Below are 144,179 nucleotides of genomic sequence, written 5' to 3' on the forward strand. Positions count from 1 at the left end.
ACGCATCGAAACATAATGAAAAATTCAGATGGTTAATGCAAATTATCGTTTTTCTCTTTTATTTGAAAGTTTAAACGTAATACTACACAATAAATGGCACAAACTTGTAAGGATTTGAAAAACTTTATTTGGACTTGTTGTTTTACTAAAAACTCTCTTTCATTACAAAGGAAATTTGCTTTGCTTTTCATCCAAAAGTTGACTTTCCTTGTGTTGAAAATGGTGTTCTTTTTAAACTCACGGCGTGTACCTGTATTGCCGGCAAATTTTGCATATTATCGTTGTAATATTATCTTTTACTCTTCAGCCTAAAGAGACTTCTTTATTTCATAATTGAAAACATTTTACTTATACATGGTATGACAAAAAATTGAAGGATAATTTAACGGAATATGCTGCCAGGGTCATTTTTGCTCATAAAGAGGAAAATTGCACATATGCTGATAATGAGACAGAGTTAACTGTTACATAAGCAAAAAAATAGAAACGTATTTCATGTTTCAAAATGTCCGTAACTTTTTAAAACTATTTTCCCGCCCTATTTTGTCCATTGAGTCACAATTTGTAAGTAATTTCCCTGAAACGTTTTTTATGTATCTTACGATTAAAAAAAGAAAAAAACCCGTAGGACAGTTTTTTTTTTTTTGAAATAATTGTTAGAAACATAGATGTAGTGGTTTGATTGTACCAGAGTGCAAAAAGTTTAGGAAAAGAACTATGTATCGGAAGTGATTTTTTTTCCTCCGAATGCGCAAAAGTGAAATAATAACCATTTCTTGTTAGTCTTGATATTTTTATTTTACATATGAGGATGCATTTTAAAGTAATTTCGTTAACAATTGAAAGTCCAGGGAAAATTTTTGGTACTGCTGAAAATTTTCATTATTTGCTAGATTTATGAAAAAAAGAGGATTACAATTTATTTCAATCTAATTATTTTAATATTATTATTAAAATCCCAACATTTTCCAAATGGTTTACAAATGCCATTAATTAACTTTTCTTTGGAAGTTAACACTAGTTCTAGATTCTTAAAGTTTTGTCATTTAGTTCAATTCCTAACACTCATGTTCCCAGCAGCTCAATAACTGGAAAGTTTTTTTCTTTTTTTAGTTCGGCTGGAAACAATTTCTAGCCTTTATTTTGAAGAATAAAATACTCTTCTTTGCTTTATCTTAGTTTTCATTCGGAAACCAACAGTTTAACTTACGAACCTATGAAGACAATCTGTAATTTCCGTTTCACAACTGCCTCTAAGCGGAAAATCATCGAAAAATGGTAAAAAAATATGCTGCCTTTCACAGAAAAATTACTTTTGAAGCGCTAATTGGTTCTTTGGGCAGAAATTCTCTATCTGTAATGCAAGAGATTAGTTGTTGTCACATTTATAATTAAATAGCACCACTTCATCAGTGCTGTTTAATGCACATGCCGATTTAGATAAATTACTTAAAAGCCCAATTATCGGATAAAGAAATTCAACCTATTCAATGAAAGAGAATAAATAAACTGACTCAATTTCTGGTTTATTTCACTCATCAAAACACTTAAAATTAATTGCATATTCCTATTTTTGACACTTAGATGTCTAAGTTTGATTTTTTTCATCTTCTTTTTAGTTCCACCAAGTAGCTAGATTTAAATTCGTTTATGCAGCTTTTTAAATTAGGGAATAGAATGAGACATTTTTTTGCTTAAATATTTATAGCTAATTAATGTAAAATTCTTGGAAGTAAAAAACTAAATATAATTAGATTTTAATATGTCGCGCTAAAAAAATCGAAATGAAAACAATTGAACTAATAGCACAATAATAAATTAATTTTTACTTCAAAGAGAAGTACACTTGTGGAATGAATCAGAACTAGACGGTTGGATGAAATTCTAGATATTAAAAAAAAGGTAACTCAATTTTATTTTATTTTGCTAAAAATGACCCTTAAATAAAAAAACAAGTAATGTAATTTAAAAAATTTCTAACTTTAACAAAATACAATATTACATGAAATATAAACTAGAGTATAAAAAGAAAAGACATTCTGGATTTTAATAAAAGTTGCTTTAAAAAGTCCGTTTAATGCTAAAACATAAATAATCATTTCCATTTCTGATATTTAGTTGCAATATTTTTCAAAATTAAGGAGAGACAATAAAAACAAAAATAAAACAATTAGAAAATTAACGATTAAATTTCTGGTTTTCCTCCTCAAAAATGCGTTTTATCGTTGAAAAAAAAATAATCTCGCTATTAGAAAATGTGATTTTATTTTCTTAAAACGCATATCAAAGGATAAAATCAGTCTGACACCAAAAAATTTGGTAATTTTCTAGAATTTTCTATCTATTTTTACTGTTTCTTAGAACCTAAATGAAAAATGTATCAATTTGAAGGTGGGTGCTTTCAATCTCTGGAAAGGGGATATTTTTGACCGTTTGATGTTCTGTACGAATTGAAACTCCAAAGTTCTTAGAATTTCAAAGTAAGAAGGATAATATTTAATAACTCAACACGACAGAAAATATTTGAAACATCAAATCATTCGGGACATAAAACCGAAGGGGGGGGGGCAGGTAGGATTTTGTTTTATTTATTTATTTATTTATTTTTTACTGAATGAACTTCAATAATTGAAACAGTGGTACAAGGAACAGTGGTACTTTGGGATGTCAAGAACTTCTTATTTTACGGATGCTACACAATAACGTAGTCGCAGTAGCGCAAATGCAACAAGACATTCTGATTTTGAAGAGGAAATCTGATTTTTGGTGCAACAAGTCACTAATGTACGCCCAAATGTTAAAAAAAAAATGTTCTTGATTTTGTTGAATTATAGTTTTTATTTATTTATTTATTTTTTTTTTTGTAGCATACATTTAATTTCGACGATATGTAATTTTCTCTATTCATTCATTTATAATTTTTTTCCCAGAAGACAAATTTGTTCTTTTATTATTTCCGTTGATTCCTTTTATTATTTTCTTTTCGGATTACCACTAACAACCATGAACAGATTATCATTTAAGCTTATTTTAGTTTAGAACTAACTAAAATATAACATTGAAAATGCTAGAAACAACATGTATTATTTATATTAATAGTGATAACATTAGTAATCAATAGTAAAAAATTGCAGACACTTTAGGTCGTTCTTATTCATTTTCTCTGTTGATTCTAGCGTTATACTTCCATTTCAAGCTTATTCTCTTTAAAATTATTATTATTTTTAAATAACTGCGAAACTTGCGATTTATTTCTACTAATATTTTCAGGAAAAAAATATTTGAAAATAGTCCTTCACATGTCGTTTAAAAGGATAATTTTTGTTACTTGTAAGTGCTCTCGGTGAATTTCATGTCATGAAGGAAACTGAGTGACTATGTACGAGTAGACACTACTTTGATGAAAATCAATATAAATATCGTCACTAATCTGAAAGCAACTGATATCTTTTAGCGGTTCTTTTGTCAATGAACGCTCATGTCAGATTATTTTTCAATTACTTTCTTGGTCTATTTTCTATTAGGTTACGTAATACTATGTAAAGGAAAACTTCATAAATAAAAAGTTTTTTTTTTTTTTTAATTGAAACCTTACACAGTTGGATGCACCTAGTTGATTAAGAATTTAAGACCTATTTTATACAACGTGTGACATTTCATTTGCATTGAGATTTTATATAATTCAATTGACCCAAAAGAATTTCCGTCGAATTTTTTTCTACTTCAACGGAATCATACTAGGAGTTCAAAATAGGTATTTTCTGCCCACGAAATAATTTTTGGAGAAAAAATACATTTGTCAAAACATTTCTTATTCTGTGATTCATGCTTATTTTTATTTTATCAACTTTACTGTTAAATTTTGACAAGAACGTAGGAAAAATAGTTAAAGACACATCATAGAAAAATACGGCACACAACTTGTGTCCCCTTACATTTCTCCAGAAAATATGGCAAATTCTAACTTTATATGGTTATTAGTATAGTAAAGAGATTTCTATACGCATTTTTCTCTAGGTTATCAAAGCTCCCGCAGATGATAAAGTTTGTGCCATTTTCATTTCTCCTAATATATTTAAGGTTTTTTTTTTTTTTTTGGTGAGTCTTTTTTTTTTTTTTTTACTTCTTGTTACATAGTAAAGAATGTATGGCTTTCAGAGGAAAATCCCTGAAATTTTGGCCTGAATTTCATTTTACTCATCCCCGAATGACTTGTGAGTGATTTTTTTGACCCGGCCGCACGTGCATTGCATATATGCCTAAGAACGTATGAACGCCCGAAATATTTATTTTAACGATTTCCGAGGTTAATCGAGGATTATTACCACGAATTCTCTGATGACGTCTGTATGTGCGTATGTATGTACATGTACGTATCTCACTTAACTCAAAAATGGTACGTCGTAAAAAGTTGGAATTGGGTATGTAAACTCCTTGCGGGATCTTCCTCAAAACGGGTTTTGTTCTTTTTGGAGGAAAATCAGTGTGAGTTACAATGCAAAACTCAAGTAACGTTATAATTCAGCGAACCTTTTGCGAAAAATAGCCGGTTTTTGCCATCGACATATCGTCAAGTTGGCGAAAATTTGGGAGAAAAAATATTTTTCGAATTTGGTCTCAATTTGGTGCTGTTGGTGGTATTTAGAGAGTTAGCCATTGAATCGCGTTCAAATTGTCGATACTGGGAACCTTAATCTCTGTCATCGGCTCGCGACAAACTAGTTTAAGGAATGTAAAAACATTCCAAATTTAATGTGAGTGACTCGCACGAATCAGATAAGGTTATGATGTTGGTTTTTAACTGAAAGTGTTTATTAAAAATCTTCCTTTGGCGTAAAAGAAAGTCCTGTGTGGTGCGCACATCAGCTCGTTTTTAAGAAAGTATTGTGATTTCATTTCTCGCAAGTTTTTCACCTGATAGGGTGGAATGCGTTCCTACTCTATTCGTAGTGTAGTATTAAGTAAATTATAAGAAAAAAGAAGCTTTGGAAACTTTACGGTGCGGGTTTTGATTTTAAACTTAAGATATAAAATTTATGACAAAAAAAGTATATCTGCATAAACTATAACAGTAACTTAAAATATTAATCTCAAATATCAATAACTAATGGTTTTATTTACTTTTCAATTAATAACTATTGAATGCATTTCTTTTAAGTTTTATTCTCACGATATTAGCGGGGTTTTTTTTCCCGAATTTTCAATTATTGCATAAATATGTTTTTAAATTTGAGAAAAAGTTTGTATGGAGTTCTGACTAAAATAACCTGTCTTCACAAGTAATCAGTGTTCAGTGAGCACGTTAGCGTTGATTAAGTTATAATTCCTTTTAATCGTCAGACACTAAGAAAAAACGTTAACTATTACTCTGTTTATACGAGCACTCATCAAATATTTTTTACATTGGTACTTCTAACAAAAACAAGAATTTACGTTACATTTGTATAGCATTTGTGTATTATTTTAAATATTCAAAACTAATAGCTTTTAAACTTTATTGAAGTCAAAAGAGGTATTAATATTTAATAGCGAACAAATACATTTAAATCCAAAAATTTAAATTTACATTAGAAAAGTAAATATTTACATCTAATAGAAAACGATAATATAATCCAAAAAGTAAAAAAGGCTTTTAACGTTTTCAGTAGCTTTTTAGAATGACCTTTTTTAAAGGAAGAGAACAGGAAAATGTTTCATAAAAGCATCGTTTTATAATTTGAACTCTTACAATAGTTTAAAAAATATATTGTTTTCGTAATATAGGAAAATGAAACGCATAAAAAAACGTATAGGCAAAAGTTACTTTAGTGCTTTTGTTTGATTAAAAAGATTTGATCAACGACATCTTTTAATCACGCTGTATGGAATATTTTTTGTAACCTTTATGTTTTCGAGCATACTGAATCCAAAACAAACCTCCATTTCTCCCCATCAAGTACAGTTTTTGAGAAAATAATAGCGGTGCGAAGTGTTAAATACATCATATTAGCGATGAAAAAAACTTCAAATTTATTAAATTAATATGAAAAAACTATCCTCAAAATAACAAGCAATTTATTCAGTAAGTTACCGCCCTATAGCTAGAGCTAAAGGCACAAATGCATGAAATACACCGCCAGATCAGTCAATTCCAGCCGAGGACTACAGTTTCGTGCTTATTAGCACTCATCAGTCCAGCATAGGAGTGACTGAGCTGGAGGTAGAAAACCTCTTAAGAAAGCCAAGAGTGCCAAACAAACTGGTAGCTAATACAAGAATTAGCACTGACCAGACGAGTGACTGAAACAATGATTCGGTTCAACTCGAATATTGAAGGCAAGGCAGGTATATTCAGTAATTTACCGCTTTTATAAGAGGTTTTCCACCTCCAGCTCAGTCACTCCTATGCCAGGCTGATGAGTGCTAGTATGCACGAAACTGCAGTCCTCGGCTGGAATTGACTGAGCTTGGCGGTGTATTTTATGTAACAAGCAATTTGTTCATATTAAATTTCACATTTTGTGTTCACTCTTGTTGTCTGTGAAAACTTTTCGTCTCTTTGATGCTCCTCGAAACACGTTTTCACTTTCCATTTTCCGCTTAACCATCCAGCAAAAGTCAGCTCTCATATTTGCATTCCATCTTTCTTAGTAGCGTTTTTCTATTTCACGGACATCCTGGTGAAATTGCTCGCCTTGCTCTTTACTAGAGGCTCCCAATGTTTCGGGAAAATGAGTGCAATGGTAGTGTAGGAAATGGACCTTTAAACTTATCTTGCAACCTTGAGTTTTGTGTGCAGCCAACACGTGCGTTGCAAAATAAAACTCCATCTTTCAGCTTAGCTGCAGACCGTTTAGGGAACTTAAAACATATATGTGAAACATTGCCCATCTTTTGACAGTGAGTGACATTTCTAAGTAAGTTCCTTTCTTAATTTATTTATTTTCATCTTAAAATTTTCATTTCTAAAGCTAATATTATTGCTTATAATACGTAATATATCTAATATGTTTTGCATAATAAAGAAATACATGATCTGTGCATATCGAAAGCTGCTTTTTCCCCTTTACGCGCTTATGTTACCAGTGGTGTAACATAAAGTATTCCCTAAGATATTAGAAAATGAAAAAAAAAAAACTAGATGTATTTTGAATATAAATGTCAGGGTCAGTTAGAAAAAAAATAGGATAAATAGTAACAAATTCTATTGCCACCCTTTGGTTGATTTTTGAAACTAAACTGTTTTTCAATAAAAAATGGATGATATAGAAGTCACCGTAACGTAATTCAGTTAGTTTTCTAACTAACTAATTATTTCATGATACAACTTGCCTGGTCAGTAAAAGAATATAACAGATGAACAATTTCAAACTTTTTCTAGTTGTTCTATGAAATAACTATTGATAGTCCTTTAAAGTTAAAAATAAACAATTTCAAAGGGTTTTTGCAAACTAATTGAGCATAAATATCAAAAATGTCTCAAAACATATTTTGTCTCAGTTTGACAAATGATTAAAAAATAAATAATTAGAAAAGATAGATGATATAATTTATTATAGTCATAATTTATTAATATAAATGCACCATTCTAAGTCAGAAACCAACGGATTGGAGCGTACACAACTTCAATGCAAAACAGATCTAAGTGGCATATAAGTTAAGGCAAAAAGCAGCTACAACAAGTTTAAAGAAAGGTTTGAGTGCTATATGTCATACTTTAAGGATCACGTAGCTGTTATTCTATAGAATACCTAGTTAAATCGTAGAATTCGATAGTTCCATATACTTTAACCGGTTTGACAAATTATTTCATGAAATGTCCAGTTTTTCAAAGAAATGAAGGATTTCACTTAAACAGTAATATGAGATTCTGAAAGTTCCGCGTATTTTTTAACAATTTGCCAGTTATCATTAGTGTTTGAAGATGCTACTGTATTTTTCTATTTTGTATTTAATGATCTGTTTTTCCTCTCCAGCAGGACAACAAATGCGATCTAAGTAGTTTGAACTAGCTGTACTTGTCGAGTGGATGGTAACTAAAAACATTTAATTGCGAATTAACATAACCAGGTGTTTTTGATAGGTAATATTTTACTGAGTGTTTATTAACCTATACCGAATAATGTTTAAAATATTTAAAAACTATTTCCAACTTCTGTTCGCAATACTTAGGAATTTAATAATTATTAAAATAGAGCAGATACAATTTAGATCGGGAGACATATACTCCCACTTAAAGTCATAAAAACAACGCCTAAATAAACGTTTTGATATGCGGGCTATTCGTTTACTTTTGTGAATGTACTTAATGATTGAATAACTGTAACAATGGAATTTCCTGTTTAGAAATTTGTTGCTTAAACAGGATATTTTGTTTAAACTTTAATTTTCGTATTGTTAACTTGTTCTCTACAGAATGTGTATGTGTACAGAAAACTTCCTTTTTTTTTCTTCTTAATTTATTTTACTTATTTAGAAGTAACCAGCTAGACATACTTAAAGTAATTGTTTTTGAAGAAATAAAATCGAGGGCAAAAAATAAGAAAAGTATTAATATTTTTCCGGAAACGATTTTGTACTATTTTATTTTTGCAATTGTTTTTTGATTGGAAAAAAAAGACAACAGAAACATCTGGTTGAAAGAATATAAAAATTAGTGTTTCGGTAATATTTTCCGGAGTCATTTGTGAAGGTAACTTATAGGTTTTGAAAAAATACGATTCCCGTCAAAAGGAAGCTTAGAGCCACAAAGACTTCCATCTACAATAAAATACTTCTTATAAAACTAGGGCGAAAGCTTTTTCGCTCTCAAATAGAGAAAAAATACAGAAAGTGAATCAAAATGTAAAAAAAGAAAAACTAAGTCTCTGAATGTCTCCTTAAAGTAAAACTTAGGGATTAGGAAAGAGGCTCATTCTCTCAAAGGACAATTGAGTCCCCCATTTCGTCGGTGAACACAAAAGGATACTGAAAGCGCGTGTAACAAAAACAAGGATTTTTCTTCTATGCTCCCTGCGTAAAAAATCTATATCTTTGTATATTGAATTTTTTTTTTATTCGAAATCAGTTATTGTTATTGTGTAGCCATTAATAAATTCATTTTAAAAAATTTTTCCCGTTTAATTTGCCAAAAAAAAAAGAGTGTGGTTAGGACATGAAAAGTTGTATGAATAAATACAGTGACTAGCTGACCCGTGAGAAACTGTCGCGCTAGACAGAGCGAAATCAAAAAACAACTTAAAAAAAAAAACAATCTGATGTATGCATCACATGACTTCCTTTTACTAGAATTTAATGTCATTTCCCCATTACTGGCAATTTTAATGTGATTCAATAGTTTAATCTCTAAATATCACCAACAGTGGCCAAATTGAAATAGATTAAAAAAAATTAAAATTAAAAAGAAATCGCCAAATTTGTCGCCAAGTTGCCGACAAAACATATGAAACACCCGAATGCAACCAAAAGGGAAGTTTCTAGGACTTACCTTTCTTGAGTTATTGCGACATACATACGCACATACATACGTACATGCAGACGTCACGAAGATATTCGTTATAATTAACTCCGGAATCGTCATTATGGATATTTACCGTATCTATACGTTTGTAGGCGCTTATCCACGTGTGGTTGAGTCGACAAAAAAAAAAAAAAAAAAAAAAACTCAATATTCATTCGGGGGTGAGTAAAATGGAAATTAAGGTTGATTTTTGAGGGAATTTTTTTTCGTGAATACAATACTTCCTTCTTTGTAAAATGAAATAAAAATGCATATCATAAATGTAATATGTTCGCTTATTTGTTACTGATATCGGAGAAAAATTATCTTTAAAATGGTTGTGATGAAGTATTAAGCACGAGGGTAGTAATTTATGGCGTCCTCGCATAAAGATCTATAAAGTAAACTCCCGATTATCCGTGAAATAAAGTGGCACAGTAACCTCGGATAATCCGAATAATAGGTAAAAAACGATACTTCTGTATACAATAGCTTAAAAATATGAACACTTAAGCGAACATTTAAATTACAGCTAAAAACGATAACATTGAATGTAAGAAACATATGTACAAGTTAAATACGAACAAAACACATTCACACGTTTAAAACACATTTACTGACTATGATAATAGTAGTGGAATGTGGGACATAGTGAAATGGCTAAAATGACTGAGCTCTTTCAAAATGATCAAATTGGAAAATTACAGTAGAAAAAGAAAGAACATTGTATTTTATAACAAAATTTTCATTGAAACATTATTTTTCATTTTTGGCAGTAATTTTGAGCCTTCAGAAAAAAAAGTGGAAAATTTTTACTTTTTTTATGGGACAAAGTGAAAAATGAAATATTTTTCTAATGAAATATTGTTTATTTGATTGCAAAAAGTATTTTTGATCAAATAAATCTGTAAATAAAATTTTAAATGAATAAGTGAAAAGAAAATAGACAAATAAACGAATAATTTAATTAGTTAATTAATTAATGTATTAATGAAAATAAATAAATGAATGTATAAATATGTGAATTAATGAATGAAGAAACGAAAATGAATTTTATGAACAAATAAATGCGTAGGTGTTTTAGTAAATGATTAAGTGAGTAAACAAACTAAGCTATTTCACTTTGCCCCATCCATTTTTCCCCGCATGGGCTCGACTACTTGAGCAAAATATTTAAAATACAAATAAGCTTAATATTAACTAAATAAATAGTGCACCGCATATTAGAAAGTCATAATTAATATTTAAAATGTTAATAACAAGAACTTATTTATTATAAATTTAAAAAATAAGTTTTGACATACAACTAATATTGCAATAACAGTATCCATTTTGAAAATTTGCCTGTATTATCATACGCTTTAATTTTCGGCGGTATTTTTTTTAATGACTGGAATAGACTACATGTGCAAATACATCGCTACAATAATACCAGATGGGTGGCGCTAAACGCACTTTGCCCCGTTCTTTCACTTTGCCCCATATTCCCCTACTAGCCGTTAAAAAAATGTGAAAAGACCAGCGGATAATCCGAACCAAGAATAATCCGATCGCCGATAATCAGGGGTTTACTGTATATTACACTGCGATTTACCATGTCAAAATGAAAGGTTATTTTTCTGCGGTTTTAATGCGTCAGCGCAAAACTGCTGCAATTTCTGCTTCAATCTTCCTCCCAATGAGTAAAGATTATATATTCTTGATAATTTCGATCAGAATTCTGCTAAAAGAAAAACGTCATTAAAACGACACTTTCCGACCTGTGGGAATTTAATATCATGCACTTAACATTATTAACATTTCTAGCACTACGCGTTAACCAGTTGAGCAGATGGGTCTGCTCTTTGAGGTGCTATGCATTCAAGTAATGCATAATAGAAACAGATCAAATCGGGATTTTTGACTAATTACCTAAAATATAAATTGCCTTTAATTTTCGTAGAAAGCGTTGGTTTATTATTTTTTTAATGATACCATACTTTTGAAGTTTGATGAGTTACTGATGAAGTTATGGCGTTGTCACAAAAAAAAAAAAAAAAAAAAAGCTTTGAGAAATAATATGTATATTAATACTAATTAAAAAAAGAACAAAAACAACCAACTTGGGTCAAAAGTTGTGGATATTGAAAATAACTAAACGCGTTAAGTGGAAAAAAAAAAACTATTGTTTGACTCTTCTGAAAAGTACCAATTTTCACATTCATTAGTTTAGCATGGTGCCGACGATATGACATAATGAGATTTTGCCACAAGTCATTCAAAATATTTAAATATTTAATTAGTGCTAATATTTTATTTCATGCTTTCAAATATTTAATTCATGCTTTATAAGGAACATGGTTCAGTGAACTAAAATAAGTAGTAAAATAAAATTACATTAATTTACATTAAATAAATTTTATTTTACGCAAAGACTAATACCATTTACGTACGTCAATTACATAAAAAAATATAACCTAATGAGATTTTGCCAGAAGTAGTTTAGCAAGTATGCATTTAAAAACATTAAAAGTGCGATTCTTAATTATCACTCGGATAATTTTAAGAAAAGCTTTTTAAGAAAGAATGTATCTGAAAATTACTCTTTCCTGCACTATTTAAAGTGCTCAAATGACTAAGAACATGATTAATGGTCCATAAAGGAAATTATCAAGTTTTTTAATTGGATCCGAGTGTGTAGTTTGAGATTAAATAGCAACAAATGAGTTTTAAATGACTTTAAGGTATCTTTTCCTTTTGATCCATTTCCTAAGTTCACTTTAGTTGCAAATCTATAATGGAAATATAACAAAAAACTTCAAAACTTAAATAGCAATGAAAGTAAGTATCTCTTTGTCGTAATGATGAGACACTTTCATTACGCCTTGATGCGATTGTAAATTTATTTAATAAATATCCAAAGTAAGAAATTTGAACAATAGCTTTGGAGACTAATTATAATACATAGTAACTCAAGATATGCTTTTAAAAAGAAAGACTTATAACTAACAAAGGTCAATTAAAACATTGATCGCGTGATCAAATTTACACTGATGTGATTAGGTGTTGTACGTTGCTTTTACACAGATTCAACACACTCAACGGCTTCTGATGTTCTTAAAATGCTCAAACGTTTTTTAAAGCCATGAGTGCAAATGACTGCTTTTGAGCCATGAAACACACAAGAAAACGAAACAGTTCAAAAATAATAACTAACTTCCGTGACGCTGCACATAAATTCGAATAAAAGAAAGCATTATCGAATTTTGTGGGTGTTTTCTCGATTTTGCGCACCCGTTTATAGCGAGAATTAAACGAGGTTATGACAAGAAAATATAGCGGTCTCTTCACGATCGACTTTCTACACGATTGCAGATCGAAATAATTGTATTGTAGATCCTCTCTTACTTATTTTCCAAAACTAAATCCCTGCCATAAAACATTACATGATACGTGTATTAATTTTGTTGAAGACTATTGTATAGTACAATAAAACCTGTCTACAACGATACTGTCGGGACCTAAAAAACATATCGTAATGGATAGGTTATCGTTATAGACAGTTTGATTATTTATACTGACATTTTGCTGGGGCCAAAAAAAATATTGTTATAGACAGGTTATCGTTATAGACATTATCGTTATTCACAGGTTTCACTGTATTATTTTTTAATAAGAAAAAAAGTGACGTGAGCATAACTTTAACAATATTTGAAAACAGCATTGCATACTTTGTGAGATTACCGTAAAATGGCGCGGTACAACTATAGGACCCCATGGGGAAAAAATTCCCCTTCCTTTTCTTTCCAACTTAGATTTTTTAAAACATGTCATTCTTGAGATGAGATATATAGTTACCATTGCTAAAGACCTCAAATTTTTAAATCAAAGATGTACACGGGATTTTCATTGAAAACATCGAAAAACTGCCTATAGTTCGACCATTTTACGGTATAATAAGAAATATTCTTCAAGCTTATCAAATGAGATATTGTAGCGCATCTGTTTTATGAAATTTTTAAAACAAATCACTAAGCATTTAAGTGTGCACATACTATGATAGTAAAACAAAAGCAACCGATAGCCGACATTTGAATTAGTATTGGTTTAAAATAAATAACAATTTCTTTATATATAACTAATCAGTAAATAAATAGAAGCTAAATAAAAATAAATTATAAAAAGTATTTCATATTGTTTGATTATAAATTCACAATAACAGGACAAAAAAATGCCTTTATGAGCAACAAAACGTAATTCAGGATTCTACGAGCCCCTTTTCAGGATATTTCAAAAATTTTGTCTTATCTGGTAGTACGACTAATACATCAACTGAAGTGTCAAAGGCACATGGGTAATTGAAGTTTCCAACTTAATTGCCCAATTTTGCGAAAAATGTTTGTTAGAGCCTGAAAAGAGTTCAAGTTGTCGAAGGACATATAATTGAATTTTTTCTAAAATATATTTCAACATTACTTTAAGAATTTTTTTTTTTAAAGAGGTTTAATTAGGGTTGTAAGCTGTTTTAGTTCCTTAGATTAAATGATTTTTGTTCAAAAGTGAAAAATATTTTTTAATGATATTTTTTCCCCTTTTTTTTGGGAATGTTTGCCTTTTCTTCAAAGAAGGAGGAAAACGAAAGTACCTAATATAAGTTTTACGATCAGATGCGTTTTTTTATTTAAAATTTTTGAAACTTTACATTTTGAAAAAAAGAACAAAAGAAAATTCAGTAACTAAACAGATGAAAATACTGTTTATTTAATGAATTTTAGTATTATTTTAACTAATGTTTCTCATAAGCACTCGACAGGTTATTTAAGGTTTAATTAATTTTTAAAAAATGTTAAATTATTTAGTAACTAAGTAGATATGCAGCTATTGCCGTCCGCGCAGCTATATTCGAAAAACGAAACAAACTATGATTTCATTGGTTATTAAAAATTAGGATATAGTTTGTACTTTGGTGCTTCAAGAAAAACATTTGTTTCAAAAATGAAAATCTGTAACAAAGTATTTTTTCTTAGCTTGCGGGAGAAATAAGTAAAAATTGTCCCGGAAAGTTTTACCCATGTTTTGATGGTGAATAACACATAAAATTGAGAAGAGGGGGGGGGGGATAACTGATCTCCCCACTTCTTAATTTTGAAAATATACTGTAATTATGCACGTTGCATGTATTTTGATGTTTTTTTCCAATAAAATACACTGGGCACATTATCCTTTGTCCCTCCTTTACCTCCCCCCCTTGTGGAAAATTTTCAAATGACGGGCCTAATTTTTAAAGGCTCATCGACCTCACTCTGATTTTGTATGTAACACCCTGTGGCAACTACTTAATATTATATCATTATTTAATTTTTCAATAGTTGACACGGTCTCCAAATGAGCCATTTTCGTTAATTTTCTTGCAAGATTCAATGAATTTATACACACTTGTGAGTGCTTGTTTTTAACAAATTCCTCAAGAGATTACACTAAACAGTTGGAAAACATACACTGGTGTCTTTAGACGATCGCGGTGACCTTGGCACTATACTTGACGGCACGACAGTTTGGATTGCTCTCACTAGAGAGCAATGCCAAGCGCCCAGAGAATTTATATAATACAGAGTTTTTGGCACCCGTGTTTACCTTAGTTAATTCATGTCTTTTTCATAAGTGTCAACTGCTAGTGCAGTGTCAACACCGGCGATTTTACCTTACTGCCTTTCAAAAGTTTCTAACCTTGGCAGCAGTTGCAAGGAAGCAATTTTGATGACTTACTTCACCGTCAGGGCCGTGGTAGCCCGATCGGTAGAGTGTCGGATTCGGGGCCGGAGGGTCCTGGGTTCGAACCTCGATGGTCGAAGACCCACCGTCGTCATTAAAGGAGACTGGGCGACGTTAAATATGCTCGTAGTCTCAATGTCCTCCAAGTGAAACGATACCTCTGGGGGTGCTAGCACCAGGTAGCTATTAGCTCCTGAACTAGTTCTAAATTCTCATAAACTGTTCGATTCGGTGATGGTGCTGCCATCTATAGGTATATAAAATAATGGAGGCAAGGCACTTAGTATGCAGTCCTCGACATAAATACAGTTGTAGTCAGTTGTGACTCTGAATAGGAACTTCACCGTCGAATGAGATCGCATTTGAACCGAAGTGCGAAGAGTAAATGCATCTGAGAAAAAAAAATGCCCCTCACCCCACATTTTCTCGATGTGACCATTTGCAACCATTAGTACAAACGTGTAGCCTGTTTGAGGAAGGATATCTTGTTGAAATTGTCTCCAAACCACAGGCCTTTAGAACTGCGTTGCGAGTGTATTTCTTTTTTTTTTTCTTTATATCTTGTGTGACATGTAAACGGCATTCAACGGTGGTTAGTAATGTATCGATGAGAGCTGGTAAAGTGACTGGGTTATCAGGTAGTCTCATATTCATGGTTTGCTTCTTAATTTTCTGCATTATACAATCCTGAGATATTAATCCTTTTTGATAAAGATTATATTCCATGTAGCTATTTGTTGGTAACCGAATCATTTTTCTGATGTAAATATTTTCAAAACATGTGACATTTAACTGATTTTTTCAGACACTTCAGCAATATTTTAGTTTTTTTTTTAATGAATACGTAGAAGAAATCTGTTTAAATAATTTTATACATATAGAAATTATAACGACTAAAGAAAATCATTAATCAGTTAATGTTTGTCATTACTGTTTAACCAAGATTAAGAATCTTGAAACAGTAAGTGTTTCTTAAAATAATTGAGAATTGTTGCCAGAAAATATTGAATTGGCTCATAATTTTACTTAAACTATGTAACGTGTTTTTACATAATCGGTCATTTTAAACAGAACTACGTTTTAAGAAATGAAACACCCTCTTAAAAGGAATTATTCTGAATCTAGATCATGATCAATTTAATACTTTATAGTCACTCTATTGTAGTTCTGTAGTATCTAATTCAATTCTCCATAACAATTTTTCATGGATTGAAGATTAATTTTTCTTTTACGTTTTCATCAAACAAAAGTTTTTAACACACGTCTACTTGAGTAATGTTTTGTACTTGGCGTTTTTGTTGATCTAGTCGTTAATCCTACATTAAAAAACCTTAAAATACAATCATTAAATTTATGCAATCTGAATAACAATATTACCTAATATCAGTTTCTGCACCTTCATGGGTGTGAATTTCTGTGAAGCATTATTTTTGTCAGTGTCTTTTATGAGTAACCAACTACAAAGTCGAGGAATATTTAAGCCAATATTTCACAATTTTGATCTCAAACTCTTCAAAACTTAGACTCGAGCATAAAATAAAGGAAACATCTATGTAAATAACGCATGTAACGCTATGTTGATATATGCTGATCGCTTGAGTTAATGGAGAACCATTTGACGTCACCTTTGGAACATACCAAAAGATGTATGCATTATCCATCACAACCTTTGTCACGCACTCTGATTTTCCGATTGTATATGATCTGGCATAAGTATCGGTTTTACCATATCATAAACCTCATCGCATGCTGGGCAGTTATTTGTTCTGTACTTTAACAGTATCTGAAATTCTTCAAAATCGCGATTAAATAAAGAATAAACAAATGTTTTTATTTAATTCCGTATTATAATGTAATGCATGGACTTTCGTTAATGCAGGGAGAAAAATAGTTAGCATCTCAAAGGATTTTTTTTTTTTTTTTGTGAAATCTGCGCTTTGTTCTGTTTCTTGTTACATGCAGATCTGAACCCTTAAAGGAATATGGAATACAAGTGCCCCCTAAGTTTAAAGTTATTAGATACACAAAATTTAAAAAAGTATTTTTATGTGTTTTTCAGGCTTCAAATAATTATTGCTTCAAATTACATTACTTTTATTGTAAAAATATATCTCAAATGTTTGTTTTTCACGCATCTTTATACACATGCATTCATGCTGTCATGTTGTTACTTTTATTCAAGATTTCATCTACATTGAAAACTAGATGTTCGTTATGCCATTACTTATCCAAATACTTCCAGTTGAATAACTATCAAATACAATTTTAAAATATAGTTGCAGATTTCCGTCTCTATAAAGTCATACAGACACATGTTTCACATCCATCAATAACAATAACATAATAAACAATTTTTCACAAAACTTAACATGCATGTTATTTACACCGCCATTTAATGGTTTTATGGAAAAAAAATCCGTCATCGAAAGCAGATGTTATATCCCTTGAAAAGTTAATTTAAAATAAAATAAATGTAAAAAGGCGTTAGTTCTTTGAAATTTATTATTCACACGCACCCCCCCCCCCCTCCATTCTGAATTTCTAATTAATCTTCAAAATTCACTGAAAATACACGAAATGCATATTCATATTAAGACCTTGTCTTAAATATGGTTCTCGTTTCATTACATATGTGCAAAACACGCAACAAGAAAAGTTACATAGGAATCCGATTGTTTCAAATCATCCCTGAAATTTAATTTGGCAATTGTTTGCCAAAAAACGTTGCACACATCATGCTTAAAAATTCCCAAGAAGATAAGCGAGAAGTGTAATTCATAAACCCTTAATAGCAACCCTCAATATACAACGTTTGAAGAATTTCGGGGAAAATATTTATAAGCAGTCTCCACCATAGCTTAAAATTTATTTCTGAAGTACGACTGAAGCTTCGTTTTCTGCTTTGAAATGGATAAGTGTCGAAAAATTTCCCACCAGAAGTATTTACACATCCCGTAAGTTGAAAACTGGTCTAAATTTTCTTTAAATAAATGTACCCGCTGGCTCTAAGTAAAGATGAGTATTAATTACACAATCATGTTTGCCATATTAAATCAACAGTATTCACTGCGAAGACTTCGTTTTCGTTTTATAATGCTGGCATGTGATATATTAAAAAACTAAAACTTTCTCGTGATGCTAACTGAACTATATGCTTTTAAAATTTTGCGTACAACTGAGTAATTAAGCATCTAGTGAGATTTCACGGGTTTGTATCTTAATTAAATCCTTTTTCATTATTACTTAAGTTCTGACATTACTTTATCGTTAATGAAGTTGAGGTATTTCAGATTATAAAATATGCCTTCCCCTAAAATATTAATTTCACTAGCAAATAGAGTTATTCTTTGTTTAAAGCACATTTCTCATTTTAAGTGGTGGTTTAATTAAATAAGATTTAAAGCACTTTATTTCTTACTTTTAATAATAATGCCTGCTTTTAAATAAATATTCATGGATTCGACGGATAGGCATTAACGTCGGTAAACATTCATATTTAAATCATGTGTAGTGAAATAAAGAACATACCTTTATTGAGGTACTTTATTGAGTAGGAGAATAATAAGGTTAAACACGATTTACTATGCAATCTTTTTAATTAGCGCTAATTGGTTGAAAATTATAGTTAAACATCACAACGTAAGAAAACGTTCCTATCTTTTGAATACAAATTTTCAAGATTAAGCAAAACAAAATTAGATTCCTATTTATATGTTAAATAACTTACCACATATTAGCACTTTTATCGCTCAACGTTTGTCTAGCAGGTATTCCTATTCCTTACATTTATTTCTCAACTAGAGGTACCCGCACGGCTTTGCCAGTAGTAGAATATTAAAAGGTCATTTGTTCCGCCTGCATGTTTAGTTAACGTCTACTATGCGTTAAGATTTTTTTTTAACCTTTTCATATTTTTGGCAGATTTGAAAACTTAGCATGTAGCTTAATAGAAACCAGCAAAAGCCTTAGAAATGTTTTAAAACAGAAAAGTACTTACCCTTCCTTGCTTAAAACGCAAAATAAGACTTTTTCCAAAATTAAACACTATCAAAAGAATGTTGTAATTCAATATTTTGATAATTTACTGAATGTAGTTCCATAAAAACCAAGAGAATAAAAGCAGAAGACTTTTTCTTAAAAGTTAAAATATTTCAATTTAAATCCTTTTCGACAAAAGAAAAGGATTGATCGCCACAATGAACATGCTTTTAAAAAGGTTTAAAAAAACAAACTAAGAAAACAAACAAAGGAGTAAAAGCCGTAACCATGTTAACATACAAATTTAATTTCCGCTTTGAAAGTAATTTCTATTAATATTAAAATTTTGATTTTATTCTTGAGCTTAATCATTTAGAATCGTTTGGCTTACTGAAGGTATGCCTTGGATGTTAGTTTTCTTTAAACGATTCCTACAATACACACTGTCCTGATACTCGTAAAAACTTCAAACAAACTTCACCTTAAGCAGAAATTTCCAAGCTTTGGAACGGCCTAAAACTTAAAAATGTGAATGAAATATTTAGTCCCATATTATCAAATTTCGTGAAAAAATGGCTTAAAATTGAAATAGAAAATGAACAAAATTTAATTTTCGAAAAATCGCTTCGAGGTGCACACCCCTATGCTGCAAACCAATTTTGTGCCAAATTTCATGAAAATGGCCATACGTTCGTGGTACTAAATGCGTCCCAAACAAATTTCAAACTTTATTATTAGTAGAGATGGTGTTTTTTTTTTCTTTCTTTTTGTGCGCACGACATAGCTTCCTTAATTCTGCGTCACGCTTAAGAATTTAGGAATCGTTTAACCACTTAAGTTGTATTTCGTGTTAGCCTATTTCGAATGCATGTCTGAGTTCTTCTCTAAAAAAAAAAAAAAAAAAAAAAAGGAGACTAGATATTTTTTAAACTTATTTACTATAGATGGCACAACTGTGTAGCATTTATCTTGCAAAAACCACGTTTTTACGTATAAAGCAGTTCTTAGGTGGACAAAAGATAATGTATCATTTTTGCATCCAAACTTAATTTTTAGCCAGATTGATTTAATTGTAATATTTCGAAAATCAAAATAAACATGCAATGAAAACGATTACACTTTGTTTGTATAATATTTGTCTCATGTCTTTCACCTCCTCCCTAGTTATCCCTCCACAACTGAAATTACAAACAAATACGAGCATTATACTTGTGCGTTCATTTTCTATAGAATGAAAAAATAAAAATAAAATATCATTTTTTGCCAGTTTTTTTTCTAAATAAATTTCGTACTTAAGAAGGGTAACTAGATTTTGGATTCACGTTCGTTGTCATAAAGTAATCTGGTTTTACAAAAAATTTAGAATAGTAAAATAATTTTTTAGCTCCATAATTTTGGAAGCATACTTTTAAGTGTTTTCTCCTTTACTGTCTACTTAATTTATTTTTTAAAAACATTTTTATTCAGGTTTTATTTAAAACTATAAAATCGTCCGTCAAGGTATGACGGATGAAAATGGTTCCTATATTTGAACAAAGAAACTGCCTGTTTGGTGGAATTTTGATAGTTGAAATTTTATCCCTAAATCCAGTAGATTAACCCTATACTCCAGTAGATAGCGTTCATTGTTGACCACTTATTCGTTTCTTTCATCTCCCAAACTGATTCCTACCCGTAAAACAGTTAAGTTACCGGATCCAGTTCAGCCTTGTCAAAATGAAGCATTTCCGTGCCTGTCAAACATTACCAAGAAATATTATCAAATTCTTATGCCGTGGCGCGAGTTTTATTGTTGTTGACGTCAGGAGCGTTACTCGATCAGTGAATTCGCCACTATATACATGAGAACAGCTTAGCAGCTTACTGTTTTAATACTTCTTTTCTTGTAGTTTAAATAAAAACCTTTTTGCTGTATATGGCATTTTTAGAGGCAAGCTAATAATAATACTCAAAGGTGTTTGCACAAACATTGGCACCACTTATTTTTGAGCAATCACGATTGCTTATTGTTCTCATTTGACTGTTTTTGATGTTCCGTGCCTTTTTCAGCTTGGACCACGGGCCGCTGCTGCAACACCGCCCACCGTCCTCTGCAGGTGGAGCGGCGCGGCTGCTCCGGTCCTGAGCTATCCGCTTCTCCTGGTCGGAGGTGTCCATGTCCTACACACATGCACGCTCACACTCACACACATACAAACACACGCCTACGTGCAAACACACAGGTCTACGCACACACACAAGCCTACACACACAACTATGCACACGTAACCGCCCAGGAGGAGAGGCAGGCTTGGGTGGGGGGACAGGAGCTGTTTCTAGAAGCAATAACTCCAATGAGTAGGGTCCTGTCTCAGTTCGTGATTGCGAAAAACATAATTTGAATTCAAAATTTCAGAATTCAAATTAATTTTATTTTTTTTTAATTTTTTTCTGTTACTAAGGTTTGCAACGAAAAGAACTAAAAGCTTAGCAGCAATACGAATATCTATTGCTGCCTTGATTTAAAATAAACATTTATGCAAAAATCTTGGTCGCTTCACTATTGCTTTGCGCTAGAAAGTGAATAATTTCGGAAGAGCCTCGCTAATGTTTCCTCCAAAAATTTGTTTTGAGTTTTAATTTATTTATGAACAATTTCGATTTCTACTTCAGAACCCTTTAAGATACGTTCAAGTCAATAGATGTTCTGAGCCAGAGTTGAGTTTAAAATCACTGTCCGCAGTTTTTGCCATTATTCTATTTTAACATTTTCAATAAAGATACTAATAATTCAACTTCATCAAACCTTCCACATATAATCCAAAAAAGAACAAACTTCTTCAAAAGTTTCACAAATACAAAGCACTAAAGCGCCCATTAATTATACAAGTGAAAATAAAAAAGTTTAAGTCTGAAAACGTAACTTTCATAATATTAGCATTTTTCAGGAAAACGCGTAAAAGGAAAATAGTAAAGAAAATAAATTGGAGCATCCATTCACAAAATGCCAAATAAAATGCGTTTCAGCTCTCTTAAGTCAAAGTAGAAAGGCAATTTCAGGGGAAATCCCAAAAATCAAAAAACGCGTTTTAAAATAAACAGGTAGAAAACTAAAGCTTGGAAGAAATGCCAATTTTTCAATCTAAAAAACAAAGGGAGATCGCCGGAGAAAAGGCTAATTCATCAATTGAAGTGTCAGAGGCACATGGACAATCTGAACTGAAAGCTTCATTGCCCAATTTCAAGAAAAATGTTCTGTCTTGTGGATTCTTCTACGTCTTTAAGTGAAGTTGTCAAAGGAGCAAAATTAAAGTTTTTGTAGAAGAGAGAAAAGAGTTTTCTACTGACAATTTTACTTCACAATATCTAGTTGTAATTAATTACGCATAGCGCTTCGTCTTGAAATGACGTTTAAACATTATGTAGTTTTTTTTTCCTGCGGATTCATTTGTTCTATTAGATAAAATTTTTACCCTTAAAGAGCAAATTTTCTTTCATAATTCTTAATTTCTGTAAGACAAAATAGTTTGACAAGGAGTGCGAGAAGATAAATGAACGACTATCGAACTATTAATCATCCGATGTTTTTTTAATCTCACAACACACTATCCTTTTCTGCTAAGAGGGTAATGTGTTTATCAAGTTAATTTCAATAACAAAACTACTCATTTACTGTAATTAGCCATTTAAGCGGAGAAAATCATTAATTACATTTGCATCGGCTAACAGGATGAAGCCGATGTTCAGTAAATGTATAGTGATGGAAAATAAGGTTATATTCAATAAGAAATGTATCTTTTCCTGTAATAAACGTAATAATGATTACAAGTTACGTTAAATTGTTTTAAATTAAAGAATTACTTGGTTCAAAAATTCTTGTTTATAGCAAACAAATAGTTTTTCGCCATTTCTAAAATCCTTTATTTAGTTTTTAAAACGTATGAACAAAATGTTTTGGGTATCTATATTTTTATGTGTTCAAGGTTAAAAATACAGATGCATTTTACGCAAGGAGTGCAACTATTTGTTAAAAGTATTTTCTGCAGTCAATGCCGGATTTATCACATCGCAATTAAGATGGGGGCCCTAAATTGGATCAAAAACGGCAGATTAAAAACATTTCGCATCATTCTGTTTACCTTTAAAGTGCTCCCAAACTTGTAAATCTGCCAGTTCAACACCGCAAAAAGCGACAATTTTATTTCCGATTTTTTGGTGGTACTGCAAAAATGAAATTGAATTGAAATAAAATTTAGTTTAATTCTAAGTGCTCAGTGTTGACATGTTGATGTTAGTACTGCAGTACCACGAAAAGAATTGAAAATAAAATACTTGCATTTTCAAACAAGACTCAAAAACTGAACATTTTTTTTTCTAGAAAATAAGTCAATAATATAATATAATGGAGATACTTTTAGTTTAAAGCAAATGCATTGATAATCAACATTTAACTTGAATTAACTTGATTTAAGAAAAAATGCCGAATTTACACGCCACTGATAACAGAAGTAAAGATGATTGCAACTTCCTTAAAAAATTAAATGCCGAGGTAGCCTGTTTCCAGTGTTGTCACACAAGTTAACTAAATTGTGCATTTTTTTAGATTTGTAAGAATTTAGATTTATGAAAACAGTGTTCCCACTGGGCCTCATGTCATACTGTACCCCAGTCTTCCCTATATGTTTGAAAAGTAAAATATTATGCTTAAGACTTTCAATATACACTAGTGATCTACCATTGACAAAATCTTAACGTGTTTCGATACGAACATTACTTGTAATCGTAAAGTACGTGTAAACTTGTTTTGGAGGGTCAAATAATCACGAAGCAATACTGAGCTTTGTCAAATAATAAGTTTTGAAACTAGTGTATAAAGACTTTTCTGCTTTCGTTAAGAAGAGAAAATATTGTGTAGAGCTTTTGTAATGAAGATCATTCTAGCGTAGTTTATTAAATTGTACGAATCTAAATATTACCCAGTTTAATCAAGTATCTCGCAACACTTGCATTGAACATTTCAGCAATGAACCCAATCTACTTCTTAAAACAAGGAGCATTATGTTTGGATTTTTGAGCTTATACGAATATTTTGCCTTTGCTTTGGTAAGAAAATCTGATTGAAATTGACATTTGGATTTACCACCTTGTAAAAGAGAAAGTATATTATAATTACATTCCGATTTTTTAGGATTTAGTTTTTACTTTCCATTAACATACTGTCAAAGTTTATAGAAAATAATTTCCACCTACGTGAAAGTTTCATGTATGAGTATTTCAAGCTTTTCTGTATTTTAATGAGAATCTCTAAAACATCAGCAGTAAATACAGCATTAAAATTTTCCGTAAATTCGAGACCAGATGCACAAATAAACCTTTTGTGGAATACATACTATCTAAAAAATATCAACACAATTATTTTCATTAAGTTGCAAATACAGATAACCATTTTATATTTCTATTTTGTTATTGAGCATCAGACCTTGATATGATGATCATTAATGTTCTAAACTGAAGATATACTTATTAATTCGGGTTAACTTAACGAACGTCGGTACTCTGTATATGTGTAATATTAAATTGCTAAATTTTATTCATCGTTTTCTCAAAGCTTTAACGATAGAAACTTACAATTTTCATAGTGCTTTCAAGATATATCTAAGAGTCTGCTGAAAGTAAATTTTGGTAATTCTGTTTATTTCGTAGTTTATAAAATTTTAGCCAATAGTCACTAAAAAAAAGGGCCCTTTTGACCATGAAAACAGCTGTTTCGGAAAAAGGGCGATCCTGAAAGCAAAAATTTCACTTCTAAATAATGAATATGTATTTAAAAAAGTTTTGAGAAGATAGCATTTAAAAGCAAAATTGCACTTACATTTTAAGAAATTACTGCAATATTAATGCTTAAATTTAATTACTTTTAATCTACATAGGAATGAATTCGGTGTCGTTGATATGTTTCATATTTTAAATCATATATAAACTAAAATGTAAATTCTTTCAAAGGTTTAATGGATCCAACTCCCCTTAACGTTAGCCCAACTATGAACAAATAGTAATCTCGGATATATTAAAACCACATTCAAATATTTCAGCATTAAACTCGAGAACTAACACTTCCATTCCCTAGTTTCGCTTTCAGATCAGCATTACCAGCATATTGTTTTCAAATGTAAAGTGACTCCAAAAAGTGTTCGTACACTTTAAAATTTCTTAGTAAAACCAAAATAACGCAAAACTGAATTCGAATATGACGTCTTATATTTTTTCACATAAAAATTCCTATGTCATTCGAAATACAACATAGATTTTTCAAAATATTGAAGAATCTTTTTAAAATGGGTCAAACTACGAAGAGACAGAAATAACACGCCGCTAAAGTAATCGTACACTCAAATATTTTCGAATAAATTCATGATTAAAATTATCATACGTCGTTTTTTTTTATTATTTTTGCATTGTATTGATCCTTAAAAGTCAACAGAAAGCTTACAATTTTCGTCGCAAAATCAAAGAAAAATAAGCCCAAAACGTTTTGGAATTACGTCTTACTTACAGATAAAAATGAAGTTAACATTTTTGTTTAAACTGTTGTATAATTGTAAGTAGAAGAAAAAAATAGGAACTTAATCTTAAGAACTTAGTTGGATCAGTTAATAAGGACGGTGAAGGTGTTCTAGTGTGAGGTCGCATATCTGCATCAGGACTTGGGAGTTTGTAATTTGTTGATGAAATAATGAATCATGCTGTTCATTTAAATATTTTAAAAACCAATTTTAAACTTTTAGCCAGATTTTAATCATCGGAATCAACTTTGTTTTTTTATCAAGATAACGATACGAAGCACACGGTTTCCAACGCTTGCGTCTAGTGTCTCGAAAATTGTCCTAAAGTTTAGAAAATAACCCCTCAATCTCCCCAGATTTGAACTTAATGTAATATATGGAGATATTTGGAGGCTAGATTAAGAAATTACGGCTTTGAAACGAAAATAAAGCTAGAAACAGTAAGACTCGAAGCGTGGTGAAACACTTGCTCAGAAATTACGCAAAAAAAAAAAAAGAAAAAAGGATGAAATCTATTCCCAGACGCTTAAAAGGTGTTGATACTGCACGATATTATACTAAATATTAACTTAATAAAAAGTTAAATTGTTCAATAATATAGACATTATTCAATAATGTATTGACATTTTGTGAAATAAAATTTCCGGCACTTTTTGGTTTTTCATTTTTTAAAAATTACGTTAATATTTAAAAAAAAATCATGTACTTTTGTTAGAAATAGATCATAAATCTTAGAATCATTTAAAAGGTAATTAATTATAATTTAGATACATAATCTAATTTTTAGGAGTGAGTTTTGATAAAGCAGCTAAAGCCAGCAGTGTCACAAAAAGTTAAAGTCTGTATTGCTAATTTAAGTATTTTACAAACCTTAGGAAAAAGAGTTATTTTAAAGTGGGTTCCGGCTCACTGTGGAATAGATGACAATGACATGGCTGATTTTGTAGCAAAAAAGGGAACGAAAATATTACAAATTTCAAGGATTCTTGTCTATTTTCACTATAATACGCACAATAAAAAAAATTCTGCTTTCGATCCAGGCAATCTTCAAATTAAAAGTTACGCTGTTGCATCAGCTTTTAGCATAAAGACAGGAAATGATTGCGAAACACCGTTTTAGGTTAAACATCTTTTCTTCCCCAAACTATACATTGTGCGACAGCAACACTTATAGTACAGTAAAAATAGGGGTCGGACCCAAACATCCAAAAAAAAAGCTAAACCTGGTGCAAATTGTTTATTACCCTCCCAATAAGAACAGGTAAAAAGTCTCACCCCATTGTGCGTCGGGTTTTGGAATGGGGGGCATCTAAAAAGTGCCGTTTTGGGTATTTTTTCAGAATTTTTAGAGTAAACTTAAAGTGAGAATATTATGTTATACTAAATTTAAAAGCATGAAATTAAAGGTGTTTGATCCCCAAGAAGGATGACATAACTTGCCACTGCTACAGAGCCCCCCTATCCCCGTAAAACGAAGCAGTACCCCCGAAACCCCCTCCATAAATTTCATATGGAAACATTTTACGCTAAGTTAAAGTTAGAAATCGAGTGTGTCCATCCTCCAAGATCGATGGTGCACCTCCTCTCAAAGCTACAGCATCCCCCCTCCGCCAAATAAAATAAATCCTCACCCCCCTTTTTATTTCAAGTAGAAGTATTATTTCATGCAAATCTAAAATGCATTAAATCAGGACTGTCCACCCCATAAGAACAGTAGCTCACCTCCCAAAACGAAATTATTCACTAAAATATTATCCTCCCCTAACCCCCCTCTCTGATGGTGCATATTTGATTAAATGGCCAGAAAAATTACGCTGAACTGTGTTTTGCTTTCAAATGATTTCTTCTAAGCTTGTAACAAAAAGTCTTCGTTATCAAGATGGTTTTTTGGAATCTAGATCCTCAGCAAAATCGTTATTGTTGCAGATATGTCTAACACAGTTTGTGCATATAATTGAGCACTTCAGTCCACTTTCAGACTTTTCAAACATCCACTATATCTAATGAACCCCTCAGAGCAAGCACAAGATTTGAGACGCAGAAAGTCTTCTAGAGCAGAAGGCTTGGCTGTTGTAATAGGACGCACATTATATTTCTGTGATGCTTTCTTTGCACCCATCAAAAATGACACTCGCTTTCCCATACTTACAAGTTACCTAACCCTGCATTGCTGTCATATTTCCTTGAAGCTTACAGATCATTACCAAAAATATGATCAAGCAGGTATCTTCCATCTATTACAGGCAGTGAGAAGCAAAGGGATGTAAGTGGCAAAATTAAAAATTTGGGGATAACCAGTACAAATGGTTGGTGAACCTCTCTATCTTGGGGCAAGAGATGGTACTAGTAGACCTGGTAGTTGCTTCTATACAGCATGATTTAGAAAAGAAAATCAATAAAAGCCTACCTAGGGTTTTATCTTTAAACGCGTTTAATTCAAAACTTAAAAATGTCCACTTACATCCCTTTGCTTCTCACTGCCTCATATATGACACCAGCTGTTCGTTCTGCGATGGTGGATGAACCTTTTGCTTCAGATAATAGCACTTTAACGATACAAGATTTCTTTCCTTCTGAAACCAGATTCATCAAATACTGGTGGAGGATCAGCGCATAACTCGCACCAGAAGTTTTTAGCAATTTGTTATTCCATCTTTACTGTTCATACCATTCGGTGTAAAATATGGTTTGGGCTTACACATCTTTACAGATAGTAACTACTCTCGTAACAGAAGCTAAAGACATAACTGCTTACCTCCTTTACAAAGAAATGCCACAAAATTGTTTGCCTTCAATATCATTTGATGTTACAACCTGAATGTTAAAGTTCTCATCGCAACTCACCTTATCAGCGAGCAATACCACTACCAACTTGAGAGGTAGGAAACTTCTGGGGGCTTTAGAAACGGATTGTGACTTCCAAACTGAGAGACAAAAAGGTGTAAATATTTAGCATTCCATTGTTGTATTGCTCATTGCTCTCATCAAGACTTATTCTATCGTTGAATCATTACAGGTTCTAGACCACCTGAATTTGTCTCTGCGTTACATCGTTGGATAGCTGATGTTTTAGCTGATGTTTGATATGATCAAATTTTTTTTTATCGCATAATGTATTCAAAAGTTTAAGATAGTGTTGCAAGTATCTGTCTGCATATTTAGCATAATTCTCATAACCAGCTGCGTAAAAGAGAGGTAGCTCGGTGTTTGCAAATGATAACCCCCACCGACATAGAGGATGCAGAATTGCCCGTCTCACTGTTGGCAATTTCGGTTTGTCCCCCCTTACGATGATGGCAAAAGATTTTAGAAAATTTGAAGTAAGTTAATCAAGAAGTAGGGAAACTTTGGTCAGTTTGGACTTTTTTTTATGCTGCACAGAAATTTTGTTTTCCAGCGCTCTAAACAGTTTAATAACTCCAATCACAAATAATTTCTTTACTCAGCTCGCTTAGATCTTTTAGAATTATCATTCTGACATTATCATATCATTGTGTGGCATTTTGTACTTCGGAAAAGTTTAAATCAGGGAATTTTTTTTCGTGAACTTCACTGCAATAGTCGATTCTAGAATGTAAATTCAGGGTCTCCCCCCCCCCCGAAAAGCGATGGCGCACCCCTTAATTGTGACGGAGTATCCATCCAGGATAAAAACCCTCAAAAAAGAAAGAAATACCCCTTGAAAAAACTGCCTTAAAATTCCAATGACGGAAAGCTGCTCCATAACTTCCCCCATTCCTCCCCCCCGCCTGTGCACCCCTGTTAATTGGAATTTTTTTTCTGTGAGAGTTTATTTTACTATTGTAGAGTGGTTTCTGCGAGGTTTGAGAATTTTTTTAATATAAATTATTTTTATTTAAACAGAGGATTATTTCGTCCCCCCCCTTCCCCCCAAAACCCGACGCGCAAAGTGCTGGGACTTTTTACCCCTTCTTGCTGGAAGGGTAAGAAGTAATTTGCAACAGGTTTCACCTTTTTTTTGGATGTTTGGGTTTGGCCATTTTTGGCCTAATTTTACTGTACTATTATGAATGCGGTGCATCTCAAGGAATTCCCGGAAACATGACATACTGAAAGGCCAGAAAAAAGCTACAGAGACTTACAGACTGATCGACAACATTAACTTCTTACTTGTTTTTACATTTTATCTTTTGGTATTTTATGTTTTTATAATTTTTCAATTTTACTATTTACATTTGAACATTTTACCTTTTCATTTTCTAATTTTTGTATTTTACCTTGTTTTATTTTTAAATTTTACTCTATCTTCATGTGTTCGTGCTGAGTGCACTAACTGTGCACTCAAGTCACTGAATCCTATGTTCAAGTGCTACTGCTAAAAATTAAAAGAATAGATGATAGTTGCACTCCTGAGGCTGATAATGATTAAGATATGCTTGTTTTTCGATTTTGAAAGCTTAACTTTTAAAACATTCTTTTTTTTTTCACTATAAAAGCAAATTCATTACTTAAAAAATGTAGGGGAAACTAGGGAGGTTTGACCTATAAGGAGACCTGACTTATGGCTATTTTTTCCATAAAAAGGATATTTAGGGGAAAATTTAACCGTTATTGATTGACCAAACACAATAGTACTTTGTAGGGCCACGTAAAAGCAAAAAAAAAATCAAATAAAAAAGCAAAACGTAAACGATTACACTTACATACTATTTCTTACCTAAATCTAGAAATGAAATTTTACATTTTCAGTACAAAAATCAACTAAATTAAACACCCAATTATAAAAAAACGCCGTTTTTTATTACTATACGATGAATTATTTTAATACCTAACTAATTATATACGATCTCTTGATTTTTAATAACCATTTGAAGTCAGGGCCTCCTATAAACTACTACCCATAACTTAACTGATAACCCACCAAATCCTGAGGTACACTAATTTAACAAAACGCGAATTAAAACTAAACCTACTCGGTTAAGTTAGGTAGCAGTTTATAGGAGACCTCGTCTTCAAACGGTTATTAAAAATTAAGAGATCGTATATAATTAGTTAAGTATTAAAATAATTCATCGTATAATACTTAAAATCATTTAATTTATGATTATGTGTTTATTTTATAACTGTAGTTTAGTTGATTTTTGTACTGGAATTTTAAAACAAATTTGATTTATACGTTTGGGTAGGAACTAGTTATGTAAGTGTAATCTGTTATTTTTTGCTTTTTAATTCCTAAGTGTTTTTTGAAGTCTTTTTTTTATTTGAAAATAATTTATTTCTGATTTACAGTCCCCACTTCTAGGTGAGGTTTTAAACAAACGCTTTAAGATAGTCAAATTATCAAAAACAGTCGCTGTTTACATGTTCAATAAAACAATTCTAATCAATAGAAATTCTATTCAAACACCATGTTGATCATTAAAGAGTGTTGAATACTGAAGTAACTCGTGTTATGTTTTGAAAACAAAGTATGAACAGCGTCAACTTATTTTAGATTGTAATTTAGGCATACATTACGATGCCATTAGTAATGCTAAAGCATCAAAATTTCTTTCCGGCATCTAACTTTTAGATTCTATTATTCTTGTTTCTAGTGTTTCAAGTTTATAAAATAATTTAGGAATGAAGTAGAAAAGATTTTTAATAGCTCAACAAATTCAGAACCACGAATGCTGTGCGCCGAAACTTCTAAATTACGGAAGAACTACTAAGATCTTTAAAGTTAATCTTTCTTAGCTGGGCAAGACAACGAAATAACATTTTAGTCTGGAAGATTGAACAAGAATGTATCAAAACAATAATAGTTATATCAGTGAAACAAGATTCGTAAATCTGAGACGTCTACCATTTAAATTTCTGATTCCAGAGATTAAGCACATTCCAATAGCATAGCTTGTTCAACTTTTCAAACTAAAAAAATGTAAGACTAGTTGAAATACTTATTAAATGTTGACACAATACACACTTGAAAATTATTCACAATGTGAACCGCTCAATTATTTCTGTAGCAACTAAAAATCTTAGTAACTTGATTTTGAGCTATAGCAGAGTTCTTAGTGCTCTGTTGTTCGGGGGATTTTTCAGACATTGTAGAAGGAATTTCGACATAAAATATTTGCTTTTACTTCTGCACCTTCACTTTGGGCTTTCGTACGTAAGGTTCCACATTGCCATCAGAATTCAAGCATATTTCAATAGCGTAGCCTATTTATTTTTTCAAGCTGTTAAACAGTAAAATGTAAAGATGTAAGACTAGTTAAAATATTTATTAAAAGGCGACACAATATACTTTACAATATAAACCACTCCATTATTTTTAAAACATAAAAGTCAAAGTTTAGTAACTTGGTTTTGAGACGCAGAGCTCTGTTGCTCGGTGTTTTGAGCTTTCTCAGTGCTCTTTTGTTCGGGGGATTTTTCAGACATCGTTGGAGGTGTTTCCACATAAAATGTTGACTTCGACACCTTTACTTTGGGCTTTCGTACGTAAGGTTCCACATACCCATCTGCTCCTCCGTCGTATCCTCCGTCGAACCCGCCGTCGAACCCGCAATCGCATCCACAATCTCCCATCTTATGCCTAGAATTTTGAAATAAGTGATTAAAACAGTTGTTCATCTACTATGCTCTAAAAGTCAAGTAGGCTCGATGTTTATCGGCATTTATCGTTGATAGAACAGTCAAGCTTGATTATAACGAGCACGAAAGGACCGCAATATTTGCTTGCTGCAACCGAGTGCTCGTAAAAAAACTAGTTTGAAAAATACGCAAAAAATCACAAATGTGCGTACTATTTTTTCAGTATAGTATTATTTCTTGTTAATTTTTATTGAACTGCATCATTGTCTAACTGTATTTATCTTGTGGATCCGAAAAAACTACTCATTTCTCCAACTTTAAATAAAGCACACTAATGGGCATTCATTGACTTAAGATGGTGATTTAGCATCAAATTCTTTACATTTGTCATTATCTTCGTAGCTTTTTTTTCATCTGCAATTGCTTAAATTTGAGCGAAATATCATAGGAAGTATATTTTAGAAAAGCAACATTGGTGTCAACAAATATGACTTCAAAAGCTTCGTCATTCCACAAATTAAAAAAAAAAAAAGGTTTGTCGTCATTTTGTCTCAGGATCTATGACTCATCACTGACTTTCAATCGACTTCAGAGTGTCCAAGAATTTTTTTAAGATAGGATACGCTGAGTTGGAAGCCATATCAATAGTAATTTTTTGACTTGCAGAAATATTGCTCGCTTTACGCGGGATTTGCTCGTTAAAAGCGAGATTTGCTCCAAAAGACTTGACATTGTACCAACCAAATCTTTGATTTCCTCGATAAATCAAGATGCTCGTTAAATCGGGACTCGTTATAAGCGAGTGACTGTAGTAATATTTCAAACCAATATTTATATTTTAAAATAACAGGCCTTTGACATTTTTAGAGTTTAAATTTTTTTTCCATGTATAAAAGAGTTATTTATTGAAGATATAATTTTAAAGCTCCAATTTCATATTTATTTTTTGAAGTTTCAATTTTGATGATATTACATCAATTTAAGAGGTATTATTTACATTTGAATCAAAGGTTTTTCAAGAGCATTAGCTCAGAAAAAATTTCATTAGATGAAAAATATTTCGCACCAAACACTTTCGAAAATTTGTCTGGTAACTATTATGCTGTGGATTTATCGCTCGTTTGGAAAAAGTGCCACCAATACGATTTTTTTTTGCTTAAAGGCCTTTGAAGGACGTTATTTTCTTTGGAAAATAATGACATTTTGTTCTTATATTAACCACTGGAGAGCTCAGCAAACTTACTTTTCTTAATGCAAATTGCCAGTAGAGTTTGCTTCTGTAAAATTTCATTTTTTCGTATTGTGGCACTCTTCTTCCAAATGAGCGATATATGCACAGGACATTTTAGTTCCGTACTCTTCCAAAAATATGTTTGTGGAAAATTCAATTTGCTTAGCATTTTTTGTATCGGTTTTGATAGAAAAATACCTATTAGAGAAGCTTTTAGAATTTTAAAGATTTAAACAAATTTATTATTTATAACTAAAAAAGAACCTGCCATTTATCCTGGTTACACCTTTGGCCACTTATGTAGAACCTGTCTCCGAGTTTTTGCAGCTATTGCGTAAAGTGATAAAAGTAGTTTATAAAATTATACCATTGAGGGACGTAAAAATTGTAAACTAGGAAGACTTGACCCAATGTTTGGTTTTTTAATTTCCTTTTTTTTGTAGAATAGTTAGAACGAAATAACATACATAAATAGCATCTTATGTTGCATTTTATTATGGCTAAAACAAATAGCATAGGTCTAAGTTGAAATAGTGCAAAACATTTACATTCTTCAAGTCTGCATATGGGTCAAGTGTCCCTAAATCTAGCGATACTTGACCCAAAACTTGGGACATGACCCTCTTCAAGAACGTAAGAAGACTCATTAATATTCATTTCAAAAACACAGGTTTTATTGTGTTTTTGTTTTAGTAAGTGATAATTGAAGTTAATGCACAAAATGTTCAATCTTTAGTAGTGTGTGTGCAATTTAATGTGTAACACATATTGCTTTATCTAATCTTACTCCACATCAGCAAAAAAGCAAATGTCGAATTCAAAACTTGATTAGCTCAAACAGAGTAAATCAAGAGTATAAACAAATAGCAAGTAATTGGGCTTCAATATTTGTTTTTTAGTAATTTGTCAAATAAAGCAATTTATTAGACACAAGTATTATATATTTTAGTTATTCATTAAGTTAAAAAAATCCGGCAGTTACATTCACAGTATTCGAGTTATTTCTTTGATTTAAGCTTACTGATTTGATTTTATCGAACTCTTCATAAATAAAAATTCACTGAAAAAACATCAAATTCGACTTTATTATGGTCAAGTCTCTAGTCAGTTTGGATCAAAACTTCCAAGAAAGCTTTTTGTTTACCTTGAATTTTTAGTAACTTGGATTAAAGTTATGTAAAATTACCGCTATTTTAAGTATAACTAGAAAATTGACTAAAACATGTGTACTTTTAAAATTCATTTCCCTCAAAACTGGAGGTTAACATTTAACGAATTCTGAAATCTTCAAACATTGCTTAAAAGGTGCAGTATCTTTTAAAACTGAATTTCTTGAAAACCACTAATAATTCTAAAATGGCTTTGACTGCAAAATGCTATTGTGTGACTGGTCAACAAATAATATTACTAAATTGTTCCCTAAATATTCCCTTTTCTTCGTTTCCCCTACATAATTTTAACACCATTTAATTCAATGTTTTTACAAACCAATATCAATACAGAGCACTCAAGAATAATAGTTTCAAAAAATGCTCTGATTTTTTCATACTCTAATTACACTTAAATAATTTTTTTTTCCAGAAGTGTTTACATTTTTTAATCTTTTTTTAAATTGCAGTTGTTCCCAGAATAATCAGAATTTACTCTAGTGCTTATTGCACGCACATCAACACCAGACTGTCTTATATTTTCTTGTTTCTCAATAAATATTTCAGATATTATACATCATTTACACCGGTCGAAGAGTTCCAGTTCAGTACAAGTTGCTCAACGAAAGTTCAATTTGACAAAATTGCACGCACCTTCAATAAATCTAATTGTTTCTGGAAAAAAAATCTCGCCACATGAAACAGTTCTTGCAGAAACATTGTAGCTACAAATTTTTACGATGATTGCCTTTGCGATCAGATTGCTTGCTGTTTTATCACAAACCGATGAAATGTTTCCACGGAGCTAAACTTAAGATATGTTTTTAACCCATAACTGGTGCATTTTTTCGTAAGGCAAGTGGTGATGTGTACGTAACTCCAACATTAATTTCTTGTGCATACCACAAGATTTACATTATATAAGCAAAATTCCTATGACTTATGAGTTTTTTAAAACAAATACAACGTTTACAGTACCATGAACGACACACAACTACATATAAAGCCACATATCGCACCACGGCAAAGAAAGTGACAACTCAAGATTAAGAGCTATTGATTTAAAATCTAAATTTAATGCTCTTCTTTGCCTTAAAACTAACAAAGTTAGCTTACATAATGGAGGCGTGGTGATGTAAAAAAAGATTTAATCAATAGGGACATATCATTAAAATTTCATAATTTATGGAAAAAAAAAAACTTTCGAATTTTAAGTATGCATTGGTACTTTGGGCAACAAAAATTTGCCAGCAAACATCACATACTTTTGAGCGTATTATAATATTTGAAACTAAATTGATTAAAACTACAATTGCGACAATGTATATGGCACCCAACCTTGTCAGTTAAAGGTTAAAACTTTTTTTTAATTATTCTTTTTCTGCCATTTAAACAATGAAAATAATGTTCAACTGAAATATTAAGTATCCTCAATTTTAAGTCTTAAATAAGAATATTGAAATATTCTATCAAAAAATATTATAATTTTGTACGAGACCGTTAAAAGAAACTCGCTTACCAAGTGCTGAATGTCTAGTACCTACAAAACGAGCGCTGCTTTTACATTTAAAAATGGCACACAAGTCAGCCGTGCAAAATGACAACGCATGCAGCTGGATTTCGTTCGGAGAAAAAGAGGCTGGGTCACCAGTTAGTCTTCTTATATGCAGAAAAAGAGCCTCAGTAGTTGAGTGGTCAGAGCGTTTGCTTGATACACTTGTGCTGCGTTCGGAAATGATCCACCGGTTACACATCGTAGTTAGTCCGGTGTGGTTATGACGTATTTGGATTTTCACAAGGAATTCCGGTAGAACAGCTGTGTTTCCGAACGCTCGTGGTTAAACCGCGGTAGTTATAGTTCAGTAGCAAACGACACTCCAATCAAAGCGTAACTTTCGTGATAGGAAAGTCACGTGCGTTGCGATCAAAACATGAAACACGACCGGATTGGCCAACACAGACTTTGTGACATTTGTGATCTCGCTAACCGTTTCCAGACAGCGGTGCGACAGGTTGCTACCAAGTCGACCGCCAGAAAACGACCGCAGCGTTTCCGAACGCGGTTAAGTGACGTCACCGGTTCAACCGCAAGTGTTTCCGAACGCTTGCGGTTGCACCGAGGCGACCGATCTTTGTTTCCGAATGCACCCTTGGGGTGCATTCGAAAACAAGGATCAGTCGCGCTTCGGAAACGCTTGTGATGAAACTGATGACGTTACCTAATCGCGTTCGGAAACGCTACGGTCGCTTTCTGGCGTTTGACTTGGTAGCAACCAGTTGCACCGCTGTCTGGACGCGGTTAGCGAGATCACAAAGTCTGTGTTGGCCAGCTGGTCGTGTTTCATATTTGATCGTAACGTACGTGACTTTCCCATCACAAACGTTTCGCTTTGATTGCAGCGTCGTTTGCTGCTGAACTAGAACTACCGCGGTGTAACCACGAGCGTTCGGAAACACAGCTGTTCTACCAGGGCTCCGTTCGGAAATGATCCACCGGTTACACCGCGTGGTTAGCTCGGTGTGGTTATGACGTATTTGGAATTTCTCTAGAAATACCTGTAGAACAGCTGTGTTTCCGAACGCTCGTGTTTGCACCGCGGTAGTTCTAGTTCGGCAGCAAGCGACGCTCCAATCAAAGCGTAACTTTCGTGATGGGAAAGTCACTTGCGTTACGAGCAAAACATGAAACACGACCGGATTGGCCAACACAGACCTTGTGACGTTTGTGATCTCGCTAACCGCTTCCAGACAGCGGTGCGACAGGTTGCTACTAAGTCGACCGCCAGAAAACGATCGCAGCGCTTCCGAACGCGGTTAAGTGACGTCACCGGTTCCACCACAGGCATTTCCGAACGCTTGCGTGGCATCGAGGCGACCGATCCTTGTTTCCGAATGCACCCCAGGCTACCTAGAAAAATTCCAGATACGTCATAACCACACCGGACAAACCGGTGGATTATTTCCGAACTCAGCCTTGAGGTGACTGGCGACTACAGCCCTCTCTCTGGATGTAATTTCCCTTGTTTTGTGCTGTAAATTCGTTTACTCTTTGTCACACCGCGGCCAAAAGAGTGACACAACTCAAAATTATGGAAAACATTACTTGATATTTAAAATAAAATATTAATGCTTTTTCTTGCCACAAAACTCGCAACTTGGTGCCGTAAAAACGATGTAAACAGTGGTGACACATCCTTAAAATTTCACAATTTAAAGAAACAATTTTTGAGCTTTTAGTATACATTATAAATTTAGAACACAAAAGCTAACTAGATAACATCATGTCACATTTTTTGCGCATATTGTAACATTTGAGACTAAATCCCTTGAAACTACTAATGCGTAAAACCTTGATTTTCTCTACTGCTGTTTTCCATTTATTAATATTATTATTATTATTTTTTATTTTTTTTCTTCTTTTTTTTTAAAATTATGTCACTGTCGTTGCCGAGGTACGATAGATAAAACCTGCATTCTTAAGCTTTTTGGGCAGGGACTCCCCACCTTTATCACGTCGCGACGCCCTATGTGCCCCCCATATAAATAAATAAATAAATAAATAAATGAATATATATATATATATATATATATATATATATATATATATATATATATTCATTTATTTATTTATTTATTTAGATATATATATAAGCGTGTGTGGTGTATGTTTTCTTTTTTCTTAGTGTCTGACTTTCATTGAAGTAAATGAAGGCGTTTTCTTTAAACAAGGTCGTCGCGTGGTCAAAAAGTTGGGAGGAGAGCGTTTGGTAGCCACTCATTTATTTTTCAAACGTTCTGCTAGAGAGAGAGAGAAAGTCAGATTTCTTTTGCTTGGAAGGGTGGGGGAGGGTGTCATTACTAGCATATGAGAATTAACAATATGAATTTGCAGTAGGGTGGCTCAAAAAAACTTTTTTTCAGCTAGAGTCCAGGAGAACCCCTATTTTTTTAGACTTACTAATAGTATTGTGCTGTAAAAGTTTTAGCCTCTTAGTCAAATTTTAAGAGGGTGCTCAATTACCCCTTAAATTGCCAATAGCCACAACATAAAAAATGTCACAAATTTAGAAACATTTAAGTATCCTCAGCTGTTTTTTTTTTTTTTGTAAATAATTATTTTATTGCAATGTATATGCATGTAACTCGTGTATATTATAATATGCAGCATTGTTTTTATAGCTCAATATATTTTTAAACCCCCCTCCCCATACTGATTACGTTTGTGGGAAGGGGTTGAGCACCCTAATTCAGTTTAAATAGGAAGCTAAAATTCTTCCAGTATATTAGTATCCATAAGTCTAAAAATATTGAGGAGTGACCTGCTATCTAGGAGAAACATTTTTTTACATGTTTTTTTGAAACACCCTAATCTACAATCGTTAGCATTCGACATAGTAACATTCGCGAAGGTCCTCCCAGGATACTGCTCAAAAATGTAGTTCCAAAACTGCAGTTAACACGATAGCTAGTGCTCTTCGGAGCAGTTGAGGTTTGGGGACTTCCATGAACGGTTCAAGCTCGGAGAAGTTCCAAATCTCCGCTCTTCAGTTCCAAATCTCTTGGAACTGAAGTCCTAAAAATGAAGTTTCAAACGCTTTTAACGATAGGGTAGGGGGGAAGAGGATCGGGGAAGCTCTCTAATTTCTCGAAAATGAAAACGATATGTCCTAAATAACCTCAGTTGTAGACCATCTTAGTTGAAATTATGCAAGAGAAAGTATTCGGACCTTTCCTCGGAAAATTTTTGATTTTGAGGTTCTTAAAACGCAATTGTGGGCTAACTAGGGAAAAAAAAGGTTTGGATTCGGAACCTCTCCTCCTTATTTTTTTCAGATTTGAAGATCCAAACACGAAATTTTAGACGAGTTTTAATAAGGTGGTGGGAGAGAGGATTGGGGGTAATCCCAAGGAATTTTTTTTTGAAAGTTTAATTCCAAAAATGATAATAGTAGGTTATCTTTGATTACAAGGGGAAATGTCCGGAGATCCTCACCCGATTTTTTAAAGAAATTTCAGTAATAAGAACGAAGTTTTATACGATCTTTAATTATGAGAAAAGAGACGGTAAGCACTCCCCTAGATTTTTTTTTTTTTTGAAATAAAATCCTAAAAACCCATTCCTTGGCTATTTTTGATGAAGTTAGGGGACAGAATGTAGTTCGGGGCTCTTCCTCGGAATATTTCCAAAATTAAGTCCTAAAAACGCAACTACGGGACACCTTTCAGGGTTGAGGTTTTGAGAATCTCTCACAGAAAGTATTCGAAATGGACCAAATCTGAATTCGAAATATCCAAAGTCGAAGTTTTAGACGATTTTGGATGATGAGGGAGGTGAATTCTGATCTCTTTCGCGAAAATTTGTTGAGATTGAAGTCCCTAAACTAAAGTTTAAGATAATCGTAGAGGCAGTGGGAGATCAGTCACTGTGGCATGAGAGGGCGGAGGGAGGCTGGTGCAACCCCGTAGCCCTACTCTTGGATTCGCCATTTAGCTCAAGTTTTGATGCTGGTCAAAAATAATGTAATTTTTCCCCTGTGTATTTTAATTTTCAAACTATGCAGTGATATATTTTGAAAGTTAGGGATAATGTTGCGACCTCCTAAGAAATGCTTCTCGACCTCCTTGGGGGTCGTGACCCACAGGTTGGGAACCACTGTTTTTGGGACTTCGATGCCGAGCGGTGAAATGTACCAGCTCTGTCAGCTGCCTGCATGCCAAAAAAGAATGTCCTATTGCCTTTGCCTTGTTAATGTTCCTTTTTTCTTATAACAGTGTATTAAAATTTTTGATTTAAGCTTACGCATATGTGTTTCCTATTGCTCAGAAAAACTACTCACAATTTAAAAAGAAAGGATTTTAACGAATGGAAAAATATATGAGGAACTGGTTAGTTAAAGACGGCCTGTTTCGGCGTTAAATCATAGTATCGTAATAGAACGGAAGCGAATTTGTTTGATGTAAATACTGTGCAGCGCGCCGTGTGTTTGCTCTACGCTGCGACTATAGCTGTGAAGTGTTCGTTTTGTTTACTAACCCTGAAAGCTTTCTTCCACTCTGTTCGTTCCGATTATTGAAGCATTGCGAAATTGTGCGCTATGTTTTTGTGCCTGAATGCCGGATATTTATCCACATTTTAGTGATTCAATGGGCATAAATTGTTGTTTGATTAAAATGACGTTGCTGCTAAAGTACACCTTCGGAAATATGAATTTCAATATAAGTACTCGAATTGAGGAAAAGCAAATAACATATGTAAGTATAAATTATATGTATGCATTTTGATGCCATTTCTTACTATTGACGCATTTGTTGTCCATACGTATTTGCATATCAATACGTAATTTGTTAATTTTAATCTTTAATTGGTTAATTTCAAGGTTGATTTGAATACAGCAGTAAAATACTTGTACTGAAAATGTAAAAACATACATTTAGTATGCAAATATATTACATGCTAAATTTCGTAGTTCACCAGCTTGTTACAGACTATGGACAATTCATGATTGCGTTTTTAACAGTTGAACTTGTATTTGTCAATTGAATGAAAAATATTATTATGTGTGATAATATATTGTATTGTTATAATCTATATCAGCTACAATCTGCAATTTGTACATAAAATGATCTCAACAAGTAACAAAACTAGGAGCTCCACCTCCTGTTCGTTTTGCTCGCCACGCTCGGTTTGACCCCAGCGGTACCTCAGTGCCGCGTGCAAAGGGTGACAGATGATGATTTTAAAGATAAATGATTCATGGACAAAACCTCAAGACATCCTCAAGAAAGGATGTTCGACCCCTTAATGTTTAGATGGGTCAGACTAGACGGAATAGCTTTCCCTGAATATCTTGTAACCAACGGTAGCAGTACTGACCTGGTAGACATTGCTAGTCCGGAGGAGATATGGCTTCACACACACACACAGCCAGACGCTCACAGGTTTTAACAATATAGATAATATTATCCATGCAATTACTTTTTTGCGACAGAACTATAAAGTACGTTTTATCGATATACCAAACGAAAATCGGACTTTTTCGTAAACCTTAAGCACATTAATTAGCGGAACAAAAATAGCTTTTTTTAAATTTAAATCCACGTAGTATTTAGTATACACGTAAGTAATAAGCATTTTAGAGATTAACCTGAAAATTTAAAATAAATGTTCCCAAAATTTGCTTGAGCTGAGAATAGCTTCATCTGAATTTTAAAGGAATATCTTACCTGCTAGTCCAGTTTTATTCATTTCCAAAACAAATGTATTTTCATAACTTTAAAAGATTTTTTAGTATTTATTCAGTAATATGTAAATTACTTTAAAAATAAAATATCTTTTTTAGTAAAGTATAAGCTAGTTTTAAGTATCGCCAATAAAACTTAAACAAAAACAACTGTTTACATAAAGTAGTTGGCAATACATATTAAATTCAATTATACTAATCAAACTTCGATTTTCTTAATACTTATTATTCAATGATGTAAATTAATTCAGTCGTGCAAAAAGAATTACGTATTCTTCGTATTATGTAACATGGTAAGTATCGAGACAAAATTTCTTATTTAATGTCAAATTTGCTTTCATCTAAAGTTTGCGTTTAAAATGAAGTTATGCAAGGTAACTCTGCAGAATCAAAATCCAAGCAGTGAAAATCTAAAAAGGAAAATATTTTTAAACTATAATTTACTTCACTTTAAGTTCTAAAACCGTAAATAGGTAAGCTAATATTAATTTAAATATTGAAAGTCAATTATTTAATCTAAGATGATTTGCATTTAGGTTATTTTCAATCTACATATTTTAAAGAGCTGGGAAAACTGGAAAAAATAATTATCGTTTTCCTCAAAGTTGAACGAATAAGGCTAATAATACCCCTTCATCATTTTGATGCGTTTTCATAAAAATGTAATGGGAAATACTTGAGCATTAAGCATAAGAATTTGGGCTGAAATTAAATATGCAGTTAAGTAAGACGACAACTGCTTTTTGGTATACAAACAGCATGATATGCATATATTAATGCTCAAGTAGGCTCAAGGATGACTCTAAATCATATCTACAGGTTTTGATATGTATTATTGCGGGGAAAAAATATAGTTTCTTCATTGATTTAGTCATAAATAGAAAAACTTCTTGCAGAAGGGATAGTGGCAAGGTTGATATGCAAATGAATAAAAAGCAGACAAAAATGATTAAAAGTTAACCTATTCGTTTAGTATCTAATGTGCCCCCTTGGGAAGCTATATATGACTCTATCAGACGAGGCATGCCATTAATATGCTCATTGACTCAAGAAACCAGTGAATAGAACAACGTAAATAAGTGTGCTTTATATATGTTGGTGTTTTACTAAAATGATTAAAGTGAAAAACCAACGTAAAAAAAGCAAATTATCAAGAAGATACAGCAAATAGCTATTTCAAGGCTACAACAGAGTCTCTTCATCTGTGTAAAAAGCTTACCACATGACCAGAAAATCACGAGAGAATACTTAATTTGCGTTTGTTTTTTACTTTAATCATATTGTAGTACAAAGGTTATTTGATCATTTTTCATTTAACAGAAGTTATGTTGCTGTTACATACCTTCCGGTGGTATTTAGTTTATTTAATACTATTTAGAACAAACATTCCATTGTGGTACAAATATAAGATTTTGGTTTTGAATTTCAAAATTACTGATCTTTAAGTCATTTTTTTTTCTCAACTTTAATGCACTTCTGCGTATAAACCCTTTGTAGTTCGGAGAACATTGAGAAGATTTTCAACTTCGTGTCATTGCATAGCTAGAATTTACTTTCTGGGGGAAGGGGGGAATAAGGATTTTTTCATAACCGTCCTTATATGCTAAAGTATGAAATACATATAAGTATACATGCTATATTGGAACTGGCAATATGTTTCAAAACCGAAGGTTCTGAAGGGGAGGGGGCTTCTCTTAGATTCCACGAAACGGCACCCCGGCTGTTTTTCTTACACATAGACGCCAGAGGGAGAGAGAGAGCTTCAGTTTTCGATCTCAGGCGCTACCTAGAAGCTTTTTCCCACTTTTCTACCAACGGAGAGAAGTTCGGGGAGGGAGGGGGATGAGAAAAGCATGAAAACAAAATAAATTAATATGAAAGAAGCATAAATAATTTCTATAAGAGAAATTTTATTCATCAAAGTAAGACATTATAACACATTGTTGTCCTAGTATTTTTATAATCAGTTGTTGTATATTTTCTGCTTGTTCTCTTAAATACAAGTAAGGGAAATGCGCTTTAAGTATACGTTAAATAACGTTTGCGAAATTCATTACATGCTAATAGCATTCTTCACTAATCTTATAAAAGAAAACAAAGAAGAGTGGACGTTGTTAACGAGGTCTCTCGATTGTTTTCCGACTTTCTAAGTACGATCTAGAGATATATCTTGCAATGCCCCGGATAAACTAGCTCAAAACTTTTCTTTCTCTGAGCAAACGAGGATAAAAGAATTTCATGACTTTTAGTTAATGCCAATGAGGAATTAAGTCACGCCTTTTTGGTTCTATTGCGGCGAGAAATTGATCGTTTATCATTTTTAACCGGAAACAGAGGCTAAAACTTTTTTGAATCTTGACCAACCGGCTGCTTTTTATTGAGGGTAGGTAAGAAGATTAATTATTTTATGCCTGACAAAAGCAATAACATATTTATTTACTGGCTGCTTTCTTATCTATTAGATTGTTTCTCTAAAGGATTTTGACGTACGTAGCTGCTGCTTAACAATTAAAACACCCAATGAGCTAAGCAGTGAAAATATAATATCCAAAGGCACATGGAGGAACTCTGACTGATCTGAGATATCGGGAGGAGATCCTTATTGCCCATATACTGGTGCTACAGGTAATGACTTTATTCTGGTAGACGATAATGACGACCTCACCGAGCTCGGATTGTTGAGGAGTATCTTGAGGATCTTAGTTTGGAACGAATGGAATGGCCATTTCGATCTCCAGACCTGAATCCGATAGAACATCTTTTTGACTATCTTGGCAGACAAGTTGCTTTTTTAAATCCTCCTATAAGGTCGTTACATGAGCTGGAACAATGCTTACTCTGCGCATGATCTTTGCCACCTATTCCGGTGTTCGACAACTTAATAAACACAATGGAAAATCGATGCCGCCAATGCATTCAAGTTAGGGGGGGACGCATTCCTTATTAGAACCTATTTTTGTATTGTTTCTATGAAATTTTACTACCTAACACTGTGATGATCTGTTTTCTTAAAAGAATGGACTTTTCCGTAAAGATTGCTTTTGTTGCTATAAATCGTTTTTGCAATACACTAATGCAAATTTCTATTGACGCATCCATTAAAAAACTATTTAATGCACATATCCTCCAAATTTTTGTTTCTACATTCATTCATTTGCAAATTAACCGTCAAAAACCGGTTGTACCTTAAGGTTTTGAGGCCAGTGTAAATAATAAAATCAATTTAATAGCTAACTGGAATTATTTTAAAAAAAATAAGTAATACAATTTTAATTAAAAATCTAAGTAAGCCATTTGTTTATAAAACATAAAGAAATAATTGATTAAATCAATAAGTTAGCTAATCGCCATCACAAAAAATGTTTTTTTAAGTTATATTTTTCAACAAAATATAAAAAGTGGGTCCACTCGCTTTGTCCGAAAGTTTTTTTTTAAGTAATTATAACCGTAAATAAATTAAAAAAAAAAAAAAAACGAAAAAAAAAAACCACACACACACACAGAATGACTATCGTAGTTTATAGGCAGATAGTGTCAGAATCTCAGAATAACGTTACACTATTGACAATAAAACTGGAGTAATTTGGTTTTTGACTAATCTCAAATTACATACCTTCAGTGTTTTTTTTTTTTTTTTTTTTAATGTATAATTGTTTTTATTTTCAACCTGGTTACGCCATTCCGCTTTACCAATGCTTTGCAGGGACTGATTGAAACTCAAAGGTATTCAGGTAAATACTACATACGCATGCTTAGCACCCTCCTCTAACTCAATTTCGATAAAAAGTGCAGATATTACTTTTGTACTTCGCACGGCCGCATACTTATTTCAAAGATGAAATTTGTTTTATACTCTTGGAAAAAAAGTTCTAAAAAATAATATGCATGACCAAAGAAATATGTTCCATTGTCCTTAAAAAATGTAGCAATAAAACACCTCCTAACTTAATGTTGTTATATAATCGTAAGGCAACGAGTATATAAACTGATTGCTGATTAATTATATAAATAATAGATATTATTAAGTCTCTTCTACTCCAATACTTACGACTCCTTACTTACGACTATTTACACAAAACTTTAAGGTATCGCTTTTTACAAAACATACTGGGACCTAAGTTACCTTATCATTCACATTGTATTTTGTAGTTATTTTTAAAAACTCTAAAATGTACTGTTGTATATATTCACACACCATAACAAACGCACAATATTTTGTAAAAATTAAAATCTTATACAGCTCTGGAATATTGCGTGACGAATCGTGGTTTCACAAAAAATATGAATGAAAGTCCAAAACAAAAGCAAATAGGACTGATTTTAATGTTGAGAAATACATTTCCGCAGAAAAGTATTAAAATAAAATGAAAATCAGATTGCTTAGATTGCATAGCTAGGCAATCAAAAAACATTCTTTTTGTTTATAGAAAACTTTTGACGTTTGAAATATTTATCCTTTCTATGTACTATAAATGATGCATGAAATTCATTCCCTTTCTTCCATTTTCGTCAGAAAAGACAATACTTCCCCCATTACTTCCATCAGACAAATTCTTTTAGTCACAATTCTTTTTCTCAAGCCATTCCATCCTGAGAGCAAGAAAAAATCGCAGCAAGACCAGATGTTTTAAAACAAATGATTTTGAACTTCATCCGATAGTAAATCGTTCGGTTGATCGGAACACAAAAAATGAGTGAAATAATTAGCATTGGTAAATGTAAATATTGATTTTAAAAACAAAATATGTTGCGGAAAGAATCTAAGGCGGAAGAAAGGAAGACGATTTTTCTGAAAATGTTTCAGGTTTAGATTTTTTTTTAGGTGAAAGCAATATTTCGTTATTGTTTTGTATCATTATCGTTTACAAAAGGAAACGAGATTGAAAAAAAAATGTTTGTGTTTAAACGCCATTTAAACCATCTTAAGTGAAAGGGTCTCCTTTAACCACTGTCTACAATAAATAGCACGTATCTTTTTAAACGCTATAAGCGTGATTTCAATACATACAAGATAAGATCCGCTCCAAACAGTGTCCACATTGTTAACCACCACTGTACGGGGTTAGCATAAAAGAATATCCCGGTTTTTAAAATTTACATTTCATAATCTAATACACTTACCGCTATAAATGACACATAAAAACGAAGATAAGCTGTCCAAGTTTTTTAACTACTTAAACGTGCATGTTCCGCACTAGCGGAGCCAGAAATTCCTTCCAGAAGGATTTTTTTTTGGTCAAAACAATCCTTACACGTGTATTAACTACTGTATTAGGATTTTCAACAATGTTGAAACCAAGACGACCTGGAGGTGTTCCCCCCCCCCCTTCGCTGCGCAACTGACGATCCGCAGCGCTGGATTGGCTGTGCTGGTGATGATGATATACCCTATATGCGTTGGTCAGCCAGATCCCCAGACCTAACCATACGTGATTTTGGGGGGAAATTTCGTCAAAGGCAATTGCGTCTTTGACGAAAAAGTATTTATACACTACCATTGCCTACAACATTACAAGAACTGAAAGATCGCATATCCATAGCATTACGAAAAATTGACAGTGAAACACTCCAAAATGTATGTTATATACGTGTGTCGCGTTACGAAAGGCGCACTTGTCGAACATTTTTTAGTGTAAAACAATTTTCAGTTTATTTTTATGTATCATTCATAGTGCTAAGTGTAGTACATAAAATACACCGCGAGGTCAGTTATTTTATCCAAGGACAGCAGTATCGTGCTTTCTAGCACTCATCAGCCCGGAATAGGAAGTAACTGAACTGGAAGCAGAAAAACTCATAAAGGAGCCAAGACAGATAAACAGACTGGTAGCTAATGTAGAATCAGCACACCAGACGAGTGACCGCAGTAATGGTGCAGTTCAACTCGTCTCACGAAACTTACATGTATTTTACTGTAAGTTTCTGCAAATGTTCATGTAACTTACTGCAAAATAAGTGTAATAGCTTATGAAAGATACATTTTTGAAATCGTAATATTCTTTTATGCTAACTCTGTGTGTTTTGTTTAACAGTCGGTTGTTAGTTTAAGGTTCGGAAATGACAAAGGAGTTTTAGTGGTCAAATAGCCTTATTATTTTTTTGAAAATCTGAAATGAAACGCATTATGTTTGTATGCTCGGTAGAAAATCTATACAATTTAATATACAAAATAAAATTGATTGACATCCGAAAGTCAGAATTCAATTTTTGAATAGAGTGTAATAAAGTATTAAAAACTTCCGGGGAGGTATAGTCCAGCTCAGTAATGATGGCACTGGGTCTTGAACAAGCCACCTAAAAGCCAGTTGAAAGCAAGATAAGCATGAGTTGCTTTAATTAAACGTCGACGAATTTTTTTTTTTCGTGAGGCGTTGTTTTTTTACAGTTAGAAATAAATTTTACTTGGAAATTAGCGCCTACATACCCGATAAAGATGAGGGATTCTTGTGGAAGTCATGATTTGTTCCTCACATACACTACCCTCTTTTTTTCCTTCGAATTCGATGTTTTTCAGCTGAGCGTCAACAATTTTTAACCACACTTGATGTCACTATTCACCAAGTAATGAAAATTAATCCTTTTCAATTATTTTAAAAATACCATTTTTAAAGAATATTACTTAAAAATTCGCACCCAATGAAAAACTCATTTTCAAATTGTGTTTGTAAGACTGTATGCATGTTAGGTTTGCAATAAAATACGACGCGAAACTTTGCCAAAAGGAACTTATATTTCAATGTCTTTATTGGGTTCAAAAAAAGCCGAGGTCAGAGTTGGAGTCGCCCTCCAAATCCCGCAGCTCTGCTTTCTAGTCGTTATGATTCCTAGAAAAAAAAATAGAACTGTTCATTGAGTTCACCTGTTAATTATTGTGGGCTTTCTAAAATAGTATATCCAGCAAGACAGGAGTTGAACCAACATTTGCGATAAGTATACATATTAGGAAAATATAAACTTCCATAGATACCTCTATTAGATAGCATGCTGTCGAGAACTACACTGGCCAAAAAAGTAAGGTACAACATGTTTTTCGAAGTTCACTATTAAAAAAATGGCAGTAACAATAAAATGCATAGTTCCCATGAATGATAACAAATAACTTTAAAACCATTTATAAAAAAAAACCATAGCTGCCACTTTTATTTTATAGAAAAGAACATATCTTTATGAGTGAGAAAAAAAACTATACAAATATCAAGCTTGCGTACTTTTGTGTGTAAGTTGTGTTGATTTTCAACTGTTATTGGCAGTTTCAGTGACAATAGACCTTTTTCTAGTTTTTTCGACCCGAAGGAGAAGAACCACTACTGTGCCTCAGCTCGTTGCAGATCACTTAGTAGCATCAGGAAGAAGAATCTCTGCTACTACGGTGCAAAATTGTCTTCACAATGCAGGTCTCTATGTAAGACGACCAGTTGAGTGTGTTCCGCTCAGGGACCACAGCGAAGGATCCGCTTATGCTGGGCAAGATAATATGTTTCCTGAACCCAGCAGGAGTGGGCTTCTGTGCTGTTCACAGACAAGTCCAGATTTACATTCGAGAGTGATTCAGGTGGTCTACTGATCTGGTGGAAACAGCGCACTAGATACAATCAATCCAAAACTGTTGAAAGGCACAGTTATAGAGATGGGGAATCATGGTTTCGCTCGGCGCTCGCTCGGTTATCACACTGACCTTCATGTGTTCCATGGAGGAACTGTGACTGGTCTGAGATACTTCATTCTGCTGGATTGAAACACACGAAAAGTATGAAGACGCAGCTTTATTGTGGAACAAAACTTCCTACATTATTTAAAAGGATATTAAAACTTGAAAAATGCTTAATTGAAAAGACCATTTTTGTGTGAGGCTCTATTTATCTTTGATAAAACTTACGAGGGCAAATCAAAAAGTCTTTTGCGCCTATTTTTTAGCCAAAATATGGCTGTGAATACAAGGCAAAAATACACATTCCCAACAGTTCCTTGAATCATACCAGCCGTATCTGTTTTTTGCTCGGAAGAGCGGAGCTGCTATCAATCATTTAAGATGACGGTTGTTCTTTAGACGTCCACAGCTTATGAGCAGTACGGAGCAAGGGGCAAAAGCCCATAGCAATTAACACGGAAATGCACCTACAGTTCAGACCTTGTCCTAGTGATTTTCACTCCACTGAAGAGGTTTCTGGCAGGACAGAGATTCACATGTGACGAAGAAGTCAAGAACGCGATCCGACGGTGCATGGTTCCACAGGCAGCCGGAAGAGTTCTGCCGTAGGGGGAACTCTAACTTAGTTCCGAGATGGGACAAATGTCTGCACCGGCGTCGTGACTATGTGGAGAACTAGTGTAAGTGACATAGTTTACTACGTATATTTGTAAATACCTGTAGGTATCTTTTCTTGGCAAATAAAAAATAGGCGCAAAGACTTTTTGTCTTGCCCTCGTACATTTTGATTTATGCCATGCATAAATTACCCTAACAATCAAAAGAAATAATATTTAAAGCTAGAAACTTTAAACTAGTTTACTGATAAATTTTGAAACGTATTTAATAGTGCTTGTGCTCTAAGTCTACTTTGTTTCAAGCAAAACAGATATATTTATGTTTAAAAATAATTTATGCTATTTTATGAGAAGTTATATGAACTAACAGTATAATACCTTTATTTGTCACAGGCACTTTAAACACAATGTTACACCATCATAATAAATATGCACACAGATTTTCTGGCTACTGCACATCAAAACTATTGGATAGTGGTTAAAATAACCACATTTTTCTGAATAGTTTTAACCTAAAATGTTTTTGTTTTCTACTTAAGTTTTCAGTCCATAAATAAAAACAATGAAAATGGTAAACCTAAAGTAAAATGATAAAAATTTTAATTTAGATTACTTTTATGTATGTTTACATAATATTAACCATAGCTAACATTAAAATGCAGCTTATTGTCCTAGCTTTTACTTTCACTTTACGTTGTGGACCGCATCTGGTTTGCTGACCATCCCTGTTTTTCTTAATTCATTTTTAGCTATAAGTGTGAAGGTAATCTCAGTTTTAGTCCGACAACATCCTCTCCTTGCTCTTTTATGACTATTCCATACTGACGACCAGTAATGAGCGTAAAACATTACATGATCTGGATACTCTATTTCGTAATATCTTGTTTCTTTTTAGCAATGGCTTGGACGGTGACTTACAGCTTATTGAATCATTCTTTGCTTAATGGTATATGTCCTAAGTCGAGCAATTTGTATCAACAGCTTTAAAAAAAATCCCAAGTTTTTAAGGGAACAGTGTTGGCTCAGGCAATAGCGAGTTTACCTGCTGGAATTGTCTAAGCTTCTGTTGGATGACTCCAGAATGACAAGGTTTAATTTTTCGAACGATGTGGTACAATCTCGAAATCGTCATTTAAGACTGAAAACGAACCGAAAGGATGCATATATTTTTCTTCAATTTTACAGTTTACATTACAAAAAAAAAAAAAAAATAAATAAATAAATTTTGAATCAAAACAATGCTTGATCTATTAATGTGTTTTTTAAGTAATGATAATTACTAGTTTATAGTGAGTAAAACTATCATTGATATGAATGTTAAATATTGTGCTTTCTCTCTGTGTGTGTGTACTGGAAATCAATCCGCTGTCGACCTGTTGGCAAACTCTGGTGTAGACGAAATTCACTTTATATCATAAAGTAATAAAAGTACTTCTAAAATGTTACATCAGGAATGAGTAAAAATAAAAAGGAAATAAAATTAATGCACTACAAAGTTTAAATTGATTACGAAAACGAGTTCTGAAAAAGACGGTAAAGTATTTTGAAATCGTCAGATAACCACATTGAATCCACAGCGTTTAGAGAGCTCAATATTATCTAGAGAATAAACAACTACATTTAAAAAAGATATTTATAAATATAAAAATCTTTGGAGGTTAAAAGTTTAGAGGTTGGGAAATTAGAGTTATGCAGAATAGATAATCTTTGTGATCTTGTTGATTTAGCTTACCGTGTCTTTTGATTTCCAATACCTCCGTATTTTATACAAGGGTCATTCAATAATTAAATAGGAAAAATTCTGAGGGGGAATGATTGTTGGTAGTACACGTTTGATTAATTTGAGATCTTGAGTTGGCATCACTGTTATGAGTTCAAATCAGCAAATTGATCAACATCGTTCTGTTTAGAGCGTCGAAATCGAGTTAAATGATGATGGATCTTCTTTAAAAGTTCACATTGGTTGAAGAACGTTCTGATATTAGTTATTCGATTACTGAAGGTGAAATACCAGCAATTGTAATGACTAAGTGTATGGTGAAAGTTGAATAAACCATGAAAATTTTTTATAAGTGGGTAAAACAGTTCAAAAGTGGTCGAAACTGAGATCTGACGATCACCGTTCTGGCCGGTCTGTTGATATCTCAACTTCATCGCTTCCAACTCATTGTAGCGTACAATTAACAGCCAATACTAACCAGTTATGTTTTTGAAGAAGTAAAGCCATCCATGACAGAGAAACGTGGACGGAGGTGTGATTCTCGAGCAAGACAACACATGGCTTCACGTTGCGCACTTAAAAGTTGATAAAATGAGCACGTAGGTGCTGAAATATCCAAATTATAGCCCCGATTTAGCAGTCTCAGATTTCCTTCTGTTTTTCCACTGATGGAAATCCCATTACGTAGGAATAAGTTAATGCATAACTTGGATGTCAAAAAATTTGCTGGAAATTGGCTCTGACAACAAGACAAAGAATTCTTTTCAGCCGAAATGAATGGGCTAGTTATCCAGTGGGACAGGTGCATAAATGTTAATTGAGACTGTTTTGAAAGGTAGGAAAAATCTTGCTTTGTAGACATAAACGGTTTTTTATCCATGGCAGTTTGTCTTTTTAATTATTTAATGACCCTCGTATGTGACTTAACTGCGACGTCTTGCTGCAATTAATATCTGATGACTTCCGGCCATTGTAAAGACGTCATTGGAATTTCAGTTTCTGACGCTGCCATGGACAAAGTTGTTGCATCCTATTAATGACTTTACGGCGACGATTGTAACTGTTTGTAACAGTCTTTTGCGAAAGGATTCCATTTCAGTTATGTTGCCATTAGTGTATTACTTTACTTTAGTTAACTAGAAATTAATAATTAGATTCAGAAATATCTGAAAATAATGTAATCTATAAAATAAAAAATAACACTTGCAAAACTGAAAAAAAAAGTGTGAACGAGCATTAGAAGCTGAGAAATTCAGTATACTTTCAGATTTACAGAACTTGGAAAAAATATGCTTAGGTATAAAGATTCTTTTCAACATCTCACACATTTAAACACCTTTCAAGATTTTTGAAACATACTTTTCAAAGACGAAAAAGGTACTTAAAAAAGAAGAGTGAAAATGTGTTGAGCCGCACACTGTCCTTTATTTCTGTAAAGTAATTTTAAAGAAAAAAAGCATGAAGAAAACCTTTTATTTTAAGTTTTGTGGCAATGTAATATTTTAATGCTTAATATTATGCCTCAAACTTCTCCACCATCAAGTTACAGCTAATTTTCCTATGCAATTCCATGCCTGATTTTAAGCAAGTAGGGTAGTTATTGGCCTTTATCGAAAATGGCTAATGATCCACTGTTAAGTATTAGGATTAGCAAATCAGCAGTTCATGTTTGAACGTTTAGTAAACTATATGTAATAAACAAGGAGTTAAATTGTAAATTGCAAGCCCGTTTAGCTTTGAAATCGGTTTAAGTGATTTAATGGTTAAATTATTCAGGTCAATATGAGATAAAATATCCGGGTATATTAGGAGATAAAAACGGATCATATTATATTAGTATTTTGATTAACTGCAGTAATTAAGTACATATTATAAGTAGCAATACCGTACAACTACTCTGATATGTTTCTGATAATTTTAGTTGGATTTGAGGAAGTGTTTGACAAATGGGTTTTATTGATTTGTAGGAAGTAAATGTAAATTAATTTTGTTTGTGAATTTATTAAATACTTTTCGAACGTCTGCAATCTCATTTTTACACTATTTTGGATCACGATAATTTCATAGTACATTTATTTGAGCAAAAAATTGATTATCATGGTCCGGTAGTAAATTCCCCAGGATCTCACAAATTTCCCGCATTCAAAAGGTATTATGAAGCTTGTTGTACTTGAAAAAATGTATGAGCTTCAATGTTTGGAATGTGTTTTCGAGCTCACCAATACCTGAAAAAATGATACATTCAAGATTTAAGTTGTTTTATACCCTTAAGTACTTTCTGAAGTATAACGTTCAATTTAGAAAATACCTTGAATCTACATCACTTTAATTTTTGTACTATTTAAAAGAAATGCAAAGCAGATCTGCGACAGTTATAAAAGTACTAACAATTGCTTTCAAATGAACGGGAGAAAAGGCTGCATATTAAGTTTGAACGAAACAGGGCCAAAATTATTGTTTTTCCTTATTTTGTAACAGCACGGAATCTTTTTAATTTATATGCTTCACAAGTCGGCAAAATTTATATGATAAAAGTTTATATACTTCACTACGCCTGCAAGGCTTAAACTTTTTCACTACATAGACCAAATATTGTGCGTGGAACTATTTTGTATCTTAAATTAGATTTATTTCTACTTACAAGTTTATTTCTACTACAAGAAGAGTTCCGAAATCATTATGTGAGTGTGGGTTGAGGGTGCAAAACAAGATCTTGCCCCCCCCCCTCCCCATCGCTACATCTTCCAGGTATTAAGCTCCTTATCCTTTATTTCACTGACCATGCTATATATTTCAATTTTATGTAGAATTTCGGAATTGGTTTTCAAAATTGCATTCCGTTACCAATAGTTCGACCTAAGACCGGATGCTTGTGCACAGGGATACTTTGAGATTGATTGACTTCCCAGATAGTAAAGTATTATTAAAAGTTCATAAATAACAAACTTAAACTTCAATTTTCACTAGTTAGAACACATTTTTCAGCATATAGATAAAGTCATAAAACACCGTATTTTGCATAGGCCTGTCCCAGCCACAGTTAGGACCGCCAATTAATGAAGAAGCTTCGGTGCCGATTTTAACAGATAACGCTCAATGACTTGTGTGATAGAGAAATTCAATGCTTAATATATCTTTTCTTGTATTTTGACAAGTTAGACAGGTCATCGTTAGATAAATAACGAGTCGTTAGTGATTCTGAAGCATCTTATTTTATCCATGATATTAGATTAAGGCGCAATTGGAAAGCATTTGAGCAATAAATGATTCATAACGCAATCTACGTTGTCTGTAATGCATGGTGATAATCTTGATAACTCCATCGAATTCTTCGTTTCGTCTTTGCAAGAAAAGTTTCGTTGTATAAAAAAAAGACTGGAGCATATGCCTACTTTTCATAATTGACTGACGTTTCAAGATTTTCTGAAGACAAACAAGTTGCTATAAAAGTACGAAGCTGTCGCGGTTGTTTCGCCATCTCTTAAGTGACATTTTTTCGCAGAATTATATGTGCAAAGCTTTCGGAACATTTGACATATCTAAAATACAATTGTGATCTGCATTCAGATGACTTTTACCAATTTCAGGTAAATATTTTTTAATGCAATGAAGTTCACTAATTAAAATCACTTACATGTTGATGTACGTTTCGTAATTGCTCTATAGAATCCACGTGCACCAATTTATTGGTAACTCTAAATGCTCAAAATAACGTTTTAATGTCAGCTAATTTCCATATGTGACAAACAAAACAATTCAATGCACTAACACCAGGGTTGTCGAGAGCCAAGGTCTGTCCCTTCTCAGTTTAGCCACCCGGGTCCCATCTCTCTATAAAACTTATACATTTCCGATTCTGAGCACGTACCCTAGTTTCCGACTAGTTTGACATGAACTTTCGCTGGTCCTGTTTATTATACTAGGGGAAGCTGCTGTACCCACAGACAAAATTTACTTTTCCGTCTTTGCTGGTCTCTGTCAATGGATATTCGATCGGTAAACATTTCTGGCAGAATCTACAACTTATCAACTAATTAGGTAATTTTTGTCAAGTGAAAATTTTAAAGCTTTCAACTGCAAAAATAATTTCTTAAAAACCACCTTTTTTGTCCGTGAGAACAACATCCCGTTCACCCCGCGGAAGGAGGTCTTTGTACCCAAGGACCTATAAAAATAAATAAATATATAGGTCTGAGGAACTCAATACATTTTTATAAGCCATTTTATATTGAAATATTTCAAATTTAAATTGAAAATAACAAAAACAAAAAAAAAAAAATCACCAGAAATTAAACTTTGAAAATTAAACGAAGACCTAAGGTTTTGCCTTTTTTTAAAAAATTATCCTTCATTTTTTTTTATCAGTGAACTCTTAAAGAAAATAATAGTTACTCTTAAGACAGTCTAATATGTTAAAAAAAAACAGGATACGTGACTACTATGGCTCTCTATGTACCTATAAATGACTTCAATTTATATGAAAATTAAAAACTTTAACGAAATAAATCCATTGCAAAAACTCAGTTTAGATTAACCCAACAAAAACCCAGAAAAGTCGACCTCAAATGAAAACAGCTGGGATTGATGGTCTGTAGATCCTACAACAGGCGGACGTAACTTCAACAATATATCTTCAAGCCCTAAACATTATGGTTACTCGCTTCGTTTATATGAAGGCAGGCTTTTTTTTAATATACAGTTTCTACGTTTCTTGAGTGGGGTTGGAGACTGAAAGGAATTTTCTCCTTTTTTTGGAAAGGAACTTTGTAAATTTTGAGAGTAATATATGTACATGAATAAGAACAGCTTTTCCTCAAGATTAATATTTCATTAAATATCATTCGTTTTTTCGTTCCAATCTACTGTATGTAACTGTATTTAAGGAATCATCAGTGTGTTCGAAAAAAGTATTAGATACGCAAATAAAAGTGTCCGAGCCATATTTAAATTTTATTGTCAAAACAAATAAATATGAACATCTAAATACTGTTTTGCACCTTCATCATATCCACAATACTACTTTTTTTCACACGTGCTACTAATTGAATGAGAGAATAAAACACATCAGCAACTATGTAGTAAAGTGTAACTTCATTGCATATATTCCTACATTTTTTGCATCTTAGCTTCTTTTGAGATTTTGTTCTTCCTCTTGTTTTGATAATGACAGTTTCTCTGCATTTGACAGCTTGCTAGTCTTTTCTCTTCTATTATGCTTTGAAGGAATACAAGGTTACAAAAATAATACAATGATATAAACTATACTTACAATATAAGATATATTTATGTGTTACATTTTTTGTCACACCTTTTTTTTTGTTACAGGGATTAAGAGTAACATGTTCCATTTATTGAGTAAAAATATGCTCCAGAGAAAACGTATCTTTTAATTTACTTAGTAATTATTTTACTTTTTAGTGGGACGCTAATTTTTTTAAACTGTTCATCCCCCCCCCCAAAAAAAACATTAGTTTTGTGTGCATCGGTAACAAAGAAAAAAAATATTTCATAAAAATATGAAACATTCCGCCATCATTGAAATTGTTGGCATACTTCTAGTATGATTTTTTAGTCAATAGTAAGTCATCGTTTACTACCATGTGGCATTGTTTTGACTTTAGAAGATATTTTTTTCAAATCTAATTTCATAATTTATACTAAACAGTGAGACCCAGTTTTTACCGAAAAGTAGAATAAGGACTTACCTTCCAATTTTTACGTAACAGGACCTGCTATTATGATTAAACTGCACACGATAAGAATGTTATAGAACTAAGGGAAAACATTGTAATTAAAGATAATTTCCTTTCAGGCAGCCAAAAAAAAAAAAAAAAAATCAACTGTGAGTTGTTTTATGTCGTCTCCTTTTACGCAATAAAACTAATAATCTCTAACACTTAAAGTAATTTTGATTTAAAAAAAAATCATAAAAATTTGTTGCGGCAGTGAGTTTATGCATTAATTGCATTAGCATGACCTTTACTATGACTTGGATCTACATCAAAAATACATATACCAATCATTTGTACCATTGACAAAAATCTATGTATATTTGTGCTACAAATACCCCAGATAAACCTTTTAACATGTTTCTTTCTCCAACAAATATTCAAAATGACAAACGACTATTTTAGACTAAATACATTTATCCAATTTAACCGATAAAGAGCAGCCTATGCGCCTCGCATTTCATCGCTTTGTTGTCGAGAGTAAAATTCATGGAAATCAAAGGCATGCGTTTTGAATAATAGGTACAATAGCGTAACATAAAAGTATCGATGTTGCGTGTTTGATTGTACAGTTTTCCAGTTTTCAAATTACTAATCTTTTATATTTCGTTAAATACTATAAGGTTGGTATAGCGTCACGGAATTTCATTGTTCCGCTTATTTACGTTTGCCATTAATTTTGACCTAAACCTATGCGCTATTTCAATGTTTGCCAAGAAAATGTGTCTTGAATAAATCATCCTGAATTTTAACTTTTGCTACCATTTGTTGTGCATGTATTTATCAGTTAAATATACTTGCTTTTATATAATGTTTAAATGTACACAAAAGTAATGAAATATAATTGGTAAAAACTCCACTAGTATGAAAAAAGGTTTGAGTTCTTCCAATTGAAACAAACTTTTAATTTTGTAATAAGCTACGATTTTAAGATTTTACATTAGCTACCAGTATGTTTGGATCTCTTAGCTCCCTTAAAAGGTTTTTTTCGCCTCCAGCTCAGGCAGTTCCTACTCCGGGCTGATGAGTGCTGAAAAGCACGAAACTGCAGTCCTCGGATGGAATAACTGAGCTGGTGGTGTATTTAAAGTTTTAATTGTTGAAAACACATGATGAAAATTAAATACAAAATAATTTTGCTTCTTTTTCATTCTAACCTGTTTTGCATAAAGATTGTTGTTTCTCATGAATTAGGTGAAAGAGAAGTAATTTCATTCCAACATGATATTGTTAAAGGAGTTAATTGTAAAACGAGGTTAATTTCTGAACTACTTCTTTATTAATTCTTAGAGGTAGTTTCTACTTTCCGTACGGTAAAAATTGCTGACCGTGTTTAGCTTTGGTTTGCGGTCAGTTTAGAGTTTATAGTAGAATCAGTATTTCTTGTAGAGAATAAGGTTAAAAACAAGTTATAATCTAGGGAAAATGGATAAAAAAATCGTAGGAGCACATTGTTCTTGCGGTACTGCTAAACAACTCAGCGTGGAAGATTCCAATGGAATATCATAACACCAAGAAGTCTAATCCTTGAATAACGAATACGGACAAAATTACACTGACATAAAATGATGAAATGTAAACAGATCCACGTACATTATGAGCTTTGTTCATACGCATTATCATACAAGATAGCATTGCAGTTGACCATTGGTACGGTCTAAAATATTTTAAGGGGTACAGTAAGACATTGAACAGTTACGTACAGGATACAAGTTATAATGTTCTTTGAACCAAAAAAGCAATAGTCGATTTGAAATTTTCTTTAAAATTCATTTAAGGGCTAATTATAGATAAACCCATACGAACCGTCAGATACACAAACTGATAGCCAGGACAATTACCCCATCTTATTAAACATACTTTCAAAGTTGTATTAAAACATTAGGAGGATTTATTTATTTCCCGAGGTTTTTTTTTTTTCTTTTTTTAAAAATATTTTACTCTACTTCCTCCACTTCCCTCCCTCTTTTATTTTTCTTTTTACGGAAAATTTAACTATAAAAAGTATGGCTCGTGTAAAACTGGGGCAAGCAATAATTACTACGATTGCTGAACAAGAAAGTTTAATAGGACACGGTGTCAAAACGTAGCAGTATTTAAAATATATTTAGGGTTTTTTAATCACTGTGGCTATTGGTTTGTAATTAAAATGCCGTTAAATAACTATACTCTTAACTATTCTAACAAAACTTAAACGTAAAAGTTTTCTCAGAATCCGAAGGGTGCATTTAGCATTGATAGCTTCTTTTAGAAAAATTTTTGACTAATGCGAGGAAACTGTTTTGCGGAATAAAATTTTTGGCATTATTTAGCGCGTTTATATATTCTTCGGAAAAATTATTCATTTTTTGCTTTTACAGCAGAAAATATTTAAAGATAGTGATAACAGAGTTAGGGATTCATATTTTTAAAATGTTTGGATGATTAAACTTATATTTTCTTATTTCAGGAGTAGTTGAATTGCATTAGCAAACCAAGAATGGATTAATCTTGAGAACTCTTTAAGCAATTTCAATTCTTTAGCAAATGTCAGAAACATTTTTAAATAATTAAAACGTTTTAATTCATCAAATCAAATGCCAAAACACAATTGATTCAGGCAAAGGGATTCAAGGGCAAAAAAAAAAAGATTATATATATATATATATATATATATATATATATATATATATATATATATATATATATATATATATATATATATATATATATATATATAATAAATAAAAAAATAAATAAGAATGTGCGTCACGGGACGCTCGGCAGAAGTGATAACTTTCATAGGTTTAAATTATTAACATTATTTAATCCTATGAAAGTAACAATTGGCTTATAGTAGCTGTAATAAGCAACGAAATTTTTGCATTGTATGTTATCTAAAAATCTTGCAAAGACTGCATCAAGTACAGTTCCGTGACTTGTAGTGTGGCTTCTTCTGGTTTATTAATCATTTGTACTTGTAATTTGGGTTGTAGAAACGATACTAAATTTTTAGCTCGATCCGAAGCAAAATTAACATTAACATTTCCGGTATGATTTTTTTAACCTTGTTTTTTTCGGCATGTCGGCATATGCGGTGTAATATGCTAGTTAGTCCTAATTATGTACATGTTTTCACTGTTCAAAACCCTAAATGAAGCGAGATATTTTTAGTATAACTAATCGCAAAAATGTTTTTGTTTTGAAAATAAATTTAAAGATTAAATGCTGTTTTGAATATATAATGTTTTCAATGTTGGTATTATATTGTATTATTGAACTCACCTTTCGTTAGGAGATTGCGTTTTGTTGCGACAACCATCCATCTTCTGTTAGTTTCATTACTTTTTATACTATCACTTAACGCTTAAAGCGGACCTAAAGAGTAAAGAAATAAAATTTCCCCGATCACGCGCGCTTCTGTCGTTTGTGCGAACGAAAGGAATACCAGACGAGAGTTGCACCGTTACGCAAGTTGTGTCACAAATCGGTTCACCCTCCCAGAAGTTATCACTTCAAAAAAAAAAAAAAAGAAAAAAAAAATAGGGACAATCTGCACAAATGGTTGGAGAACCTCTTTCATGTTTTGGGGCAAGATATAGTACTAGTAGGTGCATTTTGGAAAAAAAAAGAAAGCCTATCTAGGATCTGAACTTAAAATGCATTTTCTCAAAACTTTAAATATTCTACTTACATCCCTTTGCTGCTCACTGCCACAATACAAAATTTATTTACTCGTCATTTAAAGCTAATTTTAAATGTCAGTTAGAACGACCTGCCAGAAATCGACCATTCGAGCACAAAAATGCACAAAACAAAAAAAAAATAAGTATGTTCTAAATTTCATTGCTAGAATTAATTTCTAGCATCGCCCATACCAGTTATAACCTATAGTTGTAAATAAAGTTTTGATTATAGGTTACAGTGGTACACTAAAAAAGCCATCTAGATATTTTCAAGAAAGGCATTTTTTTTACACTAGTGAGAATTGTTTTTAGATAAAATGATCAATTTTATTTCTTGAGTCAATAGAAAATCGCCCGTCAAGGTATAAATGTGACTATTGCTTCTGCGTTTGAAGGAAGCAGTTGCCTGTTTGGTGATATTTTGATAGTTGAAATTTTAACCTTAACTCCAGTAAATATCGTTCATTGTTGACCCCTTTTTCGTTTCTTAATTCGCCTAAAAATACAGCCTTATCAGTAAACAGTTAAGTAACCGGATTCTATTCATCCTTGTCAAAATAAAGCGTTTACTTGCATGTCAAACAGTGCCGAAAAATACTATCATGAATAATAAATATTTTCATACATTTTTGGTGCTTCAAAAATGGCATAATGTTTTTGCGCATGCTATGGTGCGAGTTTAATTGTTGGCGACGTCAGAGCGTTACTCGATCAGTGGTTTTGACTATTTTATATATGAGCAATATTTTGGTAACATCGTGGAAGCCGAGAACATTTTTATATAGTTTTTAGCTTCAAAAAAGTAAAAAACAGTTGCGAAGGGGCTCAGCTATTGAAAGTTTTCTGCAAAAAGATTGGCGAGGCTCCTGGTCGAATAAGTAATAAGTACGTGTCTAATCAGTGCAAATGAATAAAAAAAAAGTCTTTAGATTGCATTCAAGTTCCATTGAAATTGAAAACAAATCTGCCAAATCCATTAATTATTTCCTAATCTCTTAAGGTGACTACATTACTTTTACTATTGGAATAATATTTATTGCAAAATTATAATACTTGCTCGTCGCACAAAATAAGACCAGGCTATTACAGGGTGCGGTAAAAAAAAAAAAACCTCGAACAAAGTTTGCATTATTGAGTGGAAGTAAAATAATTTCTTTTTAATGAGTGTATTTATTTATTTTTGTATCTAATTTAAAATATATCTCTTATTTTATGCATTATTTCTCGGGTTTCTAACAATTTTAAGCAATATACTTGCTATTTTAAAGTTGTTTCACCAAGGAGAACGACAGTTCGTTTGCTTGTTGTGCCTCTGGAAACAGTATTTGATGCAATGTGAAATTTCAAGTGGATTGGAAATGATAGCCAACGTCCGGAAAATTCTGACTTAAATTATTTATTCAAAAATCTCTTTAGAAAGCCAATGTCGTGCAATACCACCAGGAAATTTACTGCTTTAATCTGTTAATACCTTACCTTTTATGAGCAGGTGTTTCTTAAACTGTTGCAGTTTTTTTTTTCGAATACACCTATCTATTAATTTATTGAAAGAAAAATGACTGCAGAATCAACAACTATTAAAAAAAAAAACATCCTAAACGTTTTAATAATCAAAAGCATATCAGAATATGAATCTTAAATCGAAACTGATGGTTCGTAGTTTGTGGTGTAATTTTGCTATTATCGTTAAATGATACTAGTTTGTACTTTTAAGCAAGTTTGCACAACCTGAAATGCACCTTGGCTTCAAGCTAAAATCGAATGCGCGAAATATTTTAGTCTAGTTTTATTGTTTAATTCACCACTTCATTAACTAAGTAATTTTCTAGTTTTCATTTCCTTTTATTTTTTCTTATGAAAAAAAACGTAAATACTTAAATATTTCACTTCATTTTTTTATATTCGAGAAATTTAGGAATATTAATTTCATTAGTTCTCTATACAATAATTAATAAACATGTCGAAGCTATGTTCTGAAACCTAAAATTTCAATAATGACTTTCAGTTCAATATAGAAATATGCTAATAAGATTTTTGTTACTTAAAATAGGTCTCATTCTGGATATCTTAATTGCAAATTGAAAATCGTGTGTAGAATATAAATACATCTATGAATGAAAATTAATCATCCGTCTTAAGAGTTAAAAGAAAAAAATCTTGTCTTGGATTAATGCCAGTGGCAGACTTGATAGGACCTTCAGAGCATAGTGTTAAAAATTTATTGTCGATCTTTTTTCAATAAAACTAGCTAAAATGTCTTTTAAAACTTCAGAGATTTATGGTTCCCTATAATTAATTTTACAAGTCACGAACATTACAGAGAAACGTCAGATTATGGTAAAGACATAAATTATAAAAAAAAAAAAATCACTCTGATTTTCTTAAAAGTTCTAGAAGTAAGTGCGTTGTTTAGAAAACTTACACTAGTGCAGTTACAAAGCAAAGTTCAGGAACTACATTAATCTCTTAAAACGAAACACAAGAGAGCTGTTTTTCACAAGTATTCAAAATCTTCTTATAAAATTAGTTATGAAAACTGTTCTTATTTAACAATGATTCTGCCAGCGGTGTTTAGACAAAAGGCTCAAGCAAAGAAAATAGTGTATATGCAAAGTTATGCTTAATTTTGAACGAGTACTCGAGAATGTTACTGTATTTACTTATTTTTATGTGCAATTAAATAACGAAAGCATAGATTTTATCAAAATGACTGTTCAGAATGTTTTGCGAAAATTATTTTTTATCAATTTGCTGATTCAGGCAGCATTTACAGGCGTAAGTTTGCCGCTTCAATTGATCAATGCTAAAACAGTTTTCATCGGAAACGAAGTAAAATTTCTTGACAATTTTTGAACGCCTATTAGACGCAATTGAGGAAAAGGGGTGAGGATGTGTTAAAATACATTTAAAAAGTATAAAACAAATCTAACGTAATTTTTCTACAGCGTGATAATCTTTAGGGTTTATGTAAAACATGTAAACGATGAAAATCATCTTTAATAAATATTCACCCCTATTTTTATCATACTTTGAAGTTCGCAAAATCTTTCATGGCTATTTTAATTTTTATTGAAAAACTAAAATTGTACACAGTTCTCGCAGAAAGAATACCATGCTGTGGTTCATCGAAATCACATGTTTATTTAAGTTCTAAATGATGCAACAATATTTGCATGTTTGTAAACAGTAGTCTATTTACTATTATATCTTCTTTAACGGCTAAATTTTTTAAAATTCTCTTAGGATAAAGATTATGAAAATAAAGTATCCTGTAAGAATATTGGGAATACACTGAGCTATCCGAAGTTGCTATTATATAGGACCTTCCTCAATGATGAACATTATCTTATCATACAGCATAAGAACATGATTTATTCTTCTATGCATTTTCGGATTCCATTTGTTACGCTCTAGTTGTATTCTCTCTTCTAGAGTATTTTTCTATTGAAATAAAGATGAGATGGAAATAAATCATGAACTTCAAAGTCTGCTACAATAGAATGAACTAATATGCGAAAAGAGCAAAACTTTTCAAGGATGCAAGCTTAAAAAAATACCTTCTCTAAAGTGAACCGACGAAAATAAAGAAAGAAACGGTTTATTTTTGACATCCTAAGAACTGTAGCAGAAAGTGTTTTTTCATCTAAAACATTGCAATCTCCCATGTTTAGAAAACATGAGTAACTGCACAAAACAAATCTAGTTTGTTCTCGATTGTTCTTTCTACTAGAAAAACATCAGATCTAACGCAGAAAATATCGGGATTTTTTAGTTTGCTTTCCTTTGCTTTTACTAATTAAAAAAAAAAAAATGCAGACAAATGCTAAATATTTTATTTCATAAAATTTAAATGTGCATTTTTTGTTTCGCCTTTTGCAGTAAGTTTGAAATTCATATATTTTGAAAGGATGTTTCCAGATACATATCACAATGCAATAGTTAATAAATATAATTTTATATACACCATAACAAAGCAGTCGGCGCACCAAGGAGAAGATGTCAGAATGAAATGAAATTTGACATGTGTGAGGGCAACATTGATATAAGAAAATGATTACAAAATGAAAGCAAAAGATCATTTATTACTGGGAAAATCCCTGAAGAATGTAAGACCTTTGTTGAGCCACCGTTAGCGAGAATGTACGTGGCAATATACGCGAGTATTAAGCATTCGAGCCTCGTACCATGTGCAACGTCATCTCGTACCACAAATACTGTAGCGCTACTCATACAATCAAACTCATAGGCTGTTCAATTTACAGTCTCATGTGATCCCAGATATGCTTAGTTTAGTACATTTCAAAGGATTATGCAAGCTAAGAGAAGGTTTTAATGCTGAGTAGGAAGTCCCCTGATACCCTTGCTTTGTGTAGCCGAACATTGCCCTGTTAAAAGATGACTTAAGTGTGATCAAAGCATGACACAAATGCTTTGTTAGGCAGCCATTGTGCTGTGGATCAATATAAGGGGTGGCCATGTTGAAAATAGCCCACAAAATCATCTCCACTCTGGATGCGGTGTGCCACTGAAACCAAAAGCACTATTATGGTGTTCAGAACAAGTTCTCAGTAAGCGTAAACAATTGTCGCCATTACCCAAATCTGTACCTCAGAGCTAGAAAGACGTAAGCCATAATATGATAATTTTACAGGAGATAGGGGAAACCTTTTTTTTCTGGCGCATACAAAGGATGGGACGCGTGCTCTTTTAACTCTGGTAAAAAAAAAAAAATTAAAGATTTTTTTAAAAAAGAATTTCGTTCACATGGCTCAATGCGGAATAGGATCCTACATACAATGCACTAATAAACAGAAAATCGCAATATTTGAACTTCTGACTCTGAGGTATAGAAATATTATCTGGATTCATCGCTGGAAAAGATCTGAATCTATTGGGTTGCGTTCCAATCTTGTCATACTTGACACTAATCCAAGTGGTAGCTACGGTGTGAATAGGGATGTGTCGTTCATGAACGACCGGTTCAAAAAGAACAAATGCTTAAAATGATCGGATTCGTTCGGATTTTTTTGTTTGGTTCAGGTAGAGTTGTAAAATATCTGTCTTTAATATTAAATGGTTCGTTTTTAACCGACTTCAAAAAAGGAGTTTATAATTTCGTCATGCGACTTTTTATATATGTTTTAGGAACAAAAACTGCTTGAAGATGTGTCGAACTTACTTAATTCGTCGGTTCTTAAGTCTCACTTTCATACAGGATATGTCTTTTTTTCCTGGTTTTCGTGAAATTATTAGTATAACAAGGCCTCAATAGTCTATTTGAAGAAATTGCTGTTCGTTTTATTTTATTTATTTCGTTTTGTCTTACAATGCTGTTCACATCAGTGCTAAGGCGTTTTTTCTCATGCATATTCGCTTAATACAGGTTGTTGAAAGTTTGATGTTAACTAAAAAACTTTTTGAGCCAAAGAAACTGTTGCATGTGCTGTCAGTGAACGGAACTAAGGTTAACACACCAGTAGTAGCCAGTGCTTCAGGCCACAGTGAAATATATTTTTTAACTGTGGGTCTACAATATTAATTGCCAATCTTGAAACTCAACGAGCATATAACTCTTCCTAAATCGTCCCAATTTCTAAAAATGCCAGAATTTTAATTTGTTCATTTTTTCTAAATTTTCCCCAAACCTCAAATTTGATCATATAGTGGCTACTCAAAAATCTGAAAATTTCAGTAGTGGCCATCTGACACTTTTCTCATCCGTAGAATTTACATTGCTTACTTAATTTCAAATAACTGATAAATAAAATTGATTCAGTAATAGTTACAATGAGGACCAACAAAAAAATAACACTATTATTGTTCATTTTTTTCTTCAAAGTATGTAAGTAAACATGAATGAAGTGGCCACTACTGAAGTACTGGCCGCTACTATTGCTTCACCTCTGTCGTATTTTAAAGATCTGCACGATTCAGATAGATAATAAGTGCAGTTTCTTTTAAGCCATAATCTTTACTCCCCCCCTTCTTTTTTAAAGTTTAATGTGTGTGTCTGTCTGTAGCATCTTAGCTCATAAACGGATGAACCGATTTCAAAGGTGACTTGATATAGAGTGTTCTTATATATGATTCATTTGTGTTAGGGATTTTTAATTAAAAAAAAATTAAATCAGATTTTTTTCGATATCACTCTAAGAGACATGTAAACAACAAACATGGAATACACCACCAGCTCAGTAATTCCATCCGAGGACTGCAGTTTCGTGTTTATTAGCAATCATCAGCCCGGAATAAGAACGAATGACCTGGAGGTGGAAAACCTCTTAAGGAAGCCAAGAGCGCCAAACAAACTGGTAGCTAATATAGAATTAGCATTGACCAGACATTTCATAACATTTTCCTGTCTAGTTTTATAGAAAACGCAAAATTTTTAATTGTATACTATAAACAAATGCTTTTTGAATAACCGCCAGTCAGCTAAATTTTTTTCATCAATCAATCTACATTTTCTTGCGTAGTTTTCTGCAATAAACGCAGCATTTGAGTCGTAATTTTTTTAAATATGGATTGTTTAGTCTTTGTATCCTTTATTGAAAGCTTAAATATGTACTAACATAAATTCGATGTCCAACCAAGATGCTTAATCCTCCTTTATACATTAATAACTATGACAAGAAAATTAATATGTTATTGATGTATACGCTCGAAGCATAACTCCATTTAAATGTCGGCTGAGATCAATAACTTCTACTTTTATGTCTGCCAATGATGACTTCTATCACATACTTCAGCTAGATATACAGAACCATGCTAACTGCGGAATTCTGATACGCTTCAGAATATAATCATGACATATAATGAACAGCGATCGTCAAAAGGGGTTGTTTTAATCATTAAATATATTAATTGCTCATAGCTAGTGATGATATGCTAAAGACTTGTATCATTTACTTGGTAATCCTTTAAGATAGGAGCAGAACTATAAACTGTAAAGTAGTGTACATTTGTGCTTTAAAATGATGTTCAAATAAGTATGGATTAAAACTTCAACAGAAATGTTTCTAAATGCATTTTAATTTGAAATTCAAGCAAAGTTGTTGTTGTTATCAATTGCACTATTTAGTACTACTTTGTAAGGTGTAAGAGTAACTTTCCCTGTCATTTTTGAATATTAGTAATGAAGATAACAATAATAATATTAATTTTAAAAGGCAACAGTTGGTAAAAACGTTTTAAATCTTAGTTTTACCCACTGCCAACGTGCAATAGCTCTCACTGTGTTCATTTGTATAATTTTTTTTTTCTTTCTTCCTTTCTTCTTATGATATAAATAAGTTGTTTTTCTTATAATCTACTCTTTATGACAAGTATAAAAAAAACTTTAGAATAACGAGGTAAAGTTTTATTTGTTAAGCAATTACAGTGACAAAAGGAAATGATAAATATAGAAAATATTTTACTCAATTGTAAACAAAATAGAAATGTTATTCATTGTTCGTTTATGAGTTTTACATTGTACCAAACAAACTAAGCAATTAAAAACAATAATGAAAGTGATAAACATTTTTTAGTGATAAACAATGTATTAGTTCCTTTTTAACTGGTAAAATAAAAAGTTGTATAGCAAAAATACTTCACTTTTCTTCCAATGCAAACAATCTTAGATTGTTATTGAGACAAATGTAATATTTGTTTTTCAGCTGAAAAGTCTGAATAACAAATAAGAAAAATGCTTCTCAAAATCAAAGGTAAGTGCAAAAATTTGAAATAAAAAACACGAAAAATGAAGTAACATCATTCCGTTTAAATCATGTTTATTTCATTTAGGCTTTTAATTTCACTGTCTCTAGAGAATTTGTTTTTGAAACCTCTGCACGAATAGAAACCTTTTTTTTTAATATCTCTCTCATGATTCAAGATTCTATTAAAATTTAAAGTTCATTTATAAGCAATTTATCTCACTCGATTTTTGGTCAGCCAACACGTTTAGTATTTTGTTTTTAGTAATGTGAGATAGAGGGTTTATAGAAGATGCTTTAAAAACACTCGTATAACGTTGAATATAAATGAAAAAAAAATATACTAGCGGCTTATAGTAGGTTTTAATTCTTATTAGTTCTCACTCTGTGCTATACTTCTATTTTTGCAAGGTAGCAAGTAAATCTTAAACTACCCCCCCCCCCCCCGCCTTTTTTTGTTTGAATATTTTTACGTTAAAGAAAAAAAAAAGAAACTTATGTTTACTTAATACCATTTCATTAATCAAGTAAGTTTAAAGTAATTCATTAAAAATAATTAATATATTTATAGAAACTAGTGTTGATGTATTTCTGCTTCTTTCTAAAGTTATAATGCAATATAATTTTTAAAATTATACTATGAAGGTTATCTTAACTCTGTCCCCTTCTGCACAAGAAATTGCTCAGACAAGAAGAGACTTTCCTAGACTAAATTCAATTATATTTTAGCAAAAATGCGTTTTAGGAATTAAAATGTAGGTCAACTGCAGCATTTCTTCATAAATTAGCAGAATTTGATCTTGCCTCAAGCAAAATATATTCCACTGCTATAGAAGAATACACAGTGCTGCACCTGCATGCGTCATAATCCTTTATTGCTTGGTGCACAGCTGCGTAAGGAGTACAAATCTAAGATAGATCTAATACAGTGTTTTCAATCTAATTCAAAGGAATACTCCTATGGGTGAACTTTCACTTTATTCATGCGCAATGTTGTTACTGGCGTAGCTCTATTTTTGGTTGCATTAAATATTGACTTTACATTACAGATTAGTTGATTGTAGTTTCTGAAATTGAAATCGAGAACACTAAAATTGATTTCTACAGCTTAAAATGCTCAGATTTTTATCCTCTTTGGTACTAATGTGTGGCAGTAGACTTAAATCGAAATCATAGGAGTTATTTAAACACATTTAATATAATTAAATGAGAAACTTTGTCTGGCATAGTAGAACATAGTAAAGCTTTCTTTCTTATAGTCAGCTATATTTAAGTAGTAAAATAAAACAATGAAATATGATTAACAGTTTTCTAACATACAATAACCATTTTGAGGCCTCTGGGTAAAATGCAATATTAGTATATATTTGTAAAACACTTGGAAATAGTCAAAAAAAGAAGGACCAGGTAAAACAAAATTCATAAAAAAAAGTTATTTTTTTGTTAACACATAAAATGCAATTTTTTTTTTTTTTTGTTAACACACATGTTAAACACATAAAGTTCATAACATCAATGCAGTACAAGTAGTCCCTGCTTAACAAGTTAATCAACCTATTAGACACTTCGAAAGAATTAAAAAATTCTTAGAAGAAAAGCATATTTTAAATAAAATTAATTTATACCCTTAAGAGCAAAATGGAAAAGGGGTAACTTTTTCAAACTGTTAATCATGTTTTTCCTTCCTTTCTTTGTTACGACAAAGTCTTTCCCGTCTGCATATTGAAAAAAATCATATCTTGGATTTTAAAACATTTCTAAATAGCTGATCTCAGTTTATTCTTGGTACAGCAATGAAAAAAGTTAATCCCGTTACTTGTATGTGTTATGTTGGTTCCGTCATCACAAGAAACAGCATATACTACATCCTATGAGAAACACGCATGTTTTTCAAAACGACCCAAGCTGGAAACGAAACAAACTACTGTGTGTTTAGAAAAGTTTAGGATGCTTTTAATGCAAAAGTTCTAGGACGACTTGATTTACAAAGAGAAGTAATTATAAAAAATCCTTTCCTTTCTTGACTTTTTTGATGATGCAATGCTTTCCGTAGCCACTCAAGACAAGTCTCAGGCGAGTACAGCGACACCCAATTTATCAATGCTAACTTTATTTGGTGTCCTTACGGGTGTAGTAACTACAATAACGGTATTGAGAGTCCATAACTCGATGTAGTTTCTAAACCCTCTGCTGCCCATATTATTATTTCATGTGGAAAAAATATTTATATGCAAAGAATGATAAATAATTTAAGGCATCTAACGTGGATTTTTTCTTATTTTTTATGTTTCTGCTATTGGGAAATATGATGAAATTTGACATGACCTAAGAGTCACGGTTGAAAGTAGAGGGTTAACTCGATATTTAAATGTGTCGTTAGCTTTTTATTATAAATGTATTCATCTCATCTTCGATTTCTATAGTTTAAAGACCATTTCAGGCAGCGACATTCCTCGGGAAACACTGAAGTACTTCTCTAAAACGGACTTCTACAAAACTTCGAACTATTTTACTACGTAATAATTTTTTTAAAGTAACGAGGAGTCCTACATTCAGTAAAGAAGTCCTGAACTTTAGATGCCGAAAAGCACTTAGCATTAAGAATGCCTGAAGTTAAGCTGACCATAATTTTGAAGACCTTTGCAAAATTGCCACTCTTTAAAACATGTCTTTGTATACCGTTTACGTAACTTATATTTGGGATTAAAAAACACGATTAGCCACTTAACGCATTTGCCCGTATCTGACACGGTTACAAAGGTTACTGACGAATTTGCACTTGGCCATGTTTGACACTGGCGGTCTTGTATTGTGCGTTATAGTTTTCTAAAGCTCGTCTGAAATCCGTTCTAGTAAAAATAGGTAGGTTAGATTGTCGTTAAACTTATTTACCGTACATGGCACAGCTATGCAGGATTTGGGTTGTGTAAACCACGCCTACTTCTGTAAAGGGAGTTCTTTGTAGTGTGTATAAAGTATAAAATATCCATTTTTATTGCCAAAGTAAATTTGTAAGTAATTTGTTTTTGTAAGTACATGATCATTTTATTTAACATGATTTTTATATTTTGAAATTCAATATAATACTGCAAACAAATCATTTTCACTTTGTTTGTGCAGTAATTATATCAACATATTCACGCCACTCTCTATTTAATATAACTCCTGCAGCATCCTACAACTAGAATTGTAAATAATAACTTAGAACATTTTTATTTTGAAAACACCCATTTGTCTGCGTAATAGGGTGCACGATAATCGTGAATAAGCAAAGTTCTCGGAAAATAGCGTAAAAAAGGTACAGAACTTTGCTAGTGTATGCAATAGCTTAAAAAAAAAGCAATAACGCTTACATACATTTAAAATAAAACAGAAAACGACTAGAATATATGTAAAAAGTATAGAAAAGATAAAAAAGAATTGCTTTTTATTGCAAACGAATAATACACTTGGGTCATTCCCCAGAAAACGTAACTTTTGAACGCATATTTTTCACTTTCGAAACCTTTTGTTTTCTCTTTTTTTCTTTCTTACATGAAAGTGTTACCTACTAAAAGTAACCATAAGCAATGGCCCAGCTAAGGTCGAATTATTTTACTCATTAATAATTAAAAAAAAAAGCTTGTTTATAGAAATAAAAAAAAAGAAAAAAGAAAAAAAACTTTTAATATTTAAAAATTAAGGCCAATTTAATGTCAAATTTGTAATTTTGTTAATTGTGCAAACAATCGGCTATTTTAACGGTTAGTGGGAATATAATATTAAGCTCTCTTAATTAAAATACGGCTCAATTAGTAGATTCAAATGTATGATAAACGAGTCAAATGTATGTTGATGTGTGCATCACATGACTTCCTTTTACGCTGATTTAATAATAATATCGCCTTGGAGTCGGTACGGAAACACTAAATATTTTCACCCCTAGTTTCTTGCGAGCCAAAGTAAAAAATTTATTATTTATTAAAAAGATTTATTTTCTCCCATTATTGGCAATTTTAAAGTGATTCAGTGGTTAAGTCTTTAAATATCACCAACATTGGCCGCATTAAAACCAGACATAAATATTAAAAAAAAAAAAAAAAATCACCAAATTTTTCGTCAAGTTGGCGACTAAACTTGGCAGCCAAAAGCCTGGCGATATATCGCCAAGTGTTTGACAAATTATTACACCACTTGAATTAGCATTTTAATTAAAATTATTTCCCTCCAAAAAGGTAAAAAGACCCCCTTAGGAACATCTGAATGCAACCAAAAGGGAAGGTGCACAACTAGAACCCACTAGGAGTCTACATACCAAATTTCAACTTTCTTCAAGTAACTTTTTGAAGAATGACCCACATACGTAAGCATATTGTGCACTCAGATTAACTGAAACAGATCAAGTTAAGTCACACCAAAAACGTATAGCGGAAGTTTAATTTTTCCCAAACTAAACTGTTCAGGTCAACCATTAACGCACGTAAATAGTGCATATCTAAAAATAAGGTTTTAACTAGTGGTGTAAATTTAAAAATCAGTTGGCGGTGTAGATGTAAAAATCAAGTTTCGGTTGCTTTGAAAGATTTTAAGTCATATATGAACGTGAGAGAGAGGAATGAAATACAAAAGAATGGCTAAAAATATACTTATATTTTGTAGATTTCACAAAAGTGGTGACGGGAATAAACAGTCTTGTATAAAAAACTTGTTTTAGATTTAACTACTCATAAATGTCGATGTATATCAATACAAATAGAGTAAGTTCGACAATCTCGTCCCACCTAAACATAAACCTTATTCAAAAAAATATATATATATATATGTATATATATATATATATATATATATATATATATATATATATATATATATATATATATATATATATATATATATATATATATATATATATATATAATGACGAAAAATAAAAAATATATACCAACCGCCTCTTTTAATATAGGTCCAGATGCTTTGTGTAAATATTTTCATGACCAAAAATTACGAATTAATTTTTTTATTGCAGAAAAACGAATTTGCAACTTTGGGACATATTACCTTGACAGACCGATAATTCGCCCCCCTACATCAGGTTATATGCCCCACTCGAGGTAACATCACCAAACTTGTTATAACAAACAAAAAGTATTAACAGTTAACTCAATAAGTGCAAATTAATGATAATTATTATACGAGCAACGCAAAACTTTGCACAAAATCAAAATTCTTAATGCATTTTATTTATGCGTAATAATGTTTGTAACACATAATAAATTTAGAAATTAGAAAAATATAGCTACTGTAATTTTTAACACATATTTCGACACTCTCAAAATTATTTTAATCAGTTATTGATTTTTTCAATTAAATATGCATTTGCTGTAAACGCGAGTGATACAAAATCAAATTTCATTTAGTTTTAAAAGAGACATAATACAATTAGCTTATGATAAAATAAAAACATCATTACAACTTCTTAGAAATAAATTTAAGCAATAAATTTTTAGAAATAAAAACAACTGCAAGTAGCATCGCTACAAAGGAAAATAATGATGCTTTTTTTTTCTTCTTTAAATTTTTTTAACTGTTTGCTAATAAATACACCGACCTACAGTGACTCCCAAAAGTGTTCGTACACCTACGACTTTCAATGAAATAGCCCTCTATGCATTGATTAGAATTAATATTTCGGAATAGGTATTTAATTATAAGATATATGATCTATTTTTAATAGAACTACACTAAAATTTTTAATAAAACATTAGAACTTAATTTTTTAAAAATCAAAAACCAAAAAGTGCCGGAAATTTTATCTCACAAAAGTATTCGTACACTTCAAAAAATGTCTATATATTATTGAATAATCTAACTTCTTATTAAGTAATTATTTAGTAGAATATCATGCAGTATCAACAACAGCTTTTAAACGTCTGGGAATAGATTTCATTGTTTTTTCTTTCTTTTTTTATGCTATTTCTGAGTAAGAGTTCAGCCGCAGTTCGAGTCTTACTGTTTCTGTATTTTCGCAATCTAGCCACAAGACATCTCCAAATATGTTCTATTAAGTTTAAATCTGGCGATTGAGGAGATATTTCTAAGTTTAAGGACAATTTTTGAGGCACCAAACGCAAACGAGTACTTCTTATCGTTATCTTAATGAAAAACAAAGTTATTTCCGATTACCAAAATTTGGGCTAATAGTTTAAAATTGTTTTTTTAAATATTTAAATGAACATATTTATTCAATATTTCATCAAAAAATTTTAAATTTCCAAGTCCTGATGCTGTTATGCACCCTCACACAAGTACACTTTCATCGTCCTAAAAAGCTGATCCAACTAAGTTCTTAAGATTAAATACCGCATTTTTTCTTCTATTGACCTTCATTTTATACAACAATTTAACTCAAAATATTGAATTTATTTTCATCTACAAGTAAAACGTTGTTCCAAAACGTTTTGAGCTTATTTATCATTGATTTTACGACGGAAAGCGTAAGCTTACTGTTTTTCGCACAAACAAGAAAATTTCTGTGGGAAAAGGTCTCATGTAATCCAGCTAATCAGAGAACTTGGCAAACAATTTTAGGTGAAAATTAAAAGTAAAATGTTTCATTCAATTCTGCAGAAACTTTTTCAGCACTCAAATGTGTATTTTTCATAATTTTTTTAGCTGTAAACCTCCGAGCACGCTTTGTTAACTTTGCCAGTTGACCTTTTCGTACCTTGTTTTCGATCCGATTCTTGTCTTTAAAGCCTTTTATCAAGCATTTCACTATAGAATGGTATAAATTAACTAATTTAGAGACATTTCAAACCAATTTATGGCTACTATGAGGGAAAAAAATCAAAGTTCCAATCGTGTTTTTTTTTTCTACGCATACCTGCCATTTAAAAATAATAAGCAGAATATTAAGGAAAAAATAAACAAAAAATTAAAGGCAAATGACTTTACAGTGTCATTAGAATGCAAAAATAATAAAAAAACCACATTTGATAATTTTAATCATGATTTTATTCGAAAATATTTTAGTGTACGATGACTTTTGTGTCGTATTTTTTCTCTGTCTCTTCGTTTTTTGACAAATTTCAAAAATAAAATCTGGCAATATTTTGAAAAAAAATTACTGGGTTTTTATTTAGAAAGGCATAGGAATGGTGTGAAAAAAAATTGGACTTCATATTCGAATTAAGTTTTGCGTTATTTTGGTTTTACTACAAAATTTCAAGGTGTACGAACACTTTTGGGAGCCACTGTATATTATTCCGAATAACTCGTGACTAAACGTACTCAAATATATATATATATATATATATATATATATATATATATATATACTTGTACATTCAAACATAAAAACTTCCTTATGCAGACACGAATGCAATCTTGTAGTTTTCTGGCAAAGTTAAATAAAGATAATTCTCGGATTTATTTCAACAGAAGTAAATAATATTCAATATGGAGCACATTACCCTGTCAAGTTATCAGTGGGGCAAATAGTCTGTCATTAGGTGGGGCATATAGCCTTTTTGCCAAAGTTAATCCCCTACCACCTTTATGAATGTAGTACATGCGTAAAACTTCTTTATACACAAATACTCTTGAAAATTTTGACACGGGCGCATTCTATTTACGAAATCGTGAAACGCAGTTACTAGGGCGATTTATCTGACGGTGCATAATACCCCGACTCACTCCATGTAACATAACTTTAAGAAAATAAAATTAAAATATTATAATTCCGAGGTTATAAGAAACAGTTTCTCAAAATAATTTTTTGCAATAGGGTCGTTTGTTTTGCGCTGACATTCTATAAACATACATTTCTGGAAAACGCATTGAACTGCGATGGGTGTGTTTATGTCTGTTTGTTATGTTACGTCTGTTACGTCTTTTTCTGTAAGTTTTTAGAATATATTTATGATTAATACAATGAATACAATCTTTTTGAATAATTCTTTGTAAATTTCAATACGATTAATAATCGCAAAGAAATAGCATTTATGCATACTTTTACCTTAGATTCGTGTTTCAATTTTACACTTTAGTCAAGATAAAACTTTTAAATAATTTACTGGAACAAACCCTACTGATTGCAAGTCGTTAATGGGTTACATATTGCTCTGAGTTATTATTGTAGAATATAGGTGTGACAGTACTGTACGTGTGATTATCAAACAGACAGGTCTCGCACATTACTTGTTAGTTTAAACTTGATACGGTTTACAAGCTGTATTATACAATATGTTTCAATGTACATACATTAATTACATGAATAGCTTCTTCCCTGATTGGCATCACTTAGCGCATCACAGGTTCCTCTGACGTATTATTTTTCTCTGTATTTACACTGTTTAAATATAGCTAATGTTTGTAATTGAACATGGAAAAAACATGCGTTACATATTAACATAAAATCTTAACTTAGCTATCGCATTTGTTACACGAAAGAAAATAATGTTACAAATGAAAGTAAAGATCTTTGTGACTAGTAAATGTTTTTCATGCTAATATATAAATATATTTCTATTATAAGATAAAACTGGCAAGTAACAGCGTAGCAAAAACTTTAAGCAAAAAAACTCAGAGTTTCGTAAATATCGTGCGGATATGTTTCTAGACTATAAGGGACCCTTTTTTAAATGAAGAATCATCTGGACCTTGGTATCTAAAAACACCCGACTTCTTTTTATCAGTTATACATTTTTTATTTATCTTTTGTCTAGAGTATTTACATACATAAATATGTACATATTTTCTTACTAAAAATTATGTTTTTTGTACACCCAAAACATGTGTAGTTGAATCATCTAACATCGAATATTTGGTAAGTGTTGTGATTTTTAAAAATGTTGTATATTTTCAAATGTTGCATTGTTTCATATACACATTACACATAGCTCGTGCATCGAGAACAGATAAAATTTAGGGAGTAAACACTTTATTTCATGAAACAAAGACGCCAAGTCACTTGAAGTGTTTCTAAAGCGAAGCATTGGAAGAAATCGGGCTTCTTTCGCTTGTTTCACGCAAAACGTGTCAACCATTAGTCGTTATTAAATCATGTGACTTGAGATCGTTGCCCAAGCTGCCAATGATTGGACTGTCTCCCTTCATTTATAATTCCTGCTTTTGAAGTTAGCATTTAGCTTTTTTTTTTTTTTTTTGATAAATCCTATTATTGAGCATGTTATGCTGATTATCCGATATTGTCAAACGATACATATTTACCTAATTGTTGAAAGCTTTATTGGAAACTACATCAAATATTAAGAGCAAAATACATATTTAATTAACATAAAAATGTGTAAGTAGAAGATGGTAAAATAAAAGATTCATAGCATTCCAAGATGACAAATATTACAAAAAGCTCTTTTGCAATTTATAATTGCTTTTTAACTTGGTGTAGTAACTAGATATGAGTTAGATTATCATAACTTTTCATCTGAGCTTTCTTCATTTTTTAAAGAGAGCGTTGAATATACCATGTACATTTATGTAATCATAAATGTTTGAGAGACTTGTTAACATACGTGAAAAATTGTTCAGGAAGTAAAGAAGAATAATGTGTGCTGAAAACAAAAAAAAATAATATTTATGCATTCAAATTTTGCTTTGTTCGCTTGAATCTTTGAGCATGAAAAAATGTAACATAAAAAAGGAAAAAAAAAAAAGAAGAAAACTAAAAATGTTAAAATGGTCCGTCCTGCCCCGGACCGGTGCATGTTTTAACTACTGCTTTAGATTATTTTAAGCAATGAGAAAACCAAATTAATATTTATTTCTTATACATAATTTTTTTTTACAAATTAATACGTACAAAACTAAGACAAATTGAGGAAATAACTCATCCTTCTTTTTACAACTTTCTGTGTTTAAAACAGAATTCTCCGAAAAAAAGTGCAATTTAAGTGAAAAAGTTTCGTGAAGGGTTTCCAAATGCTTCTCTAATTAATCGTTTTTTACGATCTCTGTGTAGAAATTTTTGAAGAAATAACACCTACCACCACTTTACTTCACTTCTCTTTAAATATCTTATTAATGCTAAATCGTTTGGGTAATCTTTTGGATCCTTTTGGATTTCTTTTTTGATAATCTTTTTGGGTTGGGTATCTTTTAAGGAATAGTTACTAAGATCAAACTTTTTTAATCTGCTACAAAGTCAAAGTTTGGAATCGTATTGAATTGTAATAGAATCTTTGTTAGATGTTTGGCTTGCTTATTTCACTGTGTAATTTCAATAAAAATATGAAAAAATATACTTATAAATTTAAGCGGAAGTGTAGAATGTCAAACTTTGTTTGATTACTCTTTGAAAAGTATTTCAACGCTGTAGAAATTTATAATAATTTTGTATTTCAAAACTATTATTATAGTTTTGCTTTTAGTACTGAAAGTTTTTATTTTTAAAAAAGTACGTTTACAATTGTATAGAATAAAACATGTTCTCAAGCTGAATAAGTATAAACGAAAATATAACTGAACTCCTATCCCAGCATTTGAAAATATTGTAGTCGAATGTTACAATAAATGCAATCAGCTTATGTCGCGTAGTTTCCCCCGTGGTGGGGAACAAATTAGTGAGTAGGCAAGGAGATAAAGAGTGTGCTTCATTGCACCAAATACGTAAAACATGGCTTACAAGTGGTATATCACTTGTCAAAGAAATTCTGAGCGAGTCGGGGTACTCCATTACAGAATTGGGAAAATTCATGACCAAAGTCAACATTTTTAACTACCACATTTGGTCACCCTGAGTCAAAGAAATTATGTTTACTCTTAATCTCCAGCCAAGGCTCAATGATCAAAATATTATGTTACATATTGCGCTGCATCGGATGAAGAAATTGCACTACGGAATAACCCAAGGCCAGTGAGACAACTCCGCGACAACGTTGAATCACTGTGAATAAATAGGCAAGCTTTGAAAAACTTAGGCACTTTGCACATACAAAAGAAATACCAAAATTAAGGAACCAACTCGATATTCAGATACATTCAATTTTAGCAATCATTTTTCATTTTAGGACTGTTGGCACAAGCACAATAAAAAAAAAAAACTCATAATTTCATACTCACGACATCTGTAAAGTTCATGGTTCGAAAGGAGGATGGCACCAAACACAAAAAAAGACGAATACGGCAGCAAAATATTACTTCAAGATGGAAATTTATTTACTGGAGACTATTTCACTACAATCAGAGTTCGGAGGACACAACACGCAAAGAATAACGCGCACACAAACAATTGATGAGTATGGCCAACTGAAGGTCGCGTACAAAACACAATCATTATATCCATAGGGAAGCCGTTAACATGCCACTAGATTTCAAACAAACCCCCGGCATTCATCTTCCACACTCTTTACGCAGACGGCGGCTGCCTCGCCCCGTATTAAACCACATCGCATTCTTCATAGTCCCGGAGTGGCAAAGCCGTCGGATCAATCACCCTCAAATCCATCAAGTCCTTCCGAAAAAGCGCTTCACCTCTATATATAAATTTTCATCCAACATTCTGGAACAAATGATTACATCACCCAAAAACTAGCAAGAAGCGGTTCTGCAGCCAATGTAGAGAAAATAAAACCGAAACCAACGCCCTATTGGCTGAAAATTCACTGAACGTAGCTAATAAAATTCGTGACGTCATCACTCTCTCACAAATTTGCACAAGGTAAAGACCTGAAGGGGAAATTTCGTTCTTAGCAAGATAAGAGGAATGGAAAACAAAACGGATGTGGTACGTTATACCACAGCTTCTATTCAGCACACATTTGAAAATCTGGTGGTCAAATGTTGTAATACATGTAATAAGCTTTTATCAAGCACTGAATAGTTGTTATTAAGCCTAAATAAAATATTCTTTTGGCATTGGTTCTGTTCGCATTTCACTAACCTAGATATCGGTGGTCATTTACATAATCATGTTGCCACAACCTATTAGATGAAATTTTCTTACCGGGAGAAAAAGTACTTGAGAATTCGTTGCAATTGTTAAACCGTTGTGGCAATCTTTTTTTTTAGTTCTAACTTTAGTGTTATTAACTAATAAACAATAAATGTTACCAACGATATCTGTGTCTACTTTGATGACAAGGATTTTCCAGCAAAATTACTAAGCCTGAAGTTTTCATTACGCAGAACAGAGACAATTGAAATTTCCAAATGGATGCCAAAATTCTCCTAAATGGACGAACCGATTTTGATGAACCTGTGTGTGTCTGTAACTAATTTATACCAAAAATTGTTTCGACTCACAATTTCATCCGATAGAAAATACTTTCAATTCCTTAATTTATTTAATTATTGGATTGTTTATATTTGCAATAAGATGTGTTACGCACAGCTGCGATCAAGCCTAAAAAAGCTCCGTCATTACCAATATGAGTACACAGATGCGGCTGTAAATTAGAAATTAAGAACTTATAAATCAAGTAGAAAGTTCAAGTGGCATCGTTGCATGAAAATGGGTGAATTGTTTGCAAGGTATCATTTGCATTTATGCAAATTTTTCACTTTAACCAGAAAACAAAGTTCTTCCCTTTAAACCATGTATGTACATCCAACTCGCTATAACTCTTAAGTCTCATAACTTTAATATCTTTTTATTTCAAAACCTCTGTTGGGTGCCAAAGTACTTCTGTTTTCGAGTTATTGAGAATTAACTTTATTGCTGAAGCGATAATTAAATGCTTAGAGCTGAAACGTAAGATATATTTAAGCAACAGAAAATGCAAATTTTTGGGTAATTTTTAAGTTGTTTAATTATGTTTCACATGTGAAACCTTCTTTGTCTCTTGCTTGTGAGGTCCTAATTGGGGACACCAGTAAATTCACGGGTAATACAAACAATTTTCTTTCAAAATATTTTGCGGTTTGGTATTATGAACAAACAAAAAATAATCTAAGAATATTTTGAATGTAATGAAAAATGTAATACAAAAAAAAAAAAACTTTCAAAACCACTCTTTATACCTACCTTGATAAATTTATTTATTTCAACGTTCGTGAAATACAGCTAAGAATATTACTGTAACATCATGCGTGCTAATTTTCGAAAATATGAGTTCAAATAAATTTCAAAATAAAGTAAACTTTTATTTTTTGGTCCCCTTAGGTGATAAAGATTTTGTTACAGTTTTTCGGTTTTACTTGAGTTAAATGTTTGATCAAGTGATGATTAAGGGGGGGGGATTATTTGTTCTAACATTTTTCTTGTGTACATACAGAAATTAAAACTAGATAGTAGCAAGTGGTAGCAAAAATTTGTCATCCCTTTTTTTAAGTAAATCTTTACCCAAAATATATTATAAACTTGTTTGTATTTACAGAATACGTTTGACATTTGTTAAAAGGTGCATTTCATTAAAATGATTCTCGAACACTCTTTCTTTACTTTTTAAAAGTAATTTAGATACGCCGTGTACCGCTTTTTATAGAAAGTTAAAATTTTTCAAAAGTGTTCTAGTTCAACGGCATGTTTCCTACAAATTAAATGCTTTATTTTCCGTCAAGATATTATTTTCCTCTTCTGGTTTTAATAAATACTTTTAACTAGTTACAACGTCTTGTGTATTTGACGCTGTTTTTCAATTCTCACTACTAGTTTACACTCTCTCTATATACTATATTTATATGTCTTTTTCAATTCAGATACATTTTTTGAACTTTTAGTGGATGACACTTGATGCTAATGCAGTTTCGTAAAAAATGAACTCATTAATTAACGAATTTTCGTTCATATAGGAGATAAAATAGTAGTGATTTGACACTAAACTAACTTCTAAACTCTCTATCTAATGACCTATTCAGCTGTGCCTTTTGACAATTCAAGCGGAAATTTGTAACTTAACCAACGACTTCTATACAGTTTCTTTAAATTTAAATGTTTTATAAATAGACAAAATATGAGCTCCCTGTTTATTTTTCACCGAAAGCCGGGAAAATACATTTAAAATGATAACTTGCTTATGAAGATCGATGTTGTATTGAGCAAGTTATGGCGTTCTCACAAAATATACCTTTGAGAAAAAAATATATTCTAGCAGACCCGCGAGAAGAATTTACGCTCGGCAGAAGAAATCCAAAAATTTCATTTTTTTTTGAATAACAACAAGAACGCGACTTATATATATTATTATATTATATTAGTATTTTATTTACTGTTAGTGATGAGAAAATCATCAAAATGATGTATTAGGTTTTAAGTTTAATGAAGTTTTAAGTAAGTTACTGTATACCTACAAAATACACCTTTGAGAAATAATATTTTCGATACGGCGATTGTCATGTTAAAAGAATTTTTTTTTTCTGATTTCAATGCAACAACACAACTATTGTTTAGAATCCTGCCATTAATAGTTTAATATTATATAGACAAAAATAGATCAAAATTCAGCTGAGCCATGACTTCATCATGATTATTTTATCAACTGAGCAAATTGGTCTCCAACTCTTTTTTGCGATAGACTGAAGCAATGCGTAATAAAGCAACAAAATGAATTGAAAATCAATGCCTCTATTTTTCTAAAATATTTAAAACATTTTTATGTCATATTTCTTGATTTCAATAACAATAGAATTGTAGCTCAGAATCCCACAATGAGTTTAGATTTTATATTCTTGGTAATTTGGATCAGAATTCTTCGAAACAATAATTTGTTGAAACAACACTTTCTGGCGCGTGGGATTCAAGCTTACGGCATTCGCATTATTAGTACAACGCTCTAATTTTTCTTCGCCAATTCTTCATTTTTGACGAAAGTATTGAAAAATATCCTAAAAATGATGTCTTACTAATGAAGTTAGATAAAAAGTGTTGAGGTAGTGTTATTACAAAAAAAAAAAAAAAAAAAAAAAAAAAAAACTTTGAGGACTAATATATGTGCTGTTTAATTTGCATATGAGCTCATATTAGCTTTGTACGCATAGGGAAGATAATCTCTCGGTGTTTAAAAACTTCAACAAATATAGGGTGTAGTATTCAAGAAACTGCTATTACAATTTTGAAAAGGTACCAGGTTTTCTGAGTGTTCAAGCTTTATTTGAAGAGGTACATTTTCAAATAAAAAAGTGCTTATAGATTTGAGTGCTATACCACTCATGCCGTTTGAGTCCCAACTATTCCTAAAACTATATTATGCATGGTGAGGAACGTGTTGACAACTACTTACTTTATCAGAAATATGAGTGCAAAATGGGATTCCAGGCACATATGCTGTTGAAAAATGTAAAGATCGCTTTAATTTGAAGAATCCTTTTAATCAACAGATAAATTGCGATGCTTGTCAATGGTTGTGTCAGTAGCATTATAGAAATTTCCGTAAATATTTCATGACATTCTTTTTCAGAGATAGAAGAAGACGGAGAAGACCCTTAACTAATATTTTGAATAATAAAACTCGGTAGAAAACGGTATGCCGAAGCCTTCTTGTTTCCAGAATCCGCAAGTTTCTTCCTTCTTTTAATAAATATTATTTTTCTCATTTGCATTTGAAATATTCTTATAAATAACCAGCAAAAGTTTAATATTATAATGAATAAATATTTGAAACGTATTTGTTAAGCTTGTTGACAAAACCGTATGAGCAAGTTAATTTAGCGTACATTTTCAATTTTTAAAATGTTAAAAGAAAAGCAAATGAAAATATTTACAAACCGCGTCGGGTTTCGTAATACTAACAAAAAACAATTTTAAAACATGCACGATGTTTTAATTAAAATTCTCTGAACAAAATCAATAAAATGTATATAAATAAATAAACGGAGGATTATTCCAAATGTGTGAACTGTGTAACATAAAGTGCAGCTATTTTGTTTTATTCGTACTTCGAATGCAATTAAAAATCTACGGAGTTCCTATAGATTGTTAAAGTAATACTTTGTTTTAATTAAGAAAATTATTGTTTTTTTAAATAAATAAGCTAGGTAACTTCTCATACATTTATTTGGGAAAACAAATAGCTAAAGCAGTGGTAACAGCAAGATATCCCAACAAAAAACAGGTACGTATTTTTTCTTATTTGTGAAAGGAGATCTTTTTTTCAAACATTGTGCTTATAAATCCTATTTAAAGAGCTACGATAAATCATTTTAAAAGAAATATTTCAGCAGAAAAGCAATTTTGATTCAAAGTTACGAGATTTACAAAGCTAATATTTTGCTTTTCTAGTCTCAGATAGGGTAAAGGGAAATATAATTTGAATGTTTCCACTTTAGATCCTTCACTTTCTTTCGGATGAATTGAAACTTAAAAGTGTGTGTATTGTGTGTCTTTGATGGTCTTTGAGAGCAACTGAGTATGAAACTTTAACGTTACAACTTATTTAGCGAAGGCGTTATTATTATTATTATTTGTTTTTCTTTACCCAGCGTGTTTTCTTTTAAACCAGAAACTATGGAGCAAAGGTACACTTTCATTTATTTCGCTGTGAGGTTGATGCAGGTAGATAAACACAATATCTACCTTCGGATAGATAGGTACAGTAGGGTGGGTCGAAAAAAAATCGAAATCCTGCTGAAGACTTATCCTTAGTACGGAAAATTTATGACTCCTTAATAGTAACTACTGTGCAAAATTATCTATTACCAGTACAGATCGTTTTGATCATTAACGGAAGGCACCTGCAGCGATTTTTAGAACGCTGGTTCATTTGAAGGACTTTTTTCCTCTGAAAATTTGTAGTCTAAATTATTTATTTATTTATTTTATTTTTTTGGATATCCTATGGGTGTGGGTTGGTCAATTATAACACAATAATGTTATATCCCTTACTTTATAGAATGCCGATTCCATCTTAAGAATATCTAAAAATACTCCTATAAATTAAAAAGCACATTAAATAAAACTTAAATGAGGTTCTTTAAATGAGGTCATCCATGGTTCATAATCTAGTATCTCACTCATTTATGATTCAATTGGTTCCAAAGTTTTTACATTTGTCACAAAACTTTTACATCTTTACTTTATTTTTTTTCTAGTCACTTCTGCGTGAAGTTCGTTGAATAATGCGCAGCATGTGCAGCACAGGATCATGTCCTCCTTTTGATCCTTCGAAATCTTTATAAAGAGAACGGAATCCTAACTAGACCAATCATGACCTTGTTAAGCTACACAGTTTACTTTAGGGATATCAAATTAGAAGACAAACTGAAGGTATGCACCGGTAATTTTCTTTTTAAATTCGTTAATTAGCATTTTTATATAAGTAAATTATATTGTACCGTGAAAATAGTTTGCTCTCAATTGAGGCAATTTTGACGATACTTTTTTGTAAACTGCTGTTACGCTTTTGCTTGTTGATAACAAACTGCTTGTTGACGAAGATAAAATCTCAACATTGCTATTTTTTGCAATCCTACAACAAAAACGTGGGGTTGACCTTACTGGTCAACATAGTCTTACTTGGCGCACTCATCCTATACGCAATGAAGTATGCAATCATGCAGTGTATCACGGTTCCAGGCAATTAATCGTTTTTTTTAATTTATTTATTTTTTTTTTTTTTGCTTCTGTAATAAGCTCTTCTTTAGTTTTTTGATTCGTTCAGTAAAATAAATATTAGTCGACTTAAGCGTCTTACATTTCGATGACGTCATCCACCGAACGACCAATTAGAATCGACAATAACACGGATGTAGACACATGCATGCGTACATATGTTTGGATTTTAATGTCATGAATAATGTACTTCGCGTTAACTTTATTTTTATTTCTTTATGTTGTTTATGCTAATTCATAAGATACGCTTAAATGGATACATAAAAAAAAAGACCAGATTCAATTTTTCTTTTCGAAATAATATTCCTGTTTTTTTCTATGACAAGATAAACACTTTTCTGTTATGAAGTGCATATAATACAGATTCATTTAAATACGGATGATTTTAAATATTCACTATATTTAAAAACATTGCATCCTATTTTGTCACACCGTAAAACGGTACAACAATGTACAGCGAAGGGGGCAACAATGGGCCACTGTTGCCATGGCTATGATTTTGCTCTCTAGTGGCCTCTTTTTCGAACTTACGAGCTCCAAAAAAAATCACCAGGTAGTGTTACCATTTAGGTAGTTAAACACGCTTTTATCAGAGATTGCCATTGTTTTTATACACCTTAGATAATTTAGTGCGTGATTCGACTCACTCGTGGAAGAGCTAAAAGTCTCTTTTGGGCAGACCACTTTAAATGTTTTTCAAGATCTGGTAAGTTCAAATTTGCTTCACTAATTTGTTAGTTATGAATTAAGCCGCTTGTTTACTTAAAATGTTTCATAATTTCCACAAGTTCTCAACATTTATCGAAAAAGGGAATTTTGGGGTACAGCAATGGGCCACCTATTTTTCACGATTTTCAGTGGCTTGGAGCTTCATATCATTCACTGTAGGGATGCGTCGTCATATTTTGTGTTATTTATTGGAAATAATGGCAAGAAAAGACAGAAGAAAGCTTAAGGGTCGCCCTATCGCCCCGTACTTCTAGGAGTTTTTGAAGAAGGTCCTGACTGAAATCCGGAGCAAATACAAACTAAGATAATTGGATAATTTTTGAAAATTATTTATTTTAATGAGATTTGGAATAAGGAATGTGATTTCGCAATTCAGTTTTCATTTTTTTTTTTTTTTTTTTTTGATTTCGTTTAAAATTTCCCAGACCTATGTACTTTTTGAAACCTAATTATAGGTACCTAGCCTTAGTTGGTGACATTTTTCTAGTTTTCAAATGTTTTTATGTCAAAACCTAGACAGATAATAAAGAACGTTACCTACGTTTACTATGTTGAACTTAATCAGTTGAGACGACAAGTGATGATTAAGTCTTAAAAAACTGCAAAAAAAAAAGTCAATGATGGACTAAAAAGTGTTTTATACAATTTCAAACAAAGGACAACGTGTAGTCTCATACAACAGTAGGCCATATCAAATTTTCAATGTGTTTTCTAGGTTAAAATGAGGCTCATAGTTGTACCCCGTAGGGGTACAACTATGGGCCACGGGGGGGGGGGGCAAATTCCCCTTCCTTTCTTTCCAACTTAGATTTTTTTAAACATTTGATTCGAAAGACGAGTTGTATAGCTAACATTGCTAAAATCCTCAAATTTCTAAATCAGATATGTATACGGAATTTTTATTGAAAACATCCAAAGTGACCCACAGCTGGACCATTTTGGAGCATATTACCATTTTTTACCGTGGATAATATTAATAAATCATAGCATGTAATTGCAATAGGTATCCATTGTACTAATTAGAAATATTGTGTACTTAATTTAGAATAAACTCCATTTTCCGGCCTGTTCGCATGCAATAGATTTATTACAGTGTTTATGTACACAAGAGTATGGGAAAGTTCTCAGTTAACATAGGGGCATATTTGCGAATTTCCTCCAACCAGAGCGGAAAATATATAGTCAGAGGAGAAAACGAATGTTTTGTGCGCATCATTATTTGACGCTAAAATGCTCTAAGGTTAATGTTTGTTAAACGCGTACATTATGAAGGTTGAGAATAGTTTATATGTTAAAAGTGTTTGAGAAGTCCTTTAAAACTGAAATTAAAACCATACTCAGGGTTTCACATGTTTATTAATGTAACATACATAAATGATGTGTTATGCACATTATCTTTTCATACAGTAAATTACAGATTAAATTTAAGCATTAAGTACATCTATTCTTAATAAATTATCCCGTAAATGACGCTTTCTATAAAATGTTTAAAACAATTCAAAAGAAATATGCAAAGAATTAAATTATTAAAATTTTACAATAATGATATAAATAAGCGGGAAAATGTTCTCCCGCAAAAGACGTGTAACCTTATTTTAATCTCTAAAAATTTCAGGCCTTCAACCTCATAAAAATTACTTCAACCTTAGCCTGAGTCTGACATTTTGTTACAATTGAGGGTTTCTTCATCAATTGAAACTTTCCTTGTTTGTTCTTCATGTTTCTCTGAATGAAAGTGAAATTATTTTCAGTTAAAACTCAAAAAATAACACTATAATATATAATCTATAAACACCCCACAGAGTTCTACTAAATTATATTCAACTTCAATTATATAGTTTACCAAAAACAAAAAAAGATGGTGAGAGAAAAAGAGAAAGCTGCTGGGATATCGATTTAACCATCAAATAATAATAGTAAAAAATAGTATGACTGATATAAAAATAAAATTCCTGAATTTGGTATTGTGCCCAAATTATGAATGCAGGGATGAGTAAGAGTTTCTATTTCAACAAATATTGTCTTTGTTTCCTCTAGAACCAATATCAATTCTAGCCTGTGTTGTGAGAAAAAATACATTCATAACAATAAAATGATCCTCAAAAACATAACACGTTTCAAATGAAGTATCTTTCAAAAAAAAAAAAAAAAAAAACGCTAAGTCTTAACCATACTAACGTCTTTATAAAAATAAAGTAAAAAGAAAATTAAATTTTAATCAAAAGGAAAAATTACTTAAAGGGGTATTTTAAAGTATAAAAAAGAAACAAATTACCCGTCTATATTTTTGGTGTTTAATAATAACTCAAGTTCATAAAAAGTCATTTTCTTGCTCCATTATTTAATGAAATCCATTTTCCAGCATCTGAATATGTATCATAAATATTAATTATCATTTACCCCTCCCTAAGTAATCCCATTATGATACTCAGCCGCTGAAAAGATTCATTGGAAAACTTTATAAATTTATCACGCTTTTTCTCTATAAGAAGTGTCGGACAAAATAAATGCATTTAAAAGGAATATTAATACGTATTTATGTTTTAATAATGCAATAAAAATTGATTCATTACAAACATTTTGCGCTGTGTTATCAATCTAATTTTTAATTTATCTTTGGAAACAAAGATATCAAGATAATTTGTTTCATATCTTAATTTTTCTTTAAAAAAGTCAAAAGGTAAGGCATTGGGAATTCTTCAAACTGTGTTATTTCTCATTGCTTTTAAAATTGTTTCAGTAAAATTAGAACAAAATTTTGATGCTAGGAGATAATAAAAGTAAATCATTTACATTTGGAACACAATTTATCATTTGACTGTATTTAACATACGGTAAATGAAGGGACATTTATTATCAGTGCGACAAGAGATTGCTACGAGGGTTACGTGAATACAAAGAATATAGTACCAGGTCAAATCTCATTTTAACATTTTTCTTTTCGTTGGTTCTGGTTGATATTGTCAATATCAAGTTTGTAATCCGTAATGTAGGAACTCCATCAATGTATTCTCAAAATATCATCTTTCAAGAAATTTCAACTACATATTTTTCTACATATAAGTTGTATCTGCAGTGTGATCTATTATATTGATACTTCTCATTCGTCAATAAATAACTTTTATTGCAGTTAAGTTTTCAAAGAGTTTCTGTCCTACGGACCAGACATTGATGGCATTTAAAAAAAAATCAGATAGCAGTTTTATTAGTACGTACTCACTCCATAGATTTTTTTTTTTTTTTAAATCATATAGGGGCAGTTTTGCCCTTAATTAAGATACTTCAGATCCTTCCAAGCTAACGAACATATATGATCACGGGCATACTTACTTTTTTTTTGGGGGGGGGGGAATTCTTCTCAAACTAACTATTTAGGATTGATATAAAACAAACGCTAAATTTTCCAAGGGATAAGTAATACAGTCAGCAGTAGAATAGTTGTATTTTATTTATGGTTTGATTTATTTATATTGTTGCTCTGACAAACTTTTAAAAATCGGTTGAACAGCTTTTCATCTTTTAAGTTTGATGTTGCATAATTTAGTAAGTCAAGTTACTTTGATTTTCATTATGTTGTAAGAAAAATAAATGTTTTAAATTGATCAATGCTTTTGTGTGTACTTCTAGAAAATAATTAATTTAACATAGCATGAAAATTACCAGTGTTTTGTGCGCTCAAAACTAAGCGAGTGTGACTATGACTGGTTAAACCGCTGTTATTCGATTCATTTCCAAAAATATATATGTAAGTCGTAGTTGAAAAGGAATGATTATGGTTAATGCCTAGAAAAGTGCAATTTGTAAGTTCTAACACCGGGATATTTAGTTTTTCTTTTCGTTAACTAGAACTGCAAAATCACAGTTAAACAACAACAATCCAAAAATAAATAAATAACCTTTAATCTATGCCCATATCTAGCCCTTGTTAGTTTTGAGCATCAAATTCATAAGAAAAAAGGTATTTATAATATTTACGTTTTGGCATTTCTGATCTGAAGGAAGTTGTAAATTCGACAGTTTTAATTTTCTTTTTGAATTCCTAAGGAATATTCAAATTATTCAAGGATTTAAAAAAAACAACACTAAATACTCAATGGAACAAGTTTAATTTAAAATTATTTATATATTATTAAAAAATCCCTTATTCTTTAAAAGTATCATACAATGAGAATAAAAATTTAATATTTGAAAAGAAAAGGCTAAGAAAACATCTAATGTATTTTGAATTTCCCCCAACTAAGTATTTTAATAAGACCTCACAACAAGCTTAATTTTTTTTCGAGGGAAAATTTATATCCGTAGAAGATGGTGAAAGTTTAATCAAAACCTTTTACCAAAGAAAAATGGAAGAAATAAATGAAACAATCGTGTGGGAGCTTCAAGTTCACGATGTTCGGGGAAAGCAAATGTGTGAGAAATAAAATACATAAAGAGTTAGCACTACATTTGACAGGTTCAGAGTTCTAGCACGTACGTCATATTTTCACTCTCTTCTCCATTACATATTTTTAAATTTTCTCTTAAAGCAGCACATTCAATTTTCACAACTTTCCCATGCTGATTAAGTTTAGGAAGGTATCTCGGGTAAGAATTCTTATTTTCACTTGCATATATTAAAAATCAGCAGTGTCAAATGAGAGTGTAGTTTAATAACGCAATTATTCTTATGAGTATCAAAACGCCTATTTGAAACAAAATTTTTGTTGAAGGAAGTTGAATAAATACCTTTGTACTTGGAAAGTAAAAAAAAAAGAAATAACCACGTTTAATTGCACAAAATTTCAGATTGATGTATACACATGTTTCTGGCTCACAAGGAACTTTTTTTGCAATGACATGCCTGCCAAGTGTACTGTTTTTTCCAGGAGATGCCTGGATTTTGATCATTTCTCTTGATTGTGCATGAGATGTAAGGAACATTTGGTTGTACTAAGAAGGATAATAAAAAATTCCTTTCTTTCCCAACTAACAATGAACAATCCGTCGTAAACATATACTGGATTTTTTAAAGATCTGCTGCATTTTTTCCCAGTAAATGTTGGCAGGTATGCAATGCAAATTAAGTGCGCTTAAGGAGGCAAAAATATCCGACAAAAGTATTTTGTCGGATATCAGTTCAGCCACAAGCTCATATTGAGAAAACTATTCCTTGAAACCCCGAAACAAGTGTACTTAGTATCTGCTACTTTGTGAAATTAAACTTTGTTATTTCTTATTTTACGTCTGTTAAAGGTTTTTAAAATTAAATACATCAAGTATGGTATATTTTGATAAATTTCCGACTGTTCTGATTATAAAATCAGTTATATCTTGTTGTTTTTTGACTTAATTTTTTTGAAATAAGAAAAGAAAATCAAAATAGATATACTGTTGATTTTTTGATGCTGATTACCTAACTTAATTTATCTTTGTTTCCAAAATCCATTCCGATCAACTTTTTTTTTCGCTACAGCAAAATTATATACTTTTCCTTTTCTTTCATTGACCAAATAATCGTACTTGCGGATATTATCCAACTGAAGCTTAGTTTTAGCTTACGTTTTCTAAGATATTTTAAAATTTTTGATTGCTAGAACGTAAAGTGTAGCAGTTGTAAAAAAAATATTGCCTAAACTAGTTCGACATGAATTGCAGAACCAGAACTTGGTATTCTAAAAATGAGACCCCGCAGTAGATAAGCAGAATGAAGATTTATAAGTTGTGTTAAAGATATTTCAAGTCTATTTAATGTCGCTATTTTATGTAGATTTTCCCTATTTACTCAGAAGAAAATTGTCTGCATGTGACATGTAACCTCACTTTCTTTTTGATTCAAGGAACGGTGTAACAATTGAGGTAGTCCACGCAGGGATTGGGATTTTTAAAGCCCGCTCTGACTTATTTTAGACGTGTTGTCTACATTCTTTCAGGGATAATGTCCTTATTGCTTTAAGTTTTTTTCAGGGAAAGGTTGCCATTATTGTGAAAGGAATTTTTACCCTAGTTTTTTTCGCGTTTATTTCCACCCTAGGCAAATGCTGCCTCGCTAAGCAGTATCTTCACTTTAATCAAAATAGTTATTTGTCTCGTGGAGGTTGTTTCTAGCATATTTTTTTCTATATGCAATGTTTTATGGTCATTTGTGAAAGGGAACTATATTTTTTTTTATATTTGAAAATGTGAAATCTTAATCAAAGATATTGAGGCATTTTACTTTAAAGAGCAATTTCTCATTTGGAGCTCAGTTGCTGATACAACTTTTATGTGTCAGTAACTAAAATACTTATTTTTTTTTTTAATTAGCTTGAAAAAATATTTATGTAATTAGTTAATTTCAAAAGTATGCGTATATGGTAGGAAAAAAATCCGAGACTGAGTACGTAGCAATAAAATTTAGATCTGATTTTAAAAAACAGCAATGTCAGGTCCTTTGGAAAGAATTCCTTCAGATACTTAAATGTGAAGACAATTATCTACTAGTGAAAGAGAAGCATCACCATAACAAATCACGTTACTGATGAAAACTTATATTTGAAAAGCAACGTGGTGAGGTGTGCCTGAAAAATGGTGTTTTGAGAGTTCACTGATGGTGTTCCTGGATTTGCGATAACAAAGTTGATATTGACATCAGAAGACAAACCTGCCCATTACTGGTTGGGTGTTCATACCTAATTGTTTATGCTACGTATTTTTTAAAGTATTTTCGTGATTGATGCATATGTGTTTGAAGACTGCCCATAATTTTACCCTATGCATGGAAATTTAAAAAAAAAAGAAAAAAAAAACATAAAATACTTAGTAACTACTTATAGTTAAAAGACAAAAGTATAAATTATATTGATTATGTATCATTTAATAAGTGGTGGATCCAAACATGTAAAAAAATTGCAACTAATAAATGGATCATATTCTTGTAGTTGTTATAAGGCTCAAAAAATATCGTTTGTTTTTAATTCATTGAAAACATTGTTCTTATTCATTAACACTACGTTTTACGTCTGAAAGAAAGAAAATAGGAGGAAAACAGAAGTCTTTCGTATTTCCAATTGTTTTAATGATAATTTCGTCGGGGCAAAAACACACAAGGCCAATCGATTTCGTAAATGCCCCTCCTCTTCCCCATAGTTTCTTTCTTTCACTTCTTTTTTACTTTTTGTGCGTCTAGCCTTTTGTTGGGACTGTCATTGCGGTTGATAAATTAAGTTTCTGCAGCAGGAGTATCCAACAGAATTTGGTAAGATCCGATTTCTTTATTTTGCTGTAGTTTTATCTCATGAAGTAGATTGTATGATGCATATTTTTTTTTAATATAATCTATTCATGTAGAAACAAGGTTACTGAAAAATCATTAATTTAAGATGTTACAAAGTGCACTTTATTTGCGTGATAATTACAAAAAATAGGAACAAAAAAAAGGAGGAATGCAAGGAAATATTCGATTTCGATCACATATTGTACGCGCTTGTCTAGAACACGTTACGCAACAGGAAAAAAAGTAGACATTTGAGTATTTTATTTTTCTTCTTCTTTTTCCAGATGTGTTGGGAAAAAAACTCTCAGTTTAGGAATAAATTTGCAAATTAAAAGTTATCTTTCTCTCTAATTTAAGTTTGTTTTCCCTCTTTATCCAAAATGTTCATGAAGTTAAACAACTTGATACGAATATTTTACTAAAGTGTTTTGTCCAAATTTTGAAGATACTCCACATTTCGGACACATTTCTTTGGCTAAAGAACCGTAATTATTGCAGAAAATTGGAGTGTTTTTCTTTGTTCGTAATAGACGCATTAATTTAATTGATAACGGGTCCTTGTAATTCCGAATCACGCTTGTGCATTTTTGACCTTGCGGTAAAAATATTAAAAAGCTTAAGATGTCGCACATTAAAGGTTGCTAAAAACAAAAAAAAAAAAAGATTTTAAAATCGCTTTGAAAATAAAATAAACATTGCAAAAATTATTCTTGTCTGCAGGAAAAAAGCGACTCTCTGTCATTATTTTATCCCTAAATATTTTTTCAGGTAAAAGTACAATTAAAACAAAACATTTAATTGAAAAAGATCTGATCTTGAAAGCTCTTTAATTTTTGTTATTAATATATCTTATTGGATTATTTTCGTTTAATTTTGAATAATTAAAAAAAATTAAATGTTAATGTCAATATTTTTTTTAAACAAAATAGAAATTATGATGTAACAGATGAACTTGCTTCTAACAAATTTTGAGAGATAGGAATATTAGCGAAGTTAATGTACTGTAGGAGATTTGTTGGATGTTGTTCGTTAGGAGTCTTAATTTAAAACTTTTCTGAGTTTGCTTTTAGTTTTTGCCTAAGGAAATAGAAAGCAAATCATAAATAAAATCAGTGAGAGAATTCTGCTTAAATTTGTACTTTTTCATAAAAAAATAAAATAAAATCATTGATAAAACAAAAATAGTGTCTCATCAAAGTAACGTAACAAAAATTTGATTTTTTTTTTTTTTTTAAATCAAATTGAAGCGAAACCAAAATTCTGGAAAATTGTTAGCAATGTTACTTTTTTTTAACGGCTATTGAATACATAAAAAATATGTTTTTCATACAAATTTAAAAATTAGTTTTTCATTTTTATTTTTGGTAAAGGTATTACAGTAAACGCAAAAACTACTTGAAAAGAAAAATTTAGCTGTATTCTCTTGTTTGGCAACTGCTATATCGTAGATAAGAACTTTAAAAAATTTTTAGATTCATTTATAATGGTTTCGGTCCAAATTTTGGTTCTACTGTCAAGCACTTTTTAGAAAAAAAAAATTAAGAGAACGTTCTTCCGTTGCTAAACTAAGTTTTCTAAGTTTTCTTATTAAAATTGAAAATGTCTCTTTAAGGGAACTTAATGAAACCTAAACCAAAAAAAAAAAGAAAGAAAGAAAAAATGTGCACATAAAGTTGAAGTAACAAACGTTACAAAAATGGTAAGAGAATAACAGTAAATAAGACTATACTAAAAAAATCATATCAGAAATGTAACTACTCTTTGACTGTTTCATTTATTTTTATTATTTTTTTATATATAATTGGCTTTTCTGTATACATCTTTTTTTTTCTTTTTTTTTTAGGAACAGGAATATTTCAGACAAAGCTGTGTGTTTATGTGTTGCAAAAACTGAATTGGAACTGAAGAGTATTATCTAACAGAAATTTTACTGAGAAATAAAACTACTTTTTAGCTTGCAGCACAGATTTTGAAATACTTTCTTCGACGGACATTTTGTTGAAAGAAAAAGAGATTGAACGTGTCCGAATTTTTAACACACCATAAGAAACATCCCATTATGTTTCAAGCTTTTTCTTTTCACTTTGAAACCTTTTTTACATGTTTGCTTTTCATAACAGCATTATGTTTGCGTTTTAAATGTGAAATCTTAATATTGTCTCACGTTTAAAGCTGAAATGAAAATTGCGATTTAATAAGCGATCTCTTTAAGGCGAGTGTAAATGCACAGAAAAACATGAATAAACTTAAAATATAGGGAAAGCCAGTTTAACCACAATTTGCGATTTAAGAGTTCTTAAAAATAATCATCACATAAAATTTTTTTCTCAAAGGTGTTTTTTTTTTCCTTGTGACAACAGCATAACTTTAGTTAGAACTTATAAAACTTCATATGCAAGGCATCATTTTAAAGATTTTTTTCCGCTTTCGGTAAGAATAAAACATAAAACACATTTTGTATTGGTTAAATAAAAAAATCAGTTTATTCTGTTTTTGAATAGCATTTCTTTAATGTATAGCGCCTACGAGCGAGACCGTGTGACTCAGGTGGTTTGAGCGTCGTGCTAGAAGCGCGAACGTGCGTTCGATCTCACCATGGGTTTTGTCGGTTTTCAATAACTTTCTTTTTTTGGGTTGATCTTGATCCAAATTTCCAAGATTACGTAACCACGGCATGATTCTAAAATTTTTTGAATCACAGTCACACTAATGCATTAAAATCAGCAAACATCGTATTTCAGCTTTAAACATTAAAATAAAATTGTTTCGTTAAAAATAAAGCTTGAAAAAAAAGATTAATTTACCAAAACAGAAAAAGTTATCCTATTTTTGTCTTCTGTAATTTATTTTGTAAAAGAGTTAACAATGGTTATAAAAACAGTAATAGTTATAATAGATAGTTAGAATTGCATTAATCTAAGAAAAAAACATCACAAATTGTACATTTTATGTTCAAAAAAGTTGATTAACAGTTGTAAGCTAGATTTTTTTAAACCTTTCACAAAAGAATCACAAATATTTTTTTCTTTTTTGCACTGGAGTATATTTTGAGTTACCACGAGTCTTAGTTAATGTATCCTAACCCAAACCTGTCAAATACAACTAAATAAGCACATTTACACAAATCAAAAAGAGCATTTACGAAAGTGTCACGAGAGTTCACCATTTCAAAAATCAGAAAAAAGTGCTCTCAAACGGCAACGCAGCTAAGAAAACTCAAGAAACTTCCACAGCTAGTTAATGCTCTTGACCGTGAACAAAAATTCCACCTGGCGTCAGAACAGAGACACTAAGAGTTACGAAGTTAAGCTCAGAGACGAAACACTAAGCATTTGTATTATTACAACTCACTTTTTACATTTAACCCATTTCATTTTAATAAAGTATTCATAAGACCTTCACGTGTTGTAAGCGTCATTCTTTTCTTATGACGTGGTAGAGTTTCAGATGTACGAGACGTCATTAATTATAATACATTGTAAAGTTCAACGTCTCCGAGATGTTTTACATTTCATGAACTGTTTTTCCCTCTTTGACTTCTCCGAGATGTATGTTGATGTTTTAAAAGTAAGTTCTCATCAATGTTCAGCGCATTTTTTTTTCAGTTCAAGATGTTATGGCGGTAGTGCAATGGTACATGACTGTAAAACTACCGATGATTTTAGTTTTTGTTTTAAACTTTTTTTTCGCAGGATTTAAATTTTTAAACAATAAATGATTCAAAGACCGATGAGTTTTTAATTTTTTGTGACGTTAAAATTAGTTTTGAATTTTCAAAAAGTATATATATTTTCTCTAAGAGTCATAATTATCGGTACAGTTATACCTTTTCTTTAAGTGAGTTTGTGAAAGTTGTGCATATATTCTTAAGTTGAAGTTACTTTAATAGTAATAGAAAATACTATAACAGTGTTTAATTTACTACTCTCTAAAATCATACGAGAGAACGGACAGATAAAGGCATCTGAATTGATCGAAAGGCATTTGTATCTGTTTCTTAGCAACCTAATTCTTAAACCATTATGACAGTTTCGCGCAAAATGGTTGTTATCCAAGAAACAAAACAAGAGGGGAAAAAACATAACAAGAGCAAAGGAAAGCTTAGATAGCAGAGAAAATAAATTGGTCTGTTTTGTGTTGTTCTGAAGAAATTATCATTAAAATCAGCGGAAACAGAAATATTTTCTGTTTCCGTTTCCTGCCTTTTCTTGGCAAAGAAGTACAGTATTTAAATGTTATGAGAGTCGTAAAAGTAATAAGACTGATAATACTCATAAATGTAGCATTCAAGAACTCTAAATTTTTATTTTCATTCCTTTAGTCAATTTTCGCGTGTGTTTCAGGTTCTTTTATCGTATTATGAGAAAGTAAAATAGATATTCTGCATATTGTGAAGCTTACTGTTTTTTGTTGCGTAAATACGGTTTTATAAGACGCAACATTTACGACTACCTTTATTAACATCTCAGTGGGTACTGTATTTGTTACTAAGAAACGCTTATGGTAACAGATTCAGTCTTGCTTTTTAATGCATACTATGAACATGATATTTTGTACTAGTTGTTTTATTTGATCAGTTGGATCGCTATCTTTCGCATTTAATTCCAGTTTCTCTTATTTACTATGGCATATCTGCTGGTTTGACTTTTTTTGTTAAAATATTTGTTTGGAGGAACAAAGAATGCATAACAAAGGTTTACAAAGAATGTAGAATATTTTTCTCGCTCATGACGAGCTCTCTATATTTGTTTTTTCAAATATGATTTTTAAACAACGTAATAAACAAGCACATACATATTCGACACATACAAATACGATTTTTTAGGTAAAAACATTTGTTATTCACGTAAGACTATTGATACTCTTCTATACTGCCGTGGGGACTAATAGAGGGCAGTAACTACAATTTTTTTTCAATTTTTCTTTTTTTTGATCTATTGTACGTTAGCTTTATTGTGCACGCTGACCTTGGTTTCCGCTGAAAAAAAAACTTCTAATTAAAACATTTCCTTATTGTTAGTATTGACTGCAAGACGTGTTTCTTCAAAATATCTCGATTTTGCAGATACTGTCGTTTAACTGCCCACGACGGCACGGCGCGGTATACCTCTCCATGTTTTTCATGTATGTTGAAAACTTTGACGCACTAAGCTTAAGAAGTTTTCGAGAAACAATTATCAAAACGCGGCACATGGGAAAATGTGAAATTACGTAAAATTATTAAAGGCGCAAAATCTCTGAAAAGTGTTATTATACGAAACATTTATGTTAAACCTAAAATGACAGTGTGCATCAAAATATTATTCTGTAAAGGCCTTTATTTTTGCCCATATTTCACTTTTGATTTGAACAATTTTTCGTTCAATTTTGAACTATTCAAAAATTTAATATTAACGCCTATGGGGAAATTCAAGACAAATATAAACCCCGATGCGAATGCGCTCCAAACAAATTTCGTTGGAAAAAGCTCTCGATGGAAAACACGTATAGAAAATATCTTTTTGATTTGAGCAATTTTCCGTTCGATATTGAACAGTTCAAAACCTTTAACAACAGCGTCGACTCCGACTCCTGTATCGCAAAATTAGTCGGACTCTGACTCCGTAGCTTTGGCAAAAATTTAGACACGGAGGAATGACAGACTCCAGCGTTTGGATTTTTAAAGTCTTAGACACCGACATTGACTGACTCCTTTATTTCAAGATAAATCCGACTCTGACTCCGACAGCAATAGCATTATTACGGACTTTAAGGGAAAACAGCCGATTCCGAGTCTTTAAATTTAAAACCTTCGACTCTCGTCTCTGACTCCCTTACCCCAAAATCAGATCGAATCCGATCCCGCACCCCTGGTTTTCACTGTGAATGAATTACTGTTGACATATTTGAACCGAATTCCAATAATTCTTAAATAGGCAAATCATCGTGAGGGCTCGTTAGCAAGTTAGCAGCATTTGCTTGCAATCGTTCAGTGTGATTCTTGATCAAAACAGATTATTTGCGAACGATCCCTCACTCCTCAAATTAGCAACATTTGCTTGTAATTTTTCAGTGTGATTCAGGATAAAAACAGATTATTTGCGAACGATCCCTGACGATGCGTCGCTTATCCAAAAATTATTAAAATTCGCCTCATTAAATCGCTGATAACTTTCGGAATTTTTAAGATATTCACCTAGAATTTTATCATGAGTTGAGGAATCTAGTTTTGATTTAAATTACGAAAGTTAAAAATTGCTGTCTTTCGCGTATGCGCAGTGAAAAATTAATTGCTTTAAATGCCAATATTTTATCAAACTTTCAATATTTTAATTTCAAATTTAAATATTATATGCTGTCAAGTTTTCTGAAAGTTTGGTAAGCTTTGATAGAAAACTTTGCGTGTTATGAGCCAAAAACCATTCAATAGTAGTTTTCAAAGAAATGCTTATATCTTCGTGAGTAAAAGTGATAATTCTCGAAAGTATGTAAAATATTTTTACATAGTAAGCTAACTGATTTCTGAAATTTAGTTTCTTCTGAGCTATTTACGATGATTGATGATCAAAAAACATTTTTGGTTTTCCTCAATTTGTTACTGGTCCCCGAAACGCAAGGGTGATTTAACTTTTATTAAAAAATGGTAGCTGGAGCATATTTTTTGTGACAAAAGTTACAAAGCAATTGGACGACTTTTTTTCTTGAGAAATCAATAAAAATGTGAATATTTGAAAGTGTCCTAATGCTTTTGGTCATAGTGTAGCTGCATTTAGTTACATAAGAATCAAAACAGAAACAACGTCTGTGAGTGTGTGACTAGTTAGATTGAAGGGCTTGCAGCAACAAAGAGTAAACTTTGTTACATAAAAAGTAGTCGAAAACTTTGTACTGCATAGTGAATAAAATATGACAACGTATATAAAGTACAAATTGAGAATGGAAAAAGGTTAAAAAAACCAGCAAACAGCCGACGGCTGTTGGGACGGAACCAGCAAACGGCGGAAACCAGCAAACGGCTGTTTGCTGGTTTTTTTAACCTTTTTCCATTCTCAATTGCTACTTTATATACGTTGTCATATTTTATTCAGTAAACTTTGTTGTTTGGTCGTTTGGTTCAATAAGGAGTTATCTCCTGTTCTCAAGTTCATTTGGTTCAACAAGGGAGTTATTTCCGGTTGATAGTTCTCAAGTTATTCGCTAGGATGAGTTAGCTGCTTAATTAGCTCCTGGAGATTTCCCAACAATCAAAAATGGAGTTAACTCTGTGTTGCTGCAGTCCCTTCAATTCCTAACATAGTTGTCGTTATCCATGTTATCCATGCCTTTAACTTACTTCAATAGAAACAGTATTGAAGCTTATTCTGCCGTGTGCAGGTAAACGGCAGTATCTGCAGAAATGAGTTTTCGAAATATTTGAAGAAACACGTTTTGGATTCCATACAAACAATGGGGAAATGTTGGGATTTGACGTCTTTTTCGCGCCTTTTTTTCAGTGGAAACCAAAAAAGCGAGCTTGTACAGTAAAGATAATGTACAATAGATGACAAAAATGCAAAAAAATGAAAAATGAAAAATTTGCAGTTGCTGCCCTTTACCTGCATACGGCAGTATTGTCCCCTGATCCTAGTGCTCTTAACCCAACAACTTCAGTTTAAAATATAGGACAAACAATGTCTTTCAAGATATTAATCACTTTATAAAACGAATAAAATTAAAACTTTCTAGGATTTTTATCCCAATAATTCAATTTATGAAAATGTCACGAATACACTGTTATTTTTCTTGCCTAGAAGCGTCACATTGACCTAAGTGAATTCCTAGGCCCATTTTAAAGAAGGGTAGACTCTTTAGAAAAACTTAAAAGTTATCGAAAAACATAAATATATTAAAAGTTTATCGTACAACTTTATCCAGTAGCGAAATAGTATTTTCAAAAAGAAAGTGCATTTATCTCGAGAGCGGGGCGAAGAATTCTGAGAATAACTTGTTTAAAAGAAATACACTTTTATGATTTTAAATTCTTTAGCCGTGTTTTTATCATTTTTGTAGAATACTTTTTTTCTTATCACATCCTTTTCTTCTTTTGATCAATACAATTTCTTGAGAATGTTTAGGAGGTTGCACCAAAAGAAAAATGTGTAAGCTGTTCATTTTCAAGGTTTTGTTTTACAATCATCAAAAAAAAAGAAAAAATCTTAATAAAAATGTCTTCTTGATATTGATTGATGTAAACTTAATAAGGCGTACTTAATAAAGTAATGAAAAGAAGCAAATAGAACGATAAAAGTGGAAAAAGAGTTTTAAATATTTGAATGGAAATATATAATATAAAAAATAATAATCAAAGAAATACTTTAAAATTAGGAATGTTTAAATTCCGGTTTCCTTGAAATTGAATGAGTTATGATATTTGAATAATTGACCATGTACTTATTTTCTCATTGAATAATAATAAATGAAAAAGTATATTTTCATTTATGATTGTATGACAAGTACTTTAGTAGTAATCGTTATTTGAAAAAAAAAAAAAATAAGAACATTGAATTATAAGAGTGAAAAACTAAAGTTAGTTTTAAAAAATAGTCCATTCGAAAATGTCACATTTTTATGATGTGATTAGCATTGTTTGCGAGATAGCGTTTTACTGTAAAAACAATTTGGATGCGTTCCCTAAAAATAATGGGCAGTTGATGTACAGCTTACAAAACCCAGGAACGTTTTCCACTAAAAGTCAGTATCCTTTCTGAAATTATCCTTGAAACGTTTTGAAAATCTTTCCGGTTAAAGCCATTCGTATCTCGGGGACCTTCACGCTAAATTGGGTAGGTTTTATTTAATTGATTTGAACCTTTCTGATTTGCCAAGAAAGCTCCACAAGCATAAAAGCAGCCATGGCCAAGGCTGAATTGCAAGTAAGAACAAAGCATTACCCTTTCCTGCAATTCTTGCTTTTACAAAGCTGCAGCTATACAGTTGACTAATTCGCTTTCATTGGGAGCTTAGTCAACCTGGACGGACCGTAATCAAACTAAAAGTGATACACTTGATAAACACGATCAGTAAATCTTCAAACTGGTGGCAAAAATGTTTTTCACAACAGTGAAAAGTCTACATTCGTGCATCTTTCAGCAATTCAGGACAATTTTTGACTAAGGTACTTGGTTTTTTTCACCAGGTGGATAAAAACCTGTGAAAACCCGAAACGTTAGACGGAAATAACCAGAAATGTTTCGGAATTTTTTTTACTGTGTTGCAATCCTGTAGAATTTTAATATAAAAAGGTATGGTGCCATATTTCGCCCCCCCCCCCTTAAACTTTCGACAGCTAACTAGCATTTGTTTCGATCAATTAATCCGAAGAAATATGTACAAGGTGTTTCTGAACTCTTACGCAAAACTTTAAGGGGCTATAGTACATATCAGGACAAACAATATAATGTCCAAAATAATTGTCCCAAACTAGTCCAGTCATTTAAGCTTAAATTAGGTAAGAATCTCGGAATTCGAGATACCCAGCTGTAAGTCAGTAAATACTTGTATATTGACACCCTAAAAGTTGTCTCAAAACCTAAATATGGTAGGGTGTAGTCAACTATAAAATTTCAAGGTCAAAGGTCACAAAAATCGTTTTTTTGCGCTTTTTTTTTTGTAAATATCTCATTTCCTATGGGTTTTTTGCTATTTGTATTTATTATCAATATTGTAGAATACAAAGTTCTCTACAAATTTTGTTTATTTTTTTTTTTTTTACGGTGAACCGTTTTCGAGATAGAGGGCGGATAGCGCGTGGTCACAGGATTACTTCAGGTCAACCGGTGCCTCCGGTCGAAAACGCGCCATATATAGCTGAAAAACGGAGATATACTCGACTCGGAGATTTACTCGGAAATAACAATCCTCATTCAAAAACACATATTTTATTTCTGACCGCATTAAGTGGCTGTGACACAATTTCTGCGCTTTTTAAAAAGGGAAAAAAATCATTTTTAAAAGTTTTTAATAAACTGACAAATTTAGATGAATTAGCTGCAGCATTTGAGGAAGAAAATTGTTCGGCCCAGAGATTATTAGAGAGTGGAACTCAAACTTGATTAGCAGTCTATAATGCTCCGAAATCTGTGAAAAGTCTCGATCATCTTCGTTATATGCATTACGTCAAGTCTACAAAACTTAATAAACCTGTGCAGCTTTCAAATATTCCACCAACAAGTGCAGCTGCTCATCAACATTTCAAACGTGTATATTATCAAGTTCAAACTTGGTTAGGGCATGATTTGGAACCCCAGGTATGGGGTTGGGCAATGCGAAACGATTTTCTGGAACCTATCATGACAATTTTACCACCTGCTCCAGAAGATTTGCTAAATACAATTTTCTGATGCGCATGCAGGAAAGCGGGTTTGCAATGCTCTTTAGCTTGTGGCCAATGTAATGGGTAAGCTTGTCTCAATGTTCTACCATATCAGAGCAACATAAACAAAGATGGAACCTTTGACCCCGAAATCATGGAAAAACTTGAGACAAATGTCGTTGAAGACGATAATGAAGACCAGTTTGAAATTTACCAGCAGCCGGAAGACGACGATGAAGAGGAAGAAGATGATTAAAATTATAAATTGTAGTTTTTGTACTCTTTATTCCATTTTTTTACTTTTAATAAAAATAAAGGTATTGAATGATATTTTTTAAAAAAAAGATTAATTCATAATTTATTTGTTTTTTTTCATCATGTAAGAATTTATTAATATTATGTTAAATATTGTTACAAATTCTGTAAATAGTAATTATTGTAGGAACGTAACCTGTAAATATTTTCCCGTAATGAATATACAACCCCTTTTTCATTCGGCTAAATTATACGACCCCTATTTTCTTTCTTTTCATTGATAACGGTCTACTACTTTACAGAAGCGTGTGGAATATTTGAGAAATTTCTTTTCGGTGTATTTAAGCCGTTAGCGATGGATAAACAGTTAGTTTCGATTGATATTTCGAACTGAGAAGATTTTTGCTCTGTTTATAGCGAGGCATTTCGCTGTGTTGTTTTCGTATTTGGAAGTAAATACGTGTGTAAACGTTGAGTTTACGGTGTTGTGTGATAATTGCTTAATTGCTGATGAATAATTTAGCAGTTGTTGAAGATCTTTCCTGTACATAGTGTAAATAAATTTCCTGTGTTTTTTATCAAGAACTGTGTCTTCATTTCAAGAAAGTGGAAGTCGCACCGAATCCGTTACAATTTGGCGCCCAACGTGGGGCTTCTTCTGGACTTTCTTAGAGTAAGTGTGACTTTGGACATTTTTTCATAAAGACTTTTTTTTTGAATTTGGACTTTAATTTTATGGTGATTACTCGCGCAATGGATGAACAATTAAAACAACTTCTTGATGCAATCAACTCTGTTAAAAATGAATTGGCGACTAACCAGGAACAGTTAAATAGTGATTTAACTGCTAAAATTACTACAAGTCAAAATGAAATAAAAAGTGACCTAACGTCGATGAAAACCATGATGGAGAATCAACTAACCGCCATGGGAGATAAAGTTGATGCTCTGGAAGAAAAATTTGATACTGTGGAAGAGCGTATCGCCAGTGTGGAAAATAAGTTGGAAGAAGAAGACAAGAAATTTACTTCATTTAAGGAAGAAATAATTAAAGACATGGAACGGAGATTGGCGACCGCGGAAAGCAGCTCTGTACAGTTTGGCGCTCCCACATCTGTTGCTCGACCGTCCATTAAACTGGCCACATTTGATGGGAAAAGTTCGTGGCAGGTATACAAGACCCAATTCATGATAGTGGCGGAAGCGAACGGATGGGACTCTGCTACCAAGGCCTGCCATCTTGCAGCATCCCTGAGAGGTGACGCAGCGGACATTCTTCAGACCCTTCCGGACAGCCAGCGCCTGGATTTCGCCGCCCTCACATCTGCGTTGGAGCTTCGCTTCGGTGAGAAGTGCCAGAAAGATTTCAGCCGACTCCAGTTGAAGTCCCGTTTCCAGAAAACCGGGGAGACCCTGCAAGAGCTAGCGGCGGACATCGAGAGACTGTCTCATCTTGCTTTTTGCGACTGTCCTGCGGATGTTCGAGACAACCTGGCATTCAACTACTACATCGACGGGGTTCGAGATCCGGAAATCCAGAAAGCTCTACGGATGGCGGATGTCAAAGACCTGAGTTCTGCTGTTGTGTATGCGATGAAGTTGGAGGCCGCCCAGCAAGCAACCCGCAAGGATCGCCATTCAATCCGCGGCGTGAAAACTGATGAGCCTGATCCGGTCTCGTCACGCTTTGCTGAACTGGAAAAGCAAATAAAAGAAATTGCAGGAATCCTCAAAAGGACTTCGGCTCCCAAGTACCAAAATGGACAATCACTTAAGTGCTGGAAATGTGGCGGCGAGGGTCACTTACGAAGAAACTGTGAAGCTCGCCAAGAAACCAGAGGGAAGAGCACCTCTCCCTCCCAGGTCCAGGAAAACTAAGCCATGGCAATCTCGCGGGGCGGAGGTCGCCAAATTGGAATGAGCCCCATCTTAAAGTTTTCCAGATTTCATCGACGAGAGGCGGCAGTAATGGACTGTTTGTTTACGCATATATAAACGGGTTTCCATGCGAACTGATTATTGACACTGGAGCCAATGTTACGATCATTAGAACAGATGTGGCTCGTCAATTTGGACTCAACATTCTGTGGACGCCGCCCTGCGTTACCCTCCAAACTGTGACAGGTGACAAGATCGAGATTGTAGGTAAAGTGAACATAGAAATTGTGTTTGGAAATGCCACTTACCATTCTACGGCATTCGTTGCTGCTATCACAGACCCCTTCATTCTCGGATTGGACTTTTTAAAGAAGTATGACTTCAACCTCGACTTCAAAACTAATGAGCTGCACTCGATGAGAGAAGACATAGCCATCTTCAACGCTGAAAAAGATGTAAAATCCGCTCATCAAATAATAGCCCAAACAGATTTTTCAATTCCCTCAAGGTCAGAATCATTAATACCTGAATCCATTGAAGAAAGCAATAGTTTTCGATTTGGACTCATTGAATACCCTAACCTAAGCAATAACCTAAAAGGAGTGCTGGTAGCATCTACGCTTGTGGACCTTTCTAAGGATGTAATTCCTGTGAGAGTCGCCAAAGTGAGTGAAAGGCCAAGGAATATCTGGAAAGGTGAAGTGTTAGCAACCTGTACTCCAGTAAACAGCATCATTAGAAGAATCAATTCCCCCGAAGCTGTGCCTTCTGAGTCCTTGAAATCGAATTTAATTGGGAGTGCGCCATTATCGAAAGATCAAAGAACTGCTGCGGGACAGTTGGTGGACGATTTCAAGCATCTGTTTTCATCTACATCGGAGGATGTTGGCCGTACGAATTTAACGCAGCATAGGATTTACACTGGAGAACACCCCCCTATTAAACAGCATCCAAGACGACTACCGTTCGCTAAGAAGGAAGAGGTTGAAACCCTCCTGAAAGAGATGAAGGAGAATGATGTAATCGAACCTTCATCCAGTCCTTGGGCCTCTCCCATCGTCTTGGTCCGAAAGAAAGATGGCTCCACCAGATTTTGTGTCGATTACCGACGACTGAATGAAATCACCAAGAAAGACAGTTACCCTCTTTCACGGATAGACGATACCTTGGACACTCTTTCCGGACACAAGTGGTTTTCGACCCTGGACTTGAAGAGCGGCTACTGGCAGGTTGAGATACACCCTGAGGATCGAGAGAAGACAGCGTTTACAACTGGACAAGGCTTATGGCAGTTTAAAGTGATGCCCTTCGGCCTCTGCAATGCACCAGCTACGTTCGAGCGTCTTATGGAGACAGTGTTAAGAGGACTCTCTTACGAATCCTGTCTGGTCTACTTAGACGATATCATCATCGTGGGACGCAGCTTCGAAGAACATCTGGCAAATCTTAGGAAGGTGCTGCAAAAGCTTAAGGAAGCCAATCTGAAGTTAAGCCCGTCCAAATGTAATTTGTTCCGCCGGGAAGTGAACTACCTTGGTCACATCATCTCTTCTGAGGGTGTGCAAACCGATCCAGAGAAGGTATCTGCGGTCAGGAGTTGGAGTCGTCCCGAAAACATCCATCAGTTGCGAAGTTTCCTGGGGCTCTGCACGTACTACAGGAAGTTTGTGAAGGGTTTTTCCAACATTGCACGACCTTTGCATAAGCTGACGGAGAGCAAGCAAAAGTTTGAATGGTCCAAAGAATGCGAAGATGCATTTCTACGACTGAAGGAGGCTTTAACATCAACGCCTATCCTCGCCTATCCTCAGCCTGAAAAATCCTTCATCCTGGACACTGATGCGAGCAACGAGGGAATTGGAGCTGTTTTATCCCAAGAAATTGACGGAAATGAACATGTCATCGCTTACTGGAGCAAATGCTTATCAAAGTCGGAGCGAAATTACTGCGTCACCAGAAAGGAGTTACTGGCCATAGTGAAAGCTGTAGAACACTTCCATCATTACCTCTACGGCCGAAAATTTCTGCTTCGGACAGATCATGCCTCGTTAACTTGGCTTTTGAACTTCAAGAATCCAGAAGGCCAGATAGCCAGATGGATACAGCGGCTCCAGGAATATGACATGGAGATCAAGCATCGAAAAGGGTTATCTCACGGTAATGCTGACGCTTTATCAAGGAGACCCTGTCCTGAGACCTGCCACTATTGTTCCCGAATCGAGAAACAGTATGGAACGACTAGCTTTACCGCCTATCAGGTGACAGTGACTCCAACATCATCAGAACCTGATCCATGGAGTGATGACAAAGTTCGAAAAGACCAACTTGAAGACCCCGACATAAAACCAATTTTAGAGTTCATGGAAAGTGACAGTCGACGCCCTAGCTGGCAGGACGTTTCCATCTTCAGTCCTGCAACAAAAAGATACTGGGCTTTATGGAACTCACTCCATTTACGGAACGGCGTGCTACACCGGAAATGGGAATCTGACGACGGCAAGACATCTAGGTGGCAGTTACTACTTCCTCGATCCAGGATTTCAGATGTTCTGAAAGAAATACATAGTAGTGCGACTGGAGGACATTTTGGTGTCTTGAAAACTCTCAATAAAGTTCGGGAGCGCTTCTTCTGGAGCAAGGCGAAGGATGACGTGGAGAAGTGGTGCCATTCTTGTGACGCCTGTGCTGCTCGTAAAGGACCGAAGAAGAGAAGCAGAGGGAAGCTACATCTGTTCAACGTTGGAGCTCCTTTCGAACGAATTGGGATCGACATCCTGGGTCCTCTACCAAGAACTGCTGATGGGAACAAATACATTCTTGTTTCCATCGACTACTTCACCAAATGGCCGGAAGCATATCCCATTCCAGATCAAGAGGCTACTACCGTAGCAGAGACTCTAGTCCAACATTGGATCTCGAGATACGGAACACCTTTGCAGATTCATTCCGATCAAGGGAGGAATTTCATCTCTGCTGTGTTTAAGGGCCTATGTCAAATTTTCGGAATTGAGAAAACTAGGACAACACCACTACACCCACAATCGGACGGCATGGTGGAGAGATTTAACCGCACAATCCTGAATAATCTCTCACTTATGGTATCCAGAAATCAACAGGATTGGGACAAGAAGCTACCTTTGTTCCTGCTGGCCTACCGCAGTGCTGTCCACGAGACTACCGGATATGCCCCATCTCGGATGCTCTTCGGACGAGAGCTTCGGCTACCTTGTGATCTCGTCTTCGGTCGTCATCCGGATGCGCCTTCATCGCCTGAGGAGTACATCCAGGATCTCCAGGCCCGGTTGGAAGACGTTCATAACTTCGCACGAGAGCGAATCAACATCGCGGCGGAGAAGATGAAGACCCGATACGACACAAGGTCTACTGGACATGAATTCAACGAAGGCGACAAGGTTTGGTTATGGAATCCCATCCGACGGAAAGGTCTTTCACCCAAATTGCAGTCGCATTGGGATGGACCCTACAAAGTCGTTAACCGACTAAATGACGTCGTAGTGAGGATCCAAAAATCACCTAATGCAAAACCTAGGGTTGTACATTATGATCGGTTAGCCCCATACTATGGCCATAGTTCATGAGTATTACGTAAACAACCATGGTTGATAACATAAAAGTTGTAGATAATTTTTGCTTTTAATGTTTAGTAATATTTCTTGTTATTATTGTGTTTTCTGTATCTGTTAGTTATTAATTAATGTGTATATTTGTAAACTTGTGATAGAAGTTTGGCACCCTTTCTGGGGATTGTACTGCCCGGGACGTGCAGTCCTTAGGAAGGGGGCAATGTTACAAATTCTGTAAATAGTAATTATTGTAGGAACGTAACCTGTAAATATTTTCCCGTAATGAATATACAACCCCTTTTTTATTCGGCTAAATTATACGACCCCTATTTTCTTTCTTTTCATTGATAACGGTCTACTACTTTACAGAAGCGTGTGGAATATTTGAGAAATTTCTTTTCGGTGTATTTAAGCCGTTAGCGATGGATAAACAGTTAGTTTCGATTGATATTTCGAACTGAGAAGATTTTTGCTCTGTTTATAGCGAGGCATTTCGCTGTGTTGTTTTCGTATTTGGAAGTAAATACGTGTGTAAACGTTGAGTTTACGGTGTTGTGTGATAATTGCTTAATTGCTGATGAATAATTTAGCAGTTGTTGAAGATATTTCCTGTACATAGTGTAAATAAATTTCCTGTGTTTTTTATCAAGAACTGTGTCTTCATTTCAAGAAAGTGGAAGTCGCACCGAATCCGTTACAATATCAAATATAATTCCTATATTTTCATTAATAATTCTGCAATTATATGGGCAGGTAAGTGTTGTTAAGTAAACTAATACTGTATAAAAAGTGGATAAGTTAGGAAAAAAATGATAAAATATAATATAATAGTTAATAAAAATTGACAAATATTTATATTCATTGATTTATCGATGGTTCATCAATTATATATGGCGCGTTTTCGACCGGAGGCACCGGTTGACCTGAAGTGATCCTGTGACCACGCGCTCTCCGCCCACTATCTCGAAAACGGTTCACCGTGTAAAAAAAAATTTTTAAACACAATTTGTAGAGTATTTTGTATTCTACAATATTGATAATGCATACAAATAGCAAAAAAAACATAGGAAATGAGATATTTATAATAAAAAAAGCGCAAAAACCGATTTTCGTGACCTTTGACCTTGAAATTTAATAGTTGCGTACACCCTACCACATGTAGGTTTTGAGACAACTTTTAGGGTGTCAATATACAAGTATTTACAGACTTACAGCTGGGTATCTCGAATTCCGAGGTGAACTTACTATAATGACTGGACTAAACGTTTTCCGAAGGAGATAGGTGCCATTAAAGTTTTGAGACCAAAATTTCAACTAATCATAAAAAACGGAAAAAGTGTCGATTCGTTTACGGTTTTCGAGGTCAACGTACCAATATTTCTCCATGTTTGTTTTCATAAAAACGATAAGGTCACATATGCTCTGCATGAACGTTTTTACTCATTTTTGTTAGGGGACGAAAATAGGAACGTCATATTCACTAATATGGTGGTTTCCTGCGCTATGTAAATTGAACCTAAACGTAGTGAAGCTCTCAGATCAATCAGTTTGCAGCAAATCCTCAACGAATATGTCAAATACAACTGAGTTAACACATTATAGTAAATTCATAACAGCATTTACAAATAGTACTATTTCACGTCAAGTTTTCTAAAAATTCAGTCAAAGTTTTCCAGAATGGCAACAGACTGGACTGCCCGTGAAACTTACACAAAATAAAGTGTTTCTGACTGCAACTAGAAAAAAAACAGCACAGGTGGCGACGCCTAGTGTCAGACCAGAGACGCTTAGGGTGGCGAAATATAGTCACTTTACACAACCAGGAAATAACTTTAGAACTCTTTTCTAATGTTAAGATAATTAAATAAGAGATATTGCTAGCCTTACTAGAAAGCTATGAAAATTACTGAAATATTTTGTAGTATTATTTTCAAATATTAGCGATATAGTAAAAGTGGGAGAGACAGTATACTTTTTGTAGAAATTAGTTAAACAATTCAAAATGCAATCTACATCAACCCTGTATGTTTTATTTTAAAGTTACACTATTATTAAATATTGAAAATACCATTAAAGAGCTTTAGACTAGAATGAAAAAGAAATAAAAAATGAAAATTTTAATTTGACACCAGACCATCTCTCCCATAACGTGTGGGAGATAGGCCATATAGTGTGGGAGAGATGCCATATATGTTATCATTCCTTTTTTTTTTTTTTTGAATTTTTTGCCGGTTATTTCCCTACCACAATTATTAAGTTGCCTGTGCGTACATTGTATATGTCTCATGCATCCATTTTTGGCATGAAGAACATTTAATCCTGTAAGTTTTTCTTTTTCTATAATAATTTTCCGAACTTTCCGCGCACACAAGTAGCGTGTTATTGCTTCACTGTCAAGCTAGATAGTTTTGAATTGGACAGAATTTCTCAAGAATCTATATAGGGGGCTTCTTTACTAATGTATGTTTGTCAGGAAGTTGATGGTTTTTGTGGAGACAGAGCTGGAGGGGCAGCACTTTCAAGAAAAATGTCAGGAGTAGATACTTCAATTAAATCAGATGTAGCAAATAAATGGTCTAGAATAGCATTGGGATTAAGTGGGATACTCCAGATGCTGTAAAAACTGCTGTAGCATTTCGCACTGCGTTTCATAAAGTGTTTGAGCTTCATTTGTGATATTTCTCATTTTTTAAACTTTTTTAATAGCCAGAATTAAGTTATTTTCACTCCACTGCCCCCTAATTAATGTATGTTTCCTCACGTGTTTTCTTTGCTTTCTTAAATAAAAAAAAATAATAAACAAAACACCCTTTCATTTACACGTTTGAAAAATTTGGCATCTCTCCTCATTGTGTGCTAGAGATGCCATATAGGTATAAAGTGCGTAAGTATTGTCATATATTGTAAAATGTAAATGTTCATCACAAGCTTACATACACTTAACACTTGTTGAAGCCGCAGCGACTAGAAATTTTCATCGAAAAAGGCTCGTACAAAAATAATCTTTTAGTCATACACACGTCACACTGAAACGCAGTCGAACAAGCAATGATTTTTTGAAGGTATGGCGTCTCTCCTCATATGGCATCTCTTCCATTTTTACCCTATATAATTATGTGAATATCATATTGTTTTTATTCTTCCTGTTTTTTTTTTCAAAATAAAGACCTCGCTTTTGATTGACGACAGTTTTAAGAATTTCAATAATTTAATGTTGAAAAATGATCTTTGACGGTATTCGTAAGCAACGAACTAAGATAGTGCTGGTCATGTTCTTTTCTTAATACTCAAAGTTTCTCAATGTTCAAAGAGCCCTCTTAGTTACGAAGAGTAATGATTAACGTCATTGAATTATTTTTTCTGCGACTGTCTTTGTAGAAAATATTTCTGTTAGACATTTGGTTTTCTAGAAAAGTGAAGGAGTAACGATTGATTAGCCAAAGAAGCCAGAAATCTAAACTTTGACAATTATATCGTTACTCTCAAAAATACTAATGCAATAGCCAAATCTAAATTATGAGAAAATTATTGCATCAAAACATCAGTTTTGTAGTAGTTATGCAGATAGAATCAGCACAAAAACCATTGTCAAGCAAAGAACCAATCATCACAGAGGCATGCCGATCGACCGGAAGGGCAAGAGAGTACCGAATTCGTGACAACTTCCCATATATGCAACTGACACCGAGCCACATTTTTGGCTGTCCAGCTATAAGTATGGATCTCAAGAGAATATGAGTTTTGTCTTCATCAGTAGAACTTGATGCCAAATTACTAAAGCTATCAAGACTCACGGCTATATCTAAAACGACTCCCATAGGCAAACAAGGGAGTTATACACGAAAAAAAATGTTTTAAATCAACATTTAGAAACAATAACATTGGCTAACTATTCTATGCAATGAAGGAAAACCCAAAAATATAATAATAAAAATAGATGCATTAATAAGTAATAAAAAAGAAATGAAAAATAAAAATAATAATTATTTCTTTATATTTATTTTTATTTGACCCACATTTATTTGATTGGTTATAGTTTCATTTTTAATGATGAAAATGGCATGAGTTCCACCATTAAACTTTTTACCTTGTCAACAACAGCTTTAATATCTGAAGACTTAAACTATATCAATAAATTCATTGTGTGAGAGGAGAAGAATACAATTAAATGTCAAAGCTGTATTTTTTTTAAACTAATGCAGTAGGGTCAATGTCACTTTTAATCAAACTGCATTTGCGCGATCATATCGATTCCTTCTCAAATTATGAAACTTATTTTAAGCTAACATTTTTTTTTGTTTCAGTGTAGGAAAGGAACTATATTCAAGCTAAAGTTATGCGATGTTATAAAATACATTGCAATTAATAAAAGAAAGTATTTGAATAGCACATGCAAACGCGTTATAAGTACTGTTAAAATTCGTATTTTTTGAACAAATTTTTGGTTACTTTTCTACACCTATGAAAAACAGCAAATATACAATGGGACTTTTTAATGGTTAAACATTTTCTGAAATGCGGAATATAAACTAATATTTAAATTAAACATATGTACCTTGAATGCGGAAGGAAGGTCACAAAAATTAAGTTATTCAGAAGATGAGTTTAAGTTTTTTTGATGATTAGTATTGCTGAATCGTCATTTATAAGGGTCATAAAATAAAATTTTGGTGGTTAAAAATTTCACTCTTTTTTATCTTAAATAAAGTATAAAAATGGCGTAAGATGGTGCTTAAATCCTGATTTTTAAAATTCCCTTTGTGCCTTTTACCTTCTAGAGAAAGATACACTGAAAAGCAACAACAAAACATTACGAAAGTCCCTTCGACAGAAGAAAAGAGCATTTATTTGTCCACACTTTCTACTAAGTGTGAGAAAATCTGTGCTGGAAAGAATTTAGCTGAAAAGTGGAGGGAAATCCAGTCAATAGTAAAATATAAAGTTATGTGAAAAACTCAATAAATATCGCCAGTTTCGCGAAACTGGCATTGGATTTTGCATCTGGTTTTTGAAACCGAGATACCACTTCTGTTTACATTCCGTTTTACGTTGAAAATTTCAGCAAGGCGAATAAATTTTAATTTTGGAAAAAAAAAAAGTAAAATAAAGAATTATTATTATTTTTATCTATTGTTTGAAAAGCTTTGTGAAAAGTTTTTTTTTTCCAAATAGAAAAATGTTCTGACACATGATTAATATTTACAAATCCTTGGGTGTCCGGAAGAGAATTAGGGGAGACGTTAAAAACCCCCCGATTGCTTAATTCAATTATCCAATTGCTCAATATCCGGTTTTTTATGTTTACTTTTGAAATTGAATAAATGAAGCTGTGAATTCAAGATTGTTTATTGAGAGGCAGCAATGAACTTAAGGTACGAATATAATGTTTTCTGAAGAATAGTATTATTTTCAATTACCTATTTTGCGATGTAAAGGGTATTTTTTTTGAGGCAGAGAACTTGAAATGGTAATAAATCACAAAAAAATGTCTTTAATATTCATGCAGTTTGCTTTATTTGAAATATAAGTTTATGGCATTAATGTCAGACCATAATTTCAGGTATGTGGACACTGCTGCTGGCGCGTACATGACGTAACCTGGAGGTTCGGTTTTCACACACCTTTCGCAATAAATCTGGCTGAATGTCGGCAATAATCAGCCAAATGTTGGTTTCCAAGAACTGCATTGTTCTTGGTTTATCAGCGTAAGCAAAGGACTTCACATATCTCCAAAGGAGATGATCCGACGGAGTCAAATCGCAAAGTACGCCGTATGGGTTGTTGAAATCTTTGGTTTTGGCTTTTTTTCATAAATTTTAGCGTTAAATATTTTTAATGATTGTTTTTTAATTTTTCATTGCTTCAATAACTTGATTACTTCACTCATTCTTCGTTTTGTGTTCAGTTCTTGTTAGTTTTGTACCTAGTGGTTGATTACAAAAAGAAAATGTGACGTTCCAATTCGCTTACTAAGCATTTATATCATCAAAAAATTCCACGTGAGAAACAAAAAACTTATAAATCTTGCTTTTTAGAACATATAAACACAATTATCTTTATACTTTTGTCCATATTGAGTCGCTCTCTAAATCTAAAATGCATTCCTTAAATATGAATTCCCCGCGTATTTCCATAAAAAAATAATTAAAAATGCTTCATTTACCTTTGATTTCTAGACATAAAACTTACTAGATTTTCCGTTCATCTCTTTTTCAGGGTTTCCCGATTTTTCCTTTGTTCTAATAGTTTTGACTACCACGGTATTTATCTTTCAGCGCATTAATAAGTTGCACGATTTTTTAAATATATATGATTCCGTTGAGACAGATACTTTTACCAATCAATACCAAAACAAACCAATAGCTTTATAATTAAGTGCTTGAAATAGGGGAAAAACTGACACGTTTGTTACTAATTTTTAACGTCAAGTAATAATTTTCCTGTGTACAACATCGAGCTACGTCCTCATCAGAAAGAAGTTTGCTTGTTTTAGGTGGATCAAATAAAGAGCTGTCAAATACCAGGAGTTGAATTCCTCCCTCCTAACCACCTAAGTGACGGGTCTAGAATCAACATACCCAAACTGGTTCATTAATCCGCCTGATAACGAAATTCAATTAAAAAATATTTTTTAAGAAATGTTTTATTGAGAGGTTTCAATCAGAATAAGGGTCATTCTTCAATAAGTGTAACTTTTCTGTCACACGCCTTTTACAGAGAAAACTTTAAGGAACAACTCACTTAACAATGCTTATTAATTTCATCAAAAATATATCTATTTAAACCTGCCAACTATTTTTTTAATAATAATTTTTATCTTAGTATATTTTTGGTACGCAACATGCTAGTTATCACCTCCGTGTCATGTCACACACCTAGTGTGACTGTTTATGTTTCTTAATAACTTGTTTAATTAAAAGTATATATTTATTTACTTGTTATTCCTTTCACAAGTGTCTCAAATACTAATTGTTTAAGTATATTTGATTTTTTTAATACTGTATTTTAGTTCGTTTTTTTGGGATAAGTAGTAATCTCACACAAAAAATGCTCACCTCCCTTACCCAAATTTAAAATGCCAGTCCTCATTAGCACACGGCGGTAATGACATCAAATTTTAATTTCCGTGATACAAGGGGAACCCCCTAGTTTATTTTCAGCCATAATTAAAGCTGTGAGATTTTTGTCGAAAAACAAGGGGATAGATTTTGCTGTAAAAACTTAGTGTGTTTATTCTGACTTCTCACCTCCGTGACCTCGAATTTCAGGTATGTAAACTAATGTAAAAAAAGAAGTGAACATGTTTTCGTAAGCTTTGTATGTGCAGATTGTAGCAACGAAGAGAAAACATATTTCCATAAAAAATGTATCCATAAGGCCTATATTAATGAAAGATTCCTCACCTCCGTAAATCTCACCTCCGTGACAGAACATTACAATGTCATTATTTGTGAGGTGAAAATAAATTATGGAGGTTAAATACATCTATCTCAGGCATTCGATCACTATTAATAATTTCCAGTATATTCCCAAATTTACTAAATACTATTTTTAACGGGCATTTGAACTAAAACCATAACTACTAATTAATCCTTACTTTAATTAAGAGAGCTTAATATTAAATTCCAACTAATCATTAAAATAGTTCATTGTTTACCCAGTTAAAAAAAATTACTACTTTGATATTTAATTGGCCTCAATTTTTAAACACTAAAAATTTTTTTCTTTTTTTTTTTAAAGTTTCCGCGAACAAGGCATTTTTTAATTTTTTAATTTATGAGTAAAATAATTGGAACTTAGCTGGGCCATTGTTTATGGTTACTTCTAGTAAGTAACACTTTCACGTAAGAATGAAAAAAAAAAGAAAACAAAGGGTTTCGAAATTGAAAAATATTTGTATTCAAAAGTTACGTTTTCTGGAGAATGACCCATAGAGTAAGGTAGAGACTTTACAAATAAACTTTTTTGGAGTGTTGTTGTTAGGGTTATTTTTTTAATTTTTAGGCGTCTCGTTCTTGAAGTCCATGCCTAGGGTGGAACATTTTTTTTTTCTGCTAGAGTCCAGGACACTCCCTATTTTTTTTAAGACTTAATAATAGTATTATGCTGTAAAAGTTTTAGCTTCTTACTCAAATTTTAAGACGGTGCTCAATGACCCAATTTAATACTAGCCATAGCATAGAAAATGTCACAAATTCAGAAACATTTAATTTCCCCAGCTGTTTTTTGCAAATAATTATTTTATTCAATGTATAAGCATATTACTCGTGTATATTATAATACGTAGCATTGTTTTTCAGTTCAATTAATTTTTTTAACCCCTCTCCCCATACTGATGAAGTTTTGGGGAGGGGGTTGAGCACCCTCTTTCTGTTAAAATAGGAAGCTTAAATTCTTCCAGTATATTATTATCCACAAGTCTAAAAAGATTGAAGGATGTCCTGGTATCTAGGAGATTTTTTTTTTTTTTTTTTGCATGTATTTTTTTAACCACCCTACCCATGCTGTATAGTTTTTATTTTAGGAATGAAAAGATAATCTAGTATAATGGAAAATCATGTTTCTTTTTAGATAACTTCTATTTGCGGTTGGAGCTGCATCTTTGCTTTTGGAAGAATAAGAATCTCCTGGATAGAAAATAAATCTAAATGTAAATTATGAATAATTCTGAAACTCCTCAACTTATTAAATAACATATTCAAGAAGCATATGGTTTCAAAATCATTTTTATAGAAATAATGCAAATTCAAGTCAATGTTTTTGCATTAATTTTTATCATTTAGAAGATCTTCGTTTAAAATCAGAACTTCTTGGAAAAATAAAGATATGGAATGACATGTTGAAGGAATGAATCAAAAATTTACACCGTTTCGTAAAACTTTCCTTTCTAAAAGAACAAAAAAAAAAAAAACACAACTTTAGTAATAAAAGACAAACGAAACAAATATTTTAGGACGGTCAAAAAATAAAATTAATGCGAAACAAATTCTTCTAGAGCATAAACCTGCAGAAATACGGCGAAAGTAAACTGCGTAGAAATAAAATAAATAAAGAGTGACGTTACTTTTGACAAGTTTAAAAATGCCAGCACGTATAAGACTTTTTTCTCTGCAAAATAAACCAACACTATATATTTCAAAAACCTGAGTAACTGCTTAGAACAAATCAATTTTCTTTTCTAAAGTCTTTTAATGCCAGGTACATTCCATTCAAAGACATTTATTTCGTATTTCTTTCTCATAGTTTTTTTCAGATGACTTCCTTAAGCATATTTACAAATGCAATGAAAATAATAACTTTGGTTTTAAAACTAATGATTTTCTCGATATTTTATTTAAGTTTCATAATATATTAAAACAACTTTTGTGTAAAGTTTTACATGACATTCTTATGCCTAGTTACAAATGCAATAAATGTAACTACTTAGGTTTTAAAACTAATGATTTAAATGTTGTTTTATTAAACTTAGTTTCATGTTATATTAAAACTACTTTTGAGTAAACTTTTAGCTGACTTTACTAAGCATAGTTACAAATGCAATGAATATAATTACTTTGTATATTCAGTAAATTACCGCCCATTAGCCAGGGCTGGAGCAGAAATACGTGAAATACACCGCCAGCTCAGTCATTTCCAGCCGAGGACTGCAGTTTCGTGCTTATTAGCACTCATCAGCCCGACATAGGAAAGTGACTGAGCTGAAGATGGAAAACCTCTTAAGGAAGCCAAGAGTGCGAAACAAACTGGTAGCTAATATAAAATTACCAGACCTAGCTTCGCACTCTTGGCTTCCTTAAGAGGTTTTCCATCTCCAGCTCAGTCACTTTTCTATGCCGGGCTGATGAGTGCTAATAAGCACGAAACTGCAGTCCTCGGCTGGAAATGACTGAGCTGACGGTGTATTTCACGTATAATTACTTTGGTTTTAAAACTAATGATTAAGTTAATATTTTATATAATTAAAATTAATGCTGTATTTTAAATAGTTTTGTGAAATTTTTGATTTTAAAGTGAGACGTATTTTCCATATCAGTATCCAGCTTAGCAGCTTTTCTTTAAAAGTGAAATAATAAATGAATTGAAAAATGGAGTTCTTAAACGGTTAGAGTATTTTAGTTTTATTTGGAGAAAACATTCAATAGTGTTTTTAAAATGCCATAACTGGCTAATAGTTTTTGATTTAGAAAGTAAAAGTTCTGAGCTAGTGAAAAAATTGAAAGCGAAGGAAAACATTCATAAATTATATTGGATCTTATAAGTTAATCTACATTCTGTTTATCCTCAGTTTTATTATGTCATTTGTACTTTTATTGATGTGGGCTTTGAATGCGCTTTGAGTGTGATTTCATAATTGTATAGCAAAAAGAAAAATGTACAGCTGAATATATTTTACGTCGTCACGTTTCATTGATTTTTAATATTTGTCTGCAGTATAATAAAATGCGAAGTAATGTGACTTTTTAATATTAGGTATCGTGATTTTCCAGATTTGATTACCGAAAATTTGAAAAATTAGTTAACATGCAACAATTAACTAAAAAGTAACTCTCGTCTTTTAAAAAACTTGTAATAAGATTTGAAAGACAGTAAAAATTGTTTAAGGTGAGTACTTAATAACAATTTTGGTAACAACTGCTTCTAAGGAACCAAAATCAAACTCTAGCATAAATTTGAAATTCACTCACGACCCCCAGTTAAAAATCCATAAAACACACACAGTCATGCACACAGCAAAAATGAATTTTATTGATTCATTTTCAGAGTTCATGACATCATATGCCAGTGTTATCCGATTGTTATAAATATGTATGTGATAATGTAACTCAATAAAAAAATTATTAATTTTTATGAATAAAATTATTTTATCATAAAAATTAATAATTTTTTAAACTTAACTTAAAAACTTTTTTTTCTTAACTTAAATTTTCTAAAAGGAAAAATACGAACTGAAAATTCATTTCAAAGTAAATAAAATAGTTCTTTTTTTATATCCGTGCATAAACAAGAAGTATTTGATAAGCGTATTTAGAAGAACATTAATAAGGTAAATACATTCATTTTTAATATGATATTCCAATATACTTCAATTTTTTTTTATCAAACAATGAAAGATCGACCAGAACGTTTTTAAGTTGTTTAGTTTCCCGTACTTCTCTGATTATGCGTAAATTTTGTTGCATAAAAAAAAAAAAAAACCCGCATCAGCAAGAAATCATATGAACCAAACGAGTTGAAAAAAAATATGTTAGTACAACGATACTAAATGACGCCATAATAAATTAGACACATTTGGACTCCGGCATCTGCTTATTTATAAATAACCAAAAAAAATTAAATAACATTTTTTTGCAGTTCACAAATCAGTAACACAATTTGCATACAACAAGGGCACCCAGAGTAAGTTTTTGTGAACTAGATGCGCAATTTAAATAATATGTCTTCTAATGGGCGTAGCATTTTTCACGCTGGAGGACACTTTCTAAACTTTTTCTTTCGCCATTTCTGCTTTCGTTTCCATTGCAAAACAAAAATTATTCATGCAGTGATGCACTCTGATTCACTTTTGATTATTTAATTCGGAATATGTTTCAAGTCCCAACTGAATCTAATTTTAAGGATAAGGATGTATGTTAATGCCGACAGAGATAATTTCGAAATCCCTTTTTTTTTCCTCTTGCGCTTATTTTTCGAGCGGCGATCCTAGCTCAATCAGCATTTCTAACCTTAAACAAAACAGAAAGGAAAATAAAATCTGCCTCAGACAAGAATAACTTAAGAATTACGAACTTCATTTCTATTCAATTTGTGATAATTTACTTTGTGGGGAAACTCAAATGTTCGTTTACCATATGTCGCCAGAATTTATAGGAAAAATACGGTTACAGTGTTTTAAAACTTTTTAATTCATATTTCTTTCATGTTGTTTGTTGTAGGTATTGAAAAATAGACTTAGTTTATTTCTCATTGGCAATTTTATGCCTTACATAGTTTTCCCCATGCACATTTTTATGGGGAAAATATGAATGAGGAGTCATATTCATATTCCCCGTTTATAGTTTAGGTACCGTAAACGCGGGCTACTTTGGCTTTAGGGTCCTTCTTTGGCCCAAAGGGATAAAAAGATACAACGTCCTCAGTCAACCTTCAGGGCGCAATTTTTTCAACATATTTTGACATATTCTACTAGAGAGCATCCCCAAGCACTCAATTATGTATACCAATCTGTTCTATATCTCTGCTCAAGAAGAAACAATAGTGGTTCTGCATTCCTCGTGCTAATATGTGTCTTTATAACCTCTGAAACTTCTCCATGTAAAAGCAGTTCTACAACAGCTAAGAGTTTTTTAAGTACCTATTTACGAGCACTATTTAATACTCTATGCCGTAGTATAGTTGTACTTCTCATTTCTGTGTAGGTTTAAAAAAATGACAATATATCACTTTTCCTAAAAATTACGACCTACTTTGGCCCAGCATAAAAACCTGAAAAAATCCGCCAGAGAGATTTGGAAAAGTAAAGAATAACTAAGATTTAGAATCTAAACAAGAAAAACACACACACAAAAAAAAAAAAAAACTTGGAATTCTCGGCAACGGGTGAATAGAGATATTGCAGACTCAATTCATCAGGGCTCAGTTACATGGCTTTCTTTATGTAAAATGAAGAGGATTTAAAAGTTGCAGGAGGTTTAGAAAAAGGTTCACCCAAATTTATCTACATATTACAAATATTGTTAAATTTATTGGAAAGTCTATGGAATTCTATTATTGTAGAATGGAATGAGCTCAGGTTTCCAAAGATAGCTGTTGATGCGAGAGAAGAAGGATCGAATGTTAAGAGTATGGAGTGCACCAAAAAGTTTTGGAAATGACCGAAAAGTGGGATTCTTTGTTTTACGAATGGTGCTGTCTTAGTAAAAATATTCAACCTCCAAAACTGATAAAAAGATGACTGTTCTCCGTCGGTAATTTCTCAGACAATAACTAGGTATGAACACACACATTAAAAAAAATATTATTAAATAATTTTCCTTAAAACAAATATGTGTGACTAAAACTTCTTTTAAATGTATTTTTCATTCAACTAAATAGATTTGCGAACGAACACACGTATATTTAATGCACTTTATCTCTAATTAATTCTACAACGATTTTAAATAGAGGAAACCACTTTGAGCCAAAGTAACCTAAACGCAAGAGTAACATTCTCCCAAATAAAAAACGCTAATGAAGGGTAAAAATACTTGGAAATAAACTGATCACTTTTCAAAAATTAAATTCTCTCTGGATGTGTAAAACAAGTTTCCACAGCTTGGAAATATGAGTAAGTAGTTACAAAATTATTGAAATAAATAATAAGAGAATTAAAAATTCTGGGCCAAAGTAGCCCGCGTTTACGGTACTTTTAAGAGAACTATAAGTATCCTAATAACACATCCTAGAACGGAGTCGTTGTGTGAACGGTGTGTTACGGTCCCATAAAAGTCCTCGTGGCACGATGGTCACAAAAGTCCCATTCCGTAGACGCTGCATCCTGAATGCATCAATTTAAGGAACAACAGACTGAGATGGATGACAAAAACACCACACTTATTTAATGAGTAGATTTAAAAACATATAAAATAAATAACACACCTACAGAAAGAAAATTTGATTCTTAATAATACAGTGACAAACGTTTGACTTACGGAATGTCAGTCCACGTTAACGTCACCGTAGTGTCACGAAGTGACCGTTTACTAATTAACCTATTCAGTGACATCTAAGTCAAGTCACATGAAATCTCAGCAAGAACAACCCTGTAGTAAAAATTTCCCCGCCAAGAAAACCTTTAACTCTTCCCCAGAAAAAAGAAAGCCTTCATCCTAAACCAAAAAAACCTCAGCATTAAAAAGTCATAATATCTAGTTTGCCCGCCAAGTATCTGCCAAACTGTCATCCTCCCTAATCTCCTCTTTCATCACACCTACTTCAGTTAGATCGTCCTCCCACCTTCAACTCTTCAGAAATATGGATAGATCCTTTAAATTGTTTATCCTGTTTGGCGAAAAACTTTTCAAAGTGAAGTGGTTGCTTGGTGAGAAAAAAGCTTCCCGCCAAACAGGATAAGCAATTTAAAGGATCTATCCATATTTCTGAAGTGTTGAAGGTGGGAGGAAGTTCTAACGGAAATAGATGTGATGAAAGAGGAGAACAAGGAGGAAGATAGTACTTGGCGGACAAACTAGAGATCATAACTTTTTATGGCTGGGGGTTTTAGTGTTTGGGATGAAGGCTTTTTGTGCAGAAATGTTAAAGGTTTTCTTGGCGGCGAAATTTTTACAACAGGGTTGTTTTTGATGAGATCACATTTTTCGGAGATTCTAGATCCTCAGAATTTGGATCTAGGAAGCTGAAAATTTGCATATATTAGTTTCAAAGGCATCTCCACTCCTCCATAAAATTTCATCCAAATCGGAAATGGTCGAGTGGGGACGATTTGAAAAATTAGGTCAGTTGACGTGGAATGACTCCACAGTGTTTCGGAGACTCCCGACGACTGTGAAGAAAGGCTTTTTCAAATTATAAAGTTAGATGTATCATATACGTATGCGTACAGTTACATATAATATGTCACGCAAAATATTTTCATTCCTTAACCTCAGTTTCGCCGACATATAAAATTTCTTCCTCCTTAAATATATCAAAACTGAAAAACAGGAAAAAAAGAAATTTCGTATCGGCGAAACCGGGGGGGGGGGGGGGGGACTGTATTTTAATCTTATTCATTAATGTTTCTCTGCTTAAATATAAACAAACTACATAGGATCTTAAAACAGAAAGCTCAATGAGCTAAGTCCGCGCGCATGCTCAGTCGCTGTGGCAAATTTGTGATATCCGCGATTTAACGTCTAGTTGCAACTGTTGGATCTGTTTTATTAGTCTTGATTAAATTTCATTTCCAAAGAAAACTTTTGAATAATTGTTAGATCTTAGATATGTTCTAGCCTTGCAATTGCAGTCAGAGATTAACAAACCCTATAAGCTGAGAGTAAGTACGTATGAATTTAGGGGAAATTAGTGATTTTCAAACTATAATTACTCCGACCCATGATGTCCCTGGGGTTTGAATTTTTGTATATGTCCTCAATGCCCCCCCCTCCAAGAATATGTATACAAAAAATCATTACCATATCCCTCCGGGGGGCTGCTGCAGAACCCCGGGAAGGTACGATTTGTGGAGTAAAAACGAGGGGTGAGGGGGAGGAGTGTCAAATGGCACAAAAGGAACATCAGTAGGGCGCAAGGAATGTGTGTGCGAAATTTCAGCTTGATTCCTTTGTTCGTCTGGGCTGTAGCCCTGTCAAAGAAAGCGAAAACTTTTTTGAACAGCGATTTTATAACTTAAATTCCTCCCCCCCCCCGATGGTCCAGGGAATTGTATTTTGGTTTATGTCGTCAAGGGCCACTAGGGATTGAGTGTACCAAAAATCAACTCCGGGGCTGAGATACAGAGGGGTGAAAAACCGAGAAAACCCCAACTTGTTCTGTCTTGTAAACTGTTCTTGATCCTTTTTTTTTCTTTCGTCTTTGGCGGTGGATTTGCTTTTGTTATCTGCTGACGTTTGGTTTTCTTGGCGGCGGGACGCTTCCCCGTCCCGTGATATGTCGTCACAAATGAATCACAACTTGTCCCTGTAAGGAGCGACATTTTTTTTTTTTTACTTTGTATATCATTGCAACTCTCAGTATCATCTCTGTATCTTTGCGGTAACTTGCTGTGCTTGCAGGGTCACCTTTCAACTGGTTGTAGTATAAAAAAGGTATGTTTGTAATGGTTAAATCTGGTGGCAGTCATTTTATACAACTGTGTTTCATTTTGTGCTTGTTGGTTATTTCGGTTAATACCACTGGGTTAATACCGAACTCAGACTACGATATTCACAATGATTACCTCTGTTTTGGGTAATAGGGATGGGCAATTGGCGCCGAGTTAAGTGGGATAACTCTGATTAGTTTTACGAAATTTTACAATTCACGACACGGATCTAATTTCGCCGAACTCCTCTAAACCATGTAAACAATGTGAACATCATAGCTCAAGTAACCAGAGCACCACTATAAATGCTATATTTGTTTTTTTTTGCAACTATTAAATATATTTTCTTTTAGTGCAAGTCTGATAACGACAGGAAGTTTTATTTCAGAAGTATGTATCAGTCTTTACAGGAGATTGATGAGTGTGTAGTGCTGCAGTAATTTGATTCTTTAGAATTGTAAAATACGTCTTTATAATTTCTCAAGATTTTAATGAATTTGAAATTTTAAGTGATGTACTTGAAATCCATATTCTATATTCAATATACATTTGATATCAGTATACATATTATTTCAATTTATCAATTAACGTGTATCATTGGCATCATTCAACAATCTCGTAATCGATAAATAAGATAATAATGACAATGTACAATAATCCCGTTAACCCAAACAAATATCTTTGTCAATAATGATGGAAGCAGGAGAATCTCTATTCTTATTCGCTGCTACATATGAATTATGGAACAGGTAAACAACGCTATTATTGAACTAATGCTGTGTTCAACAAGAATGAACACACTAATGGGATGTTAGAACAAACGTGTTAAACTTCTTTATTTTGTCAAAAAAACTTAATTTTTTATTAGTTTTGAATTGAAGCTTTTCGTAGTCCTTTTGCACAAATCATTTCCTACAGACACGTTTTATAAAAGTTGCAGAGTTGCCACTAATCTAATAGTCACAATTATTTCGAGTATTAATGATGATTTGTATCACATGTTGCCTCTTTTGCTAATGAAAGTTTCAAAATTGCATTTAACTCAAACGATGAATTGGGATTGCAGTTTTAATTTAAAAGGATATGTAATACTAATATAGCAATGGAAAGTATTGCATATATCAGACACATGAATATGACCAAAAAGAACAAAAAACCTTTTTTAGAACCTGTGTTTTGGAAATACAGTAAGACCTGTATAAGTTGATCACTTGCGGTGCACTACTTTCGTGGTCAACTTATAGAGGTTGTTTAACATAATGTAGGCTAATTTTGTACCTGAAAAAAGTGGTTAACTTAGACAAGGGATCAACTTACAAGGGTGGTACACTTTTCAGGTTTTACTGTAACCTAGTAAATAACACCTTTTAATGTGAAATTTTTTTGAGTTTCGTAACTGAAGCAAAAGTAAGGAAGACTCCAAGTGAAAGCAAACCAGTTGTGCTTCGCTGAGACTGCTTTTTGCGTCCTAAAGTTCAAGATTTTTCGTTAAAAAAAAGGTTCATACTAGCACCGAAACCCTTATATGCAACTATTTTTAAAACATATAGTTATTTTTTTTGTCATAAAAGATAACTTAGAACAATACAAAGTTATAAAAACTCTTTTATTCCATAAAATTTAATATGCCGTCCTAACTAGCGCATGCTGTTAAAAAATTGAAAAACTATAATATGACTTGAAGGAGAAAACCGGAAAGTAATGCAGTTTTTTTTTCTCTTTTTATAAAACATTAATTTTTATCTTCAATCAATGCTTTAGGGTAACTCAGGGCAAGATGACGCTGTATGGCAAGGTGAAGAGCATGGTATTTTTTTAGACACTAGATTATAGCTCTATTAATGGATTGGTATGCAAACAAGTGCGAGAAAAACATAACTGAACCGAATGTTAGTAGAGAGGTTCATCCATTGTTGCTCACGTATTTAGTGTTTGAAGACCTTGCGAACATAATTTTTGCCCATGATATAATGAGGTATCAATAATTCAAAGTAAGCCGTAATTATTTTCGTTTATTATCTGAAATAATGCTTAACACAGCTTATTTATGCTGCGTACCATATAACTGGGTGAGGCTCAATCTAATTAAGTAAAATGACATTTATAAATCGCTGCCACGTAGGCTAAGATGACAAATTTGGCAACTATTACAGAGAAAATTATGATGGCATGGTAGTATTTCCAGAGCACATTACTCATAGATTGCAAGCATTAGATTTATTAAATTTTGAACCACTAAAAAGTTATTTCCCGTCTTACCCTCCATAATGCTTTTGTGTCACATATAAATGAATCAGTTACACAAAAACACATATTTCTCAGCGACTTAGCAGTGCTTACCTTTATGTGTATTACTAGGTATTACGCAGTAATTTAATTTGATATGCGAAATGCTCCAGTACGAATCCATACGAATGAATTTGTTTTATATTATTTTAAACGATATCTTCCTCTTGCCCGGTACAAGGGGCAAAATTACGAATAATTTCATTATTCGTAATTTTGCCCATTTGATTCATATTTTTCCCCCCAATTTGATTAATAATTTCATTCAGTTTTGAAAATGACTTGATATATCATGAAAGTTTAAAATCATTTTTATGTAAATAACATAGCTTAATGCATTAAGATTTATCTAAAGATATCAGATGACTAAGTAGATATTTTTAAACTCATAAAAAATTAAAAACACTGTTCAAGTCGCCATCTTGATCCGTGTTCTTCTAATTACAATATCAAAAATATTTTTCCACGTAGTGTGCAAATGTTCATTCGAGCCGGTTGATAAAAATCAATTGAGCGGGGGTTTTTTTTTTGTTAAAAAAACACATTTTTAGCATCATATTAAATGTTCCCGATAAGGATTAGAGTACCTTAACCTGAAAAAGAAATATATTTTGAATATTTCTTTCAAAAAAGGAGTAGAAATCCAGGAGTTTTACATTGGATCATTCCACGAAAATATCAACCTGCAGGCCTAAATTTCGAACTCAACCAATATTAATGTGTTATACATAATTTTAATGATAACATTCTTAATTTTTGAATCTCGTAAACCGTGCGTAGAATAATTACTGCTAGAAAATCTTCAACAACAACATGTTAATTTTAACTATAAAGCATTCACGAAATGCGACCTGTAATTTTTTAAGCATATATTCGATCTAAATATATCTTTTTTCAGTTACTGCTTATATTTTGAGATTTCAGTTTCTTGAATTTCTTTCACTGAATTTTATTTTTTTTTTTCGTTGAGCCTAATTTGAATTCTGTGATAAACGGCCTGTTACGTGTGTCACAAAACGTCGTATTTTCCCTTCCACATTTTTTATAGGACAATAAAAGAAAAATTTTGCAGTATTATCTTCCCAAGAGCTTCCTAGAATGCATTAAAAATGTTGAATTTGTATTAAATTATTTACACAATTAGCTATCAGCGTGACGAAAGCAACATTTTGATTGTGACGAACGTAATCGCTTGAAACAAACACTGCATCTTTCGAACGTTCAGTTCAATAAGTAATGAATGAAATGTATATTTGAAATAGTTGTTTTTTCAATGTCACTGTATAATGTTTTGTAACTTTTGCAACAGTTAACTCGATTTTCAACACACATTTGTGGAATTTTCTTGGGTTGCATTTAATGGAAAAATCGGCAGCTCAAAAAAAAAAGAGAGAGAGAGACAGAAAGAGGTAAAGCAGAGCAAAAATGGCAGGTAAACAAAAAGAAAATGACCGGAAAAAAAAGCTGCAGAGAGTATGTAAATATTACGACAAAAACACACACATACAACGATAAAAAAAATCAAGAAGACTGAGGAATGTATATTAATTTTGTACTAAACCTTAATACAACATACTTAGCGCTTAACTGGTTCCTGAAATAAACGGTTCAATTACAATTCAGGTATACGTTAAGCGGTTTCAAAATAAAAACAACTCCCAAGGCAACCTTAATTTCTGATCATTCCGAGTCATAACTTTAGTTTTAATTATTTTAGGGCGTATTTTTTTATCTACGTAATTTGATTTTCCAATGTATGTTTTTTGGTGTCCACAAGTTTTATGAGATTCTAAAATTTTTTATTTTTGACAGATGCTTCCATAATATAAGCCCTAATGATGGCACCAAACTCGGCAAAGATGTTACAAAGAAGAATCAAGTTCGTGATGCAAAAATGTTGACCTTGAAAAATTTAGCATTCGAATTTAAATGAATTTCTCTGAACTAAAAACTACTAATGTTTATATATATATATATATATATATATATATATATATATATATATATATATATATATATATATATATATATATATATATATATATATATATATATATATATATATAAAATAATAATAAAAGTGAAAAATATTGAAAAGACCACACCAAGAGCCCATAGATGCGCATCGCAGCAAAACTAAAAAGCCAAGTAAATATAAAATTAAGCAAACAGAATTACAAATATTAAACAAATTATAAATAACAAATGATGATAAAAAGGAAAAATGCAAACAGCTATTAAGTAGGAATAGAAAAAGAGTGAATCCAGAGCTCATCAGCCGTGGAGGATTCATTAATTATGGTCAAAAGACCAAAATTTTAACTATAAACTAGAAGAGAATGCTTAAGCTCCAGTACATGTAATATAGAGTAACAATGGGCAAACGCACCACTTGTTAAGCTAAAAACAATAAACTAGAGCTCAAACCTAAAACTAAAAGCAGGGGGTTTCGCCTCGACTAATTAGGAAAACAAGTTCCGATAATTAGCCTTCCACGGGACAGTACCTGCCAATAACAAAATTGATTCCTACTTAATAGCTGTTTGCATTTTTCCTTTTTATCATCATTTGTTATTTATAATTTGTTTAATATTTGTTATTCTGTTTGCTTAATTTTATATATATATATATATATATATATATATATATATATATATATATATATATAAGTAATGTATAACGAAATAAATTTGATGTTGCAGTGTGATAACGCTTTGTTGGGGTAACCCACCCAATATCATAGCTTTTTTTTTTTTAAATGTTTAGGGTATAGTAAAAGAAAACCCTCTTTGAGACAGTGATGAGCTCCATATAATAATATACGCTTCACATTAGACTTCTAAAACAATATTTCGGCAACTCATTAAATGGAGATGTTCTAAATTTAGCTGTAAATGGGACTAAATGTGCTAATTAACGAGCCATTTTATGTGGTATATTTAGTACGTATTAATTGTCCCGAATTTTAGGTATCAATGTATTCCAAACTAAGTCAAATGCTTCTAAAAGATATGAGTCACGGCAACCAGTTTTCATGTCGAAAAAGCCATTTAAACTTTTCGCGTGTGTGCGCACACGCGCTGACGTTTCTTTGAGCTAAATGAAAGATTTGCGTTACAGTTAATGTTAACTTTCCTTTATTATAAGCCAGTAATTGTAACTGACTATGCACAGTAACGATTATTTTTTGCGCGACACATAAAGTTCATTAAACTCTAAACAGCGTTATACGCTGTTTAAAGAAGGCAAGAAAAATTATTTTGAACAGTAGTTAATTACTCTATTTAATTTGATATAATCAAAACAAGATTTCCTAGTGCATTAGAACATAAAATAAATAAATAATAGTGTGGTTTTTTTTATTCATGTTACTAGTTTAAACTCATTTGTAAGTTAACTATGACTGAACACATACAATTATTTATAATAAATGATCAAGTCTTTTTTTTTTTTTTTTTCAAGAGTGCACATAAAACAACTGATTTATGTAAATAATGAAATGAAGTGACACTGTGCAATGTGCATGTTTTGTGTTTTTTGAATGAATCTCTGTAGAACCTCAGGTATTACAGAGTTATTATAAAATCATTAATATTTAAAATTTGCTTAGGCAATGGATTAAGTAATAATGTAGTATACAGGGAGTTTAAAAACAATGCTACAATTTCAGAGCACTCTAGCTTTTAAACTGTTGATTAGCCAAAGACTCCTGGGTTCAATTCCTGGGTAGAGCACTGCCAACTCAGTCTTTCACCTCTTGAGTGAGTCGATAAAATTATTGCCAGAAGTACTTGGGAACTAAACACTGGGAGTTCCGCATTCAGCTGTCCATCAAACCGGAAAAATTGTGGTTGCACCCCAGAGCACTCGGTGACTATAACTAACATGGGTGTTTCTTGACCCCCATGGGCAGCTACGCCATTGAGTTTTACACGATAGTTTAGATGAAAAATCCAGTCATTCGCGTCAGTAATTTTTCAATTCGATCGTTTTCAAGTCTTAACTTTATTTGTAATCACCCTGTATATTCCTAACTACAAAATCAGTGTTATTGATTCGTAGAACTAAAGCCCTCATGATGATTTCTTTTACCTTCATCATTTTTTTCTAAAAGACGAAAATACAAAGGGTGACACTGTGAAAAAAAAACCCATTCATTTCCATTTCTTTTATCGCTTTAATGCTCTAGGTGACAATGCGGTCTCTTTGATGAGAAAAGTAAAAAGTCAAATTTAGGATAAAAAATTGGAACGGGTGAAACTGATAATTTCCCTTTAATTCTTCTCAAAAAATATTGAATCCTGACAAAGAAGTGAGAAAATATTTCAAGTAACACAGAAATCTGAAAAACACAGTGATACGTATAAAAAAACGGTAGTTTCGTAGACGAAGTAGTTTTTATTTCTGTAGTTGGAAAAAATAACATTTTTATAAAAATATTTTATTTCATTTTTATTGGTGCTCCAAGCACTCTAAAAATTTTATTCATTGTAAATTTCTTTCCTTGTGTATATATTTTTTTTATAACGAATGTTGTAAAAATGTAATGCTGACTGTCAATATTATTTATGTACTTTTTACTTCTCAAACTTTGTAATTCTATTTGTTTTTATCGTTACTTAAATTGCAATTTGATACTACATCTACAGTGATTTTTATTGATTTGTGTTTATCTGTTACACTGCTTTCTTAAATAGATTCTTCTACTCATTGTTTAATTTTACCTCCATAAGGGAGGTAAGTAATTATTTTTTGATCTGGTGAATCTTTTTCCGTAGAAGTTATCATGCACAATTTTATAAAAAGAAAAAAAAATGCTCCTTCCACATTTGATATCTCAACTTGTCTTTAACCATAGATTTGTTTTACGTGGACTAGAAACGCGACGTAGAGTAGTCAGGGGGTTCTATTTTACCTTAAATGGATTCAGAAAACTAGCAAAAACAACAAAAATTCCATAAAAAATCAACATATAAGTGGAAGGTGCTAAAGTGCTATAGTAGTGGTGCATAAAGTGCTGTCATTGTGATTCTTGCGTTTACATAAATGTTTTAAAAGAAGGTTAACGACCCATCAGCAAATTGAAACAGAGTTTCAAGCACGTACCTGTAATTGGCAGATTCAGAAAAAAATTACTTTACGGTTCCATAACATCTTACAACCAATTTTAACTTATTCCTTGCATACAGTTGAAACAATGAAATTTCGTATAAACAAAGCATGCCAGATTTATGATTCGAAATCCAAAATGTGCTGTTTTTAATTTTGATAATAGAAGTGATCACTGATTTGAATTCCATCCATGCTTTATTCTCTGCTTCATACATTTTGTTTTCATATCAGAAAACTGCAATAATGTTAGTGACTGTAATAACTTCTTTAACTGGGTCTCACTTAAATTTTGGAATATGTTCCTGACGAGTAGATGTCATAAATTTGTTTTTCTCGAAAAATATTTGAAACATGGTTCTTAAGAGTACGCTAAACCCAACAGTGGGGTCTAAATTTTGCAGCTTCCCGTTCGCAATATACACGTGACTGAAATATAGCATACAATAATATAACTAAATTGGGGTAACTAAATACCGGAGTATGGGACAGGATCCATAACATTTCCATGCTCTTTTTAAATATTAGAACTAAATTCTGTACCTCGGAGCCAGAAGGACTAACTCCAAAAATTGCGATTTTCTGTTTATTAGAGCATTGTATGTAGAAGTCTATTCCGCATCGAGCCATGTGAGCTTAATTCTTGAAAAAATATCTTTTTCAATTTTTAACAGGGTTAAAAGAGCGATCGTCCCATCCTTTGCATGGGCCAGAAAAAGGTTTTTCCTCTCTACTGTAAAATTTTCATAATGTGACTTACGTTCCTCTAGCTCTGATGTACAGATTAGGACTACTTCATACACCCCAAGTTTAATATATGATTCGAATACTAGTATGTTATTTAAGAGAATGATCAATGAATATTAAAAATTCTTTTTCGTTTAACATTTAACTACCGAGACTTACGCCGTGTTGATATATCGTTATACAGTATACAATCGAGTGTGTTTTGAAAGCTAGAAAGTTGCAAAAAATAGACCCTAAGCATCGGATTCAACGCGTCCCTCGATATTAACCCTAGTGTGAAAAATTAAGAGAATGTTCAGATTTGACCAATTATCTCCAACTATCCAAGTACTAGACATATTTTAATTAGTTTTTGTGTGTAAATACAACCCATTAAGCGCCAAGTCTCCCATTTTGGGAACCTTCAATTAATATTTTTTTCTTCTAAAATCATTTTGAAATTTTTTTAAATGAATGATAAAGAACCAAACTTTATTCCTAATTTTTTCAAAAAGGTTTGGAATGTAAATTCTTTTAAAAAATTTTTTAATTTTGCAAAAATTTCTTGTTTTTGCATTACACGGGAAAAAAATTCCCTAAAAATAATTAATGCGAATGTAGGAAATTCGAAACATGGAATTTAAAGCTCAATAGAGCTTTTTTCAAATCACAACAAACAGGGGCCAAGAAAAACATTTTAAAGGAGTTTTATTGGACTTTGTTTACTGAAGTCCCAAAATGGGAGACTTGGTGTGTTCTGATTAGCAGAGCAAGTCATGCCTAACCCATTCTGCATGAATGAACTCTCTCCTATTTCCTATCGAAGCCACAGCCCCCTTTGTATTTTCTCACTGTAACCACTCTTTTGTTGTTCAAGGTCAAGAGCAGGCGCTTTTATCAAAACAAGTGACATTCCCTCGTTTAGAAAAAAGTTCTGGAATAACAGGGGTGCCAATCCTCCCTAAGGAAGATGACGCATCTCTCTGAATTTCTACAGATCACGAAAGAGATTCCTGTAAAAGATCAAAATTCCCTTTAAAACTATTCCTCCCCCCATAAAAATATTTCCCACCCCTCTCCCTTGAGCGCCCCCCCCCCCTTTCAATAAGGGAAGTTGAATTTCAATAGAGAAATTTCTTCTTTTTTTTGAAATCAAATATATTTATTTAGAATTTTCGACTTTGCTGCGAGCTTCAGCCAATATTAAAATAATACATTTAAGCTTAAAACAAGAAGATGAGTGCAGTATCACTTGTTAGTGAATTGCCAAATTCTGTTCAGATAGTTGAGAAAAATTTGTTTTGATGGAAATGGCTTAGATCACAGATAATGCGATAACTGTCTCAATTTACACTTTTTCAATTTATCGTAATTTATTGGATGAAATCGGAGAAACTATAAGCGTTGATAATTCCTCAATGTCAAGCGTGCTGGACATTTATTTCTAAAAACATTATAATGATGCATAAATCATGTCATCAAACATGTTATGAAGCAGTCGAAATGTTAACTGTAAAAAAAAAAAAACCTTGCCTATAATGACACAAATACACCGTCATGGAGCCCAAAAATATCTTAGTTCCATTTTATAAGAGCCTTTTTATACAGTGCTTCGGATCATTGCCATTTACCGTCGCTCGATCCCTGTTATAGTTAATAAAAAAAAAACCTACCTCTTCTCTTTTTGTATATGAAAATTCTAAGGCTATTTGTTAAGAGGTAGTAAAATGTGTGGGAAAAGTTCCGTTTTGAACAAAAATGTATAAGAAGAAGGAATGAAACCAAGAATGAAAACCAGACTTCGAGTGATGTACGGGCAGAGCGGGGGGGGGGGGGGGAGACGTCCTTAAGGGGCCGAACTGCTCAAGAAATTGAAAATAGCATGCTAATACTTATTAATGTTGTAAATGTACACTGCTAGCCCCTGGGGCTGGCCTCCACAGCTTTTGTTGCAACGGGGCCCACAATTTATGGCTTTGGGTCTCATGAAAACTTAAAAGTTCTACATTTTAAAGCTTGAATATGTTAAATAGGCACTTAAAGTACCAATAACTAGCTGCATTCATTACATAAAAAGGATTTTAGGACTTTATAATTGGATTTAGCCAGAAATAATTCAAGTATCAACATTGTGACAGGGACATGTATGTTATCCCCATTAATCGCCAAGTCTCCCATTTCGGGACCATACCATATCTCCTAACCTAATAAATGATTTTGCAAAATTTCAGCTACATATGATAAGAGATGTGTATTGAACATCCAAACACATGAAAACTTAAGTATTTCCAATGTGGTTCATATAGCGGCGCTTAATGGGTTAATAAAATAGAAAACAAATAACTGCCGAACATTTAAAATACTCACACATGATCATGAATAACACCAGTCAGAGTTGGAAGATATGAAACATTGGTTGCAAAACTGAACACAAAAATGTTTTAGTTAGATGTAGAATCCCTTCTAATAGATGTACTGGACTCGCAGAGTGATTCCTTACTTCAAAAGACGCAATTTATTAGTTAGTGGGGCAATTGGTCTCACTCTCTTAACAACGCTGTTCTCTGTTAAGGAGACCCCCTCTTCCTCGGAGGGGGTTGCGAGTTGCTATTGCGCTCCCGAGAGCCTCCCAGATATGCGATAGTATATGGTTGAAGTTTGGAAAATTCGCCGTTCACGTTATCGTCCATTAAAACGAGTTCGGGGCCAACATCAGCCCTAAAATGGCAAACATAGGACTAAAAGACCTCATTCCTGTACTTCAAATCTGTCACAGAATTTCTTTCAAAGACATCGAAGGGTGCAGCCTTCCAAAATGATGCTTGTGAAAACCATCGAACCTTCGCCGCCATATTGGTCGACTTTGTGAATTCTTGAGTTTCAGGTAGCGGATTCTGGTTTCTTTTACTATGAACGTACAACGGGAATCATTGGTTAAGATGAACCGGGGGGGGGGGGACTCGTCAAAGAAGATGATGGTAGCCCATTTGTCCATACTTCATTCTCTTTGCTCTCTGTACTATGCGTAACGGGTTATCCTGTGCGTAGAAGTGAGATGGACAAACACAGCAAATCTTCATCCAAGCAACCTATTCTTGTGAATCTTATGAAAACAGTCTACCTTGAAACTTTCGTTCCTGTGGCCCCATATAAGTCACGAAAGAGTAGAGAAACTGTAGCATTCCCGCTAAGTCGCACTATAATGGACAATGGCGATCTTCTTTGGCCGCTATGCTTCTTGAACGATCTTGCCCAGGCTTTCTCTCGATAGATCATGTACCCAGGATCTGTCTCCGCAAGTTGCACACGACGCGGGACGCTTAATTGAATTTTCTACAAATATGAAATAAAGTTTTACCTTCTTTAAGCCTTTCCACAATTCATCACTTGATTTTATCATAAAAATGTTGGTGGCTACTTATTCTTACTGTTAGAATCTTAAAATATGGATTTCTGCCGAAAAACATGAATAAATTCACCGAGGTGGGCTAGCTACGCTTAATAAGCGTATTCCTCTACTGACTCCACCCCCAAACATGTTTGCGCTTAGCTATGCAACGTACGAGATTTGTGTCTTCGTCTAGAAGTAGTAATACATTTTTACAGTGAAATCAGTTTTTCATTTTGTTTTTTTTTCTTTACATGAAATTCAACCAAGTATGAAAATTCTCTAATTTTCGAACAGTAGTGTATATGAACCACGTTTCAAAATGATTTCTGGATAAACAAGTTAATAACGTCTCCTCGTAAGCAGCAAAAAAGCCACTTTTTTCCTGCCTAGAGGTTTCACAAATATTCTTGTTGAACAAAGTTTAATGCACAATGGTGGAAAATATGCAGAACAAGTGAAATTTACAAGTGGTTTTTGGTGCCAGAAATGAGATTTTTTCTTAGAGAACACGAAGCAGCTTTGAATTTATCAAAAAAAAGAAAAAAACGTAAACCCTGGAGTTATGGGAAACTTGCCCATGAAATGATATATGCATGAATTACAAATTCTTCATTTTCAGACAAAAATATACAAGAAATTTGAATTTTCATTGTAGGACATTTTTCATGTTTTGAATTGTATTGTAACTATTTTCCAAGAGTTATAAAACAGTTTCATTGGTTCAGAACATATTTTTCTTAATGTTAATTTAAAAAAAAAAGAAATAACAAATTCATTAAAAATTATTTTTCAAGAACTCGTTAATACAGACTGTATTTGTAAAAAAAATATTATGTTTTGCCTGAAATAACCACGTTTGCTGGAAAGAACAGAGGACATATTAGAAATATTTATCTTTTGCATAGCACTATAAAAAATCGTGAAACCAATAAAACCATTATTTAAAAAACAATTCAACTATTTGTATCGCAGGCTCTCATGCGGGATACATATTATGCTAAGCACAGCGGAAAAATAAAAAGAAAAAAGAAAGGATGCAGATAAAAAGAAATAAGCCGAAAATTGAAGAAACAGATTTGAAACATCTGAAAACTTATCGATTTCTCCTTTTCTGTCGAGAAAAATAATTGCGAAACAAATAAGATACACAGAATACGAATTGTCTAAGTTAACAATTTTAAATCGAAGACCAAATCTACTTACAAGTAGGGCGTTAAAAAAGTTTTTAATTTAAAATGCTATATTTCACTGAGGCAATAACTGATTATAGCATTTGTGGAAATATATAATTAAATTTTTAGCATCTTTTCTATTCTTATTCTTATACTATTAATTCGTGTTACGTATACAGATATCATGAAATTGCGTATTTTAGATTATATGAATCCTGCGGACAAAATAAAGTAAAGCAACTTTAGATTATAAATTCATAAATTAGATAGTTCTCAACTACTACTAGTGCTGAAACTGTTTTGTATTGGAAAGACATAGATCTGATTAGGACAAATGCACTCATTGCCTAGCGAATTCGTTCTTCCGGTCGACATTTGTTTCCAATGTTCCGTCATTTTTCGTTTACTTTCCTTTTTTATGGTGCATAAATATCTTTGGTTACATGCCTATTTTCTATGATTTTAATAAAACTAAAAATAACATTAGTGTTTGATTGATTGTTACGACTGGCACAAGAAGTAGTACGATTGCGGAGAGAATTATGCGATGTAACTGCTAAAAACAACGTAAAGACGGGCCTTTAAGTTCACTTTCTTTTTTCATTTTTGGGTGAAATATAAAGGGCTATGGCAAAATTAAGAGCAATAATATGAATAAACTGCAGGAAAAAAACATTGCTTTTTAATCGATTGTGTCGAAAGCGCGAGAAGTAGTAAGATCATGCAGATCATCATGAGAAGTAGCAAAAAAAAAAAAAAGTGAGCAAAACGTAACGACATTCAGAGGTGCAATTACGTTGCACAATTTACTTATTACGTACCTATTCTGGTGATTTTTCAAACTGCATTATTTGATGAATATGCAAAAATGAATATGAAATGACAAACATTGTTTCATTTTTAATCATGGTAAATTCCAGCGGTAACGTATGGACGATTTTTACAAAAAGAAAAAAAAAAAAAAGGATGGATTTCTGTCTGTGAGCATATCAAAATACATATTTTTTCAAAAACTTATGCATAGACTTTTATACACATCAAAATAAGTTGCTAAAAAAGCCAAAGCCAAGAATTTTTCGTTAGTAACTTTTTTAAAAATCAAATTTGAAAAACGGTAACGGAAGGGCATTTTTCCGACATGATTTTCACGCTATCATGTTCTCCCCCAAAAGTTCAGCTAAACTATAAAAGAGGAAATTCTATAAAAAATAGAGCACATACTGAAATGTTCAGTCATTCCACCTCTAGTTTTAAAAAATAATTATTTTAAGCATATAAATTTTGTATTTGTTAAGGGTAACGGAAGAACAGTAACGGAAGAACAAGAAGTCCAAAGCAAATTGTCACCTCAGTAATGGACCTATTTCATGGTTGAAATAAAAGAAATGTGAAATTACTTACCAAAACATTTAACCAGACATTCAAAAGATAAAAGTTAACCTAAATATTATTTGCTCACACATAATAAATTTATTCAAATTACAGTATGCAACAAAACAGAGATTTTTTGCTCTGTAAAAATATAAAGAGAAAACTTGATTTTCTGAAAGTCATCAGACTATTTGGGATAAACAGGTTAAGATTCAAGAAATTCATTTATTTCTGAAGAGAATGGTATATAGCAAGTGGCAGAGTATTGATTTTTAAAATTCAAGTGTCATGTCTCCTTTTTCCCGGAATTCACATTATGCAGGGTATTTATAAAGCCTTCCTCTGATAAAGAAAATATCATTAAAAAACACCATCCAGAACAGATTAATGCATGTATTTTGAAGAAGGTTATATCAGCAGTTCTCCCCTACGAGTTCAATCTTAGCTAAAGACATGTAGGTAGAGCTAACATCAAAACTAGAAATGGCGTCAGTTAATGAAGAAGCTTCTGGTTACCGCAAAAGGGATGTTGATGGTCAACTGCTCAGAACCATTGGATTTAATACATATTGCCTATTCAAATATGAAATTTTTATCCATGTAAGAACTGTTATGAAACACTCCCCCTCCCCTACCCAAAAGTTTAAATTACGGCTGCTTTTATCCCTGGAACGAAGTTCTTCAGTCCGGTTCAGTTCTACCGTCTAAACCTTTTTTGAACAATGAAGTTTGCACACGTAAAAATGTATTATGCCATGGGCAGGTAAAGGGCAGTAACTGCATTTTTTTTGTCTTCTAGTGTACGTTAGCTTTATTGTACAAGCTTGCTTTTTTGGTTTCCGCTGAAACAAACGTCTAATTCCAACACTTCTAAATTTTTAGTATTGAATCCAAAACGCGCTTCTTTAACTGTCTCAAAAACTCATTTCTGCAGATACGGTCATTTATATACATACAAAAGTATTAAAATTTAAAACTGTTTGAGATGAGGGTCAAAAGAAAAAGAGAAATATATTTAAATCTGAGGCATTTTTTATGTACTTTCTTTACCTAATCAAGACTTAATAAACATCCTGTATTAATTAACGATTTCTCATGTTTTGAAAGTAGGATTACTTAGGACGTTTTGAGAAAAATTTAGAACTGGAACAGATTATGCATAACATAAAAAAAAGATAATTTTTGGTGGAAAATATCCCACCAACCCAATTTATAGCATTTTCCATAAATGGAAATGTAAATAAGTAAATTTAAAAAAAAAAAAGCTATTTAACCTTTAACTCTAAATTGCTAGGAAAAAATCTATATTTACAACAAATTCATTATACAGATTTCATAGTTTTGTTACTTTTTGAGATCTGTGTTCATGATTATTTTCTTACATTCTCCTTTTTGCTTTCTCCTTCAAGTAAAAAACAGCGAATATGTTAGCATTACGAAAATTAGATTCATCTTCTCTATTACCCTCTTTCTTCAAATTAGATCCAATTGCTCGTCCGGTGCCAAACACATTTGGAAATCTTGCACAGAAGGAAAGATTAAAAGGGCTTTTTTAAGAGTTAAGTGCTACATAAGTGAAGTCATTAAACCGTAGACAGGAAGGAAAATGTTTTGCTAGAATGGATAACGTGAAAAAGGTTTTATGTAATAATTTTGCAAAATGCCATCTTTACCTAATTTTATCAAATTTTATGATCTCACAAGATAAGCGGAAAAAAATAATTTCAATTTTTTTTTATCTTCATTAATTTCATTTCTTAATGTATTTGTTTTTTTTAAAGGTCAACAACGTTAAGTAAACGTTGAGCAATTAAAAAAAAACATCCCGTTTTTAGTAAATTTGAAATTATGCTTTAAGAGTTCAGAAATAGGAGACATTTGCAGTCCTTTGAGTGTATTATCAAACCTCTAAAACTTTCTTTTTCTCGCAATTTTTATGTAATACATTTTTCAATTAACCCAAGTACAAGTACAATTGGGTACTTTTCAAGTACCCAAACATATTTTTGAAAGCTATATTTGGAACAGATAATGCGTGTAAAATGTTTTTATCAGGTGATTCGATGAGATGCATATAGTAAAAACAAATCCTCATATTAAAGAAATATCTATATTTGTGATCATCACTATACATATTTTGGTTAAGGTGCGAATATTTGAGTGCAATCCATTCAGTGAATATATTTAAAGAAAAAAAAGAAAGAAATCATCTGTGTTCATACGTAGCAAGCTCTGCATTAGTTCATATTACGTAGTTCAAAACGTACGTAAACAACGTCCGAAGTAGAAAACATACGTCAAACTTTATTGTTGTGTGGTCTAGAAGACTATTAGATTAAGAAAGATTTATATTTTCACATGTACAAATAGTAGTTCACTACATAGTAGTTGCTTTACTTAAAATTTCGAAGACAGAAGAAAATTGAAAAATACCATTAATTAAAAATTATATTCGAAGTGAGGTTTTTTTATTCTCCATTTCAGAAAGGAATATTCTCCAAAATATGTATTAAATCTCAGAGATGACCTGGCGCACAGTGTGGCATAGTGGGCAAAAATCCACCGAACTCGTGGGTTTTGAGCTAGGATCTTCTATTATGGCTCAAAATGCGGCAAAATTCTTCGACTATTTCGTAGTGGTGCTACACTTTTGAATTTCGTAACCTCCTAAGCCGCGCAGAGCTCAGAATGGACCCAAGTCACGATTTTTAAAACTAAAAAGTGTGACCATATTTTTTCCCTGATATGTGGCTCAATGCTTAGTATAAATCGAGGAATTGGATGATAAAACACAACTTTTTTGATCGCTTCCGGGTGTTTAGAAATGCTTTTTTCCACCGTATAAGTCATTAAAAACATGATTTTTCAAGGTTTTCCGTTGAAAAATGGGTTTTAACGGTTCTCACACATCTCCCGTGCAAGGACAAATATTTATTTTGATTCTGAACTACAATTTTTCAATCATTTCCCAAAGTTCAAAAGGTCAAAACCTCCCTAAAACACCAAAAAATCTCTCAAAGTCCGAATTTCAACTCGAGATCCTACCATTGTCCACGAGAATACATCTGAGTAATAGCGGCAAACAGCTTATTTTATATGTATACATTTATGTTTACATTTCGAGAATAAATCGTCTAGGTTCGAGTAAAGAACTTTACATTTAGAATTTCCTAATGCTTTCGATGTTTTTAAGAAAATTTAATGTATTAAATAACACTTGAGCAAATTGTAGACGCAAAATTAGTATGTTTGTATGTTTCCTCGGAATAATCGTTATATCCGAATTGTAACAGGTATGTTCACTCTTTTTATAAGTATACAAAATAGAAAACTTTGTCCTCTGTTACATAAATAAGTATTTATACAAATTATGTAAATTACATTTTTTGAAATTAGTTTCTGTGTGCAAGACCCACAAAGCAACATGAATTTTAATATTAATTCAATAAAACTTTATAAAAAAGTAAAAATAACATGTCTTTACTGTTTTTCATACTTCTAAAGTGAAAGCTAATGGACATATATTTGTAAATATTCGTTCTTAAATTAAATAGAGTGAAGTAAAATCATAATTTCATTAATTCTTTCAGTCCTACCTTAAATTTAGCTGCATTATAATCTATAAATGATGTTGTTAGGAAGAACACTGGGGCTAAAAGGGTTCATCTGAGCACTAATTGTTTAGTTTAAAACACATTAAAATTTTAACATCTGTTTTTACTTTTTAAGTTAGAATTCCAACAAAAACACTTATGTAAAATAGCGAACATACCGTGTTAAATTCGAATATTACGATTATTTCTAGGAAACAGACGAACATACTAATTTTGCATCCACACATTTGTTCAACT

The sequence above is a fragment of the Uloborus diversus genome, chromosome 3 (genome assembly GCF_026930045.1).
Source record: "Uloborus diversus isolate 005 chromosome 3, Udiv.v.3.1, whole genome shotgun sequence".
In the NCBI taxonomy this organism is placed as follows: Eukaryota; Metazoa; Arthropoda; class Arachnida; order Araneae; family Uloboridae; genus Uloborus; species Uloborus diversus.